Source organism: Onychostoma macrolepis, chromosome 03 (genome assembly GCF_012432095.1).
Source record: "Onychostoma macrolepis isolate SWU-2019 chromosome 03, ASM1243209v1, whole genome shotgun sequence".
Lineage (NCBI taxonomy): Eukaryota > Metazoa > Chordata > Actinopteri > Cypriniformes > Cyprinidae > Onychostoma > Onychostoma macrolepis.
In genome coordinates, this window is record NC_081157.1 from 21,312,228 (window position 1) to 21,456,406 (window position 144,179).

Sequence of the window (144,179 nt, forward strand, 5' to 3'; positions counted from 1 at the left end):
TCAGTGACGCAGTCTACACTGTACAATGAATCTCTTATTTATATCGTTTTTGCACTGTTAGTTATGATGAAAGCATTCGTGAAAGTGAAGAACTCAAGTTGCAATGACGAAATCACTGCATTCATCCGCTCAACAGTCTGAGATCGGCTACAGTGTTCATTGCATAACGGGAGTACATCTAAATATAATGCTATAATTCAACACTTTTCATGGTTAGGTAATCTCAACAGCTATAACAGCAAAAACGTAGTAAAAAGTTTTGAGAGAGCTCCACATTTAATACTTATTTCATATGCAAAGATGTTAGCCCATCATCAATGGGTGTTTAACAGTAACAAGAAATACTACAGAAATTAAATAATCAAATGTAAAAAAATAAAACACTGCACAGTCTTCAAACGTTTTTAGCAAAGAACAGTGAGTAATATTATCCTTTTCTTTTGTTGTTTGATTCATTTTCATGATAGACAGGAGCAGGTATTAGGCTGCTGCTACTTTAAGACCTATTGCACAGATCTAATATATTAACATCTCTTTAAATCAATGAGTTCACTGAATCAATAACTGATCAAATCAGTTGGAAACTTGTGAATCAGTTCAGATGTTCAGAAGTTTTTAAGAAAAATTGAAATATTACGCTTTGGTGCAGTGAAGTGTAAGTAAAAGTTTCCTAAAAGGAAAATATGGGCACAGATTCTTAAAAAATGTGCTTATAATTACAGTAACAGAGTAAAAATGCTTTACTGTCAACACACTGATGTATTGTTTACATTCAGTTTGCCTCAGAATATAGCATTCAACATTGTCATAGTATAAATTAAACCACTTCTTGCTAATGATCTCTCTTTTTTTTGACACAAAAGATTTGTATGTAAAGGTACGTAATGGCATTTAAGGTAATCTTCAAAGTTTTGCACTTTTAACCTATAATTTTTTTTTTTAAACTTGCTTAATTATTATTTATTCAGTAACATCCCATATTACCCCAATTTGCCACAGCACACAGGCAGAAGAAGGCCACTAACCCTAATTAAACCCCAAACATGCATGCGGTCGTGTTCCTGTTTAAAAACCAAACCAAACAGCCGCAATGCTTTTCTGGTGTCTTGTCTCGTGAGCATCAGGGTTCAGCGTTTTCTTGTTGCCAGTTTGGAAACAAAGTGAATACACATTGAGCATGTGCACTTCCCAGTTCTCTTTCTCCCACCCCTCTAATTCTCCCTGTCTCTCGCTCTCTCTGCTCCCACATGGTTTTCACAGAATGGCACAAAGCCCTTGAGAATTGCTCCATGAGAAACAAATGCCCAGGCGCCTTAATGGAGTCCAAATCAGAGCAGGATTCAAAGAGGTGCTCAATATCAAGCGCTTCACCCAGTCACACACACACACACACACCTACACACAAAATGGGGGCCCAAGTGTTTGACACCTACGCCCTTGGCATTTCTCTCTGTCCTTTTCCCTTATTCCTTTCACTCATTCTCTCCATTTCCCCCTCTCTTTCAGCGCTAATTTCTGGCTTACGAGACACGGGCACAAAGCCGCCTCTTATGTGTATAAGAGTGGCTGGGATTCCTCACCGCGCACAGGAATGTGAGGTTGGGTTGCTTTTATCTCATTAACATTTCCATACAGGATTAAGGCACTTGGCCTTCAGGACCTGTATGTTATATATGTCAGCAGTTCTCTGGGATATATAGGTATACTCTCGCCGGTTGCAAGTAAACAACCAAAAAGACAATTTTGCTACTGTTCAATCACTCTTAATTTTCATTCACACGCTTTCAAGAAAGGGCAAAGGCAGGTGTGAACACGATGCTCTTGTTTCGCTGGTGGGACGATAACTAAGATGTGCTCTTCACATTCCAAGGCATAATACACAATTTTAAGTGTTTAAAAAAACATTAGAAACATTACACTGTAAAAAATAGCCGTGATTTTAACGGTAAAAAACTGTGAAAATGCTACAGTAAAAACCTGTTAAATGGTTAATGGTAAGTTCCCCTAATATATACGGTCAAAAACTGTAATAGACATTTCAGACAATTTTACGGTGAAATACCGTTTTTGGAAGTGGAAAAAGAATGTAAAATTTACAGAGGAAAACCGTAAATTGATGTTCCCAGAATTCCCAGAATTTTGTTTGAATTTGATGTTTTTTCTTTGAAATAACTAGGTTTCTTCTTAGTTTTTTTCTAATCAGTTATGTTTATTAGGGTTGTATGTTACATCTAATGTTGTTAAATTAATGTTTATTGCATATTTCAGTTTAATGAGTCTCACCATTATGGTGTTTAGTGTTTGTGTGAATGACACTGTGCACCTTCTATATATGTTATTATTTAAAAGCTGCTTGAGATGGGCTTTGGTTCATCATGTGACTTTCTCATCACCACCTGCATTTGGTGGTTATCAGTGTATTTCAAAGGTACAAAACAGATTTCAGTACTTCAATAGGTTGGTATATTAACATTATATCGGTTAATGAAATTATGGTATTTAACTGTAAATTTAAGTTAAAACAGAAAAACCTAAAATGTTGCTACCGTATTTTTTATGGTAGAATTCCGGCAACCACAGCTGCCGTTCTTTTACCGTAAATTTTACGGAATTCTTTTTACAGTGTACATATGCTTTAGGAATGAAAACTTTGGGAATATATATATATATATATATATATATATATATATATATTTTTTTTTTACCTCAGGGTAAAATAATAATAATAGTGACTTTACATTGAGTTTTTCTATGTCATTTCCATCTGATCGGAAGTATGATTATCCATGATTATCCAATTAGATTCCTTTGTAACAGTTTTTTTTTTATTTTATTTTTTTTTATTATCATGTGTAACTGAATTTTTTCACAGTTCCCTACTAAAAATAATCCTCTATAAATGCCAGTTTCACTCAGAATGTAAAACTGACCTGATGAGAATGTAATTTAAATTACTACGGTAAAAAGTCACAATTATGAGATGTCTCAGACATGAGAAATAATGTATAAATAGTGAGATACAAAGTCAAAAAATAATAGAAATAAAGCTGCATTTGCACACTGAAAACATAATTGGTGTAGAAACAATTTTATTAACTTATTAATTTTCACTTATTAATTATAAATTGCAAATAACACTGGATTGAATGTGAAAACTTGAAGTAGAAAGACTAAATAGCATTTTCTTGTAAAATGTACTCTAATAATCTTTGTAGAAAATATGCATCACCACCACTATGCTGCAAAATTTTTGAAATCAGTATTTTTGTCTTGGTTTTCAGTAAAATATCAAAACATTTTCAAAGCATCATTATTCCAGTCTTCAGTGTCACATGATCCTTCAGAAATCATTCTAATATGATGATTTATAATCAATGTTGGAAACAGTTGTGCTGCTTAATATTTTTTGGGACCTGTGATATTTTTTTCAGGATCTTTGATAGCCTAAATAAAAAGTTAAAAAGAACAGTGTTTATTCAAAATAGAAATATTGCGTTGCAATATACACTGCTATTCAAAAGTTTGGGGTCAGTAAATATTTTTCTTTGTACAGTAAAACTAACAATTCTTTGTTAGATTTTTTGTGTGTGTGTGTTGCTATATGCGATTGCTAGAGTGGGTTCTGGCTGGTTGCAAGGGGGTTGCATACCCCTCCTCCAAGACTCCACAATATTGTAGTCTCTAGTTGCAGTTTGTGTCCATCCTTCAATGTAAGTCTATGAGATTCTTCATCTGATTTATCATCCACTTTGCAAAAACAGTTCAATCTCTTTCCTTAAAAACCCTGAGCATTTAAGGTGTCATTCATGACTACAGCACAATAGAACTAGTGAGAGATCTTCTCTAAGAGAACATCAAAACATATAACAACTGACAAAAGCTAATCAATCAAACCACGCACTAACGAAGTGCAGCGCAGATCCCTAGAAGATAAAAACATTAACGCACTGATTCATCACACATTAAAGAACATCAGATCGGAATATTTCAAGAGTGATTTCTATGAAAAAGAAAGTCCACTGTCAAGCGCTGTTGGATTAACAGCCCAATGGGAATACAGGGAGAAAGAGAAGTCCAAAAAAGCGCGGACAGAAATACAACAGTACGGTGAGAGCATGGAATTTTCCATCCTTCACAAGCAATCCCTATTGACCCCCATTTCATCAGAATACATTAATATTCCCGAGTATTGGCACAGGCCCGCGGCACTCACCAGCCGAACAAAGTACTCGGTGACTTTGACGTCTGGGATCTTCAAATAAACCCCAGCTGGGAGCCATGGGGACAGGGAAGTGGAATTAACTGCTATATTAGCTGACCTTCATCCTGTTGTTTCTCCAAACTTGCCTGGTGGGGGCCCCTCGCTCCACCGTAACCAGGGTCTCCCAACTCAACAATGTGGGCATTTCCCTTCGCGGCGGTACACAAGACTGTGAGGTTTACTGTGCAAACAAGACCCAGTTCTGCCAAAGGATTTCGCTCCGACATTCCTACATCATTCTTTCGGCTTTTCTCGCTCGGCTTTCTTCACCTCTGCCAGCGCTTCTGGATGATGGAGGGAGTTTAACTCGAGATGAAGCCTGGCTTGTTGCTGGTGAACTCATTTCGGTCAACTCTGAGGGTGAGTCATACAGCATCATGCTTCTTTTCACCTGATGTTGGCCATCACTTCAAAACTCACACTGTTCTCTCAGCGGGACCGACATCTAAAACTATGAATACTAAATCAGCACCAGAGACCACCGGACAACTTGGAGTTGGTCGCACGCAGCCGTGAGAACCTCAGTTACAGATTGCAGAACCAATTCAGAATGAATGAATTTATCATGATCAACCTCCTTCAATCTAACAAGCATTTACAAGCACATACAAACCTGCTAGCATTTACACAAACCTGGTTTAAGAGAAAATTCTTTACAACAAAAGCAAATAAAAAACCATTATAACACTGTACAACCAGCCATCATAAGATTATGGGAATCCGGTAAACGAAGCAATGAATTCAATTTAAAAGTACAAAAATAAAATAAATCAATTAGAGATAAAAACAAAATGTCTTTAAACATAACTAATTCAAGGCTCAAAAAGCATGCAAATGCACCATAAAATATCATAAAAAGCTAATGTTGATTTCTCCAAATCTGTTCATATTCTCATCCTGGATGGCCTGAAAGGGAGTACATTTTTGGGCAAAACGATTCCTTTAATAAGTTCAGACAGTGCCTAAATGATTGAATATGTTTCTGAATGTACTGTAAACAACTCTTCTGACTTCGTATTGTAACCTCAATTTACTAATATTGTTTTCTTGCTATGTTTAGAGTTTATGTTTTCTATTGTCTTCAAGCTAACCCACAATTGCTTTAGCAATACACATGTAGCGTAACTTGTCATGCCAATAAAGCACACTGAAACACTGAGAGGGCTAGTAATAGTTCCCATCTGGCCCTGTCTCCGTTTTTCCTCTGTCAGCGTAACGGAGGATAGACTCTGATAAACACGTGCTGGAGGTGATGTCCTCGCTAGCTGACAGTGAGCAGATAGCACTCGCATGAAGGACTCGGCTGCACTCAAATCCCTTGTCATCTCCACTTGTTTCCTGACAAATATCATGAAGATACAGATACATCTAATCAGAGTTTTCCTGAATGCTTCCTAAGCAAATTATGGTATTGACTGGTAGATGATGCATGAACGTATCCTAAATATTGGGAAATAACTGATTGGAATATTTATGAATCCCTAATCCCAAATCTAACTCCTTCCTTATCCCTAAAATCTGATTGGTTGATAGGGATTTTGTTCCAGGTTCAGGACATTGATCCAGGAACATGTCCTACTTGCTAAAATTGCTGTAAGAGCCAGGATGCATGAAAACATAATCATATGACACCTGTTTGAAATGTGTCAGAGTTTCTCGCTCTGTCTTTGCCAGAGTTTGTCCAGCCCTTATGATGATCATCAGGGATTAATTTAAAAGTATTTTTTTCCAACATGAAAACACTAAAAGATGTTTATAATTTGCTTTGGATAAGATCACCAGCAAAATGCCTTAAATGTCAATGTAAAACTATGTTACTAGCTACTACACAGTGCTTTAAAAAAAGATTTGCCTCCAAAATTTCGGCATGTTTTGCCAAAGCCTGCACTTGTAAATTGTTACAAGTCAGGCATTGATCACTGCAAGCCAGAAAGTAGAAACCTTTTGATTGATCCCAATTCCGCTTAAAAGCTCCCAGACTTTCAGGATTTGATGTCAAGCCTGAACTATGATCTAAAACAAAGTGTTAAGACAAGCTTGATGGGGAAATGATGACTGCATTGAAGAACATAAAAATCAGATGGATTATGTTCAAGTACCTTACAAAAAACGTACATGTGGCACAAGGTACATTAATTCCTGCAAATGGAATTACAATACATATACATATAAATGATATATTATGATCTTCATTGGGAAAGTTCATCCATGGTTTTTAGCCCACTGTTATATAATCAAAGATGGAAATTAAGAGCACTAATACTTAATATCTTTTCCTCAGGAAGACACTGCCCTCTAGTCATTCAAGCTGCACATTTAAGACGCTCCAATAGCTGTTAGATGTCAAATCTGTTGGCCTGCACTTAGAAAATACAATTTTTTTTTATTCTAGTCCATTAAGTCAGAAATCATTATCAGGAGCTTCTTTTCAGAGGGAGGAAAAAGGTGAGAGAGATTAATCCAAGTGTAAGAAGAAGCCTTCGGCCAAGAAACAGCACCTCCCAATCCCCATCCCAGCCAAGACCTGACTCATCCACAGGATCACATATACAGAACCAAATACAAAACATCATCTGTTATAAATCAATATTGTAGTATATGTATTTCATGTAATATATATACATTTTAGTAATTTAAATGTCAATTATTCAGTAATTACAAGCCAGTAAGAAAGGAACAGGAAGGTCAACTGTGATTGTTAAAGAGACAGTTCAGCCAAACTTTTCATTGCTATGGAAGTCAATGGCTACAGGCAACTGTTTAGTTACCAACTTTCTTCAGAATATCTTCTTTTGCTTTCAACAGAAGAAAGAAACTCATATAGGTTTAGACCAACTTGAGGGTGAGTAAATGAAAACTTTCACTTCAAATTTCATTTTGGGGTGAACTATCCCTTTAACATTTTCTCCTACTGTGGTTTTACTTGCATTCATCTATATAATGTGCAGGTCTGTTTTGATAACAATTTAAATGCAAAAGTTTGATATAAAAAATTAATTTAATACACATCCATGCAAACATAAAAAAAAAAGAAAAAAGAAAACTAAAATAAAATAAAAAATATAAACACTATCATTCACAAAGAAATTAATACTTATATTCAGGAAGGATACATTAAACTGATCAAAAGTGACAGTAAAGACATTAACAGTGTTACAAAATCCATAAATCATTCTGATGTTTTCCTGTTTATCTCTGTAAGCTGCTTTGACGTAATCTGTATTGCATAAAAGGATATAGAAATAAAGGTGACTTGAAATAAATTACTTGAAATTCTGTTTAACTCTTTATTCATCAAGGAATCCTGAAGAAAATGTATCACAGTTTTAACACAAATATTAAGCAACACAAACTGTTTTCATTAATAAGAACCATTAATATTAATATTTGAGCAGCAAATCAGTATATTAGAATGATTTCTGAAGGATCATGTGACACTGAAGACTGGAGCAATGATGATAAATAAGCTTTACCATCACAGGAATAAATTACATTTTAAAATATATTAAACAAAAAGCATTTATTTGAAATTGCAATAATATTTCATAATATTCCTGTTTTTACCGTATTTTTTCAAATTAAATTCATGCAGCCTTGTTGAATGATTCCAAACTTTTGACCGTTAATGTACAGTATATACTGTGTATACAGTATGTGACTCTGCACTATATCAAACACTACAGTGTTATTACACTTCAAACGTGCATATGTGCAACATTAAACCTATTTTTACTCTCCCTCTCGCTTCCTGTCTCTATTGAAGGACAGTGGTGTGAGAAAAGGAGACCCCCTCTCCCCTCAGCATCTGGTCTTCAGAAGTGTCTGTGCACACATGGACCCATTAGTTCCACTTCTGGCTGGACCTGAACCTAATCCTGTCCCGCTTGCTCCCTCTCTCCAAAATCTTCAAGGGCCCGTGGGGGCCACCCAAGAGACCCGTAACCACAGCAGCACCAGAACAAATACTTCAGTCCTTACGTACAACTTCACAACTCCAGGTGATTCTATCCCTGGAACACCACTTCAAAGCTCTGCGTGTCACCCTCTGCGTTATTGCCTTGCCGTCTCAACTGACCTTGAGGGGAGCTAGAGAGATAGTCAGAGGGGGGAAAAAGAGGAATGACAAGTGAAGGAATGAGGGGGAGAAATAGGGAAAGACTGAGTCGGTGAGGTGTTAGAACAGGAAACTGGATGTTAGCGAGAGGAAAGTTGGATGTGAGGGTGTGACCGGGAATGAATCCAGAATCTGCTGACCTTACCATAAGCACTTCATCCATCAGTCACTTCATGGACAAATACCTCACTTTACACCAGCAGATCACACTATTCCTTGAACTAAAGAGAGTTCAGAATAGGGGAACTACTCTTTATAATGTCAATCTTGAATGTTGTCTTGTCAAAAATCTCTATTGTCTCTAATGTATTTTTGTATTTACAGACTTTAGTTGGTCCCACTTTATATTAGGTGGCCTTAACTACTGTGTACTTACATTTAAATTAATCATTTGGTATAATGCACTTATTGTGTACATACATGTTTTTACATTGTACTTATATTTTTAAAAATACCTATATGTACTTACATCTGTAATTAATTCCTGTAATTACATTTATAATTACATTGTCAACCCATCCCTTACACCTTAACCCACCCTTAAACCTACCCATACCTGTCCCTAACCTTACCCATATCCCACCTCAAGAGCAGCAGAAGTGTTTTGCAATACAATATGACCACAATAAGTACATTGTACTTATTTTTTGATGCAAGTACATAGTAGTTAAGGCCACCTAATATAAAGTGTGACCCTTTAGTTTAATGACATGAGCTACATAAAGCAGTGGTTTTCAAATGGTGAATTGCAACCCAAAAATGGGTTGCAGATCCATTCTGAAAATAATATTCTGAAAATCACGCTAGAGGTCAATAAAAAAAATCATCTAATTGTGCATGATCAGAATGACAAAATAATTTAGGACTTTCAGCTGGTAAAATAGAGTAGGATAAGCTTTCCATATATTTAAATTAGGGCTGTCAGTCGATTCAAAATTTTAATCTAATTAATTACATGATGTGTCGATTAATTGATCTAATTAATCACAAATTTGGCTGTGAAATTACCCACAACATATATTTTAAAGCCATTTAAAGCTATATTGTGTTAAATGAGAAAGTATCAAGTAGACATTACAAATAGTAGCTTTAGAAAGAAATCTTTCATTTTATTCAACATAAAATTTAGGCTATTACACAAACGTTTAGGCTACAATTAACGGCCTAACATAAACTATGGAACATAAAAGAAGGCATGAGGGTAATTGATGGCAGAATAAAAATTTTGGGGTGAACTATACCTTTAATGTTTTTTTTTTTTTTTTAATGAAATGACACTCTAAATAAGAAACTAAAACTACCAGCAGGTGGCGATAAATGTCTTTATGAGTCTTTCATTTATTCTAATGAATAAACATGATTCCTTCAAAACACAGATTCATTCAGAAATTAATCATCTTTGTGTTGCTCGGAGACGCACTACAATTCTGCTATGGTTATAAAAGTAATATTTTCTCTGCAGAGTTGAGCAAAAACAGACACTATTGTATTTAAAATGAAATAGAAAACAACATTAACTTCTTATTTACTGAACTGTTATATAAAATCTAGTGCTGTCAAACGATTAATCGCAATTAATCGCATCCAAAAATAAAAGTTTTTGTTTACATAATATATGTGTGTTTACTGTGTATATTTATTATGTATATATAAATACAAAAACATGCATGTACAGTGGGGGGGGAAAAATATTTGATCCCCTGCTGATTTTGTACGTTTGCCCACTGACAAAGAAATGATCAGTCTATAGTTTTAATGGTAGGTTTATTTGAACAGTGAGAGACAGAATAACAACAACAAAAATGCATTTCAAAAAGGTTATAAATTGATTTGCATTTTAATGAGTGAAATAAGTATTTGATCCCTTATCAATCAGCAAGATTTCTGGCTCTCAGGTGTCTTTTATACAGATTAGGAGCACTCTCTTAAAGGGAGTAATCTCAGCTTGTTGCCTGTATAAAAGACAAACTGTCCACAGAAGCAATCAATCAATCGGTTTCCAAACTCTCCACCACGGTCAAGACCAAAGAGCTGTCCAAGGATGTCAGGGACAAGATTGTAGACCTACACAAGGCTGGAATGGGCTACAAGACCATCGTCAAGCAGCTTGGTGAGAAGGTGACAACAGTTAGTGCGATTATTCGCAAATGGAAGAAACACAAAATAGCTGTCCATCTCCCTCGGACTGGGGCTCCATGCAAGATCTCATCTCGTGGAGTTTCAATGATCACGAGAACGGTGAGGAATCAGCCCAGAACTACACGGGAGAGGTCTTCACGGGTCCACTTGGATCCGAAAACCCGAGACCCGAGCGGCTTCGGGTCCAAAACTTCTACGAGTGCGTCGGACACGGGTCGGGTTCGGTATTAGCAGCCTCGGGTCTTGGGTAATTAAAATAAATTTGCTTTTCCCAAATGGACCCGATTAGACCTGAATTCTTTTAAACTTTCCCGGATGCGTAGCCTACTTGTGCGTTCATGTTAAGTTAATTTTTCAGAAACGCACGTAAAAAAGGAACATACGTTTGTAACCTCAGAAATCCATCTTATAGATATGAGATCCATCAGGAAATCCACTCACTTCATTACGCTGCGTGTCAATGCAAGGCTTTTCTTTTTTGTGTGCAGAAGCCCTTCACTGGAGATGAGGTAAATAACATTGCAGACAAAACTAGCAAATCTATGATTTATTAATCTATCGATTAAATTTTTATAAAACTATCACGTTTATATTTCAAATCCACTGGTTACAATTGAAAGCCAAACTCAGAAATTGAAAGCCAAAGGCAAAAATATAATGTAATAGGCTAATAATTAAATAAACTGAATGAAAGTAATGGAGCAGTGGCCAAATCAGTCAGCAGGACCCCGGGATTTTTCCGGACCGATGCGGGGCTGCAGGCTGTACACACATCAATGACATTTACGTTCGTGTCCAGTCGGGTTCGAAAATAAATGCGGTCGGGTCGGACTCAGGTCTAATTTCATCGGGTCTGTCTCGGGTCGGGTTTATCTCTTTAAAAAAAATTATTTTGGCACGTCGGGTTCGGGTAAGAAGTGATTCGGGTCGTTTCGGGTCGGTTATGGATTTTAGGACTACACGAGAGGATCTTGTCAATGATCTCAAGGCAGCTGGGACCATAGTCACCAAGAAAACAATTGGTAACACACTACGCCGTGAAGGACTGAAATCCTGCAGCACCTGCAAGGTCCTCCTGTTCAAGAAAGCACATGTACAGCCCGTCTGAAGTTTGCCAATGATTCAGAGGAGAACTGGGTGAAAGTGTTGTGGTCAGATGAAACCAAAATCCAGCTCTTTGGCATCAACTCAACTCGCCGTGTTTGGAGGAGGAGGAATGCTGCCTATGACCCCAAGAACACCATCCCCACCGTCAAACATGGAGGTGGAAACATTATGCTTTGGGGGTGTTTTTCTGCTTGAAAATGGGTCGTGGATGGGTATTCCAGCATGACAATGACCCAAAACACACGGCCAAGGCAACAAAGGAGTGGCTCAAGAAGAAGCACATTAAGGTCCTGGAGTGGCCTAGCCAGTCTACAGACCTTAATCCCATAGAAAATCTGTGGAGGGAGCTGAAGGTTCGAGTTGCCAAACGTCAGCCTTGAAACCTTAATGACTTGGAGAGGATCTGCAAAGAGGAGTGGGACAAAATCCCTCCTGAGATGTGTGCAAACCTGGTGGCCAACTACAAGAAACGTCTGACCTCTGTGATTGCTAACAAGGGTTTTGCCACCAAGTACCTTACAAGTCATGTTTTGCGAAGGGGTCAAATAATCACTCATTAAAATGCAAATCAATTCATAACTTTTTTTAAATGTGTTTTTCTGGATTTTTGTTGTTGTTATTCTGTCTCTCACTGTTCAAATAAACCTACCATTAAAATTATAGACTGATCATTTCTTTGTCAGTGGGCAAACGTACAAAATCAGCAGGGGATCAAATAATTTTTTCCCCACTTTAAGAATAATATTTTATGTTTATATATTAAATATATTTATATATAATATAAAATATAAGAATATTTATATTATATATATGTGTGTGTTATACATAATAAATATACACAGTACACATACATATATTATGCAAACACAAACTTTTATTTTGGATGCTATTAATCACGATTAATCATTTGACAGCACTAATAAAATCACATTTAAACTCATGATAGATCAGGACAAACAGCACTCATGTGATATCGCTTATCTTATGATATAAATACGAGACAAAAACTTATATGGGGCTTCTTTTTTTTTGCCCCCAATATCTTGAATTTTAGCATATAACTGCATTTATGGAGTTGTTGCCGTGTATCATATTTGTCATCAGTCAACTGTATGAAATGTAAGATGACGTACAGGTCTGGGAGCGGGGCCAGTGTGTTAACTGCGTTAAAATATTTTAATCGCGTTATTTTTTCATAACTAATTAATTAAGTTAACGCGTTAAACTGACAGCCCTAATTTAAATATATATATATATATATATATATATATATATATATATATATAATTAATTGTTAACGTCAAAGGTCAAATCCAACTATTGAACTCCAAATTTTAATTAACTTCATCTGACACTATAGGCAAAAGACTACGTAAGGCAGATGTCAACATGGACAGATGCCTGAAATGTCGTCATCCTGATGAAAACTGCATAATAAAAAAAGAAAATATGACCTAGACTGCATGTTTACTTGCTTATGAAGATAAACTGCGATTTTATCGATCACAGCGTGTTTTGTGCTGTGAATTATTGGCTGCCTAGAGCATGAAACAATCAAAATGAATATAACAATAATCATAAAGTAACATAAATTAATTAACTAATTTAATTATTAATAAATAATATTTTAGAATTTGCCACTTGATGCTCACTGTAATATTTTAGCCTCAATTCTCAGTTGCAAACGACAGGAACTATTGCAAAAAATTACATTTTAAATTATATTACAATAGAAAAACAGTTCTTTTAAAATTGTAATAATATTTCACAGTAATAATGTTCTTACTGTATTTTGATCAAACAAATGCATCCTTTGTGTGACTTCTTTTAAAACATTAATAATCCTCTTAGTTATTTTCTAGCCAATTAAAATCCATCATTATTAATATCCGAAATAGCTTGGTTTAGACAAGCTTGAGTTCATGTTTTGTTCAAAATGTCATGCTTTTCACAGAAAGCCTTGTTTCATTCATCTTCTCACCCTCATATTTCTCCACACGACTCACAATGAGAGCTTTTAAAAATCTTTGCCACTTCTACAACTTAAACGTTTCCCCCCAGGCAACAACATCTCATTCTGATTCCACACTCCCATGCCCCGCTTCATATCCCTATAGCCAAATGTAAATTTATCCTCCTCCTACAGTTCAAAAGTTAGACACATTGAACCTTGCTCAGAGTTAAAGCTCATGCTCAAGAATATATGAGAGCATTTAAGCTAAAACCACCAAGTAGTTTGCTTCAATTTAACAATTCATTTGCTTTGTAAATCTGAGTTTTATACAAATTCCCCAAAAAGCAGAGTGGAATTGTAAGGAATTTTGTTCTCATAACTTCTGTTAAAACAATATTAAGAGGACATACTGTCAAGCGTCATAAAGTGCTTTCATGGTGATACTCTTTGAAAAAGTCATGGGAAATTCAAAACTCCCTTTCAACAATATCATAACAACATAAAGCAGCTGACCTAACACCTGTAAATTTCCAAACGTGGAGAAAGGCAAGAAGGAAAGGTTGGGAGACGTGTGCAGCTGGAAAGCTGCAGTACAGATGTGCACTTCTCCACTATGAGAGAGGTTAAGTGCTTGTGACCTTGACCTTTTCTATAAACTTTGATATAAAGCCAGACTTTCCCCAGTTTTCAGACTCTGAATTGTTCATGTGATTTATACAGATCAACTCTTACTCAAAAGTAAAGCCTCATAAGTCTGTATTTATTACAACAATAAATAAGCAGCAGAAATCATCAGTGTCCAAGTAGAAGGGCCAAGAGGAGAAAACAACCACAACTGACAACTTTAAATATATAGATACTTTTAAACAATGTTGATAATAATGATTTTTTTTTTTTTTTTAATTTTTACATTGGCACATTACAACATCTTTAATCATCTGATTGGTTTAGTTGTAGTGTCATGATACAAGTCAATTACTCTTTGACTTTAGTCATCAATTAGTCACAACCCAAAATGTAATTGGTTTAAGTCTGTGAAATGATTTTTTTTTTTTTCAAAAGAAAATCAATCTTTAGATGAAACAAATTCCATTCAAATCGAATAAACCCCTTTAGTTAGGTTTGTAAAAGTAATTTTTTCCAGTAAATTCAAAAGGGTAGAACCACAGCATTGTGTTAAGCCCTGATCACACCAAGGACGATAACTATAAAGATAACGATAAAGATATAGTTCTAAAAAGCATTCTCAATATTAAAGAATAGCAGAGTCCACACCACAACTATAACGATAAAGGCACAGAGAAACAATATCGTTGGAATCACTTTCAGAACGATTTTTTTCCAGCTGATGAACGATACAAACATTGACAGCCAATCAGAATCCATCCTGCTGTAACGAGCTCGAGATTTTAAAGCGTCAGACGCGCGTGCACTTAGAATAAACAGACCATAACTTCCGCTGCTGTGGACGCTAATATCGTTATCTTTATAGTTATAGTTATCGTCCTTGATGTGAACGGGCTTTGCTTTAGTATTATTCATATAATATTATAGCTTTCATTATTATATTTTAAGTTACCAAAAATGAAATTTTAAAACCACTAATACAAAACTAAAATTAAAATGAAAACTGAAATTAAATATAGGCTATTTTAGCAATTATTAGTCATTTTTATTTCTACTGTTTTTGTTTTAAAAAATATTTATATTTAGCTTTATTTTTATTTCAATTTTAGTTTTAGTAATGGCAGTACTTACCGTACTTATTTTCAGTTAAATGCCAAGGCAACATTTAATTTTTTTGTAGTTTTCATCTAAGATTTCAGTTTTATTTCATTAATGAAAATTATTTTTAGTTTCAGTTTTCCCAACCCACGTAATGTAGATTCAGGGTACGTTATGACAACAATGTACTTAAAACAGAAATGTTTTTCACGTACAGACGACGTTAAAACAATCCCCGATCACACGGATCACACGGATGTAGCCTACATGTTCACATGCACATGACATTACTGCTTTCACAAATTTACATTTTCGTAGTTTACTCAGAGACGGTAACAGTATTATTTTCAAAAACTGGCACTGTGAAATCAGTTTCAAAAGTTTGAGTTTTCGGGCCCCCAATACGCAGTTGTTGTGTAAATGAATGACATTTTCCAGTTTTAGTTGAAAAGGTGCCATGTAAACACCCCTTTAGTCAGACTCCTGTAGATTCAGTCAAACACAACTATGGTTACCGTAATCTAAAATCCATCATTACAATGCCAACTAGTGGCCAATTCTCAAATAATTTAGTACAAATACTCATATACACACACTGGCACTTTTGCTGTTTTTCAGTTAAGAACTTGTTTTACGTACAGCAACGCAGTTTGACCTGTAACGTCCAATTCACAAACTAATTACTGTTTTGAGACAAATCAGTCAAATTGATTTACAAAGTAATCTTGAATTTGACACTTTTAAATCCCTAATCACTCGTTCACTCACTGTTCAAGCAGTTACGGAGCCGGCAACTGAGTCACTAAATCGTAAGTAACTCTGCAGCATGTCCAAATTAAGAATATAACCATCTTCACTGAGTGATCCTGTAATTTGGCACCTCAAAAAGTAATTTGGCTCCTAAATGCCTTCATTTTAGGAGCCAGTGGCCCACTGGTCATTTTTATTTTTAGTCTGGATCCCTGAACCACATTACTCAGGCATTATAAGCATAAAGTTTCCTGTAAGAATCAAGCCTTCGACCAAATCGGTCTCAGACACGCAAGAGTAGCACACATAGACATTATATTTTTACAGCGTAGAGAAAGCCATTTTGTGAGAATTATGAAGACAGAAATGTGCATTTTACTGAACGATCAAGGGAAAAGAACAGAGAGGGAGAGCGAGAGATTCTTTATAATAGACGAGAGTTAATAGAGGTTATCCCCCAGCTGAAGAAACACAAAGGCTGGCAATGAGAGCCTGTTTGTGGTGGATCTGAAATCAGGGGCCAAAGAAAATGTTTGGGTACAATAGCTCTGCAATAAAGCCCTCAGTCAACACAGGAAACCGAGGTCTTACCGCAAGACACACCAACCTACACGCAAGCGCACTAACGCTGACCCTCTATCACACACGGCCACCCACAAATACATCTGTGTGTTTACAGGAAGCCAGTTCTTACAAATGTCCATGGTCAAAATCATCACTGTCGTTTAATAGTTCATTAAATTCACAGGGCAGATCTCCAAGCCGTATTTCCAATATTGTGTGTGATGTTCAGTTATGCACTGGGCATAAAAATGGCATAAAGAAGGAAATCTGATCTCGGTCATTGATCACGGGTGCTTGTGGCTGTTGTGGTCAACTGATTGATCATTTCTGATCTTACGAGTACAATGTCTGTCAGAACATTGTGAACTCTAGTCATTCATTACAACTCTCATAAGATTCACACACACATTGTGTTTCCATGTTTTATTCCATAGATATAAATGGTTTTTATACTGTTCAAACTGTATATTCTATATCCCCTTACCCTAAACCTACCATCACACAAAACCTTAGCTTTTTTAGTTATTCAAAAACCTCCATTCTCCGTGATTTAAAAGCTTGTTTCCTCACAGGGACCAAAAAATGTCCCCACAAGGTCAAAAATTACTGGTATTACTAGATTTGTGGGGGCATTTGGTCTGTATAACGGGAATACCAGGTACACACACACACACACACACACACACACACACACACACACACACATTTACTTATTTCAATTATTTTATAAAAGGTATTTACACTGGATGAATGAATGAATACATAAGCAAATCATCTTTCCCATTGATGATAAAGGTGCTTAATACACTAGTTAACATTTTTTCTAGATCTAAGATCATTATATAAAATTAATTAGTTAAATTACTAAAAGATTACACTAAAATTTCAGTCTTCCACCATGCTTCAAGTCCTGGTATCTGTCTTATATTCACTCTTGTCTATATATATATATAGAGAGAGAGAGTATTAAATAAAAATAGTATAAACTAGTATAAATATATTTACTTAAATGCTAAAATGTATTTATTTATTTATTTTATTCTGTCGTAAGCTTGGCTGCATCAGATGCTTCGGCTGCTAGAGGCCGATGCTGTTTTTCCTTATTTGAAACATTGCATACTACAGACGTGAAGCAAACAGAGACAGAGAACTGTACACCACAAAATGACATGGCAAACCACAATATGTTTTGGCAGTGTCTGGTTTGTGGGTACACTGAGTGACCAAACAGCAAACATCATCTCCCTGGGAGAACATTATACATCCAATGATGAAAGCATAGGAACAACTAAGGTAATCCTCAACTTAATGTGTCTTCAGTCCTGGGAATGCCAGTTTGTAGTGTTGTTCACTGTTGCCAGTGTGCAATTCACTTCTGCTTCTGGATTGCAATAAATTTATGTCAGTTTGTGAATCACTTATTACGAAGTTTAATATCTTTATGTTAACATCATGTTCTTGAGTGTTGTGATGTAAACCAACTAGCACTGCACAACATTGTTTAACAATTCTTAAAGGGACAGTTCACCTCAACAAAGAAATATCTGTCATTGTTTACACATCTTATCGTTCCAAACATACGTGCTGTTGTTTTCTTAACGGAACAAAAAAGGGGATATTGCGAAAAAAAAAAAAAAGTTTATGCACATTGTTTACATAAAATTATTTCAAAGTGGTTTTTGTGTGTGTGTGTGGTGGGGGCAATGGTAGCACGTCTATGGGTCACAGCGGAGATTCAAGACCTCAGTTGGAGTTAAAATGACATACATTTCAGTATGTGCCTCACACAAAAAGTCATACGGATTTTCTTGCCATTTTGGAGCTTAATAGCTTTGGATATTGTGAATCATCATATGGAAAAGAGGACCGTAGACATTTAAAAAATGTTTTAGAAAAATCTAATTAAAAATGATTTGGAATGATACGTTATAATCAGAATTTGGCTTGTTTGATCTCCACCAGGAGCGAGCCATGAACTCCCATTGTTACTTTTAATAAGTGTAGTGCAAGTCACTTTGGATAAAAACCATCTGCTAAACTACTACTTACTAAAATGACTACTGACTCATTCAGCGTTAACTGTCTTGCTGAACATTAATGCATCAAGCGATGGACAGATGGAGTGTGAATGTCCTGTGGACTCAGGTTGGACCGGTGTCCCTGCAGATGGATGGCCATTGATTTACCAACCTCACGGTGTAAAAATAACAGCAGTGGATCACCCAGGTGGAATGCGCTGTTTCCATGTTGCCGCTCTGCCTCGACACCCAAAAGGAGACGTGTGGAGGTGACGGAACATGACTTATGAAGAAACAGAATGGAATATGCATGAGCGTGGTGTACAGAGACTCGCTCCTCCTGGAGCCAATCGCCGCTTGAGTTTGTACTCCCGCCAGGAGCTGACGTACTGAATCATTTTCACACATAGCCATTTCTTTCCTCGTCACCTCTTTTCTGCCCTTTCTTTCACTCAACTCTTTGTTCTTACTTCTCATCCATTCTCGGAATAACTTAAATATAGGGTAAGCAAGAGGCCTTACACAACCATAAGCGCAGTCATCCATTATAGTGAACACAACATCAACGTTATGTAAGTATGAGAATAGTGTGTTTTTTGTATGTTGGCATGTCATATTTATCTATCTATCTATCTATCTATCTATCTATCTATCTATCTATCTATCTATCTATCTATTCAGAGCATCGCTATTTTTCTGACTTTATAATTTGTAAAACCTTCCAAATTAAATCTTTTAAAATTATTTAAAGCATTCAGACAAGGCTTTGTTCTAAATTCTAAAGAATTGTAAAACTACCATACTAACAGTAACATTATGATATTGATTAAAAAGTATGAAACATTTAAAGGTAGCCTATGTAATTTTTTCTCTCTGTATAAAGCATAAAATGCCATAATATAGCTATTTGCAGATATTTAGGAAGTTCATATAGGCTACTTGTTTCTCCGATACAGATATTCAAATTATGTGCATTCCGTGTCTGAATGTCTATTTTTGTTTTGGTCGGTATGATTTTCCCACTGCCAATTTAACCAATAGTATTTCAAAACTCCGGGTCAGCAGATGGTGGAAAACACAGCATATCACAGCCATGGAAGCCAGCAAACGAGTTTGGTCAGAGATTACACATTTTCACACCAACTTAAAAGCTCTATTACCAGAGGAATATTAAAATGTAGATAAACCAACTCATTAATTTACAGTGTGAGGCTCGTTGCCTTACGTGTCATTTGCACTCGTCCCTTTGTTGCATCTTGGCAACCCGCATGAGCGACGAATCTGAGGAGGAGGGGGCGAGAAAAACAACTCTCTCCAATATTCAATATTAGATACGACAGCACCTAAAAATAAATGCACGTTCACAGTAAGTACAATAAGATGCATTTATAGGTGGATAAATTTCCATATCATGCCAACAGTCATAAGTGCACTTATAGAGGCGTTTGGCTCATGCTAAATGGAATTTTCCTCCATGACATGCACACATGCATTTCCCCTGCATAAGCGAATCTGATCGTGTGTATTTCTTTCAGCAACTAGTTATTTAATAATAGGTGTAGGCTATTCCTTGTGTGGTTAGTCTTTTTCAGACTTTTTCCACAGCTTTTGCACTGGAATTCTGCGGAATACACTAAAACATGGCAACATAAGTTAAATCGACTACATTACACTCCTATTAGGAGCTGACAACATGATAAAATTCGTAGAAATATTTAAAACGTGTAAGAGGCAAGCACTGTGTGAAACTTTGTGAAAAATAACATTGAAAGTTTTTCTGCTCACAAACCAAACCATTTAGGGAAAAAGGCAAAGGGGAACCAGATTCCAACCGCAACTTTTTGGCGCTTTCAACTACCACCAATGCCTCATTCTTAAAGCATATGTGACCCTGGACCACAAAACCAGTCTTAAGTGTCAATTTTTCAAAATTGAGATTTATACATCATCTGAAAGCTGAATAAATAAGCTTTCTATTAATGTATGGTTTGTTAGGATTGGACAATATTCGTCTGAGATACAACTATTTGAAAATCTGGAATCTGAGGGTGCAAAAAAATCTAAATATTGAGAAAAATCACCTTTAAAGTTGTCCAAATGAAGTCCTTAGCAATGCATATTACTAATCAAAAATTAAGTTTTGATATATTTACGGTAAGAAATTTACAAAATATCTTCATGGAACATGATCTTTACTTAATATCCTAATGATTTTTGGCATAAAAGAAAAATGGATAATTTTGACCCATACAATGTATTTTTGGCTATTGCTACAAAAAATACCCCAGCGACTTAAGACTGGTTTTGTGGTCCAGGGTCACATATGACTTTTTTGATCTCCATAATGATCTCCTTCTTATGAAACCTGGGATTTAAAGTTAATGGCACTCAGAATCAAAATAATCTACAAGAAGTGTGAACTATGATTAGGCCACCATTACCTTGCAAACTATTTATCCTCTCATCACCAAGATGACTACTACTTGAAGACCTTGAAGCACTTGAAGACCAGCTTCAGGTCTGGAGTGAGTGTGACTGATTATAACCAGGCTTGTAATAGACATCCTCAGTTACATCACTCCATAATTGGACTCCATGTGCAGCGAAGAGATCTCAGTGTATTCTGGGATACCTCAGGACTTTGAGACCTGCCTCAGAAGAACATAAGAGCACATTGACATTGCTGAAGTGGCTTTTTTTTAAGGTCAGGAGTAAGGCAAAGGTGCCCGGTCCCTGCTTTATGAAACGCTTTAGAGAGAGGATGCCACAGCATGAATACAAGAAAGTCTTAAGAAGTTTCTCCTCAACAGGAATGCATTGCTTCAGGCTCAGTGGTGTGAAAATAGCATTACAAAGCACACTGAGGTGGAATATCATCTTCAAATGCTAGGTATATTCATACTGACCACATTTTCCCTCAAAGTTACAGACTTGCGCAATAAATTCAAATGCAGAGCGCACAAGCTTCAGAAGGCATTTCTGTCCAGAGGCATGCAAATCTGATTTCATTTCAACGCATTTGATGCCACACACACTGCGTGCTGACCAGGGCAGATCAATACCCTCAAACACCCATGGTGTGTTGCAGAAACTCTACAAGATGAAGAGGAGACTGTCCTGAATCTACAATAATGCGGCTCACATGGCATAGATATTAGTGGCCCTAGCAATGCCTTAGATAAATATATTTATTAATATATGCCTTATAAATATCTCATAGTCATGGTTTGTCACATAAGCTTTATAAGCTGAAGAGGAGACTATCATCAGTCTTCAATAACGCAAATCACATGGCACAGATGGTGGCAGAGCAAGTTTGGAGGCACTTTATTACCTTTTGAAGCAACGGATGTTGCTTTAGGAGGACATAGACATCTTCAGATCTTCAGAATGATCTGATGTGACTGATTCTTTAGCCACTGTTCAGTTTCTCATAAAAAATGTAATTTAAATTGTCTCAGTGACAATGCTACTGACTGCTGGGTATAGATTACTTGCAAATTGTAGTACTTACTGATTATAGATTATAGATTACAAAATGAAATTTTGGAAAGAATTTATTTGTTTACCTGCATGTCAGCATGACCCTTAACCGACATCAGAAGACTGTAAACATGTGAATGTGTTGTTAAATTACTGAAATATCACCTTTATTTCAAGTAAATATATTTTTTAAGGGGTTTGGCTTACAAAAACATATGTGAATCCCTGAATTATATGAACAAACATTAATAAACATGAAAACAGCAATGACATTACATGCCCAATGCCGTCCAGGTCTGATTTTTTTTTTTTTTTTCCAGACTTCAAGAATCATCAATTACTAAAGGTCACTGGATACAATAACAACATGGCGTTTGACAGCTATACATCACCAGTGTTTAGTAACTTGCATAATCAATGAATTACAAATAATTTAATGCCATTGTGTAAATAATATGTAATCATGCAATCCATAAAAGTCAATTGTAATCTTAGCGTTTTAAAATGTAATATACTCTGACTACAAAAATAAATAGTTTCCACAAAACTTATTAAGCTGAAAAACTGTTTTAAACATTTAAACATAACAAGAAATGTTTCTTGAGCAGCAAAATCATCATATTACAATTATTTCTGAAGGATCATGTGACACTGAAGACTAAAAATTTAGCTTTTCAATCACAGTAATAAATTATATATTCAAATAGAAAACATTTACTTAATGTTTTTACTGTATTGTTACTGTATAAATGCAGCCTTGGTGAGACACTTAATATATATAAAAAAAAGTATTTAATCATCTATTTTTGGTCCTATTTTATATTAGGTGGCCTTACATTTAAATTAATCAGTTGATACAATGCACTTATTGTGTACATACAGTACATGTTTTTATATTTTAAATTATGTTAATGTTATTACATCTGTAATTTATTTCTGTACTTACATTTACACTTTAACCCACCTTTAAACCTATACCACTAAACCTGCTCCTAACCAGTATCCCACCTCAATAGCAGCAAAAGTGTTTTGCAATACAATATGAACACAATAAGTACATTGTACTTATTTTTATTTTTATGTAAGTATATAATAATTAAGGCCACCTAATATAAAGTGGGACCCTATTTTTAATCTGTTTTCAGTGTATTTATGTCATTAGGTATGAGCCTGACTCAGCAATTTTTATTTTTTCCATCAGAGACAAACATACTGAGAGTGCATTTTAAAATTTTGCATGTATACAGATTAACAAAATGTGAACATTTACAGTGTTAGAATGAACTTTTAAGGTCACAGACATGTAGCAATTGTAACCGGTTTAAAAAAACCACAACTTAGAAACAGAAAAATGTAGGAAATGTAATCAGTCATAGAGCGTAATTAGACCAGTGCAGTGAGGTCAGGGTAATTTGGCTAAAATAAGCTGACAGTGATACGACCCAGACTTCTGCGAGTATCATTTTCAACACATTTCTTCCCCCTTCACCCTGCAGAACACTTTACGAAAGAGGGTTTGTAAAGCGCAAGAGTCTTTACAAATGATGGGCGTTTTGAACTTAGACAGCAGGCTTTGAAAGGAAGTGAAAATGATGATTCACACAGGGCAGACAGACACATTATATTATGGAAATATGTTTTATTGCTCTTTAGTCAACTCAAATTTCATTAATGTATTGGGAACACACATTATACGCTATAATTTGAAGCTCATTTAGGCAAATAAAGGAGGGCACCACTTAGGCCCATCTGAGCAAAACATAGTGTTCTCAAGAGGACTAATGCAAACACAGTCCAAAATATACAGACTGATTTAGTTAGCTTAAATAAATGTGTGTTATTGTGAGTAAAGCTAAATGACAACTAACCATTAAGGCTGTTTTCCAATTTGTTCTAGTCTAAAATACTCATAAAAAAAACATTGTTCATGGCATTTCAACTGATTGGAAATGAGAAATGTTATGCAACCACATATTTTTGGTGATTTTGCCCAAAACCTTATTTATTTTGTGGTAGAAACACTTTTACAAATGTGATATGACAGAGATGAATTTCTTCAGGGCATGTGTAGGATCAGTGCTTAATGTAATCTGGATTAAACTATACTTTTTTTCAAAACGTTTTTGATGAATAAAAAGTTCAAAACAATTACTTTCCCTTTTAATCAATTGAATGCATCCTTGCTGAATAAAGTATTCATTTCTGAGATATGAATGGCAAATATTTGTGTAAAGTTCATTTGCTGATCTCTAAATTATAGAACATAAATCTGTACAGTACAGTCAAATTTCCATTAGAGAGCACCGCTACGGGCCAAACAGCAAACATGCATGCTATATCTCTTCATGGGACTCTGAAGGCCAACTCTGAACATCTGGGCAACGTTTAAGAATGATATTACAATGACCTAATGCTAAAATGATGGAATGATTGGAACTGTTAATTTGCTACATTAACATTTGTCACTGCAGCGTGGCTCATTTTCACATATGCTGCACTCATGTGTCTTTGAAGACTGGTGGAACTCACATATACACTTAACAAAAAAAAAACAGAGTAATGACGTATTTAGCAGCTAGAGCTCATGTGGGCGTCAAAATGACCAATGATTATGGTTCCACGTATGTCTAAACCCAAAGACCTGTCTTATACAATAGGAGAATTACACCCATACACCAACAACTATACCTATTCGGCAGTTAATATAGATGCTTTTGACTTCACATTGACCCTCTGTTCCCATGTTATATAAACCGAATGCTAATTTACACTGAACCAATCGAGTGCATCTAAGCCTCCACTAACACCAGAGTCTAGCTAATTAGGGCCGGCTTACTTTGGTCTTTTACAATAGATTTGCAGGAAAGAAGCTGGTGGGGAAGTTCAGTTCAATATGCTTTTATCTTCTGGCTTGTCTTAAATAAATGCATGCGCAAACAGTTCTGAAACGGGTCAGATTAAACACTTTGATTATTTGTGTGTGAATAGTGATGGTGGCCACACACAGATCTTTCTTTTACAGCTCATGGAATAAACCCAACATGAATCACTGGATCAAATCAATAATTCATGATGTGTCTATGCATAATAAGGAGATGATATGGATTAGCTACGGGTTTAATGTGTCTATGTTTAATGTGGAATATAAAAAAAAACTTTTGGTTTCTAATAATAGATGCTTGTTGAGATTCTCTTGCAAAATGTTGAAATGTGAGGGATAAAGACTGCAATGAATTATACAAGAAAAGGACAAATTGGACTGATTGGCACTGGAATAAACACACTTGTTTATTTTCTTTTATGTGGGTGAATAATTTCACTTCTATTGATTTGTATAGCGTTATATACAAAGCAAATTGTTCCAGTGCGACAACAAACAAGGTTTTCAAAACAACTGTAAGTTTGGATGTGATGCAGACTGACTAAGACGATAAAACTTAGTTGCATTTACGTAAAATGCCACCAGTGTTGTTATTGTTAAACTAAAACGATAAACATTTTTCAGTAACTGAAATAAATTTTAAACTTAAACCAAAATCAGAAATGTTGCAACAAACTGAAAAATAAGTTTACTTTGAATTACTAAAGTAACTAAAACATAAATAAAATATTAATCAAAGCTATACAGAAACATAACCCCCAAAACTACTAAAAATGACAAAAGCACATAATCAATTTATGATACCATAACTAAAATTACAGTAAAAGTAAAACAGAAAATACAAGAATATTTAAACATGAAAGTTATAAACTTAAGTTGAATTGTTAAAATAACTAAAACTGAAATAACAATTAATTGAAGCAATATATAAATAGGCTATAGAAACGCCTATAAAAATGACAAAGAACTCAATTATCTTAAACTAAATGTTAATAAACTTACGGGAAAATGAAAACTGAAAACAAAAAATCAAAGCTATTAACAAATTCCATAACATTATAAATAATCCTAAAAAACAAAAACAAAACACTGAATGCCACTGCCATTTCTTTCAGAACAGTGCCCTCTTTTGGTGAAAATACAATTTGCAAATCATTTAGATCACTGTAAAATCATATCTTTGGTTGGCTTTCTAATTTGATCCAAAGCATATGCATCAATTCTGATCTACGCCGCTGAATCAATCTATTTTGAAACATCTGTACGAGAAGAACAAATATTTCCACATGATTTACTGGGGTCAAAGCAGTCCAGTTATGACTGAGACACAGTTGAATAGAGATTTGTTTGATGAAGTCTAATAGTCTGGCCCGTCCTTTGCTCTCCCACACATAGGGGAATCTCGAAACGTAAGGTTCTCTCTCAGCTGAAAGTGATTCTTTGTGTACGAGAGCCACTTACTGTTAAACTGATTCCTACGCTGCAAAAGGTCAGCAACAAAAAAATCCTTCTTTCAACAGGACAGCAAAGCAAAGCTTTGTTTGAGTCTGTTTTATGACTCTTTTTATGGTCATTTATCGCACATGCTTATTGGGGTCTTCTTTCAAACATATGTTGACTTGAATGGATTTTGTGCATACGGATGGGTGGTCCATGCCGGATACGACCCCAGTTTGACCCCTAAATTGCACATTTCTAAGCAATATGAACTGTACAGAGGTGTCAGGGGGCAAATGGTCAATACGCATTATGCATAACTTGCATTACATATTATCGCATATACAGTACATTTCTCTATAACACCTCTATGCTTCTTAGACTGCATATTCTGCACTTCTGTTTAAGTGTTTTAATTCATTAAGCATTAGGTATGAGTTCAGTCAATAGCACAATCCACTAGTATGTCTATTTTAATTAGACATCAAGTTATTCTTTTAAATTCTGAAGATTTTCTATTGCAAAAGATTATTTCTACAATGTCCTGCTGTAGGAAATAGTATTTTGCAAGCACAGAAATGTGTGTCCCAATTTACCTGAAAAAGCCAGAGGGAAAAAAATGGGTGCTTAACATTTTTAAATCTCTGTATGTTTAAAACAACAACCAATATTCTTTCAAAAAACGTAGTGGGAGATACAGTACAAGAGACTTGGATCATTTGTTTAAAGCATAAATAGTGTTGGTAGAATAGATTTATTTGTATTAAATAATCAGTTTAGCAAAAAAGTGTCCCAATTTTGCTGACTTCACCCTACTTTAATTCAGCTAGTTCACGAGGCAACATTTTAATTTGATGTACTAAAATAACTCAAAATTAAAATAATAATAATATTAAAATCTAATTGAAATAAAAAAGTGAACTGAAATAAAATATAAAATACAACTTTTTACTATAAAAGTATCTCAGTGATACTAAAGTACACTGGTGTCAATTGATTTGAGTTTAGACTGAATTAACCAACGCATTGTGCTAAACAACAATAGTCGCCAACCATGTGAAGTTCAGTCTGCAATTTTCTTCTTTCAGTGAGTCATTTTCTCTTAAATGAGTCATTTCAAGTTATTTTCACTGCATGGGAGGAACAAACACTGAGGACTTGAGAGGGCATGATGCATTCCCGTTTCATTTTACAAAGGGTTTTAAGGCCACCAAGGGAAGAGAGACTGACATTTTTACTTACACTTCAGGTGCACTCCATCAGCGTTAGCCACAAAAGAGCAGTCCTTCAACAAACACAGATATAAAAGCCATGGCAACGACTCTTTCTTGCTTACGCTGTGTTTATTTACCACTAGAGGGCGCCCTGAGCTAAACCATATTGATGAGCACCTCACTCATCACTGAATTTTGATTAAATGACAACTTCTGTAAGCGAACAAACTTCAAAAATAATGACTGTATTCAAACAGGTTTCTGAAGCACTTCTCTCGTCTGCCATTGCTCAGCCAAACAAGAAGACCCGGAGCTAACCTGGACTTTCAGTCAGAGTCTGATGTGATTGCGCTGGCAAAGGATTCTGCAGCATATATACAGACAGCCATAATCAGCTAATAATGTGCAGAAGGTTCAGTGACAGTGATATCCGTGATCTAAAATTAGTGATTTGGATGTCATGACAGAAAAATCTGTGCAATTTTAGAAGTGTTCAGATCTATCAGCCTGAAAAAAGATTAGATTGCAGTCTAGCATATTGCAGCACCAGTGAAATATGCTGATACTGACAGTAAACATTCACAGTATGGGGCGACAGGCATCTTTCCCAGAACCAATGAATGCATAACCATAATAGAGTTCAAAGCTTCAGTCTGCAACATCAAGTGAAAGTCAAACAACTAACGTCAAACCTTAGAGTCCATATAATCAGAAATGTTAGATACGTACATACAGTAGGCTACTATATAAAAATAATAATAATAATAATACATTTAAAAAATATATTTTTTCTTGCTACACTGTAAGAAAAAAAAGGTACAAAAGCTGTCACTGGGGCAGTACCTTCTCAAAAGGTACATCTTTGTCCCTAAAGGCACTGTACATATTGGTACCTTTTTTAAAAAAATTAGTTTTAGTTTTATTTTCAGTAGTTTTTCAATATAATATTTGAAAGAAAAAACTATTCTAAAACAATTTTTTTTTTTATCACCTCTTTTCCCCTGCTACTCATGCCATGGATTTTCTTCTTCTTATTGTTGTTTCTTTGTAGAATTCACGTTGAATTTCTCTCTGTAAATGACAAATAAATTTTTTTCATTTTCTTTCTTTCTTTTTTTTATCCCAGAAAGGGATTATTCCTTTCAGTAGAAAATAAAGCTCCTTCATTATCAGTATTTGGTATAAATCTATTTGGTCTGCACAGCTTGCTAATAGAGTTGCATGTTATCATGGTTGTTTAGAGATAATGATTGTTTTTAGATTCAGCAGACCCTATCATCATGTTGATTATTTATCCCCAAGGTCTCTCTTGATCCTTTCAAAACAGTTGAGGTTAATGTTAGGCATTTAATAAAAATTTTGAGAACCATGATGCTGTGGCTTGGCAAACACGACTAGAGAGAATTATTCTGGTAAATTAAAACCAGACTTATAACTTCTCTTCTCATTTTCCAGTCCAGTCCACACGCAAACAGTCCGGTTAGCGGTTAAGTCATGCTTTTATGCATCATTCTGTGTCGTTGATCACATAGTAGCAACTAAAAGAAAGAAAAGAAGGAAGTAAATGCACCTCAGAAGATATAAATATCTCCAAGAATGCTCTTTTGCAAAGGGATGGCACACTGAAAGAGATAGCTGCCAGCCTAGAGACATGTATCCACACAAAAAGTCTTTAAGCTCTGCATGTTCAGTACTTTGAACTCATTTTGCATATAAGATCTCAGTAGAATAAAGCGCAAAAAACTGGAAATCTAAAAATAAGATCATTTTGGCCATTATCCTAGACATTCATCTCCTCTGATTGTTCAAATGTAAAAGGACAGAATGAGTTTAAAACCGCATCAGTGATTTGGCAGTTTGAATGCTGGAGAAATAGGAAAACTGTAGGTGGTCTGGTTTTGTGACAAAATTCTGTCACTGTGGCAGTGAAGAGATAACTGGGAAACAGCATTAATGTGACTTCTGCTCTGACTGAGCGTCTGTTCTCTGTCCACAAGAGGTGATGATAAACCAGTGAAGGTGTGGGGTTACTCAGAGGCCAGCTAAAGACATAAGGCAACCCGGTGCCAGCATCGTGGAGGTGATGGAACTATATTAAATAATCACTGGTGATAACAACATCCACATCAATTCAACGTGAGGAAAGCAGATAGTATTTTAACAAAACACCCTGTTTTTTCTTCTTCAAATTTTTAACACTTTGCAGTCTTTTCATTATATCAGGTCAGTGGCTGGCCACTGTAGCTACAGTTCAACATAACCATGACCTACTTGACACCACTGGCATTTAAACAGCAGGGGGCTCTACATTGATAATCTCCATGCGAAAACCCTAACCAGACAGACGGACGGACGGACGGACGGATAGATAGATAGATAGATAGATAGATAGATAGATAGATAGATAGATAGATAGAATGGCAGACAGTCAGATAGATAGATAGATAGAACGATAGATAGAACGATAGATAGATAGATAGATAGATAGATAGACAGATAGACAGACAGATAGATAGATAGATAGATAGATAGATAGATAGATAGACAGACAGACAGACAGACAGACAGACAGACAGACAGACAGATAGATAGATAGATAGATAGATAGATAGATAGATTACTAACATGACAAATAGGCCTAATATGCATCACTTTATCATAAAAATAAAACTTTCATTGGTTAAACTTTGTTAAACTGAGTTAGTGGTGCAGTACTACCCTTACGAATACCCTTAACCGTGGTTTTATTATTACAAGTGTAGTAGGCTACCATGTAACCATGTTTTTTTTTTTGTTTTTTGTTTTTTGGCATAGCCTATTAATTACCATTTGTACAACCACAGTTTTTTTTTTTTTCATTTATTACAAATGCTATGGTTAAACTATGGTTAGTGTAGCAAAACCTTGGTTAATTTGTGGTTACTTTTATAGTAACATTTTAGTAAAACCACGGTGATTTAAGGGTACAATTTGCTTTAAAGTAAGACAAAACTCGTCAGACCGCATCCCGGAAATGACATGTAAACATTAAAATTCCTCTAAAAACTGAAATTCCTTTAAAATAGTCGAGCCCCTGAAAGTCACTGTATGATTCGTACACTGATCACTAGGCTTGCCGTACAGACAGCTCTGCCTGTCAATCACTCCGTCGCTCGCATGAAGTTCCAGGAGCGCTCGTGCTGGCCGCCGTTACCGGAGAACCGTCGATCATTCGTTCCAAACCGCCTGCCGCTGTGACGTCACGGGAGTTGCCGTTCTGACCGCGCCAGCTGTCAATCACTCCTTCACGGCGAGCGTGAGGAAGATCTGCGCGTGAAACCACGGCTGTCCACAATGCTGGATACCGACGCAGCATCACGTGAGGATAACAGCCCTCCGCGCGCTTGAACGGTTTAGCAATCCGGAGGGAAATAAGCAAGTAGTATGGATAAACGCGACAAGAAAGCGAAAAAGGATTCAGGGAAGTCTACGAAACGCACAGGGAAGCTGTTCCGGAGGAAATCGTTCAAATCAGTGGAAAGTTTGGTGAGTAAGATCTTGAAAAGTTTCGGGAGCTTGGCTAACGGCGGAGAAACAACCGAACGCTCGGATGCTGAGGAGGATGATGGTGGGTTTGGAGAAAGCGCACCTTGCGCGGGAAACTCGGGACATGTGAGAAAAGAGGACGGCAGCCAGGTGAGGAAAAGTTGCTCGCTTCCCTGCCGTTCCTCCGCGAAAGAGCGACTGTTCTCGCTGTACGGGGATAAAACGCCAGGCGTGCTGGGTCTGAAGAACCACGGGAACACCTGCTTCATGAACGCCGTCGTGCAGTGCTTGAGCAACACGGACCTGCTCGCTGAGTATCTGTGTCTGGAGCGATATAAACTGGATCTGTGTCACAGGGGAATGAACGGGTTTATAAAGAATGAGAACGGTCAGCAGGAGAAAGGAGAGGTTACGGAACAGCTCGCGACTTTGGTCCGAGCGCTTTGGACTTTTCAATACACTCCTCAACTCTCGGCTGAGTTTAAGGTAGACTCAAGTAAACTGTAACTTTATTATTTTGTCACTGACGCTTTTATCCACTAATTACAGGTACAGGATCGTCTAGGCATCCTGTGAAAGTTCCTCAAATATTCCGTAGTAGGCTATTTAAGGAACTTACACATTTCAAGCTGCTCAAATGCTCTTCACGTTATTAATGGAGGAAACTATGAGTGTCTATAAAGGTTCCATTTAAAAATAGGTTTCACAGCCTGATACATTAAAATAACTTTTTAAGGCCTTCAAAGAGCATGCAAAATCCTTTATAATTTTTTATGCATGAATGCCTTTTTTTTTTTTTTTTTCTGCGACAAAATGCTGTATTTATTGAGAATGTCTAAAAAGTAATGTCATGACAGATAGTCAATTGAAATGGTGAGAAACTTGGAAATGGATCATCTAGGCATCCTGTGAAGGTTCTTCAAATATCTTATTTTAAGGAACTCATATTTCAAGCTGCTCTTAACATTATTATGGGGTTAATGGAGGAATGAGTGTCTATAATGTTCTAGCAGGAACTTGTGGGTTCCAATTAAAGATAGGTTTTACAGCCTGATACATTACAAGAACTTTTTAAGGCCTTCAAAGAGCACGCAAAATCCTTTATAATTATTATACGTGCATTTTTATGACAAAATACTGTATTTATTGAGAAAATGTACTTTCAAGAAGTAACGCCATGCCAGATTAAAATGAACTAATGTGATTAAAACGGTGCAAAACTTGGAAATGGTACAGCACCTAAAATGCACATTCCCTTATGTATATTGATTTATTTTAACTTGAAATCTTAATGTTGACAAAGAAACTCATGGACACGTGTGGTAGCTTAAAATCAGCTCTTGGAGCTTTCTCTGGCCAGTTTGTTCAGTATGTGAGCAAATACGTTCCCACAGGATGATCTCTTCTCAGCAAAAAATAGATCAGGATGAGAAACTTTCCACAGATAACATTATCAACAGAGTGTAAACTTAAAAACTAGAGTGCACGCTCAGATAAGACACCACCACACTGGATACCGACCACAAAGACGAGTGTGATCTGGAACGCAGGTCTTATGAAACACTTTGCTTTCTCGGAAATCTACTACTAGCGTAATACATTTACTAGAAGAATTATGACAAAAGAGCTTGCCGCTACATTCTTTAAGACAGAGGGGGCAGATGGCAAAAAGCTGAAGGTTTACTATGGTAGTATGTTTCAGAATGACAGTTATACGGATTATTAGTCCAGGCTTTGTCGTCTGCATAAAAGATATAGTCAACATTGCCAACAAATTCATTCAGCAACCCTCTTAAAGGCATGTATGGATCCATTAAGAACCTTTGGAATCCTTCCATTCCACAAAGGATTCTTTATAGTCGAAAAGGTTCTTTAGATTATTAAGACATTCTTCACTCTAAGAAAAAAAGTTCTGCTATCTGCTTCTTTAAGCTCCTCACAGGGTTAAGCCATTTATCTTGAGGTAGGAGTAGCTAAAGAAACTAGCAGGTGGGAGAAATCCAGAAAAGATTTCAGTGTGGAAAAGTGTCATGGAGAAGAGGTGGGAGTGTAGCCATAAGGTAGACCTGATGCTCTGATGGGAAACAGAGGCCCAGTTCTATTCACACCCTACTATCAAAAGTCTGAAATGATTGCCTGGAAGGCCCCCAGTCTGGGCTGACTGTTAGACGAATGGAGAATTACAAGAATACTCGAGGCAAAATATAAGGCTGTGCCCACTCAAAAACACATTTATGCATAAATCTGAATCAAAGATCATCTACTGTGTATACTGTATTTTGGGTGTCTACACAAGACAACATTAACAGCTTCATCTGATTCTGAGTCTATAATGACTTGCATGTCATAAATTTACATTAGGCCGTCTGAGGCATGATTTGCTTTTTCCTGTTGACAGAGCCCAGAGTATCTTGTCTAGAGACGACATAAATAAACTCTCTCTGCTTCTCAGAAGTCTGCGAGAGTTAATGAGTGCCTAACCGCAGATACGGGGAGCCATCTATAAACAATCAAGAGCTCTACGCTATAATTTATGCCTCCCACTGCGCTTAACTTCATTTGCTTAATATCGGCTTCAGTGAAGTGCAATCTATTTCTAATTAGACTAAAATGGACCTGAATTACACCGTGAAAGCATTACAAGTGGTGACTGGTTCAATTATGCCATTTCTAATGCAACCGAAGACCAAAATCTTGTGTAACTTGTGAGCTGGAATTCAAATCTTTGAGTTGTTAAAGGGGAAAGGAGCTTGTTGGTAGAGCTGGTATGCGGTTGATGGATGTCAGGCTGGTATTTCACAGATCACAAGGTCGTGTTGTGTATAGTTCCTGACTGATGTCTAGTCAAACTCAGAGGGGAATGTAGCAGAGTTAATGGTTTATCTGAGTATATATTAAGTCATCAAGTCTGCTGTGTCAGTTTTGGGAATGAAAACAACTGGAATTCGAAATTTTGTACTCCACAATGTACTTCTAAATGTTGATGAAACTAGATATATGCATTTAATATATATATATATATATATATATATATACATTCTTTATTTACAGGAAACCAAAAACTGATGGCTTATCTTGTCAGGAAGGGTGTATAGAAGTCTGTAATGCTGTCTGAGATAAGAACTTCTAAATAATATGTACAACCTGCAAAAAAAAAAAAAAAAAAATGGAAAACTTGGAAGTATTTTAAAAATTAATAGATAAATAAAAAGTAATATAATATAATAGTAAAATTTGTTTTCCTAGTTATAATTAGAAATTACTCATTGTGCAATGTCTTTAAAATGACTTTTAAAAATCCTTATCCAGTCATCACTAACAACTCCCATGGAAATCCATGTTTTAATATGAAATAGACAGAAAAATGCATTGCCAAATAGTTTCATGAGGTCTAACACAATTAATTATTTGATCCTTACATGTGGGTTCACTGACAAGATGCTGAGCAAAAAAAAAGGCCTTTGAAGATCAAAGCTTTGATATTTTAACTGTCCAGCTTCTTTAATAATATTTTTTAATTTTTAATTATTTAAAGGATGATGGTGATTTTCCTTCTTATAACTCCTGTCCTTATATAAACAAACACTGGGATATTTCTCTATATATGCAATACAAAACATTTTTGTTGGCTTGGGGAAAATCAAAAGTGTCTGTCAATGTCTATAAACTAGTGTTTATTAATCAAAAAGCAAAAAAGAAATAAAATTCATGGTTAGTCTCTCCTTAAAGGACCTGCTTCCATACTAATACTAGTTCATCCACTTCTGCACAAAACTACCATTCAAGTCAAACCTCTTCAGGCTGAGCACTCATTGATGGAAAGGAAGCCTTTCTTTTAATATAAAACTGACAGGAATCCTCTCTTTAATACCACAGATAAGTGGAGGCCTACATTTCTCAAAGCTTTCACATGCGCCAAAGACATTTCACAGGACTGTTGACTATATGTTATAAATTAAACATTGGGCTTCATTTTCATTCCCACAACACAAGTCTTGTGACCTTTGACCTCTTAGAGGAGTATATAGCAGTTTCTCTGTCACATGCGTTTAATTAGAAGGTGCTATGAATAAATTGTTGTTCCTCTGAATAACTCCTGTGAGGGTGAGGCTTTTAGCGGAGGAAACCATTCCGAAAACTATAGGCTTTTATTCTTCTGAAGATGGGTTTAAACTCTGTGACCACATGACCCACTTTCTCACTATATGACTAATGTTAAGATTATTAAGTTATCTCAGTCTGTAGGCCTACGGCTTCATATTATTATCTGCACATTGCTCCCAGCTGCTAGATTGGGTTCATATGGTTAATTCTGCTGTAATTAATCTTTATGTCACTCAGCATTAAAGTTATGATTTTAAATTCACCTGACATTCAAGACGTCTTTAAATGATGTGGCCTTCAAGTCATGTTGTAATCAAATAAGTCTGTTATGCTCAGCAAGGCTGCATTTATTTGATAAAAAATACAACAAAAACAGTAATATTGTGAAATATTATTGCAATTTCAAAAAACAACAAAAAAAACAATTTTTCATAAGAATATATTTTCAAATGTAGTTTATTCCTGTGATGCAAAGCTGAATTTTCAGTATCATTACTCCAGTCTTCAGTGTCACATGATGCTTCAGAAATCATTCAGACTTGCTGCTTTGCTGCTCAAGAAACATTTCTTCCTATTATCATTGTTGGAAACAGTTGCACTGCTTAATATTTTTGTGAAAACCATGTTACATTTTAAGGATTACTTGATAAATATAAGTTCAAAAGAACAGCATTTATTTGAAATAGACTTTTATTATACATCTTTGTCTTTTGAATTAAAGGATTAATTTCTTTAAAAAAATAAAATAAATCTTACTGACCCCAGACTTTTGCGCAGAAACATATTGAATGAAAATAAATGTGCAAATAATATTACTGCTGTAAAACAAACCAAAACACTGCAGCTGGTATCTGCCAATGCATTTCATAAGAACCTTTTTTTTTTTTTTTTTTGTGATCACAGATGTGAAGAGGATTCTTCATTTATTCATTTACACAGTTGTCATGATCAGCAGTGAGGAGCATCATTCACAGTATAGCAGAATGCAATTTACATCCTCCATCTGCTCCCATATCGCATCTCAGTATCTAACGAACTGTCTGTTGTGAGTCAGATCCACTGTGGCTATTATTCAACCACTCCAGGATTGGTTTTTCTAGAGAGTCACAAGATCCGTACCTATTAAGCACTCTTCCATTTTTGAGATCAGATTATTAAAATAAAAATAATTTATTATTCTACTTGATGTCTTAACCAACTGATGTGTTTGTTACTACATACCTCCTGTAATTTCAAGTCAATCAGATCAATGCACACTGAGATATGAGTCTCCATGTGATCACACTGTCTGGTGGCCATTTTGAAAGCTGTCTAAAAACTTTCCCCAAAAGAGGAGCCCTTTAGATGTGCGTTTTTTAAATGTTTAAGCCTTTATTTTGGGTAAATTTCACTACTTATTGTAAAATTAAGAGGTTAATGTTCAGACTTTTGCATATTATAACCTGGAACTTGGATGTGGGAAATAATTACAGTTAGATCCAAAAGATAGTTTTAGCAACACAGCGCAGATGCTACAGAACACAGTTAGCTGACTAGCTGTATAAGATTGTGTGCTACGCTAACATATTACTTCACAGGCATTACTGACTTGTACTTTTACATCCATAATATTATAAATTTTGAGTTTATTGCTGGTCTGTCGTTTTACAGTGCTGTAATTTTTAAAGATTTCATATTATTTTAAGGTGAGCTTAAAGGATGCACGACTATGAAAATCACACAGCTTCAGTGTGACATCAGTAAGAAAAATAATAATTTCATAGATATTGTTAATAATAGTTGTTCATATTAAAATATGTATGAACTTAATACATGATCTAGATTATTTATTTACCAAAATCTTGTCATTTTAATAAATATTACATGAAATTTATTTAAAATCGTTGCTGATCCAATTAAGTGTGCTCTCTTTAAGCTCTTCTACATTGAACGTCTATGTAAATACTTCATAAACAGACTTTAAATATGAACTGATGGCTGTCACTTATAAAATGGTTAATAACTTATTTTCACATCTTTAAGATGACAAATTCTAGACATAACTATAGTTTATGCCCAAAGATGAAAGAGGCATGTTGTCCATTCAAAGAAGGAGCCAACAGAAACCTATCGTATCTGTCCAGGAAAAAAGCGACTAAGGGCTGGAATACACTACACGATTTTTTAAATGTGAACAGATTTTTAAAACACTAGGCATCAAACACTTACTGACTTTGTAAATAGTCACAAAGGAAAACTGGGCATCATACACTAAACGACTGAGGATCTCACACTAGCAGACTTTAAATTCCTTCCGATCACAACAGACTCACACAGAAACGTGCTTATTGTTGCTAGGAGTCTGTGATCATCATGCGCTAAGTGATTTTCTATTAAATATGTCGACTCAAATCTGCAGACTGGCTCTGATCTTTGGTAACTAGCATCAGCTTCTCCAGACTGTAAATCTGTGGAAAATGGGGGCAAAAACCGTGTAGTGTATTCCAGCCTTAAGAGACTATAGATAAGTTGACATCCATTTAAAAAGAGGCTAGTTTCTGTGTTGATCCCCATGAGGAAAATGTTTTATTGGTTTTATTTGATTTTTGAATACGTGTTATTTAGCTGAACGTGGACTAGTATAGATGTTCCAATGTGCTTAAATGACACTGAATATAACTGATCAAATTGAATGCCTTGTTGCTTGATTTTTAGTGTTCTGTTTTTTTTGTTGTTGTTGGTGTTTTTTTGTGATCGACTTTGTACCTTCAAATAAAATATTTTTCAATAATTCTTTAAAAAGGTTGTTTAAAATAATCAAGAATTTTTCATAAAACATGATGTGAGCTTAATGGGAACAAAAATGTACCCATTAAGCACAGCCAGACTTTTTAAATATTTTTGTGTGAGAGATTAATATTTTATTTTAACATAGCTTTTTGTACTAAAACCAGTATCTTGTATACTAAAAATGTCTCAGTGTAGATTTTGGTGAGCTTAATAAGTACGTTTACCCTAACTCGGCATCATATACATGGAGTGAATAAATAGGATCATGTTTAGTTGGATCATGTTTAACTTTTTGTGTTCTCCATATTTATAGACAATCTGATACTACTACTATATGTGTGTCCTTTATCTTTTTTCTTGTCCAGATGACGGTATCCAAATATGGTGCACAGTTCCGTGGGAATTCCCAGCATGACGCTCTTGAATTCCTGCTCTGGCTTCTAGACCGCCTCCACGAGGACGTCAACTCATCTTCAACCCTCCCCAATGGGAATAACAGAAGCAAATCAAGTGGCAAGGTAAGAACAAGCGTGTCTCAGAACCCGCCCTCAGCTTGAAACAGAAATGATGCAACATTCAATCTCAAAAATTGGCTCAAAATTGGATTTTTTCCTCACGTTAAATCAACACCTGAAATATCTGCAATATGAGGACTCACAATTATTTAGCAGAATAATAAGTTAGTATGAGTTACCAGCGGCTCTTCTAAACCCCCATATGGCCAAACAGCTGTTACCTTCAGCATTACAGTGACTTGGCAAGGTCAGAGAGTCTCGTCTACACACCCCTGCCACCCGTAAACAACACATCTGTTTATGAAATATGGAGATTCATGCCAAGCGCCATAGCGTGCATTGAGCTACAGTGGTCTTCTTGTACGTAACCTTGGAATTGCCCAGATGAATAGCTTTTCACAGTGGCTGTGATCTTCACAAGGCGAGATTCATGGGGATTGGGGCTGAAATTGATTTGAAACCCATAGCGTTTCGCAGGTCCGTGTGTGCGCAAAGGTTTCCACTCATCTTGGACCTCAAATGGAGCCACATCACCATGGCAGCAAGTTGCAGAAGCCTCCGCAATTATTGCCACTCCAGGAGAAACTGCATATAAAAGAGAAATCTAATTTTGTAATATCAAATTGTTTGGAAAAAACATCTATTTACTCTTTGAAATTAGGGCAAGAAGAGTTTCATACATTATCCGTTATTACTGCACCTTATCTCCACTGTTAGTGTTTAAACACAGCAGAGCCCCAATAATGGAGAAGACTGTTTTCTTTAATAAAGCCACTGCCATATTTAGAAACCTTCAAACAATTGGGGGACAAAGGTATATTTTTCTCCATGCACTGTGCTAAAGCTGAACATTTAAAAAAATCTGCTTTCATGCCAACCATCAGAGCTCTTCTTGTCTGAAGAAAGCCTATGCTATTTTTAAAATCACAAATGTAAGCAGCTGAAGTTTACTGAACATTACAGGAGCTTTGATTGGTGATGGCTTCTGAGGTCAGATGAGGTCTTTTGGCAACAAACAACAGAGATTGAAAAGAAGCTAATCACCACTATAAAGTATGGAGTTGTTGTCTACCAAAATCAAAATGAATAAATCAAAAATAAACCTCTGCCACCTCTTTGTATCACCTCTGTGTCTTCACAACAACAAATCAGACATTATACATTACTATTACTCATTTCATAGGTCCCTATTATTGTAAATCTTTTAAAATAAATTCTTAAATTGTTGAAGTTCCATGAAATCTAATTATTCTTAGATCTAATTATGCATTCGATCTTATTATTAAAATTTAATTAAACCACTAAAGGAAAGTCCAGAAAAAATAAAACTGAATTCACAAGGCCCTACATTTTTGTCACACTTTATTAAGGTCCAATTCTCGCTATTAACAAACCATTAACTACAACTTTTTCCTCAATAAACTACTAATTTGCTGCTTATTAATAGTTAGTAAGGTAATTGTTAAGTGTAAGTATTGGGCTGGATTATGAATGTAGAATATGGTCATGGAGAATATGTGCTTTATAAGCACTAATAAACAGCCAGTATGTTAATAATAGCCATGCTAAACTAGTTAAAATTGAGAATTGCCAAAAATACCAAAAATGAAATAAATTGTTCACATGGTATTGTTAATTATTAAATTATACACATGCTTTTTTCACATAATGTAACCATTAAAACTAAAAAAAAAAAAAATAATAAAAAAAGACTGACATGGATGATTAATGACATGATGATAAAATGACATTACAGAATTCATATTGAAATGCTGGTGATATGTATTGTGTGCACCCTAACTTAGCACTTAGAAGTGTGACATCCCATTGGCTTTTACTAGATAAATGGCTTTTAGCACACAAACGTTTCTGCCGTTGGCACCATACTGATTGTCTCTTTTTGAACTCACCAGCGCTTGAATGGTTATCAGATGTGGTTTGATGATGTTGGTTTTGTTCACTAATTAATAATTTGGTTAGTGACACAAATTTGAACCACTGCTTAGTGAAGAGACTTTGATTTTCTGTAAGACAGCTTGTGTAATCAACAGTCTGGTTGTGCAGTGCCGTACTGTCTCTAATTGATGATCTTTGTGTGTATGTGTGTGTTTGTGTCACGAAGCGGTTCAGCTCCTCTGGCTATGCCTGTGGCTACAGCCCAGCTTATTATCTCTGAGCAGTACTTTCATCTACTCTCTGTTGGTGCCCTTTTTGACTGAACTTGATCCATTATTAAAAGCCAGTTCTTTTTTTCTTTTAAGATATGTTCCTATGCAGGCACACAGATAAAGTCTTGTGGTATAATGCTGTAAGAACATGAGATATACAAGTCTCAGAAGCCTTTGCAAGGTCAGTAAAAGAACAGACTGTATTCAAATTGACCATCGGTGTTGATACACACGTGTCAAGCTGCTACAATTTTTATTTATTATTAAAAACAATTAATTTTATTATTATTAAAAATATTTATATTCACATTAAGAAATTTGCTGGAAGAAGCAGTTGAAAGTGAGTTTTTTTTTTTTTTTTTTTTAGAATTTATATGAAAATGCACACACATACAGACAAGATGCCCAAATTAGACAAAAAGAAAAAAAAATTGCAGTTTAATTCTGATCTCCACTTTGGCCACCCACCCAAAGCTCTCTGTTTCCGTCTCAGATTCAATGTATTTGGAGTCAGGCTCAGGTCACAGGGATGGTGGGTGCCTCAAAATGTCTCATTTATGAGTCAGTACACATCCTAGAATGAGCGTGACCATGCCAAAAGCTCCTCCATATTCCAGCAAGTGTGAAGACACAGCCAGAGCCCAGCGGACATTTTCAGACTCACTTTTAAAGACATACATTATACATGTTCTAATGGAGGTTGACAAGTGCATGCCTGTAAACAAACAGTTTGATCTATTTATTTCACTTTCTCTCTTTCCCTCTCTCTCTCTCTCTCTCTCTGACCCCTAAGCCACTGATTTTTGGCATTCCCTTCACTGTGTTTACTGGATATCACTCTGGAAACAGACCTGGTGTGAAGCCATCTCTCAACGGAATGAAAGGAAGCTTTTGTGAACAAGTGGATGAAAGAAGCGCTTGTTCCGGACATACGGACTGAAGGAGAGCGATAGAGAGAGGTGCAAACCCTCCCCCCACCCCCCACAGCCCTCATACAGGGTTTAAATTAATTTACAGTGATGTAATCATGATTGGGTCCAAAATTCTTACAATGTTACACTTTCTCTTTAATTTGTCCGGCTGTTTGATTTATCACAGTGATAGTACCATCTGTTGATAAATGATGGCTGTGCATTGCAATGCAGCACACAAATTAATCAATGATGGACCTCACATGGTTTCACTAGCCTTAAACGCAGGTTGAAAGTGAACACCTGCTAATGGACAGTGAAATAGCAAAACAGTCTTGCATATCTGCAAACTTGTATATAAATGTCTGAAGAAGTTTCTGAGTTTGAAGTTGTTTCTAATGAAGCTTTTGAAGGCAAGACTGTTATCGTCTCTGCAGGAGTTTTTGAGGCCATGGCTCTGAGAGTCTCTTTTTTCGGTCCCAGTCTAGCAGTGTAACACTAGGTCGTGCCACTTGCAGATGTTTTCTGTGGACTGTGTTCATAGGAGTATACACATCAGTAATGGAGATGAGTCAGAGTAGAGGAAGCTGCTGGAGGACTTCTGGTGTGCGGAAAACCACCTGCTGCTGAACATCTGCAAAACAAAGGAGTTGGTGTTGGATGTCCGGCATATCAGGGAATTTCTGAAACCACCCAGGGAGATAGTATAGAAGTAGTGCAATCCAAATTACCTGAGCAGAGAAACGCCAGAGCGAGTTGTACAGTCTGCACTCCGGCACTTCTTTATTGGCATTGATGGTTCCATGAGGAACCTTTAACATCCATTGAATCTTTCCATTTCACTTTTTTTTTAGATTAAAAATGCTCTTTAGAATATTTAAATGTTCTTCACAAATGTTCTTCTTTTACTGAAAGGTTCTTTGGGAAACTAAAAATGGTTCTTCTATGACGTGGCTGAGAAAACTCTCTTTTGGAATCTTTATTTTTAAGATTGTGAGGTGAGCCTTTCGACTTGGCAGCGCACTGCTAGAAATGTTGTACTAGTGGCTCAAGTGTCTTTCCATCAGTTTGGAGAACAACACCAGCTCAGAGGATTACATTAGCGCTTTACAATAAAAAAGGATACAAAGTTTTAAAAAAGTACAGTGGTAACAACAAAAACAACATAAGAGAGACCCCCAAAAAAAAAAAAAAACAAACAAAAAACAAGTCAAACCTAAGCAAGTCTTACAGAAGTGAGTTTTAAGATAGCATTTAAAGACATTAAAGGATTTAGCATTTCTAATATCACAGGGAAGAGGGATCCAGAGTTTTGGAGCAAGGGAAGAAAAGCCCGGTCAACCATAGTGCGTAGACGAGTTGAGGGAACAGTCAAGAGGCCTGAATCAGAGGAACAGCGATCACGCCTAGGAGTGTAGACAGTTAAAAGCTCTGATAGATAATGAGGTAAGCATAAGAATGCTTATACGTAAGCATAAGAATTTTAAAGTCTGTATGAAACTTAAAAGTGAGCCAGTGTAGAGATTCCAAAATTGGAGTGATGTACGCTCTATAGTTATGGTCCCTGTATAGATTCTAGCAGCTGAGATTCTAGCATCTTTAACTGTTTTGCTGTGTGACAGGGCCATTGTCCTGCATGAAAATTGTTGGCTGATTGGGAGATGCTTGCAGGGAAGGAACTGCATGTTGCTAAAGGAGGTTCTGATAAACATTTGCATGCACTTGTAGCTGTATAAGAGGCCCAACTCCTGCAGCAAACCATGACACTTCCTCCTCCATCTTTCACTGATTTCTTTACAAACTTTGGGTTCAGTCTTTCCCCAGTTTGATGATGAACATAATGTTTCCCATCAGACCCCCAAAAAATTTAACTTGCTCTCATCACTAAAGTGAACTTTGCACCAGTTCTCTACAACATGCTCTTCAGCAAAGGTGAGTCTAGCCTTTTAAATCTTTCTGCTGATGAGAGGCTTCTTTGAGATACTGTATGCAGAGACAGATCCATACCCTGTTCAGCACTGAACTGGCAAGCAATTCCAGCTGCAGTGTTGAACCGATTCCCTATTGAGAGTCTGCATTATCCTGTCTTCTCATACATTTGTCTTGCATGGACGACCAGCCTTTTTGGGGGACTTGAATGAATTAGTGTGAAAGATGCAATATTGTAGAAATCACAACTTCTCTTGCTATGGCTACTATTAACCTTCATCTGGACAACCTGCTGTTGGGATGTTTCAGTCACTTTAGAACGGCTCACCATCTTGCAGAGTCAGTGAAAACCGCAATGTTAGGCTGCCAGTTTAATAGGGTTTGTCATATAATTAGAGAAATTAGCATGAGGTGCCAGATTAACACCAATAACTGGGAGGTATCTGAAAGTGTTCTCTAATTTTGATCAGACTTCTTTTTCAAATATCTCATTTAGTGAAGCTCGAGTGAAGCACGTCAGTGAGATAAATGTCACAGTTTTGTGTATTTGCTTTGAAACTGGCAGCACACAGCCTAGATTTATGCTTTCAATTTCAATGGAAATGTTATACAGTATTACAGTTAGTTAGGTATGTATACAAGAATATTGAATAAAAGTTCTAGGATTTTTCCTGATTTAATAATGCTCTGAGGTCCCAATGAAATCTCAGAATTGTGACAAGTGAGATTGAGAAGCGAAATCAGCGCCCTTCCTTGCATTAGAGCTCATTTCCCTTTCATTCCGTCACAGGTGCCTCACAGAGGTAAATATGCTTCATGAAGTGCTCCTCATTATTATTCATTTCGCATACTCTCAGTTCTCCTTGTCAATGTCTGAAAGGAAATAAACGCTGCTCTGCATCCAGTTCTGAAAGCTTGCCAAGAGCTCTTCTCCACGGAGGACTAGCTTTTCTTTCCCCTGCTCTCTTTATCTCCGTCTCTCTGTGTCTCTTTGTGTATTTGCCCACTGGCATCTCCATAGAAACCAGCACAAGGTAGGAAGCCAGAGTCTCACAGCATTGCTGGATGAATTGTTGCCCACCTCTAGGGAAAGACACAGAGGGAGAGAGAACTCTGAAAGAGACACTTTTTTTTTTTTTTGTGCACTTCCTTATTGGACTCTTTCTATTCTTAGCTCTCGCTTAGCAGAGCTTCACTTCCTCTTCCTAAACAGATGGGGAGATTGTCTGTTTGCACAATGTTATTGATCAGTCACACTAATGAGATTCCCCTGCATCTAAACACCTAAAATATTCATTTGAAGCATTTCATCTCGACACAAACCAAACATACAGGCACAGGATCGCTCCAGCAAATGGGGCTCATTTCTCGACAGAAATTATGATCTTAAAGTCCACTAGTTTCTCTCAGTGTTTTCGGTGTAGTCATATACAGAGGCGGACAGTAACTAAGTACATTTACTTGAGTATTATACTTAAGTACACTTTTTGAGTATCTGTACTTTACTTGAGTATTATTTTTTCTGGAAACGTATGTATTTAACTTCACTATTTGAAAGACAAATATTGTACTTTTCAGTCCACTACATTTCTATCACGGTCCTTAAAGTAGAAAGTCCATTAGTCAGCATTTTTTAAATTTTTGTTTTGATGTCAAATAAATCTTGCTGTTTTGCTTTTTTTGTTAAAGCAGTGTTGCTGTTGTAAAGTTATACAGCTACAGTTGTGTTGCTGGGTTTTAAAGCAGGTTTGATTTTTTTTTTCTTTCTTTTTTTTTTCTTCTGTATCAGTCTATATTTACAGCAATTTCACTGTTCACTCTGTTCAAATGTGGATGAATGGTTACACATAGATGTGTGCACACACTGTCGGAGCTGTGTGAGATCACTACCATCCTGCATTTGTGGTGGTGGGTAGGGGTGTTAAATAATTATTATTATTTTTCCCATAGGTTTTTAACATTCTAAAAGCTCTTTATTCCAAAGATACTACAAGCTAGTCAGTGTATTCAGTAGGTGTAATGTATTGTAAGTTGCTTCAAAGGTATTGCAAGTATTACGTACAACAATAATAAAACGGTACAATAACATAAAGGAATTTACTTTTGGTACTTAAGTACTTCTGTACTTTAACTTAAGTAAAAATCTATCTTTACAACTTTTACTTGTAATGGAGTAATATTTGACCAGCAGTATCTGTACTTTCACTCAAGTAATGGAGTTGTGTACTTTGTCCGCCTCTGGTCATATAAGACTAATACTGCTACATAATTAGTTGAATGATTTTTCCACTCCTTTTATTGCAGTATCAACATTTCCCAAACATTTTAAATATACTTATATATATATATATATATATATATATATATATATATATATATATATATATACAGTGGGGCAAAAAGTATTTAGTCAGCCACCAATTGTGCAAGTTCTCCCACTTAAAAAGATGAGAGAGGCCTGTAATTTTCATCATAGGTATACCTCAACTATGAGAGACAAAATGAGAAAAAAAAATTTAAGAATTTATTTGCAAATTATGGTGGAAAATAAGTATTTGGTCAATAACAAAATTTCGTCTCAATACTTTGTTATATACCCTTTGTTGGCAATGACAGAGGTCAAACGTTTTCTGTAAGTCTTCACACACTGTTGCTGGTATTTTGGCCCATTCCTCCATGCAGATCTCCTCTAGAGCAGTAATGTTTTGGGGCTGTCGCTGGGCAACACAGAGTTTCAACTCCCTCCAAAGATTTTCGATGGGGTTGAGATCTGGAGACTGGCTAGGCCACTCCAGGACCTTGAAATGCTTCACGAAGCCACTCCTTCGTTGCCAGGCGGTGTGTTTGGGATCTTTGTCATGCTGAAAGACCCAGCCACGTTTCATCTTCAATGCCCTTGCTGATGGAAGGAGGTTTTCACTCAAAATCTCACGATACATGGCCCCATTCATTCTTTCGTTTACACGGATCAGTCGTCCTGGTCCCTTTGCAGAAAAACAGCCCCAAAGCATGATGTTTCCACCCCCATGCTTCACAGTAGGTATGGTGTTCTTTGGATGCAACTCAGCATTCTTTCTCCTCCAAACACGACAAGTTTCATCTGACCATATGACATTCTCCCAATCCTCTTCTGGATCATCCAAATGCTCTCTAGCAAACTTCAGACGGGCCGGACATGTACTGGCTTAAGCAGGGGGACACGTCTGGCACTGCAGGATTTGAGTCCCTGGCGGCACAGTGTGTTATTGATGGTAGCCTTTGTTACTTTGGTCCCAGCTCTCTGCAGGTCATTCACTAGGTCCCCTCGTGTGGTTCTGGGATTTTTGCTCACAGTTCTTGTGATCATTTTGACCCCACGGGGTGAGATCTTGCGTGGAGCCCCAGATCGAGGGAGATTATCAGTGGTCTTGTATGTCTTCCATTTTCTAATAATTGGTCCCACAGTTGATTTCTTCACACCAAGCTGCTTACCTATTGCAGATTCAGTCTTCCCAGCCTGGTGCAGGTCTACAATTTTGTTTCTGGTGTCCTTTGACAGCTCTTTGGTCTTGGCCATGGTGGAGTTTGGAGTTGGACTGTTTGAGGTTGTGGACAGGTGTCTTTTATACTGATAACGAGTTCAAACAGATGCCATTAATACAGGTAACGAGTGGAGGACAGAGGAGCCTCTTAAAGAAGTTGTTACAGGTCTGTGATAGCCAGAAATCTTGCTTGTTTGTAGGTGACCAAATACTTATTTTACAGAGGAATTTACCAATTAATTCTTTAAAAATCCTACAATGTGATTTTCTGGATTTTTTTTCCTCATTTTGTCTCTCATAGTTGAGGTATACCTATGATGATAATTACAGGCCTCTCTCATCTTTTTAAGTGGGAGAACTTGCACAATTGGTGGCTGACTAAATACTTTTTTGCCCCACTGTATGTATATATGTATATATATTAAACACTATTGTGCAGAAAATTATTTAACAAATTAATAAATAATGCAATGCAATGTAAAGTACAATGTAATTGTTACATTTGAGTACATTTAAAAAAAAATAACTAGAATATTATTAAACCTCAAAAACTTAAGTAGTCTGCATGTGTCATGGAGAAAATGAGTATCAAATATGAACTGAAACTCTAAAATTTGATCAATGTCAACAAAAGCCTATTCTTTAGTTAGGCTTTAGTTAGTTCTTAACTATTCTAGGAGATATCCAAGATTCATATTGTTCTAAAATGTATCTGGTTGCCCAAGTAAGAAACTTGTAAAGAACAGTATATTGTACATACAGTATTTAAGAGTGGACCACATAACACCTTTCAATCATTAATATAAATGGCCCTTTTTGAACATTGTCTCACAAGTCTTGAACTATACGTGTAGAGTGAGACTGCATCATCCTTCAAACAAAAAGACCAGATTTTTACCAGAGGAGAAAGGTGAAAATCTTCTATGGTTTAAATATGTTTAGATCTTGTAATTACACTGGACTGATGCACATGAAAACACAGTTGAATTAGTATAAACACTGACTCTGCTCAGTCAGCACATCTTCTCTAACGCTAGTCTTTCCATCGCTCTCTTGCTTACATTCTGACTGAGCAATGCTAACATTAGCAAGGCAAACATCCACCGCTCCAGACATATCATTTAACAACTGTCTCTGACAGACTGACTGGACATAATTATTTTTAATTAAATGCCTGCCCTGTTTTACCACAGTATATTTACATGGTTAATGCTTAATTTCCTAAAGGGAAGGAATGCAAACACAACTATGCAGACTACATGCACCTAGATTAACTCATTCGTTATTCTATTTCCTCATGAAATTACTCAAACAAATTTTGTAAGAAATGTGGAAGTAATGTAGACAACAGTGAGAGGGCACATATGGCGCCTCCCATTGATGTGGAGACTTAAAGGGTTAGTTCACCCACATGAAAATTACCCTGTGATTTTCTCACCCTCAAGCCATCCTAGGTGTATATGACTTTCTTCTATAGATGTCTATGGAGTTTTTTTTTAAATGTTCTGGCTCTTCCACTGCTTATAATGGCAGTGAATGGGGGTTGAGATTTTGAAGCCCAAAAAAGTACATCTGTCCATCATAAACAGTACTCCACACGGCTCCGGGGGGTTAATAAAGGCCTTCTGAGGCGAATCAATGCATTTGCGAAAAAGAAAAATATCCATATTTAAAATTTGTAAACCGTGTGTTCACGAGTGGTGTTCCAGTGGGTGATGTAGGATGTAGGTGTAGCTTAAGCTCCGGTGAGAATATGCTAGTCTCACGAGAACCAAGTTTTGTTTTCAGCAAAGATAAACCAGTCTACTCTTGGCTTATATGGAAATCTTTCTTTACAAATCCTCGTTTTGTACTTCTAATTCGTGACCGGTGTTTTGTTTTGCTCTCTCTCCTCTGTGCTTCCGCGTTTGTCTCTTCTCACCGGAGCTTATGCTATGCCTGTACGTCCTGCGTCATCCGCTGAAACGCCACTCTCTCATGACAGTTAGCAGAAGCTAGAGATTACAGTTTCTAAAGTTTTATATATGGATATTCTTCTCATACAAACACATTGCTTCAGAGCCATGTGGAGTACTTTTTATGATGGATTTATTAATTTGGGTTTATTAATATATTTACTTTGGGCTTCAAAATCCCCATTTACTCCCCATTACAAAGCTTGGACAGGAGCTAGGACATTTTTAATATAACTCCTCCAACTGTATTCATCTATAGAAGAAAGTCATATACACCTAGGATGGCTTCAGGGTGAGTAAATCATGGGCTAATTTTCATTTTTGGGTGAACTATCCCTTAACTGTCTGAATGTAATAGCATTAAATAAGAAAATATAAAATCAAAGAGAATGCTACAAGTGAATTTAAGCATCACATCTTTATAAGTGTGATAAATATTTTTATGATTTTCTAATGATAACAATTCAGTGTTCTTAAATGTGTTTTTTTTACAGATAACTTTAATAAAAATAAAATAGTCATCAAAAGTTAAAATAGGGGGAAAAGATCCTTTACAATTAAATATCCAATAACAATACTAGTATATTCATGCATTAGTAAAAACACTTTTCTATTAAAAATAAGCTTTATTGGTACAGTTCTGACTGATACCAACAAGACAATAATTATAATTATTTTCTTATTTTTTATTAATTATGGCCAAAAACCAATAAATTGCAGATATTAAAATTCTAAACTTTATCTAAAAAAAATTGTTAAATTAAAAATGCTACAAGTGAATCTAAGCATTACATCATTATGATGTAAAGTGTGAAAAATTAAAACTCATTTTGAGATTTGCTAAATATTACATTTCACATTGTTTTTTTTTTGTTTTTTTTTTAAAGATATAACTTTAACAAAAACAATGTTATCAAATCTAAAAAAAAGGAGAAATTAGCATTTACAATTAATATTAAATCAAAAATTAAAAAAAAAATTCCTATCACGGATCAGTATAACCAATGTGTTGTTTTTAAAATGTATTTATTTATTTGTGTTAAATGTTTAGCTTGTAAAGTGTATTTGTATATTTCTTTATTGTTGAAACAGTTTTAGGGGCACTGCAGTACATTTACTCCATTACTCAGTAGTTACTCCTTGTACACTGTAAAAAATGACCATGAGAAAAAACTGTGAAAATGTTACAGTAAAAACCTGTTAAATGGATAACGTTAAGTTCCTGTAAAATTTACAGGGAAAAAACGTAAACTGACGTTCCCAGAATTCCCTGCATTGCATTTCAAATTTTGGTTGAATTTGATGTTTTTTTCTTTTAAATAACTGTTTCTTCTTAGTTTTTTCTTATCAGTTATATTTATTAGGGTTGTATGTTACATCTAATGTTGTTAAATTGTTTATTGAATATTTCAGTTTAATGAGTCTCACCATGATGGTGTTTAGTGTTTGTGTGAATGACACTGTGCACCTTCTATATATGTTATTATTTAAAAGCTGCTTGTGATGGGCTTTGGTTCATCATATGTGATATGGCTGTCCTAGCCACAGCCATATCACCCTGCAGCCCAAGACCGGTTGCCCATGGAAGCTAAGCAGGGTTGAGCCTGGTCAGTACCTGGATGGGAGACCTCCTGGGAAAACTAGGTTGCTGATGGAAGAGGTGTTAGTGAGGCCAGCAGGGGGTGCTCACCCTGTGGTCTGTGTGGGTCCTAACGCCCCAGTATAGTGACGGGGAAACTATACTGTAAAAAGCACCGTCTTTCGGATGAGATGTTAAACCGAGGTCCTGACTCTCTGTGGTCATTAAAAATCCCATGACACTCATCGTAAAGAGTAGGGGTGTAACCCCGGTGTCCTGGCCAGATTCCCTCCACTGGCCCTTATCAATCATGGCCTCCTAATAATCCCCATGCACTTGATTGGCTCTATCTCTCTCTCCCCTCCACCTGTAGCTGGTGTGTGGTGAGCGCACTGGCGCCGTTGTCCTGTGGCTGCCGTCGCATCATCCAAGTGGATGCTGCACACTGGTGGTGGTTGAGGAGAGACCCCCCCACATGATTGTAAAGCGCTTTGGGTGTATTGCAATACACAATAAAAGCGCTATATAAATGTCTCATTCATTCATTCATTCATCATGTGACTTTCTCATCACCACCTGCATTTGGTGGTTATCAGTGTATTTCAAAGGTACAAAACAGATTTCAGTACTTCAATAGGTTGGTATATTAACATTATATCGGTTAATGAAATTATGGTATTTAACTAAATTTAAGTTAAAACCGTAAAACCTAAAATGTTGTTACCGTATTTTTTATGGTAGAATTTCGGCAACCACAGCTGCCATTTTTTTACCGTAAATTTTACAGATTTTTTTTTTTTACAGTGTAGAGTTGCTTAGATTACTATCGTACAAGCTTTCTATTGTAAGATTAGTGCGACGACAGAGTGTGTGAGCAAGATCTCATCTAGGCCGCAAGTAGATGTGCAATTGTTCATCCCTATTTTTCTCCATCCTTTAAAAGGGGGGATATTTATAGTTTAGAGCCCAGCAGGTAGTCATTCTCTGAGGAGTGGGATGTCCATTATTCATTAATGCTTCCGGTGTACGTTTGGACATGTGTGTGTGTTTCTATGTTTAAGTGTTGTAAAAGGCTCTTTTTGCTTATCTGGGCCACGCTGTGTTGCGACCGCTACAACAGATGCAATGAATCTATCACAAGGTATGCATCCATCTGTCTGATCAGGGTTGTGAATTATTCATTGTAACGCCATTGTTGTGACAGCATGTATTGCCTGACTAGACTTTTCAGATAGTTTTCAAACATATATCTTCCCAGCAAAGTGCAGTTTCTTCTACATATATTTGACGGTTATGCCTGCTGACACTCAAGACTGCAGAAGGATGAAAGACTGGACATAAATACCACTGAAAATGTCTCACACGGGCTGATTTAGGAAGCTCAGCCAGAATTACACTGGCAGAGGATAGAATGTAACGACTGAGAACAAATGATCAGAGGAAAAACTGCCTGCTTCACCTATTTGCTAATTTAACATATCGTTTCTCCTATTCATTTTTAATGTCACAGTGCTTTAATTAAAAGGAGATCTGTGCAAGCTTGCAGAAATGCATGTACTGTATATGCTAATAATTGCAGAACAAATCTACATACTGGCCTTACTTCAGTTTCTTAGACCAGTTCTTGTTTGCCCCGTGAACTGAATCTCCCTTGCAACAGAGCTTTATAGGAATAGTTGACCCAAAAAATTTTCATGAGGCAAAACACCATAAAAGCAGTCCATTTGACTTATGCCAATTCTTCTGAAGAAAATCTAATATAAAAAAACAGAAGAAATTTCAGTGAAAATTTGTAGACAAAAAAGATCCATTGTCTATTGCCAATAACATATGATTTTTTTTTCAATGCAAAAAACTTTTGACTGAAACAGATAAAAAAACAGGAATTTACCAAATTATATATGACATTCCGCTTCATACATTAATATATGACTGGATTTATGAGTTTTCCACCTGGTGGTTTGTACATTTAATCAAATGTAATTCTTAAAGTAATAATAAAAATATTATTAATAAGAATATTATTAAAATTATTGTAAAAAATATACAAATTTTTCTTTCATGTTTTAATTTTAACAGTAAACATCTGTTGGGCAGTATTTTGCCAAAAATAAATGGAATTGTCAAATTTTCCTTGGTCTGTGACTCCAGCAGTTCATTATTCAGCCTATTTTCAGGGTATCATGCTAGATACCTAGCTATAATACTGAGCCATTTAAACGTGATATTTTTTCACATTTATTCCAAAATTGCCGCGGTATTTTTGACCATGGCACTACTTTTTAGCTGTCTACTTGCTTACCGTCTGAAAAAAAAAAGGCGAATGTTCGTCCTGCTTCTTTCTTTTATCTCCTACCTTCATTTCATTTAAGCACCAGTGACAGTCGGACTGAGCGGCTTTTTCAAACAATGCCGCAAGCTGGCGTTTACGGGCTCAACCAAGTGTACAATCGAGGGGGGGTGGTCACACAGTTTTGTTTCCCTTGTTTTTCCTAAATTGAAAGTAAATCGGAAATAACAACAGATCCACTAGGCTACAACCAGGGTTCATAAAAGGAGGGCATATCACATGTCACATATTACAATATAATAGGCCTATTATTGGGGGGGACAGATTGGTATTTTTCCAATATTATTTCCAGTATATGGTGGTTACGCCCATGGTATGAAGTAACCAAGCAACTTTCAGTTGGGCAATGCAGAGAATATGCATGAATGCATTGTGAAATTTGCATGCAGAAATCTTTCACCCTCATGTGAAATTCCAAATCCCATAGATTCCCTGTTTAATTTTGTTTTTAATTTGTATAAAACAAAATGGTAAGTGAACAATGATACCATTTTATAGGTGACCATTGCCGAGATGGACTGCATGTTGTTTTTATACTTTCAGCTAGTTGGATATTAATAGTTGCAAAGCAAAATCATTGATCTATATCAATTGTGACAGCATTAAGGTGTCAGGAGAAGTGAGAACCCTCTTCCTGGTCATGACACGGTTAAAGATGAAGCTGTCATTAAACACACTCACTTAAAGGTGCCTGATGCAGGACATCAAAGTGCTGCCCAACCTGCCATTTTCAAACGACACCTTTGGCACCGGGGATATTTGGCTGTGTTTCAAGCAGCCTGGGCTCTCCTACTCTCCCACCAGTTCACTCATCCACAACCACCTCTATTCAAAACAAGGTTCACATTGTAGGTCCACCAAAGACTTTGATGTCAGTCTCAGTCTTTCTGAAGCATGAACAATATACAGTACTGACAAGATTAAGATCAACCAGGCTTTTAATTTGTTCGTAATGTCCTTTAATTTAATCACAGTGTGTTTGTGTGTGCCGTCGAGACTATGATTATAGCAAGGTATGTTGATTAAACTCACAGAGCAAGCTCAGTGGGTACAGAAGGTTTGTTAAAATGCACTGTGACTGTAAATTGCACTGTAAATGCACAGATTAAAGGAATATCTAAACCAAAAACGAAAATTTGCTGAAAATGTACTCGCCCTCAGATTGTCCAAGATGTAGATGAGTTTCTTCATCGGAAAAAAATTGGAGAAATGTAGCATTACATCACTTGCTCATCAATGGATCCTCTGCAGTAATGGGTGCCGTCAGACTGATAGCCTAAACAGCTGATAAAAACATCACAATAATACACAAGTAATCCACACGACTCTTGTGAATTGAACAGCTGCATGTTTGTAATAAACAAGTTCATAATTTCTAGCTAAAATATGAGTCCTAAATCCATAATTTTAGCTTTCTTCAGGGAAAAACGTAATCTTGTCTGAATCAGGAGAGAAAAATGCAAGCACTATTTACAAGCGAAAACAAACAGTTCTAAACAAATATGTTGGTGGATTTCGATGATATTGAACAGGGCATGCTTTTCACTGGAGGAAGCGTTATAAGTCTTATATATTTTGCCAATAAGCGATGGGCTAAAGTTAAAATATCTTAACAATGGATTCGTTTCTTACAAACATGCAGCTTTTCACTTCACAAGATATTGATTGATGGACTGGAACTATGTGGATTACTTGTAGATTATTGTGATGTTTTTATCAGCTGTTTAGACTCTCATTCTGACGGCACCCATTCACTACAGAGGAACCACTGGTAAGCAAATGTGTAATGATACATTTCTCCAAATCTGTTCAAATGAAAAACAAACGTATCTACATCTTGCAGGACCTGAGAGTGAATTTACAGCAAATTTTCAAATTTTTCAACACTTTAAAAGTGTCATGTCATGTTTATAAATCTGTAAGATCAGTAAATATTTTATGATTTTATTTGTGATTTAATTTAATCACCTAATTGTTATAATTCAGTTAAATCAATTCACACATGCATCCTCGAACCGTAGGTTCTGTCTTTCCAGCAGTAGTTGAGTTACTATCAAAAGACACATTCCCTACTAAGGGTATGGGAGCATTTATCTTCTGAGACCTTGACACTCATTAACCAGGCTAGGGCAGGCAGACGAATTTAGTGAAGTGATAAGCCCACTTGTTGAATAATGGCCTGAAGTCTTTTCCTCCTTTTTGCCCTACACAGATAACAATGGAATGTGTATCCATATACAGCACTACAGTTCATGATGTTGCCTGTGGGACTTGTTTACTTAGTACTGGGCTCTCAGTGGAGATCACAGGGCTAATAAGGGGGAAAACTTCACTTCTTAGATTGCAGCCATAAATTTGATGCTGCAAAATTCCCAATGCACTGCTAATTTATTATTTGCAAAATCAGGATAATTAAAATTCCATTAGAGACACTCTGCTGTACATCCTGCAATAAAATGATAATTATTTTGCTTATGAGTAGCTTGTAGTTTGACAAGCTGCAGCTTCAAAATAGTTGAACTACAGTCAAACTACTTGTTTGAAAAAGTGTTTTGCTACAATACAAGAAATAAACAATCAAATAGCTACCAAAAGATACAATGCAGAATTCAATAGGAATCTTATGTTTTTGTCACAGAAATATTGAGGGTTTTTAAACTGATTCACTGGAACACATCTGATTTTTCAATGCTACATATGAAAGATTCACTAGACTGGAATGAATTAGATCATTTAGGATAATACGATTCACTACAATTAATCAGAACAGAATGAATCAGATACGATTCACGTTACTTAAACTCAAATATTTTCTTGTTAATTAAAAAGTAATGTTACTTGTTACTTGAAAAAAAGTAATCTGATTACATAACTCACATTACCTGTATTGCGTTATCCCCAACACTGAATATTACTTTACTTAGCTCATATCTAAAGTTACTGGTGTAAAAATGTGTAGCTTTTGAAAAGGTACCACCCCAGTGACAGCTTTTGTACTTTTTTTCTGAGTGTAGCAGCACTACACTGCTCTTTTTTTAACTCTAAAAACTACTGGACTCAAAGTTCTGCAATTACTCCAATGACGCCACTGAATCTCAAGCCTTTAGAAAGAGGAAGAGAAAGAGGATTTGTTCCTCTTTGTGCTCTGGAGTACCATTCTGCATAAAACTCAAGACCCTAATTATTAGCTAAGGAGTATTAAGTAGACTAGAACATAAAGAGGGAAAGAGAGAAACAGGTAGTGGTATTAAAAACAAGAGTGGCTATTTAAGAAACGTAGAAAAGGGAGAAAATAAAGAGAGCACGATCTTGGGTCAAAGAAAGGAGGTGAATCAACTCTGGAAAAGTTTCCATTATACACTGGAAAAAATGGACTTTATAGTCAGGAGTTTGCTGTGTCTCTAGTTTTTGCATGTAAAACAACTTTCCAACCATAAATTTCCAAAGCTTTCAGATTGTCAGTGAGGGGGCAGACGTGACTCAGCTGACAGCGAGGAATCGTGGGGAGTGTCTTTCTCAAACCCTTTGCTTTGCCAGACTCCTTTGAAAAGAGCCAACCGACTGAATCGAACTGCAAAGCTTTGATAAGGACAATACGCTTCAAAGTATTTTGCTTAAGCTGCTAGTAAAAGTCTGAGTTGTGTGATCTACGTTTAAGGGAGTATTTACAGATTTATGTTTGACAGAGCCTTGACCTACTTGTTTATATTAAATCATTAAAAAGCTAATCCTATGGCCATAAAAAAACAAGTCAGAAATGTAAATAAAAATGTAAGAAATCTAAGCTATTAGATCTACAGTACATAGGTCATCTTACATTTCATACAGTTGATTGGTGAGGAAGGTGAGGCAGGGCAACAACTCACTGTGATTTAGCCTATATAATTCAGTTATATGCCACTAATATCCAAGAGATTCAGGCAAAAATGCCTCTTTATCAGTTTTTGTCTCATATTTATAGCATATGAAATACTCTAGTTAAACAATATGACACAAGCAACGAGTGCAGTTTTTGGCCTGAATAGCATTGTTATTGATTTTAGGCTAATGTGATATTGATTTTATGCAATAATTCAATAAATAAAAAGTTAATATTTTGTTATATTTTAGACACAACATAGTTATTATATTTATGCAATTGTAATTTCAGTGTAAATGCATTCATACTAACTCTGAGCTGCAATAAACAGTCTGTAAATATATCTAAATAAGTCATACAGTAATAAGTTCTGTTTAATCAAATAAAATATTTCTCATAAAACTGCTTTTTGTAATATCTTTTTGATGTGTAAATTTGCAATTAATTCGATGAGTTAATCATCACATTGTGTAATTAATTAGATTATATTATTTATTACTTAAATATATTAATTTATTAGATTGTCCATCATAGAAGAATTAAAGTTCAAATGAACAATGCATTGTTTTTGTAGTCAGCATTGCAATGGGTCTATCAATAATGCAATAATGCATGTTGTTGTCTGACTGTGGTTAAAAGTCCTCAGATAATGGTTATATTATACAAGGTGTGTAGAATTGTTAATTCGTTTAGGTCTCGGTGGCCACCACTCTGCTTTCATCTGGTGATGAAACCGGTTGAAACTTTTCAATCAGTTGTAGTTTATACACCTTCCTCTTTCTCTCTCTCTCTGTCTGACATAAAATCCTAAGTCAGTATACGATCTGTACTATCTTGTTTTTTGACCTTGAGAAGTGTGTATCGCCTTTCCCTGTGGGTGTTATCCTCCTGTTTTTCTTTTAGCTGTTTTGTCAAGTTCACTACTACCAGTGTAAAACTTCAAACAAACTGTAAGAATGAGAGTGCGATATTGGCTCGTGAGTGAGGCAGAAATCAGGTCGATATATCCATTAACACCTGGAAAGTGTGTCCAGTAAGGCCCGTCTATCTAAATGTCTACATGACCTTTTTGTTTTTGTTTCAGGGTCAAGAAGGAGGTGATGAAAAGCCCGTCTCTGATACCCTGACCCCGCCACAGACACAGCCTGGTGTGCGTCACAGCTTTGTACAAGAGCACTTCCAGGCACGATATAAGTAAGTGTGTTTTGAACACGCTACACACAACATTTGGGGTCTGAAAGATTTGCAACTTTCCAAATCTGTCACTCCACTTGCTATGACATGAGATGAATCAGTTTATGTTAACTCCTGGGATACGGTCCCCTCTTTTCACCAAGTCCAGCTAATCATCTGTGTTAACGAATATTGATAAAGCCAACTGATTTGGGAGGCAGCATATGTCCAACTGTAGCAAGCTGTTCTCAGTCAGAAGATCCAAACAAACCATCACCATCAAGCAACTCCAATCAGGCCAGATGGTTTGGTTGTCCACTAGGGATCTCCATTTGAAGTCTCCATCAAAGAAGCAAAGTCTTTGATTTAGTGGTGCATTTAAAGTTCTAAGACAAATACCTCCAGTCAATTTCTACTAAACCAAACCTCACCTTCAGACTGACTGTAAAGACAACTCAGGGCATATTTCTTTATGTAATAACAAACTTTATCTAAAAACCAACACGTTTTAGGACACCATGTACTGTAGTCTCATATATTGAAGCAGAATTTTTGACTCAACATGTAACAAAACATATATAATACAGATTTAATTTATGCATCTTTAAAAACAAAAGGCCAAGCAACTAAAATGGTTGTTTTACAATTATGCATTTGGCAGATCCTTTTATCCAAATTGCATTGCATTCAAGGTATACGGTTTATCAGTTCATGCATTCTTTGGGCATCAAACCCATTACATTGGTGTTGCTAGCGCTAGGGATGGGTGATATACCGGTAGAAATTTGTCAACCGGTAGAGATTTTTAACTATCGTCTCTATTGTGGTTACACGCTCACACGACTTGTGCTACGTGGTCATGAAAACTTATCGTTTGCATGCGTTTTTAAGCAATGTGGTTTAAAAACAGGTTAATTTAAAGCATTGAAACACAGTCAGCAGCGAAAGAGTTCTCATTTTGCTATATGTGCACATGAAGATGGTGCTCATATTGCGGGAGTATAGAAGTTATTTTTGCCGCTTTATAGGCCTTGAATGGTTAAATACACACACTTATATGTATTAAAATGCCCGTCTTTGTTAGTATCCTCATAAACACAGTAATTGAGGTCTTACTGTAACTGAAAGCAAACAACTAAGAAAGAAAACACAGGTGTAAACACAGTATATTGGATCCGGGCAGTTCTTAAAGTGACAGCAGTCATTCATGTTAATCAAATAACAAAAGAGAGAAAATCTCTCACTGCTCCTGATTAAAACACTTTTGTAACTTTAATAAGAAGAAATATATATTTAATTTACACAGTCAAGAATACACTGTAAAAAAAAAAAAAAAAAGTTGAGCCAACTTAAAATTAAGGCAACCAGCGTCAGCAGATTTTTGAGTTTGCTCAACTTATTTTTGTGGAAGATTCTCACATTTTTGTTGTATAAACTTAAAACGACAAGTTGAGAACTCAAAAATCTGCTGAAGCTGGTTGCCTTAAAATTTTAAGTCGGCTCAACTTTTTTCTTTTTTTTACAGTGTATGCAGTGTTTTTATACATTTGATTACTTTATACAATGTATGTAGCATTTCTTATTTACAGTATTTGCTGTAGTTTTTTTTTTTTTTTTTTTTTGATTGTAATTATTTTCTTATTCTTATTTAATCAGTGACTGTTTATTTTAGAGAGCTTGAGTTTTTTTTTTATTTATGCTAATATTGCGAATATGTGTCTTTGCATCGACTTTACATATAATCTACTCGCTTTAATAATTAAATTTGCTTTTGGTGTGCACACACCGCCTAAACAAAGGGACAAATATGCATTTTCTATGCCATCATTGTAACCAAATGGAATTTTCGTCTTTCATCAGTCAACAAAGCAGAATGTCCCACCCACACCATTGGTTGTATCATTGTTACTTCGATGAAATGCTGTGATAAACAGTACAGTTTAAAATTGCTTCTGCATATTAAAGTTCACTCAAAACTGAAAGTTCTGTCATCATTCACTTGCCCTCAAGTTGTTCTAAACCTGTATCAGTTTCTATGGAGCCCTTTAAAGGACATTGTGGTGTACGGAGCCCTTTAAAGGACATTGTGGTGTACGGAGCCCTTTAAAGGACATTGTGGTGGGAAAAATTCGGGGTGGGAGGAAAAAATATTTTTCAAATGTTTTGCGTTCCCTCGCAAAACTTTTGCGTTCCCTTGCAGTGGTTACAGCTCGTATGTTCACAATGGAGCAGTTCATAGTTTTTTTATTTTGAACTTGGACTCAATAAAGTAATACAGTCAGTGCTTATTTCGAGGCACGATTTTGGGACATTCTAAAATGCTTAATGTGGCTTAATGTTTTAAAACAGTGACAATCGAGGACTAAATTCGATAATAAATCCTGATAAAAAATTATTAGGCTAACATTAATAACCTTATTAATAATATTACTATTAATAAAGGAGAATAGCCCAGAATATGAATGCAACGGATTTGGTATTTTTAAATCACCGTTTTCATTATAGCCTACCTTTAAGCGTTTTATGGGGGAGAAAAAGCTTTGGCTACGTGCATGGCGTTGTGTTCATATTCTGGGCTATTCTGCTTAGTAATATTATTAATAAGGTTATTAATATTAGCCTAATAATTTTATCAGCTTTTATTATCGAATTTGGTCCTCCAAGTCACTGTTTTAAAACATTAAGCCACGTTAAGCGTTTTATTATGTCCCAAAACCATGCCTTGAACTAAGCACTGACTTATTAATTTATTTGAGTCCAAGTTCAAAATAAAACTCTATGAACCGCTCCATTGTGAACATACGAGCTGTAACCACTGCAAGCTGTAAAGTAAACAGGAAGAGTTTGTCTGAACTCAAATGGTTTTGCGAGAGAACGCAAATATCTTTGAGAGAGAATGCAAAAGTTTTGTGAGAGAACGCAAATATCTTTGCGAGGGAACGCAAAGTTTCTCGAGGGAATGCAAAAGTTTTGCAAGAGAACGCAAAACATTTGAAAATAATTTTTTCCTCCCACCCTGAATTTTTTCCACCACAATGTCCTTTAAAGGGCTCCGTAAGTTTCTTTCTTCTGCTGAACACACACGAAGATATTTTGAAGAATGTTGGTAACCAAACAGTTGACTGACTCCCATAGTATTTTTTTCCCCTTACTATGGAAATTGATAGCTACCATCAACTGTTTCTTCAAAATATCTTCTATTGTGCTCGAGAGAAGAAAGAAACAACTTGAGGGTAAGTTAATGATGACAGACTTTACATTTTTGGGTGAACTATCCCTTTAAACTGTGACGAGAAAATATTTTAATATTAAAACAGATCGACCACCTCATCAACACACATATTCCCTCTAAATCTTCTTCTCGCTCCAGTAAGTAAAACATTTGTGAGCAGTTTAAGCAGATGCAGTTTTGCCCACTGCTTTCACTGCAGTTCTGGACTGACATGCATCTGAACAGTTTGTCACTCATCTTGCCTCGTTTAAGCTGTTACCTGTGTTCTCACTGTCATTCTGAGACATCATTACATTACTTTATCCTTCCCTTTTAGCATCCACGTCTCTGTTTTTCCCACCCTCCATCTGCTGCTAGCTGGTTAATTTGTCCATTTTACATAAATTTTATGATGAATCACTGACAACAGTCGAAATTACTGTTTATCACCCAACTGCTGACAAAAAAGTTTTGCGCAAACACCTGGCCTGCAGTCCAGACATCAGCAAGCCTGAACATGCAATGTTGACATGAAACACTGATTAAATGTGTGACGCAGACTGAACCTCTCGTTCGTGAGAACTGTAATTAGTAGCTTTGAAAATTACAGCAAACTAGCCATCTGCTTCTAAAGGAAGTAACTCATGTTTTTGCTGTACTTTCAATAAATATCTGCCATTTCATCATAGTGTTGCTCAGTGGCCATTGAAAACAAAAAAAACACTGTAATCAGCCAATCAACTTACAGACTACTTGGAATCCACCAGTACAGTGCGACAGACAGATAGATAGATAGATAGATAGATAGATAGATAGATAGATAGATAGATAGATAGATAGATAGATAGATAGATAGATAGCTTCAGCTGCAGCATAGGAGAGAGAAGCTTTGAAAAGCCACAGATTCATCACACTGTATACAGCGACGGCTGTGTGGAATTTAAATGACTCCCACTCAAGTGGCCTTCATACTAATGCAGATCATGGCGCGAATGTAATTCACATCAGCGCCTTCCAAATATTTAGCTAGCTCCTTCTGTTGTCAGGATACCAGTAAATATTGAGCTACATGAGGGAGACTGATTATTTCAGAAGGGTGTATTTGCTTGTTTGTTTGCACTAACAACGTGATCCTAATTTGTCAGGACAATACTATAACAAAGTACTTCGTTACTGCACTTAAGTAGATTTTTCTGGTATCAGTACTTTACTTCACTATTTAATTTTCTGAATACTTTTTACTTTCACTCCTTACATTTTTACACAAATATCTGTACTTTTTACTTCTTGCATTTTCAAACCAGGCTCGTTACTTTAGATTTGATCTGCATTTGGTGGATCACCATTCGATAACAAATCTCTAATAAATCATGAATAGGTTAGTCTTTACTGGCAGCGCCAAAAGGTTTCTATCAGAGTAATCAATGTAAGTGACTCGAGGATGTAGTGGATCAGAGAGGCAAAACTACTGACCTGTTCAGGACTTCAAGTGTAGGTCAGTTTCATTTGTAAATAGGCTACTGTAGTTTTGTCTTTGTTTACTTACAGTAGTTAAGCATTAAACTGCTAGCAACTCTTAGCAGTAGCAGCCAGAGGATTAATAATACTGTAAACTAAACTAAATTACTATCATCACTCAAAAATGATATGAAAAATATGACTCATGATAATATAATGACACGTTCAGTATTAGGATTGTTCTGTAAAGATATTGTCATAATGTAATTATTATTGTACTAATTTTGACATTTAGACCATTTATAAAACATAGTTTTGTTAAATCTATAGTATTTAAGTCAATTTAAGATAAAACAGCAACACATGGTTATAATGTGATATTTTAAATAGAACTAAAATAAAGTTATGTTATTGCAAACAGAATACAATGAAGTGGTTGTTTTGCAACAAGGTGGAGACAGTTCTGTTCAAAACAGTAGATGGCTGATGGGAAAAGTGATAGGTACAAGAAAATTAGTGAAAAAAAGTAAACACAGAGATAGAGATATCATTGAAAATGAATAGAATGAAAAGGAAAATGGAAGTGAAGGTGCAGTTCAAGAGAGAACCTTTAATTATTTTGCACGGCCCCAGCCTAACGTTTTAAACCTTTTTTTTTTTAAATGTGATGGCTATGCAAAAAATAGGGTTGTCTGTGGTTTCAGAATTTGTTGTAGGTGTATGGGATGGCCTGGATGAGTGTCAGATTTCCTGGACTGAAATTTTGTCCCAGTCCTGCCCTGTTCTACATGGTGGTTGTTCAGCCTTGATACATCCATTAGCTAACAAAATTTTAAATGCAAGTTATTTTGTATTAATGTGTCAATATGACTTGAGGTCCAGTTACCAGCGTGACACTTAAACGGGTAGTACATGTCAGAGATCATACTACTTTAATTTGAGTAAAAATGTGTAGTCAGTACTTCTTTTTACCAGAGTATTTTCAAACATGAGTATCTGTACTTCTACTTAAGTGAATGATGTGCGTACTTTATATGTGCTGTCAAAATTAGCACGTTAACGCAGGCGATTTATTTTTTTCAGTTTCAATTCAAAACTGTCCTGGAGCAGCCCAGCACTGTCTCCTCATCTAACACACCCGATTCAACTCGTTAGCTCATTAATAGAGACTTTAAGACCTGAAGTGGGTCAGAAAAGGGATGGGGAAAGAGAGTTGAGAGAAAATACGATGCGTGAGATCCGCGTCATGTTCAGAAGCGGCAGCTCTTAAAGAAACATCACCCAAAATAACCCAGCTGCTGCGATGTCTGTTCATCAAAGAGCAAAAGATAACTTTTATAGCTTTAATTTAGCATATTTAATTTAGAATTTAGTGTTTGATAACTTTATTCAATTTCTGCATTTCCTACTTGCTGAAGGGCACAGGTAGCTAAATATTACATTTGTTATAATGGGTTTATGTGAAGATTGTTTAAAATTCACTTCAATTAGAAGTTATTTTATTAAAGTCTAATAAATATTAAAATTGATTGCTCTCAATTATACTGTAATGTTGAATGGCTATAGTCAATGGTTAAATATTAGGAAAAAAAGAACAATTTTATAGAGTCATCAGTAGTATTGGTATCAGTGATACTGGCCTTCAGTCATAAAAAAAGATGCCATTAAACAAATATTAAAAATATACTGTCTTTATGTTGTTTCTACATTAATTTGAAGATTAAATGTGAAATTATTGCAATATAAAAGTATATTTAAAAAGTTTAATGTTAGGTGGGATTAAAATTTAATAAAAAATTTTAATCGATTGACAGCACTAATATATATATATATATATATATATATATATATATATATATATATATATATATATATATATATATATATATATATATATACACATTATCGGGTTGATGTTAGTAAAGTTGATTCTCTATTAATGAGTCAAAATGATTCAAACATTACAAATTGTTCCCATTTGTTCAATGTGATAATGGTGCTCTTGGGGAATTCTCTTTGTTTGTTTATATGTGTTGACTGTGTCTCGAGATAAATAATCAATTTGATGACCTCTTTTGTCTGGGAAGTTTATCATCATAGGCCACTTTGTATTAATTAAACAGATTTGCATATTCTTCATATGTAATGAAGCACTCAGTTATTTTGAGACATCCCTGCGGTTCAAGGAAAAGTGTTGTGAATAGCGTTGGGGAATCGAGAATGGTTTCTTATTCAGCCCCATTAAAAAATACAGAAAAAAACAATGACGTTCGGTTCTGATGCGAACAGTACACTGTAACTGAATAAAAATACAAAACATACAACAATGACTGTTATGAGCTAAACCTTTTAATGAATCAAACGTACATCCTCAATTTGGAACCGCATACAAATGTACTACTCTCACTATTTCTGACATAGAAATTAAAAAGTGGTAGTCGCATGCTAGCCTTGTATGCGGCAACAGAGTGGCCAGTATAGTCCAACTCCCAATTAAATGGCTCTTGTGAGCTGGATCTTTTTAGTGAATTAAAAACATACAGAGCAACCAATAGTCCAATTCTCAAGCAAATTATCATCACAAATTGGTTCTCCTTAGTTAATTATACAGCTCAAACAATGTAGTCCAACCAATTCCAGAAAAAAAGACTCTTTTAGAGAACCAAAGTACAGTTTAGGATTGTGATTATCGGATAGCCTTTATACCACTTTTAACCAGTGAGAAGTCATTTAAAAAGTCTGTGTATGCTCACCCCTTGCAGGAATTGTTTTAATGTTTATTATAAAAAATGATCTCCTCATTGTTTCTTTTTGATGAAAACAACAACACAAGATTTTAAATTATAGTGACTGAGATGATTTGGGTTCTTATACCTGCAAATTTACTATCCACACAGACTTGGATCAGGTTCACTTATTCTGTGTAAGTGGAGTGCTGCTGCTGCATTGTTTGTCTTCTGCAGTAAGACATATGTGGGCGAACTGCAGCCGAAGAGCTCAGAGTTAAAATGCTGAAGTCTCCACATAACACTCTGACAGCTGCCGGAGATAAACAGGGCTTTCCTTAATACTCTAAAAATATCTCTAGCCACCTCGCTTTATTTGTTTCTCCACAACACTGACCTGGCAAGTGCTAGCAGGGAGAGGATATATTGTTTAAATTAAAAAGGCATTAGTATTTATGAGTGTTTGAGATACTCTAAGAAAGATGGATAGATGGATAGATAGATAGATGGATGGATGGATGGATGGATGGATGGATGGATGGATGGATGGATGGATAGATAGATAGATGCTTCATCAACAAAGCCATTCTGAACAAGTCTATGGTGTGAGTTTGAAATCATTCTGTAAATGAGTGGCAAGGATGATGCAAAAAACTGCAATTGTGATTTTGTGAGCATCAGTTTCCGTAACAATAATTCTTCCCAAGAGACGTTCTGTGCTTCCTCTTCTCTGTGACATCACTTCCTCTTCCACTGAACTTCCCTTGAGGCTCATTCATGCAATACAATGGCTAATAGCTTGATTGTTTGTGTTTGTTTCTTATATAATATTTGTATATATTTGTGTGTCTGCTACTCTTTTGTTGCTATTTAACCATCTTTTTTTTCCCCACGCTTTTTTTCCAGGTCATCTCTGACATGTCCACATTGTCTTAAGCAGAGCAACACGTTCGATCCTTTTCTGTGCATTTCCCTCCCTATTCCTCTAAGGCAGACGAGGTGAGTACAATTTTTTGAAATTATTGACTCATGCAAAAATGTAATTGTTTTTCTTGCTGTGGTTGTATTCTAACATTTTTGCCTCTCTGCACTCAAAAACAAGGAAGCGTTCAAAACAACAGCAGCAGATGGATTTTGCCAGGAAATGAACACCCTCACATTTACAAATGCACAACTATTGTCCCACACATGCTATAATGTATAATGTTTCTGTATATACATGTCTATATAAAACAGCTTTGTAATGATATATGGTAATACCGGTTATACTGGTTATGAGGGATGAAACCAGTATGAAATTTTATACTGGTTTAAAGCAAGCTTGAAACTTGTTTGACAAAAACAGTTCTTACAGTGGGTACGGAAAGTATTCAGACCCCCTTAAATTTTTCACTCTTTGTTATATTGCAGCCATTTGCTAAAATCATTTGTTCCTTTTTTTCCTCATTAATGTACACACAGCACCATATTGACAGAAAAACACAGAATTGTTGACATTTTTGCAGATTTATTAAAAAAGAAAAACTGAAATATCACATGGTCCTAAGTATTCAGACCCTTTGCTGTGACACTCATATATTTAACTCAGGTGCTGTCCATTTCTTCTGATCATCCTTGAGATGGTTCTACACCTTCATTTGAGTCCAGCTGTGTTTGATTTATACTGATTGGACTTGATTAGGAAAGCCACACACCTGTCTATATAAGACCTTACAGCTCACAGTGCATGTCAGAGCAAATGAGAATCATGAGGTCAAAGGAACTGCCTGAAGAGCTCAGAGACAGAATTGTGGCAAGGCACAGATCTGGCCAAGGTTACAAAAAAATTTCTGCTGCACTTAAGGCTCCTAAGAGCATAGTGGCCTCCATAATCCTTAAATGGAAGACGTTTGGGATGACCAGAACCCTTCCTAGAGCTGGCCGTCCGGCCAAACTGAGCTATCGGGAGAGAAGAGCCTTGGTGAGAGAGGTAAAGAAGAACCCAAAGATCACTGTGGCTGAGTTCCAGAGATGCAGTCGGGAGATGGGAGAAAGTTGTAGAAAGTCAACCATCACTGCAGCCCTCCACCAGTCGGGGCTTTATGGCAGAGTGGCCCGACGGAAGCCTCTCCTCAGTGCAAGACACATGAAAGCCCGCATGGAGTTTGCTAAAAAACACCTGAATAAGATTCTCTGGTCTGATGAGACCAAGATAGAAGTTTTTGTCCTTAATTCTAAGCGGTATGTGTGGAGAAAACCAGGCACTGCTCATTACCTGTCCAATACAGTCCCAACAGTGAAGCATGGTGGTGGCAGCATCATGCTGTGGGGGTGTTTTTCAGCTGCAGGGACAGGACGACTGGTTGCATTCGAGGGAAAGATGAATGCGGCCAAGTACAGGGATATCCTGGACGAAAACCTTCTCCAGAGTGCTCAGGACCTCAGACTGGGCCGAAGGTTTACCTTCCAACAAGACAATGACCCTAAGCACACAGCTAAAATAACGAAGGAGTGGCTTCACAACAACTCCGTGACTGTTCTTGAATGGCCCAGCCAGAGCCCTGACTTAAACCCAATTGAGCATCTCTGGAGAGACCTAAAAATGGCTGTCCACCAACGTTTACCATCCAACCTGACAGAACTGGAGAGGATCTGCAAGGAGGAATGGCAGAGGATCCCCAAATCCAGGTGTGAAAAACTTGTTGCATCTTTCCCAAAAAGACTCATGGCTGTATTAGATCAAAAGGGTGCTTCTACTAAATACTGAGCAAAGGGTCTGAATACTTAGGACCATGTGATATTTCAGTTTTTCTTTTTTAATAAATCTGCAAAAATGTCAACAATTATGTGTTTTTCTGTCAATATGGGGTGCTGTGTGTACATTGAGTAAAAAAAAAATGAACTTAAATGATTTTAGCAAATGGCTGCAATATAACAAAGAGTGAAAAATTTAAGGGAGTCTGAATACTTTCCGTACCCACTGTATATCAATATCCTAAATGAATACAATAGGCTTAAATAATAAAGGGCACCTAAAGCGCATCTTATATGGAAATATAAACCTAAACATTTACCCAAAATTACATTTCGTCATAATTTACTTGTTTTTCTAATGACTTAATTTATTCTACACCAAAGATTTTGCAGAATATGTGAGCTGCTCTCTTCCTTACAGTAGAAGTAGATGCAAACCAGGGTTTGTCAAGCTCCAAAGAACACTGTAAATCATCTTAAAGTAGTTAATAAGACTTAGTCATACAGGTTTCATAATGATACAATCTTCATTTTTGGTTGAATTATTCCTTTAGGGCAGAACACATGACCAGTTAAAAGGAAAGTGAACTGTTTGAGGTGTGGCACTTTTTACGTGACCCATTGCCTTATTACGTCCGGCAATTCATTCAGCGTTTACCCCAACGCCACCCTTATTGACAGTAGTTTATGTCTGAGAAGGGCGTTTTCAGGCTTTAGGTCATATATCAGCAAGGTTGTAATAGTGGAGGAAAACTAGATGACAGTATAAATAATGGTACAGTAGTAGATGATGTCACTTCGGAGGAGATGACATCATTTTAGCAAGACCTATAAAGAGTTCAAACGTTTTGGGTCAGCACTATTTTTTTTTTTTTTTTAAGAAATTAGTACTTTTATTCAGCAAAAAGGCTTTTATTAAAGGGTTACTCCACCCCAAAATGAAAATTGTGTCATTAATCACTTACCACCGTCGTTCCAAACCCATAAAAGCTTTGTTCATCTTCGGAACACAATTTAAGATATTTTGGATGAAAACCGGGAGGTTTACTGTCCCATTGACTGCCAAGTAAATTACACTGTCAAGGCCCAGAAAAGTATGAAAGACATCATCAGAATAGTCCATCTGCCATCAGTGGTTCAAGCTGACTGTTACGAAGCGTCGAGAATACTTTTTACACAAATTAGTGTACGCAAATAGTGTACGCTGTTCTGTGTCAGCCGCGCCACAAGGATACTCTGTTTTCGTTAAATCAAAGCGTAGAAAACGTATCCGTGCGGTTCGCTTTCACACTGCCCTTTTTGCAAGTGAACCAGAAACTGTAAACAAAACCACACGTGTGCTTAAGGTCATCCATTCATTGGCTCATCCATTCACCCGTACCACAGTTCTCTTGGAAGCGGACCAAGACCACCTCTTCAGCTGGGTCTCGGTGCGATTGTTTGGTGCGCACCCAAGTGCGATTGCTGTATTCACACCTGCCCAAAAGATCCGCACCAAGAGGGGAAACAAACTTGAGTTCGATTCAATCGAACCAAACAAGACAGGTGTGAATAAAAACACCTTAGTGACCAAACAGATTCATTCTTAAGCCACACCCACCTGCTTAAGCCACATCCAATTTTCAAGATGAGATTTCAAGATGCCCTTTATTGCTATCAGTAACATTTTAATAGATCATAAAGGATGCGTTTTCTTCTCTCTCTGCAGACCAGTGTGTGTGACTTTGGTGTTTAGCAGTAAAGGGCAGCGGTATCTGAGAGTGGGGCTCGCTGTGCCTCTCTTCGGCTCTTTGGCATGTATGCGCCGGATGGTGGCAGATGAGGGCAAGATCTCTCCTGATCAGGTGACAGGTGCACACAGCATCACACAGACAGACCTCATGCCTGCACACAATATATCACCTGACCAAATCTCCTGCATTGCTACAGTGATTGTGTCAGATGGTAATACTGTGGGACTTTGATATATGCCATGATCCCGAAAGATTATCATAATCATATGCTAGATGGTATTTGGAAGAATCAGACGATTATTTTATAGCTAGTTATTATTTTAATGCCTAAAATGTATGTAGATATTATTGGTATCACCGGTAATAAATGTGAATTGATTGATAAGCTTGATAAATAAAATGTGAGATGTTTCAAATATAAAAATGTAATTTTATCTCTATCTTTAATAATGAAAATAACTGCAATAATTGAGTGATTTTATTCCGTTTTTAATTCTCTGTTCTTCTAGGTAATATTGGCAGAGATCTACACAACTGGTTTCCAGCGCTCGTTCTTTGATGACGATGACTTGACCAGCATAGCAGAGAGTGACATCATCTATGCCTTCCAAGCTCCGCCCCTTTACATCAGGGGTGGATCTGCACGAATCTCAGGTAAATGTAGCCAACTGTAGAGGATGTTTTTCAGGATTATAGGCAACTTTTAGGTTTTAATATCATCCCTATCCAAATATAAGACTTGTGTTTCTGGCTGAAATTGGGGGTATAGATTTAGAATGGATTAAATGATTGTATAAAGTTCATCAGTGATTTTATTTTTGGTCCAGTATGCCCTGATGGTCAGCTTGGCCATGATTTCTGAAGTGTGGCCAAGTCTGTGTTCACTAGGCTTGGGCCAAATTCATAACAGGCATACTTTCAGTTCGTGACAATGTGAAATATCATTGTAATGTGCTGCTCAAGAAACATTATTATCAATGCTGAAAACAGTCGTGCTGTCTAATATTGCTGTAGAAACTTGGCATCACAAGATAAGAAGAGTAATCTTACAGAGTTACAAATATATGTAACACAATTCTACACAGTCATGCAAATGTTTTGCAACATGGTATAGCCATTTAAATAAATGGTGATGACTAATGATACATTTTTGATCTCCTAAATATTTTTCTATTATTTATTTTATTTTTTGCCTTTTTTTTTTTTAAATTATAAAAAAAACAATCAACACAGACATAAAAAATCAAAATTTTACTATATAGTGTCATAAAATGCCCAACATATATTTCAATATAACTACAAAAACATACAATTTTGACTAAATTAGAGCATCAAATTTGGAGTATGCATTTTGCTTCCTTTATTCTGAAGTTCCTTAAAGGGATAGTTCACCTAAAAATGAAAATTATGTCATCATTTACACACCCTTAAGTTGTTCCAAACCTATATGAGTTTCTTTCTTCACAAAGGAAGATATGTTGAAGAACGTTGGTAAACAAACTGTTGATGCAGTCAAAGTAGCTATTGACTTCCATATTGGTTGCCAACATTCTTGCCAAACAATGGTTACCAGCATAATGACAAAATTTTCATTTTTGGGTAAACTATCCCTTTAAAGGGGTCATATGATGCGATTTCTTGTTTTCCTTTTCTTTAGTGTGTTATATAGCTGTTTGTGCATGTACAGTATACGATCTGCAGACTTACGAAGCTCAAAGTCTCCCACAAAAGGATTTATTCTATCTAAAAGAAGGATGATCCAGACCGGGCTAAAACGCCTCATTAAAACACGCCCGCACATGTCTACGTCACGATGTGGAAATATTTGCGTAATGCCGCCCAAAGGTGCACGCAAAGAAAGAAGGCGTGGCTTCAGGAACCGCAGTAGTGTTGATGCAGCTGTGTCAGGGAGACGCTGTGTGCTTCTATGTGAAGCAAAAGCACTTTATTTGTCCTTCCGAAAGTAGAAGCAGTTAGGAATCATTGGTTAAGATTTGTTTACAACAGAACAGCACAAACCAAATGTTCAAATTTGTGCAACGCATTTGATGGACGACCGTTTTGTGAACCTAGGAGAGTATAGTTTAAGTATTTGCTATATTGACTGTTCAAATGTAGATTAACGCGTCGTGTGTGTGAGAGAGAGAGACAGGGTCACATCACAGTGGAGTCAGCTGTCTTAACCACAGCTTGTATACTGCAAATACATACGAGCTTCATCACTGTGTCTGTCACGTGACTCTGTTTCCCTTTCAGGCTTGAACTGATGGTAAAACTAACGACATTATTAACTGTCTTTATATTTACTTTGAAAGCTGAAGCTCGCGATTATGGTAAGGGGCATTACATTTCTGACGTGCGCTTGTGGTGTTCGGCCAATCACAATGCACTGTGTCAGCTGGCCAATCAGAGCAGACTGCACTTGTTGGACGGAGGGGCTTTGTAGAAAACGACACCTTTGAGAGAGGCGGGGCATAGAGGAACTACAATAATGTACATTATTTGAAAAATAATGTGTTTTTTGAACATTAAAGCATGTCAGCATATTCTGTTACACCAAACACACAAAATAATGATCTTTAAAATAGCATCATATGACCCCTTTAATTCTGAATGAAGCACAACAACTCTGAAGTTCACAATACAATCAGTAGCTCCGATAACACGCTCTTTTAATAAAGCAATACTTTAACAGGGTGCTTTATAAATGCATTTAGGGCTGCAACAAATTATTATTTTGATAATTGGTTTATCTAATGATTATTACAATGATTAATTAACTATTAATTGACTATTATGATTAATCATCAATTATTTTGTTTGCACTGACATGCTCTCATAAGCACCGTGTGTGTCGTCTTCCATTGGATTGCAAACGGGAGGGCTGAATTACAGTCTCCACTGTGGAGATCTGTGGAGAGGAGAGGTGTTTAATTAACAATCTCACAGTGTTACTTTTGAGTGATAACCTCAAATGGATTCAGTGGGGTTCATCGAGTGACAGGAAAGAAGACAGACTGCATGAGCATAGCCACTTAAAGTCAGCTCGGGTCACACCTTCCTATTCTTCATTTTGAAAACCGGATATGAAAAGACCTTGAGACGGAATGCTGGGAAGCACAGTTGTCCTGATGTTCAGCCATAAAAACGTCTCTTCTTGATTTAAAAGCCAGCTAGTCCTCCATCTGTCCCTAATGGCACATGTGACCTTCCAGTTGTAATGTGTTCATAACGTGTAACGGTCTTGCTGATCGTCATTGTCAAGCTGATTTGCCATTAAACTTGAAGTCATAAGCCAGTGTTTATGCAAATGAGAGTGAAAGAGGCTTTGTCAGATAGTAGCTAGATGGACTGACATTAAGATCCATAGAGAATTGATTATTTTTCTCATTATATACTAACAAACGGACCAGTTTTCAAAGTGCTTACCTGCATGATGTAATGTGTGCTTTACTAATGTGTTTGTTTGCTAATTTTTAATTCATTGACATATGAATATACACTACTGTTTTTAAAGTTTGCTGCTGGAGTATGATTATTAAACTTTATTTTTTTTTTAAATAAATAATTTTAAAAATTCTCTTGCGCTCACTAAGGATGCATTTATTTGATCAAAATGCATTAAAAACAGTAAAATTGTGAAATATTATTAATATATATTTGAATATTTTTTTTAAATGTAATGTATTTTTGTGATGGAAAAGCTACATTTTCAGCATTGTTAATCCAATCCCATGATCTTTAAGAAATCATCCTAATATGCTGATTTGCTGCTCAAGAAACATTATCAATATCGAAAACAGTTCAATATTGAAAACAGTTGTTCTGCATTGCTGTAGAAACTGTGATCCCTTTTTTCAGGATCTTTGATGAATGGAAAGCTCAAAAGAACAGCATTTATTTGAAATAAAAATGTTTTGTAACATTTGTAAAATGTTTTGTATTATAAATTTGTATTTGTCTTTACAGTCACTTTTGATCAATTTAATGCACCCTCGCTAACTGAAAGTATTAATTCAATTCAATTAAAAAAAAAATTAAAAAATGGCTCAAACTTTTTAACTGCAGTGTATAGTGAATCATGGTACTGACATGGTACATGTCCAACAATATGGTACACAAATATATGGTAGTTTTGGGTACTTTTTTGTTTGTAGATGTTTTGGTTTAGTAGTGCTTATAATTTAAATGATTAAAGCTGTAAAGTGTTAAAGTGCTAAATTAATGAAGTTAATAAACTGTCTCAATTTAATGTGCTGAGAAAATTTAAGTAAGTAAATTCTCCTGAAAAGTAGCATTATTATGCCTCTTTTTGCACATCCAGACCAGCCCAACACAACACTGTCTAAATCTAAGGCGGGAGTATTTGTTTGTCCAATAAGGAGCATCTTTTAAACCATTTCAAAGTCATTTCAGAGTTCCAATTGTGTGTTAATGTTCAAGGTGCAGAAATAACACACTTTTAATGCGGTCACCTTGAAGATACGAGCCTCTTCTGTCCCTGATCAATTCAACTGGGTGACTTTTGGAAAATAAATTATATACCAGTCTTTGGCCTTTTTTGGGTAGTTTGTTCTGGGTACTTAATTAATGGCTGCTGCCCAGTCATACTTTATTTGGAAGTAAACATCTGAAAGCTTGACGTCCATTTAGTATGTATGTGTATGTGTGTGAAGGCTGGCGTCAGATCATACGCCCCACTGTGTTCAGTCTGCTGTCTGCTGTGCTCTATTTGCATGTCTCCATCTGCCTCTCTCTCTCTGTCATTCTCTTCCTCTCTTTATCCATGCGTATGTCACCTTGTTTTGTCATACAATAAAATTTGACATTATTCAAATATACGGAGGCACAGACAATAAATCTGCCTGCATAGGCGTGTTAGGAGGTGACCTCTACCTCTCCTTGGTTCTCCCTCTCATCCCAGGGTTGCACCACAGTCTTCCGTCCTCTCCGTACACCTCGTCTGGGCCGGAGGGTCACAGACTGGCTGCGTCCGGAGCGCTGTCCTCCGAGTTCCTGAACCAGGCCGATGGGATGGTGAAGATCTTGCTGCTGGTGTGTAATGCAGCTGGAGCAGGACAGCAGGCAGTGAGGTACCCTTAAAAATTATGACTTTTTGACTGGTAACCAAACAGCTGTATAGGTTTATAACCTCATTTAGGGGTCTTCAGAGTTAAGAGTTCAGTATTCAGCAGTTTGACGCACCCTGTGTGAACTCGTTAACTTTTACACAGTTTTTGAATTTTAGTCTTAGTTGTTTTTTTTTTGTCTTTTGGTGAAAAAAAAAAAAAAAATCATTTAAACTTGGACAATGTTTTGCCATGTCAGATTTATTCATATTTGCCAAGTTTATTCTGACTAAAATGGCAATTAATTTTAGTCAAAAGATATAACATTTTAGTTGACAAGAACATGCAAATTTAAACCAAATACTTAAATTTTGATTTAAACATGCATCAACTCCTGAAATAAAATTATAGTGACACTATTGCAATACAATGTTGTGAATCTTTGTTTTAGTTATTTAGTTATTTGTGCGTGTTTCAGTATGTTGTTACAGAAAAAAACATATTCTGCCTAGATTGTAATTTAGTTGAAGTTCACTTGTGCTTTTTTGTAATTTTGTACAGAACAAAGACGTATTATTAAGTTTGTGTTGTGTATAAAGTTCAGTTTACCGGCATTTAAGCAGGTTTGTTGACGGCTTTATTAACTCTGACTGGGTTATTTGAAAATTTTCTACAATTTTCTACTTCATAAACATATTCACACATGATTCAGTATCTTACATTCTTCTTTTTTCTCATCATAATGTAAAAATATTGGAAAATATATTGATATTTTATATAAATAAAATATATTTATAATATATTATAAAATAAAATTATATATTATAAAATATATTTATACTTATACAATACTGTTCAAACGTTTGGGGAAAGTAAGATTTTTGTATGGTTTTTTTTTTTTTTGTGCGGTCAAGCGATTAATCACATACAAAATGAAAGTTTTTGCATAATATAATATAATATATGTGTGTGTTCTGTGTATATTTAAGTATATATAAATACACACACATACAGTATATATTTTGAAAATATTTACATGTATTTACATGTCTATTTATATTCATATAATTTATATTATAAAATAAATATGTTTAATATATAAATATAACATATTTTTCTGAAATATATACATGCATGTGTGTGTATTTATATATACATAATAAATATACACAGCACACACACATTATGTAAACACAAACTTTTATTTTGGATGCGATTATCGTGATTATTTGATAGCACTAGTTTTTTTTTTTTACAAGTGTCTTATGCTCACCAAGGCTGCATTCATTTGATCAAACATATAGTAAAAACAGTAATATTTTGAAATGTTAATACAATGTAAAATCACTGTTTTCTATTTGAATATATATTTAAATGTAATTTATTCCTGTGATTCAAAGCTGAATTTTCAGCATCATTTCTCCAGTCTTCAGTGTCACATGATCCTTCAGAAATCATTCTAATATGATGATTTGAAGTTCAAGAATTCATTATTATTATTATTATTATTGTCAATGTCGAAAACAGTTGTGTTGCTGTAATGCATTTAATCAAGATATTTTGAAAAACAGAGTTAAAAAAAAAAGTAATTGAAATATACAGTTTTGATCATTTTAATGCATCCTTGCTGAATAAACAGGAAAAAAAACAGGAGAAAAAAACTGAGTAGATTAACACTAGTATATGGTGATTAACCAATCATAAGTTTATTTACAAAAAAATCATAAAGGTTTAATTCCAAGGGTCACAGAGGGTGAAAATGGTCTGATCTAGCATTATAAGTGGACTTCAGAGGACAAAAACGTGCCACGTAAAGCTGGCAGATATCAATCATGACAACTTTACCTCACCTTTTCACTTTTGCTCTAAAAGCTTCTCACAGATTCTTTGACGTTTGTCACGTCAGAGCGATCCTGCAGACACACAGTGACAGTCGCTCAGAGATCGATACTCTCTTAAGTGTGAATGCCTCCAGAAATCTAATTTTGTTCCATGGCCTTTGGTAATGTGAGTTTCTCCCTCACTTTAATGGAAGTGAAAGAGAGAAGGAGAGAGAGTGAAGCTCAACACATACGTTCATCTCTTACAGATGAGCTAGAGTACATGTCATTTTGAAAGCAGTGATATTTTGATTGATTTTCCCCAGATAATGATAAAAGTGATATTCCCATCACAGAGTTAGCGTGTAGAAAGGACTAGATTTGACGTACAGCTGTAGTCATGAGTTCATTAACTGGGAATGTTTGAATATAGAAACTTGCACTGAAACTAGGCAGATGTCATAATAAGAGCGTAACCATATCTGAAACATTGGGGGAGGGGGCAAAAGAGATTTCAGGCAATAACTGCTAACATGCCAGAAATATTTCTGTTAATGTTTCTTGTCTCGCCACATACACAAAATACAGTTACAAAAAACATTACAATGATGTGAGAATTTTTTTGCCCCCTTCCTGTTTTTTTTTTTTTTTTGCATATTTGTCACACCTGAATGATTCAGATCATCAAACTAATTTTAATATTACACAAAGATAACCCGAGTAAATGCAAAATGCAGTTTTGAAATAATGATTTCATTCATTAAGGGAAAAACGCTGTCCAAACCTGCCTGGCCCTACGTGAAAAAGTAATTGCCCCCTAAATCTAATGACTGGTTGTGCCACCCTTTGCAGCAACAACTGCAATCAAGCGTTTGCAATGGCAATGAGTCTTTCACATCGCTTTGGACTTGCTGGTGTGTTTGGGATCATTGTCCTGCTGCATAACCCAAGTGCCCTTGACACTTGAGGTTACAAACTGTCGGATGGACATTCTCCTTCAGGATTTTCTGATAGAGTGCAGAATTCATGGTTCCATCAATTATGGCAAGTCATCCAGATTCTGAAGCTGCAAAGCAGCCTCAGAGCATCACACTACCACCACCATGTTTGACTGTTGGTATTTTTATGAAATGCTGTGTTGGTTTTACGCCAGATGTAACGGGACACACACCTTCCAAAAAGTACAACTTTTGTCGCATCAGTCCACAGAATATTTGCCCAAAAGTCTTGGGGATAATCAAGATATTTTTTGGCAAATGTGAGACGAGCCTTTGTGTTCTTTTTGGTCAGCGATGGCTTTTGCCTTGAAACTCTCCCATGGATGCTGTTTTTGCCCATTCTCTTTCTTATTGTTGAATCATGAACACTGACCTTAATTGAGGCAAGTGAGGCCTGCAGTTCTTTAGATGTTGTTCTGGGTTCTTTTATGACCTCCTGGATGAGTCGTCTTTGTGCTCTTGGAGTAATTTTGGTAGGCCGGTCACTCCTGGGAAGGTTCACACTGTTCCAAATTTTCTTCATTTGTGGATAATGGCTCTGATCATGGTTTGCTGGAGTCCCAAAGCCTTAGAAATGGCTTTATAACCCTTTCCAGACTGATACATGTAAACTATTTTGTTTCTCATCTGTTTATGAATTTCTTAAGATCACGGAATGATGTGTTGCTCTTTAAACATGCTTCACTTTGTCAGACAGGTTCTATTTAAGTGATTTCTTGATTCAACAGGTCTGGCAGTAATCAGGCCTGGGTTTGGCAAGTGAAATTTAACTCAGCTTTCTAAAATAATGTGGTTAATCACAGTTCTTTCATGATTTAATAGGAGGGGGCGATTCATTTTTCATGTAGGGCCAGGTAGGTTTGGACAGCTTTTTTCACTTAATAAATTAAATCATCTAAAAACTGCATTTTGTATTTACTTGCGTTATCTTTGTGTAATATTAAAATTTGTTTGATGATCTGAATCTTTTAAGTGTGACAAATATGCAAAAAATGTAAACAAAAAAGCGGGAAGGGGGCAAAAACCTTTTCACGGCACTGCATATAAATCACGTAAATGATGAAGGGTATTTTCAATTAGAAATGGTGTCATGGCAATTATCTGCAACAAAATAAATTAAACTGAAAAACAAAACAAAACACAAAAACTAACTAAATACAAATAAAAATTACAAAAGCGCATAATTACTACACCTAAAATTAAAATCAAAACTGAAAATATAAAAATAATAAATTAGTGCTGGGCAACGATTAATCTAGATTAATCTCATCCAAAATAAAAGTTTTTGTTTATATAATATATCTGTGTGTACTGTGAATATTTATTATGTGTATATAAAGACACACACATACAGTATATATTTTGAAAATATTTACATGTATTTACATGTATATATTATATTAATATAATTTATGATATATAAATATATTGGTAACACTTTACAATAAGGTTCATTAGTTAACTACATTAGTTAACATTAACTAATAATGAACTGCACTTATACAGCGTTTATTAATCTTTGTTAATGTTAATTTCAACATTTACTAATACATTATTAAAATCTTGTTAACATTAGTTAATGCACTGTGAACTAACATGAACTAACAATGAACATCTGTATTTTTATTAACTAACGTTAGCGAAGATTAGTAAATACAGTAACAAATGTATTGCTCATGGTTAGTTCATGTTAGTTAATACATTAACTAATGTTTAACTAATGCACCTTATTGTAAAGTGTTACCAATATATTTAATATATAAACATAACACATTTTTCTTAAATATATACATACATGGGTGTGTATTCATATATACATAATAAATACACACAATACACACACATATATTATGTACACAAAAACTTTTATTTTGGATGAGATTAATCTAGATTAATCGTTGCCCAGCACTATAATAAATACAAATATAAAATGAATTCAAAAAATGAATAAATATAATAGTATATAAATAATATTAAAAATATCAAAACTTTTTGAAAGTATTAAGATCATTAAGATGAATAAACTATTTTCTTATCAATGTAATTTACAGTTGGGCACTTGTATATACAGGAAGCACTGTAGAGTTCACATTAAAAAAAAAATAGGATTATAGAACGAATGGCAGGTTCCCTATGGAGATTTCTGCCCCAAAGGACTTTGCTGTCATTTTAAGATCATCACAGGAGCAGGTATATTGCAGGAGAACATCTTTTGATGTTCAGAGCTTGCAACATCAAACATAGTGGAAAAGTTCAGAAAGTCAGCAAAGTGTTTCTCAATTGTGTCCACACTGATTTTAGTTTGCTGCAGGTTCCTGGTTGTAGGCTTATAGTAGCAATTTCAGCATGTCCATCTTTAAAGTCAACATAAAATCTAAATTTATCCTATTAAATTGATTGAATACATTTTCCTGGTTTATTGTGCATGATTTTTCAGTGTATATTATTCAAAAGAATATATAAAACATTTGTCTTTGTAATGTTTATGTGATAAATGTTTCCCCTACTTCCATTTCTGACTTAACTTAGGCCAAAAGGGGTTAAATAATGTTCACCAAGAGCAAAATAGCTATTTAGACATTGTTTTGGGCTATTAAAATCTTACCTATATGTAATGCAGTAATTTAATAACAATTACCATATATTGCAATAATAGCAAATAGTTATAGTTTTGAAAAAGAACCATTCATTTGAGACCAGATGTTCTCAAGGGTGTATTTGACCTCTCAAAACTGTCCTCCCCACCTTATTGAAGTGAAATGGTTTTCAAATGCTGTTTTATTATAACTTCTATATATTTTTGATGTTTAAACTGTGTGGCGTCAAGCATAGTGGACGGATAGTTAGATAGATGGACAGACAGACACTTTATTGTTGTATAATTTGGTGAAAGCCTCCCGTGTTTTTGCCCGGGCGAGCTGTGACGTTAACAGCATCAAAGCATGTTTGTTCAGATCTCAGTTCTGTCTCTGCCTCCTGTCAGGGAAAACTCCACCGTTGTTTTTGGCTGAGTCGAAACCCCAACACAATTACGTGTTTATCACTTTCTGAAAGGTTTGCTGTCCCTCAGCTCACTTTTGTTTGTTTTGTCTCCTGTGTTCATGCTGTACATTCATCCTGTAGCAGAAATCTGGCTAGAAACTTAATCACTAGCCTCCTGCTGCAAAAAAATAACAACAACAACAAAAAAACACACCACACTAAAAAGGGTGGGGTGGATTTCAAGGGCACTGCTGAGGACACTGGAACATAGTGTCCAAACACAGGCAGTAATTTATCTGACAAACATGCACATCAAAATGTGACCTAATGTTTACATAGAAATCTCGTGTGATTTCAGGTAGTGGCTAACATCTCTGCAGTAGTGTAGCTTTAACCTTTTTAGGCCAAGGAAAATAGAGATTGTGCAAGAGCCCCTGCTACGTATTATATAAAACTGATTGTTGTTTTTTAAATCTTGTCAATAATAACATGAGTTCCATAACATGTATCTGCATACTTTGATGCTAGCATTGCAAAGCTGTTTTATGTATTTTAAATCTTTTAATGTGGGTCGGACAATGAAACATTTAGCTGACCTTTAGCTTTTTTTAACGTTGGTTGAGGTTAACTCAGTATAGCGTTATTATAGTTAACTAAAACGGAAATACTAAAATACAATAAAATGAATGAATAAATAAATGTTAAGTGGAAAAAAAAAAAAAAACTTTATTTCAGGCAACATATCTGATTTGTATTTAGTTTAACTTGATGTACTAAAAAAATTAAATTAAAATTAATTAAAAAAAAACATTTTGAGAAACAAAACTAATGAAAATGACAAACTTTTTTAAATAACTAACTTTAATTCAAAATGAAAATATAAAAATAATAAAAAATATAAAAATAAAAACTTCTTCAAAATATTAATTAAAACTATGAAAGCTAAAATAGAATCTCAGTGATACTAAAATAATATTTATTAAATTATATTTAAATTTTTAGGTTAACGTGTTCAATAAATGGTATTTTAGAGGGTTTTTTTCTTAGGCAATAATGGAAATGGCTTTTTAAGGTATGTGTCTATATGTGACCCTGGACCACAAAACCAGTCATAAGGTTTTTTTTTGTTTGTTTTTTTTAATTGAATTGAACTGAAAAAATAAGCTTTCCATTGATGTATGGTTTGTTAGGATCGGACAATATTTGGCCGAGATGCGACTTTTTGAAAATCTGGAATCTGAGGGTGCAAAAAAATCTAAATATTGAGAAAATCGCCTTTAAGTTGTCCAAATGAAGTTCTTAGCAATGCATATTACTAATCAAAAAATAATTTTTGATATTTATGGTAGGAAATTCACAAAGTACCTTCATGGAACACGATATTTACTTAATATCCTAATGTTTTGGGGTTTTTTTGTCATAAAAGAAAAATCAATAATTTTGACCCATACAATGTATTTTTGGCTATTGCTACAAATATACCTCAGCGACTTAAGACTGGTTTTGTGGTCCAGGGTCAGATATAGAAATTTGGAATAAAAACACATGCGGGTATTTAAATAATAATAAAGTTTATTTTATATAGTACGGTTAAAAGGACCTCTCAAGGTGCTTAATATAAATGTTGAAACACAATGCCTAAAACAATATACAAACATGCAAAAAAAAAAAAGATAATAAAAAAATCATCATAAAAAGCTATCCCAAAGAAATATGTTTCAACTTAAAGACTGTTTCTACCAGTGTATCTTTTAGACAAATGTATTTTAAAATGAGCATGTTAACGAAAATATTGTCATTCATATTTTGTGAAGTAATTGCATCTGTTTGACTATAAACACACACTAATCTGATGTCTGTTCACCTGCAGATTCGGTCCTCCATTTCTGATGAGAGAGGACAGGTCAGTGTCGTGGGACCAGCTACAGCAGAGCATCCTCAGTAAACTCTACTATCTAATGATCAATGGATCACAGGCACATGTAAGATCAACTGCCTTTACTCATTTAGCTGATTTGAGCTGTAGATGCAAGCTAAAGCTAAAACCATCACAATTCAAGATCTTAAATCTCTCACAAGATTCCATCATTTCTAAAAAATTTTCCTCCTTCCTTTTGCATTCTTGTGGTCATTCCTGTTGCTTTTCCGCAGTTGATTGGTTCCCCCTGCTGGGTGTTTTCAGACACACCAGCCAGAATAAAACCGTGTCAGTGCACATGCAGGGCCTTTCAGTAGGCGTCTATGGACTCCTGTCCAAGAAAATACTACAGGGGGTCAGCGAACAGATATTCATTCATTCATTCATTCATTCACTCACAGTGAGTGCGTTTACATGCACCCTCTTAATGCGATTATAATGAGATTTTGATAATATTGCGATTAATCTTTACCTTATGTAAACGCAATACTTCTAAATAATGCGATTAAGCTCATAATCGCAGCAAGCATAATCGTATTAACATAGGTGGCGTACGCCGATTTTAATCGAAATATACAGGCATGTAAACACCTTAATCGCATTATTGCCTCTCTGACCAAAGTGCGCATGCGCTTGTGACATATATGAGGAAAACACAACAAGCTGCCAGCAGTCTCTGTTCTTTACCCTCATCCAGAAACGGCGAGTAGAACGCGACGGCAGCGTATAGGCAAACAAATTCCATCACATTTCTATGGCGCCGAAAAAGCGTGGAATACAGCCATACAAAATCATTATGCATTAGACGTAAATAAATGAAAACAGCGGCCAGTAACACACCTGCTCTTTCTGAGTCCATCATTTGTGCTGTCCAGTGGGGTATGTGAATAATTGCAGTAAAAAAAATTAACCACAATTCTTAGCAAATAATAAGAATAATGGAAATTGCATGTTAACGGGAGTAAGAGCTTTGCTCTTGACATGTAAACATCATAATGCGATTAAGTCCTTACTCTGATTATTGGAAATAATCGCAATATTCGTGCGCATGTAAACGCAGTCATTGAGTGCGTTTACATGGACCATCTTAATGCGATTATAATGAGATTTTGGCGATATTGCGATTATGCTTTACCTCATGTAAACGCAATACTTCTAAATAATGCGATTAAGCTCATAATCGCAGCAAGCATAATCGTATTAACATAGGTGGCGTACGCCGATTTTAATCGGAATATACAGGCATGTAAACACCTTAATCGCGGTATTGCCGCTCTGACCAAAGTGCGCATGCGCTTGTGACATATATGAGGAAAACACAACAAGCTGCCAGCAGTTTCTGTTCTTTACCCTCATCCAGAAACGGCGAGTAGAACGCGACGGCAGCGTATAGGCAAACAAATTCCATCACATTTCTATGGCGCCGAAAAAGCGTGGAATACAGCCATACAAAATCATTATGCATTAGACGTAAATAAATGAAAACAGCGGCCAGTAACACACCTGCTCTTTCTGAGTCCATCATTTGTGCTGTCCAGTGGGGTATGTGAATAATTGCAGTAAAAAATTAACCACAATTCTAGCAAATAATAAGAATAATGGAAATTGCATGTTAACGGGAGTAAGAGCTTTGCTCTTGACATGTAAACATCATAATGCGATTAAGTCCTTACTCTGATTATTGGAAATAATCGCAATATTCGTGCGCATGTAAACGCAGTCATTGAGTGCGTTTACATGGACCATCTTAATGCGATTATAATGAGATTTTGGCGATATTGCGATTATGCTTTACCTCATGTAAACGCAATACTTCGATCTAAATAATACGATTAAGCTCATAATCGCAGCAAGCATAATCGTATTAACATAGGTGGCGTACGCCGATTTTAATCGGAATATACAGGCATGTAAACACCTTAATCGCGGTATTGCCGCTCTGACCAAAGTGCGCATGCGCTTGTGACATATATGAGGAAAACACAACAAGCTGCCAGCAGTCTCTGTGCAACCTGATCTCACAGAATTCCGTGTAATGTTCACGGACTTAATTAACCCCGAATCTGTGGTGGCATCACAGAATCGCCGAAAATTCCGTGATGGACTCACAGAAGTGATACCAATGTAAGTCAGTGACCGGCATCAGCCGTGCTCACGCACGGAAACCAGAGAATCCGTGCATGGACCACGGCTGATGCCTTCTGTGAGCCCATCACGGAATTTTCGGCGATTCTGTGATGCCACCACAGATTCGGTTAATTAAGTCCGTGAACATTACACGGAATTCTGTGAGATCATGTTGCGCAGAGACTGCTGGCAGCTTGTTGTGTTTTCCTCAGAATGCGATGCTTTCTTCCTCCATCGTTTCTAATCTCCGATATTACAGGTGCGTGTCACGTTATATGTCACAAGCGCATGCGCACTTTGGTCAGAGCGGCAATACCGCGATTAAGGTGTTTACATGCCTGTATATTCCGATTAAAATCGGCGTACACCACCTATGTTAATACGATTATGCTTGCTGCGATTATGAGCTTAATCGTATTATTTAGATCGAAGTATTGCGTTTACATGAGGTAAAGCATAATCGCAATATCGCCAAAATCTCATTATAATCGCATTAAGAGGGTCCATGTAAACGCACTCAATGATTGACAAAAGATTTCAAATAAATCAACTTTTGAACTGCTTATTCATCAAAGTTTGAATGCTGACTGTTTTCAACATTGATAATTATAAGAAATGTTTATTTAGCACCAAAATCTGTGATTTCTGAAGGATCAATTGACACTGATTGATGCTGAAAATTCAGCATTAATATCACAGGAATAAATTATATTTCAACATATTCAAATGGAAGACAGAATTTTAAATTGTTAAAACATTTCACAATATTACTGTTTTATTAGCAGTAAAATTCTTGGTGAGCATAAAGACTTGCTTCAAAATATATATATAAGTATGCACACAAACACACATTTATATATAGCCATTATTTAGCTTTATTAGTAGTGTTTGCTAAGGTAAGCATCACTATTATTATTTTATTGTTGCTTAGTTTTAAATATGTCAGTTTTCATATAATCTGACTTCACTTCTGTCTTGATGTTTATAACTAGTTCACAATATCATAATGCCAGTTTTGAAGCATTAGTGTAATTGCACCTTCGTGGCATGAATCATTTAGATTTAGCAGATGAAAGCGACTTACAGTGCATTCAGGCTATACATTTATTATTATTTTTTATCAGTATGCGTGTTTCCTGGGAATTGAACCCACGACCTTTTGTGCTGCTAACGCAATGCTCCACCACTGAGCCACAGGAAAGCAGCTGCTCAATGTCTTATGCCTCTTTGGCCTTTTTCTACGAATGTCTCTATATCTTTTTCATTAGAATTTCAGGGTGTTGTTCAAGATTCGTGTTGTTGGGGGATCTGCAGCTTATAGCTACTTAAATCCTCAAGACGGACGGCCGCTTTATCACCCTGCTGTGGACAGGTAATAGTGTGTGTGTGTGTGTGTTCATACAGACATGGATCAGAACAGAATATTAATTGCATCTTTCTCAGAGGTGCCAGTAACAGCAATCCAGTTCAGATGATGTTTTGTAACAAAAGAGGCTCTAAAATAAACAGTTCATATTTTATTTCACATTAAACAAACATTCAATTTAACTTCATTCATTATTCATAGCACCACTTAATAATGCATACTGTATTTACAGGTAGAGGCATCAGGGAAGCTACTGAATTTATGATACATTTTTTATCCTAAACATCAAAAGAAACCTCTGAGCTGCCGCCAACATTTATCACCCTCATAAATTTCTACAGCCCTCGAGGAGCGTTTTAAATCACACATGGTTAAGTGATGTCCTCAGCCCTCCAAACCGTCAAATATTGTCAGCTGTGTCTTCAAAGATGACATTAATCTCATAATCATCTTAACGTCTTCTTGCACATCTTCCTGCTGACATTCTCTTCATGGTTCTCTTGTTCATATTCTAGATGTGCTGCAGTTATATGTTGTTCAGGATTGGAGAGAATTATCCTTAAGTTTTAATATGCCATATGTGACCCTGGACCACAAAACCAGTCTTAAGTGTCAATTTTTTTGAAATTGAGATTTATACAGCATCTGAAAGCTGAATAAATAAGCTTTGCATTGATGTGTGGTTTGTTAGGATCAGACAACTATTTAAAAATCTGGAATCTGAGGGTGCAAAAAAATCTAAATATTGTGAAAATCGCCTTTAAAGTTGTCCAAATGAAGTTCTTAGCAATGCATATTACTAATCAAAAATGAAGTTTTTATACATTTACGGTAAGAAATTTACAAAATATCTTCATGGAACATGATCTTTACTTAATATCTTAATGATTTTTGGCATAAAAGAAAAATTTATAATTTTGACCCATACAATGTATTTTTGGCTATTGCTACAAATATAGCCCAGCGACTTAAGACTGGTTTTGTGGTCCAGGGTCACATATTGTAAATTGCAATAGTAGTAGGTTTGTACTTAATAATCTCTCAACAGTGGTGTTTGCTAAGGCAGCTCATTACACGGCTCTCTAGAATACTCAATTCTGATTGGTCAGTCGCAACATTCCAAGATGTGCTATTGTGTTATTAAATGTGTTAATAACTCACCATTTATTGGGGTATTTAAGGCCGACGCTTCTTTAACATCTCTCATTTCACATCACAACTGCTATCTTGTGCCTCAGTTATCGACTGTATTTACTGTAAAATGAAACTGGAGGACTTCAGTATTAAAGGAGTAGTTCACCCAAAAATAAAAATTCTGTCATTAATTACTAAGGGTGGGAATCTTTCGGTACCTCAAAATTTGACTCATATCGATTCTTGGGGTCACAATTCAATTAAAAATCAATTCACGATTTTTAATCACGTTTCACGAGTTTTCATAAAACATGTTGTGCACACTGGACGTCAAGCGCACCAGTATTCTGAAACAAAAACACACTAGTACATAGTATGGACTCAAGGTAGTTCTGACTCTTGAAATAGTTCACGCTTCCCATTAGGGATGTGCCCGAATCCAAATACCGTGTTCGGAAAGGAAATGCCATTTACTACAGAACCCCTAAAGGGATAAATATATTAACTCGAATCAATATTTAGTGTCTAATTATTTACTTATGTGGCAAGTAGCCAGCCATACATCCAGCCAGTTATTGTAACAGAATACAAACTCAAATCAAATACAAAATCAAATATTATTCAATCAGGGTCATGCATTGATTTGTAACTTTTACTGAGAATATAGGTAGGTGTGTGTGTGTGTGCGCGTGTCTGTGTGCGTGTCTGTGTATTTGTGTATGTATAAGAAGCTCTTTTAACACAATCCCTTTGGCTTGCTCTTTATCTCCTCAGAGCTCTAAAGCTGTGCGGCTCTGGTGGACCGCCGCATGTGAAGCTCATTGTTGAGTGGGAGCACAGAATCAAAGACTGGTAATGCAATCTTTCGCTTCCTTTTGAGTACATGTGAAAATACAGAACATTCTATTTGCACTTGGTTTTAAAGCACGTCAAAGCATCAAAACAAGCGTGACGGTCCAGTGACCTGGTATTACTGCGTGTCTGTGTGCAGCCTGTTTGGTAACATCCAAGAGGAGGTCGTGAAGGACTCAGAAAGCGTTCGTGCTCAACAACAACACCACGTTCAACAGCACAGCTGCACCCTGGATGAGTGCTTTGAGCTCTACACCAAAGAAGAACAAGTAACTCGCACAAAAACACATATCTTGCTGAATATTAGCAGCTTAATGCCACAGGAAATCACAACCCAGCTTAAAGGCGTTGTGAGTGCGAGGGAAATATTGCTTTTAAATACTGGCATAAAAAAAAATGCCAACGAATATTGCAGTGAAATTGTGCGGTTATAAGAAATGTCAAAATGATTTTTTATATGCTGTAATTTGTACATTCTGAAATGTTCATTAATTAAGATTTTGATTATAATAAATTGTACAATATTATTATCATAAATAAAAGATACTATTATTTTTAAGATTTGTATTATTATTAATTATAAGATATTATATTTATAATATATCATTATTATAATTTGCATTTTGTAATCACTGAAGTTATTTTAATAATACTAAATTTTCTATTTAATTAAAAAAAAAAAAGTAGTATAATAAATAATAGAATTTAATGAAAGTGATTAGCAATTAGCAGCTAGTCCATTAGCATATTTGTTGCTTATTTTAAATTTGATTTTACCAATTTAGTTTAGTTATTTTACTAATTGCTTTAGAGATTGCTTTAGCCTAATGGCCTTTTTTGCATTTTATAAAAATGATGTGACATTTCTTGGAAATCTGGAAATACAAGCATTGTTCTCATCTTTGTTCATAAACGTTAAGCATGTAAAACTTTAGTGTAAAGTTGACCAACTTTCATTATTTCAGATAAACATGCGTAACAGCTGGGACCTGGGAATTTTCTGAAACACAATATTGTGATGATTGTGATGTACCCCTTTCATTCTGCGACAGTCGCTCTAGTGCAGCAGGTGTTTATTTGAAAGAGGACAAATACAGGAAAACATCAACAATGGCAGAAAAAAATATGCTGTTTATATAGTACAATGGAATGGAATCAACACGTAAGAATATACGAGCAAGTGATTCTTGAGGATTTTAAACCAGCATAATTTTCCTTCTTCTGTGGAACACAAGAGGAAGTCTCCTTCATTAAAACATATTGTGACCACTGGCTGTCTAGCTCCAAAACTACAAAAGATCTCCCTTAAAGCACCATAAAAGTTGTCCATTGTGTACTACTTTTAAGCCTTCTGTAGTCAGGGGCGGACTTAACCAATAGGCGAGGTAAGCGGCCGCTTAGGGCCCCGGGGAATCAGGGGGCCCCGTCTGATATTCGCGAAACATATTTGGCAAATGCACCAGTATGTAAGGTTGTATTTGTGTTATGGAGAGCGTCAAATGTTCACTCACCACTCAAAACGGCGAGTTTTTGTCAGGTGCGGAGTTCTGCAAGTTTGTGAATCCTCTCATTATAACAACGTGTAGATAAGATGTAAATAAGAGATTAATTGTGCAGAGAGCTTATTAACGGAACGTCGTGAGATCGCGATGAACTGAAGTGAGTGACAGCTTTTAGTGATTATAGACGGAGCGCTCTTTGCACGCATTCTACGCTGTTATGACTGTCTCAGAACTGTTATATTCACCTCAGTAAAGAAATGATTGTGTTTCAAGTCATAATTTTATTTGTCTTGATGTTTCAAAATGACACTCTCGTGTGCTTTTATAGGTGCGCCAGCGCGAACAATAAATGCATATGAACTATAAACTAAAAACTTGTATAAATGCACGAATGCAATGACTGGAGATATTACATTTTCGATCATATGCCCTAAGAACGCTTGGAATATGGAACGAGTTGCATGGGATCATTTTTATTTGGAAAAAGATTGAAGAAGTTTACAATTCAAAGTGCAAGCTTTTTTTTCTTTCTTTTTTTTTTTCCTTTTTCTTTTGTTATCCGAAAAAAATAAGGTAGCTTAATATGGCTTTAGAACAGCATCAGGTTGACTAAATATTTAGGCTACTTAAGTTGTGAAGGGGTAATAGTTACAATAAATAATAGCTATAGATATAATGAGAGAGAGCTAGCGAGCAAAATAAGGGTTACGGGTAAAAGAGCATTATAGTTATTTTGTTGGGGCCCCGTACCTGAAATTTTGCTTAGGGCCCCCAAATCACTAAGTCCGCCCCTGTCTGTAGTCTTACAATAGCTTTGTGTGAAAAACAGACCAAAATTTAAGTCATTATTCAATGAAAATATTGCTTTCCAATTTGATTTGCACTCATTTGTTTGGCAAGTCGGTGACACTGAAGACTGGAGTAACGATGCTGAAAATTCAGCTTTGCATCACAGGAATAAATTACACTTTAAAATATATTCAAACAGAAAACAGTTCTTTTAAATTGTAATAATATATCACATTATTACTCTTTTTAATAAAAGACAATTTTTAATTAAATACAAATAAGATTTGGATAATATCATAATTTATATATTTTTTAAAAAAGATCTTTTTGAAAGTCATGAAGCTCTTTTCTGTTTATTTCTTTTCATTCAACTAATGCAAGTTGTTAAAAAAAAATGCTATGTGATCAATTCAAATCTGTCAGGACCATTTATTCAGACCAAAAAGCACTCACATTAAATTGTTGATGTTTGATATATCCTAATTTTTCACCCGTGTTTACTTAGCTGGCCCCTGACGATGCATGGAAGTGTCCTCACTGTAAGCAGCTGCAGCAGGGCACGGTGCAGATGAGCCTGTGGACTCTCCCAGACATCCTCATCCTTCACCTCAAGCGCTTTCGACAGGTGGGAGAGCGGCGTAACAAGCTCTCCACGCTGGTCCACTTCCCCCTCACTGGCCTCGATATGGGCCGGCACATGGTCAAGAGGAGCAACTGTGCCAGACCACCGCCCGGCTGGAAACAACAGGCCCATCACCAGCTCGAAGCCAGCCGACACACGCCGACCTTCCTGTACGACCTGTACGCCGTGTGTAACCATCATGGAGGCATGCATGGAGGCCATTACACAGGTGTGTGATCGAAAAGAGAAATGAGAAATTACGTACAGCCTTCCTGTAGCTTAAAGGGATAGTTCACTCAAAAATGAAAATTTGCTGTTAATTTACTCACTCTCAGGCCACCCAAGAGGTAGGTGACATTTGTTCTTCAGAAGAACAGATTTTTGCTGAAACTGTGGTCCTTGGTGATTCATAAGATGCAAGACAATGGTGCTACCATCAATTTGAGAATCAAAAAACATATCCAGGCAACATAAAATTAATAACCGTGGCTCCTGGCAATATAATGAGGTCTTATGAAGCGAAACGATTAGTCTGTGCAAGAATTATTTATAACATTATTACTTGAAATCCATAACAATAAAGCTAATTCACTGTCCTATTAAAGGTGGAGTATGCATTTTTTATGCACTAATATCACTGATATCTAAAAAGGGTACTGCTATATAATACATCTTTTAAAAAATCCCTTTGAGCCCCTCCACAGATCTCATGCATCCTATGTGATTGAGGGTGTTGCACATGGTGGGATCTTGGCTGGATTTATGGGATTATAATGAGGAAAGAACACTTGAAAATCCTTCAGAAATACACCATCCCTTCTGGATCCAGTGTGGATTCACATTTCAGTGAAATAATGACCCCAAATATTTCTCTGAGTTCTGCATCAGATTGTGTAAGGCGATGCTCTGGTCACTTCTGTCTAATGGCAACCGAAGTACAAAGTTAAAAGGCGATGGGGAAAAAGCGACACGAGGCAGATCATGATGTTCACCCAGGAGGAAAGAGGAAAATATTCCAGCCTCGTTTCTGCACAAGCTGATGCATAGAACGGCCAGAATTTACCAAATATAGCAGCTATCAGGAAAGGAAACATTGATGAAGCTGAATTAACTTCATACTTCAAAGTACAAGCCGAAATACGAACTATTTTATGTGAGAATTATGTGCTAAATAATTACACTGCAAACCCTCTTTCTTAATTATTAATATTACTATGAAAAAAAACATCATAAGACAGAGTAGTTTATTTTTCTTACCTCAGTGACACACTGTCTATTCTAGTTTTTAAGCATTATAATCATGCTTATGCAATTACATTTTATGCAGATTTGCTATGTAAAATTAATCTTGCTTAGATATTTTCATGGAAAGCCAGCCAAAAATAATGTTAATGATTAAATAAGATGTTTTGAATGTTTTGAGTTAATTCAATTTTCTAATAGTTAATTTAATTGTTTAACAGTTAATTTAATTTTTAACAGTTTCATTTAATTTAGTTGGATTTTTATTATCCATTGACCCCAATGCAGCTTTTTCACAAAATATAAAAACATACACATAAAATAATACATATACCCATTTAAAAGAAAAATTTATTAAATTAACTGTCAACAATGTATGTGTGTGTATATAGGAGAACATTTAGAGCTGTTAAACTGGCAAATGGAGGTTTCAAAAAGTATTGAATAAAAGGGTGCCGTTAATTGTGGCCAATGTGTATTAGAGAAAAACATTTATTTCATAATGATATTTCCCCCCCATTTTAAATTCTTATTATCCAATGAAAGGTTAGATTCCTGTGAATTTTTTAAATAAAAGATCAAAAGGATTAACAATGCAGATTAAGTTTTACAGCCTTCTTTGATCATATTTACCAAGGGTGCTGATATTTTTGGCCATGACTATATGTATATATGTATATAATAGTGTTGTCCAAATATGTAAGTACATACTTGAGCATGAAGTGTAGAGCATAGTGAAGATAATGAGTCTGTGTTTTGAGCAGCATACTGCAGGAACTCAGTGGACGGTCAGTGGTATTCCTACGATGACAGCAGTGTTGAGCCGGTGCCTCAGGGGGAAGTGTGCACACGTGGTGCTTATATCCTCTTCTATCAGAGACGAGATGCCATCCCATCCTGGTCAGCTAGCTGCTCGCTGCAAGGTGAAAGCTCTTCTCTGCATCTCTGCCTTAATTCTATCCCCACACTACCAAGGGCAGACAAGCAGAAAGCATACTAAAGTTTGCATTATCAAGAGAATACATGAATATGCTATTGTAATTTTACTAAAAAATACTAAATATACAAAAAAATCTGATTAAAGTTTGTCTTGCATTATAAGAATGTTTGCCATTCAAAATGCAATATTGACATTTTTTACATTTTTTTTAAATTTGGAATTTTTTTACTTTATTTTCCAAAATCTCCACTCCACAGAACACAAAAATGCTGTCATGTGTGCTATATCGTTATGGTTTTTATATTACCTTTATATTTAGAAATTTATGACTACATTTTGAAAATCTGTTATTGACTTTGTTTGAATGTTTGCCCTTCAAAATGCAGCATTAACTGCTTTTGTTTATTTATTTATATTTTTATTTATTTTAGTGCTGTCAAAATAAGCACGTTAACGCATGCAATTAAAAAAAAATTTCAGTTTAATGGCGTTAAATATATTTTACTTCAGTTATTTTATTGTATTTTATTAATTTTATTTTATTTTAAAAAATCCACTCATCAGAACACAGAAATAGCTAGTAGAGTAACTTTTTTGTTATCCATTTCATGCAAACAAAGTAGGGCATTCTAGGCTGTGAGTAGTTACCCCACCCTTTAAATTGTCTTTTTTTTTTAATAAATTTTTTTACTTTTTTTTTCTCTTTGTGGCAGCAATGTTTAGAGCTAATATTTCACAACATAAATGTTTTACTGTATGCAGCAGTGTTAAATAGAAAAGTCACATTCAACCTCTGGGTGGCTCCAAGATCTTTTCTACACAGCTCTCTTCACCTTCTTTATGAGAACCACATCTTCAGACACAAATGAATGAATGAATGAATAATGTATGTATTCAGCACTATTCCAAAGTCTGCCTGATCACTGCATAGCCACAACATAACCTTGCTGCCAGAACGAGAACAAAACATTTCCAGAAAGGACAAGGTGCTTATTAGGCACAGACATGGCCTAATTGAGCTGCTTGTCACAAGGGGCTGGAGACACAAAATTTCACACACAACACACACACACACAATCTGACAAAGTTTTCTCACTTTCTCTTTCTGCTCCTGCATCTCTGCTGATGTTCGCCTTCCTGCTCAACCCCTTTCCCTCTCCACACCACTGAAGTCGCATTATACAATACTTCAACAAATCAAATCAAATCCTTACCCCAAGTAAAAAGTTACATAGTCTAAAGAAATTATTATGATACTGTATGTGTCCACTAAAGCAAGCTGAGCGGGCGTTTTCAATTCATTCTCTACATGAGGTGAGCAGCAGGCTCACACATCAAAAAGTCGAGCAATTTTCAACTATATGCAAATGAGAGGTAAAAGCGCTGCATGCCAGTGAATAGATGTGAGATAAATGCATTGATGTCCGTCTAAGCTTTTTAAAATCTGCCTGTAGTGCTGGTGCATTCGGTGCTTACATGTCATTCTTCCATATTACTAGATTAAATCAGATTTCAATGCACTTTGCACACTTTCTCTGTAACTAAGATATGGCTGGGTTAAAAAAAGTTTTAAACCACTCTTATACACATGTACACAGCTGCTTTATTTTACACACGTCTTACAGCATTGCTTCTACACCAGTGGACACAAACACTACAATTAAAAAATGTTGGGGTTAATAAAATTTTTTGATGTTTTTGAAAGAAGTCTCTTCTGACCAAGAGTGCATTTATTTGATCAAAAATAGAGGACAAAATTAATGCATCCTTGCTGAATGAAAGTAGTCTTTACTGTTTGAACAGTAGAACATGTAAATCATTATATTTTAATGTCAAAAGTAACAAAGTATAATATATCAAAACGACCTCTGTTATGGTTTGATTCGTATTTAAAAAGTCGTGAACAAAGTGTTGTCATTAATAATGTTAAGTCAGTTCCTCATAATATTGATATAGGAATTCCTCAGGGAACAATTTTGGGTCCGATTCTTTTTAGTATCTATATTAATGATCTTCCAGAAGTGTGTCCTGATGCAAGTCTTCAAATGTGATGATGACACGGTCATCCATGTATCTGGTAGGAATTGTGTGGAAATTGAAGAAAAGTTATCAAGAAAGTGTCAGCTTGGCTTGATGCCTCTTTTTTTAAATTCCATATGCTTTTCAATAAGAAAATTACCGGTAACAGAATCACTAAACATTAGAATTAAAGATGAGATTATAGAACAAGTATCAGAAGAAAAATATCTTGGTATGATTTTAGATTCTCAATTAAATTTTAAAAGTCATGTTAAAAAGTTGCGTAACACAATCAAGGCAAATCTTACCAGCTTCAGAATAATAAGAAATTGTTTAACATATGATCATGCTTTTTTGTTTTTAAATTCGATGATATTATCTCACATGGTATATGGATTAGCTATTTGGTCTCAGACAAATCAATGCATAATTAATCAGGTTGAATGTCTTTACAATAGAGCTTTGACAGTTTTAGACAGAAAGCAAATAAGATACCATCATTGTCAAATCTTAAGTAAATACAAGATTTTGAGCTTTGCTCACTTTGTCTTTTTTCATTATGTAAAGCTTGTGTTTAAATGTCTAAATGGACTTGCCCCTATGCCCTTATGTAAATTTTTTGTGACATTGCAGGGAAGCAGTAGATCCACTAGAGCGGCTTCTAGTGGAAACTGTAGAGTTATACATTGAAAAACATCATTTGCTCAGACTGTTCTCTCAGTGAAAGGTGTACAATTTTTGAATTCATTGCCTGACTATTTGAAATATTGTAAATTATAATAATTTTTAAAAAAGCCACGAAATCTTGGCATCATCAACACATCAACAAACTTGTAGTCATGTTTAGTGTACTCATATTATAAATTTGTGTATTATTTGTTGTTTTGTTTTATTTATTTATTTTTGTAATTGTAATTTATAAAGGCCCTCCTAGGGACAAGTGTTGCAAATTAGCTTTGGCTATAAGCACTATGGTACATGCATGGGATGACTGTTATTTCAGCTTTCATCTATGTTTATTGTATCTGTCCCTAACAAATAAAACATGAAATAAATAAATAGAACATGGTAGGAGTGTCAGCTTTGGTGGCAGAAACTAAGTGCACTTCACTAAAGGGTACATGCAATTAAAATGAGTTTGAAATGTTGAAAGATACACACATTAAATTCCATAGTAAAGCAAGGCACAATAAATCATTTGCATATTTTGCTATATTTCTGTACATGGTAATTTTTTTAAAGGGGTCATATGACGTTGCTAAAAAGAACATTATTTTGTGTATTTGGTTTAATGCAATGTGTTTATGCGGTTTAAGGTTCCAAAAACACATTATTTTCCACATACTGTTCATTATTGTTGCTCCTCTGTGCCCCGCCTTTCTGAAACGAATCGATTTTTACAAAGCTCATCGTTCTGAGAAGCGAGGCGTGCTCTGATTGGCCGAATACCTCAAGTGAATCTCCCCAGACCGTGACGTAGACATGTGGGGGCGTGTTTGAATGAGCCGTTTTAGGAAGGCGTGGTCGAGTCTTAACTTTTATAAAGAATATCTCTTTGGTTTTGAGACTTTAGTCTCTGCAACTTCAGGGATCTTATCTATGCACAATCAGCTTGTAACACTCCAAAGAGAAAGGAAAACTTGAAATTGCATCATATGACCCCTTTAATGTTTCAAGTTGTGCATTTTACTGGTAAAATGCAGTGAGCTGTTTTTTAATTATATGACCATACATGAATCTTTTATGATTATTATTTTGATATTATCAGAGGTGCTGTAATTATCCATGAAATGTCACGCAGCAGAGGCCTTAGGTTTCTCCATTGTGGTAGTAATTAAAAAAGGATCTGTTATCAGTAGCTCCCATTGACACACGATAGAAGCAAGTTCCGTGAAGCCTGAGTTGAACTCTTTGAAATGTTGTGAGCAGCTTTTAGAAGCAGTTTATAATAAATCGTGAATCCAGTTCAGTTAAGCGATCTCCTCCAATGTTTGCTGTTGTGATTAGAGCAAAGTCACATAATTCACCTCCACAATTATGCATTGAACTAGAGGTCGACCAATTCATCGGTTTTGTCGATTAATCGGCACCGATATTTGATTGCCGCAACTATCGGTTATCGGCAAAAATCCATGCCGATAGTTTTCCGGTTTGCAACCGTTGCTGGAGTGGCTGAGAAGGGTCCGTTGGCATTATACAATACGAGAGCGGCCTCTAGAGGCGGAAATCACTGACAGCACGTGTTGTTTATTTTGACACGTGACACTGCGAGCTGCACAGAGCGGGAAACTCCAGACGCGCATTTAAATACAGCCGACAGAAAAGCCTGCCGCAGAACAGAGCGCCATTCACATAGTTTTCTATTAAATTACATTATATTTGTCCCAAATCATTGTGAATGTACATAATGACTTCACCCTAGGCTATAACTTATGTATTGTGCATTTATCAGCAAAACGTTTGTCTTTCTGTGGCTCTAATAAAGTCTGTATGCTTCATATAGAGAGCTGTAATAGATCGCGATTTCTCTTTCCGCGTGCTCTGATTTTTTTAAACACCGAACTTCAAACTCATTTATGCCACATTGTTCATTCTTGAAGCAAACTTATGTCCATTTGGGGATTAAATCAATTGTTTTAGACCGCCACTTGAATTGAACGCAATGGTGTGTGTGTGTGTGTGTGTGTGTGTGATACCTCTGAGTTCTCCTAGACGCAGCGCTGTGCTTTTGCCCGTTGTGTGACTAACATTTTTTTTAAGCATGATTGTTGAAATTAAATGGTAACACTTAACAATAAGAGTCCATTCGTAGCATTAATGAAAACTGTAGAAGTATTGTTCCTTGTTAGTGTGTTCATTTCAACATTTACTATTAGCAACTAATAGGCTACATTTTTAAAATTTTAAAGTTTCTTCTTTTAACATTAGCAAACTATGAAATAACTTGGTCCCACTTTATATTAGGTGGCCTTAACTAGTATGTACTTACATTTAAATTAATAAGTCGGTTCAATGCACTTATTGTGTACATACATGTTCTTACATTGTACTTATATTGTTAATAATACCTTTATGTAATTACATCTGTAATTAATTTCTGTAATTACATTTATAATTACACTGTTGACCCATCCCTTACACCTAACCCCACCCTTAAACCTACCCATACCACTTAACCTGTCCCTAACCTTACCCATATCCCACCTTAATAGCAACAAAAGTGTTTTGAAATACAATATGAACACAATAAGTGCATTTCTTTCCGTATCCATTTTGAAAACTATCGGTTGATTAATCGGTATCGGCCAGTGTGGTCCAACCTAGCTATCGGTATCGGTAAAATCCACTATCGGTCGACCTCTAGATTGAACCTTCAAAAACTTCTAAATATATCTGTTTGAAGCTGGTTATGTGCTTCAACACATTTTTCATTCCATTGGGATTTCTCAATCCTAATGATATCAATCCTTTCAGCTTAACTCACACATATATATGAGAGCTGTTGTTTTTGTATGTCTGAGCCTGATCCAGAGAACAAGCTGTTCCCTTTTTCATGGCTGACTTTAGGGGGGTTAGTTTGCCCAAGAAAATGAAAACTCTGTCATGTCCTTTCAAAACTGTATGACTTTCTGCAGGACACAAAACAAGATATTTTGAAGAAGGTTGCAGGGGTCTAAACAACACTGGACCCCACTGACTTCCTTTGAATGCACTGAGACACTGAAACATTTCAAAATATCTTCTTTTGAAGAACGGAAATCGTACAGGTTTGATTGACATGGTGAAAACCTTTCATTCAAGAACGCATTAAATTGATCCTGAACACAATGTATCACAGTTTACACAAAATATTAAGCAGCAATAATAAGTGATTCTTGAGCAACAAACTAGCACATTTGAAAGATTTCTGAAGGAAGGATCGTTTAAAATTTTAAATATATTACACAACAGAAAACATTTCAATTCTCATTTCAGTATTACTGTTTTACTAACTACAGTATTATGGTGAGTATAAGAGACTAGTTTAAAAATAAATAAATGAATACAAATAAATAAATATATAAAACACATTCTCTTTCTACCTCAAAACATGTGCCAGTCACATTAATATGAAGGTTAGGTTAAAAATGCATTTCTGAAAGGTCATGTCTCAATGCATCGCATCTTCTTTCAACCCTTTTGAGACATTTCATGTGCTGCCATTTTCCCAAGGTCTGTAACTCAAGTCTGTTTTGTAAGGTTGTTGCAGCAGCTGTCTGCCAACATCTTGGGGTCATTTGTATGCGCACCGTAATACTTGTTTGGATCCATTCCATCTCATCTTTATGAGTGTTTAATGGAGATGAGTCTCCCAGATTCAAAGGCCAGAGCAAAGTGAGAACAGGTCCCTGTTATTTTCATGCATTTTAGCACAAAATGCTTCACCGTAAAGCATGAAATAAGTCTGTTTACTTATTTCCAAATAGCTTTCAGCTACCTGTGCATTTCAGTTTGTTATCAGAAAAACCCAACAGAGTTTTGACTTGCATGAGTGAAGCAAAGTTGACTAAGTAAGCTACTTTTGGCCCACAGGTTCCTCCAGCTCCTCTGCATCAGACCACTGGCTCATCCGACTGAACGCAGATAACCAAATTTCAAATTCAACCAGCAAGCTGTCCAATTCATCTTCAGCACCTGAGCCCCAAACACCACACCTTCCTATCGTCCATAAGCCTCAAAATGAAGACAACGGTCAGTGTATATCTATTACTACTTCTATGACTTCCATCAATTGTAGTATAGAAACTAATTATTGTTTTAATTGAGTGCTGCAATCATGTCGTCAAAACCCAATTCATCATGGGTTCCCTCAAGATTCCCTTAAGACAAATATCCAAGTATCATCAATTTATAATTACCGCAGGCCTTGCTTTACTCATTAATTGAAAAACTCCTATTAAAAATCCTATAGGAAAATCTTGAGGGAACCAGCTGCAGAACCCAATAATTAGTTGTTTTACAATTGATGGAAGTCATGTGTGACCTGCTCCATGATTTTAAATCATTTTGACTCTCAAGTCTCTGCCTTTCTAATGACATAATTATGTTTTAAGATAAAATGACAATAAAATAAATAAAAAGTGACTGTCGTAACTTGTTTTTGAGTGCAATTGTTTTTAGGAGTTTTGTTCAAATATACATTACATAACCACTAACAGGTTGAGGGAAACACTTTAAAATAAGGTTTCATTTATTAACACTGGTTAACTACATTAGTTAACGTACTGATGGTGAAAAATACTTCTAAAGCATTTATTAATCGCGGTTAATGGTATAATTTCAACATTTACTAATACATTATTAAAAAAAAAATTATCAGTTGATATTAAATAATTGACCTCATCTAACATGAACTAACAATGAGCAATTGTATTTTTATTAACTCTGATTAACTTAAATTCGTTCATTTGTATTAACAAAGAAATACTGTAACAAATGAATTGTTCATTGTTTCATTTAATGTTAATGCTTTAACAAGTGTGCCAGTGTACCAAGTTAATGCATTGTACAAGTGTTACCAGAAAAATGTAACTTATGTATAAAATAGTACATAAATTTACTATTTAACAATATTAAAAAAAAAAAAAAAAAAATTGTTTGAGTTTAGCAATACATTTTTACATAAATAATAATCTAGCAATCACAGTGAAAATTAGAGGAATGCTGCCAGTTAAGTATAGGTTTGTCGGATAATTAAGGAAATTAGCACCAGGTTCTAGATTAACACCAATAACTTGTAGGTATCTTTAAGTGTTCTCTAATTTTGATCAGAGGTCTTTTTCAAATGTCTCATTTAAGTCCTTTATATACTGTGCATTAAATACAATTAATTTATGAAATATGCTTAAAAACTGCCCTTCTACTCCTGTTAGGATAACTGCAAATAGGACATAGCAGTGACCTTGAAATTTAGGACATTAAAGCTTGTTCTCTAATTTTGATCTCCACTGTATATTGTCAAATATATGTATTATATTTTCTGGTAACATTTGTACGATAAGATCCCGTTAGTTAACTTAAGCGAATGCCTTGACTAACAATAAATAACAATGAACAGTACATTTGTTACAGTATTTCTTAATTTTTAAGTCCTCTATTTTCTACTTTTAGATGTAGTTGAGACCACGCCATTTGTACGAAGCGTCCGGGGCCACAGTATGAGTATGCGCTACCACTCCAAATCCAAGACGGGCCCAAGCAGAGTTCTTCCACTGCGCTGGTCATTTGCTTCCAAGGACCACAGAAAGCCCTCCAGCGTCGCTCCACAAACCGGAAACGACGAGCTGGTGGAGTACCTTGAGTCCGGCCGGCGGCCTCGATGCACCAAGGAGCCCATAGTTAGTATCGTGGCTAGTCCTTCACAGGTCAAAGCCCAGCCTCGTGAGGACGATTCTCTGAGTTCCCCGAGCTGTAGCAGTAGTGTGGAGCGATGTAGCTATCAGGGTCCGGATTCCCCCAGACTGCCCGAAGGCCAGAGCAGACCAGCGGCGGACCTCAGCAGCATCACATCCGACGGCTCATTGGTCAAAAACAGTTCAAAAACAAGGCAGGAAAGGACTCAAGCCAGCAGGTCGCTTCAAGGTTCCCCTAGTGTGCTTTCCAATGGTACTAGAAACAGTGCATCTCATTCCAGAGACTCCACGTTAAAACGGCTACGAAACCAGCCGGCTGCGACTAGCAGGACTCATCCCAGCCAGATGCAGACGGTCACGGGGGAAAGCAGAAGTAAAGACGGCACCGTCATCAGTACCACCCAATTGCAGGACAAGGAGGTGGGTCACAGGAAAACGCTTTCCAGCAAGAGCTTGGCCAAACTGTCACTGTCCAACGGGACTCTAAATGGAAAGGGCATTGAGGCGAGGAAAACCAGCACCACTCACAAGAGCACCAGTAATGTGGTTAACAGCAGAGAAAACCAGGTTTGTTCAAGCACAACTGATATAAAACGTGCCCACAGCTCATCCAATATTCAGACCAGGCTAGATATGACTTTGAAAAGGACGTTGTCTCTCCAAAGAAACGGTCCATTGGTGCCGGCCCCCCATAAAGGACCTGTGGTAGATAAATCCTCCTATGCAACACTACAGAAAATCAGATACAGCAGCACTTCGCTTGGCAGACAGAGACCTGTGCCCGAGTCCTGCTTCTGACGGCTTTCATCTTCACTGTGGGAAATAGTGTTTGTATATGTTTGATGCATATGACGCCATTTAAATATGACACATTGGTTCTCTTTTCCAAAACCTAGTGAGCATTGAAAAGCATTTTATGCACGTTTTCAACACCAAGCCTGGTTGAAAAGGCTTAAAACATTTGAAAAGGCAGCAGGTAGACTTGAAAGAGATTGCAGATTGACAGAGAATGCTTTTATTTTTAAATAAAAATTATTTAATACTGAAAAGTGTTAAAAATAATAAAAAATGATATAGACTGCCGTTCAAAAGTTTGGGGTTGGTAAGAAATCTCTTATTTATTTCATCAAATCAGTAATCCTTCAGAAATAATTCCAGTATCAGCGCTAAAAACAATTGTGCTGCTTAATACTATTGTGGAAACCTTGACCTAGCCATGTATTTTAATGCATCCTTGCTGAATAAAAGCATTCATTTCTTTCAATAACAAAAAAATTGGACTTGCCCCAAACAATCGAACAGTATTGTATGTGCACTTTTGACCCTGTGGGCTTTTAGAAAATAACTCGTAATTAGTCCATTTAAAATGTCTTTTTTTTTTTTTTTTTTTTTGTCTGAAAAATGAAATTAATTTCCACCACAGTGTCATTTCCAGCACATCACAAATAATGTATTAATGACATTCTGGGATGGAAAGGACATTTTAACATTTGGAATAAAATGACAGACTCTTCTGTTTTGCTAATCCTAAATTTGTAGCTAACATTTTATGTATCAGAGATAAACAATGAAATGCAGTATTTCACACTTTGTTGCATAATTTGACAAAATAACAGCTCGATCGGAAATTGGGCACAAAAACAAAAGCATTCTGCTCACAAGTGATGTTTATCTTGCTTTGTTACCCTTTATTTTGTAACCCGTCTCATCTCACCTCAAGCTATTCACTCACACTGTTGTCCCTTACCAACCAAATACATTCATTTTTAATTAAAAGAAAAAAATAAATAAATAAAAATTAGGGGCAAAATTGTTTGATGTGGTGGAAATGACACCACGACTGTTTTGAAAAACTGATACATTTTCACATAATAACTATAGACGTACTGTATAAGACATTTGAACAGTTGCAAAAATTAAGTAAAATGCTTCCAAGTCAGTTTAGCAAGTCATATAACGAAAAAGAAGCTGACAGCTATTAGCTAGTTGAAAATCAACCCCTGGGGCATAAAAATGCTGAAGCTGAAGAAAAACTTAAATATAAGCTTGTAGTTCCTCTTGTTGTCATCTGTATTGAAAATGATTGCGAATTTCCTATTTGTTGATGATTTAAGAGTTTCCCATTTGTATGCTAACTTCTGCATATATAGAGCATCTTCTGAGATTCTAATTCAGGTAGGATGCTGCTGCCTATGTAGGGTGTAAGCAGTGAAGCGGCTCACTAGGTTTCGGATCAGAGCTTGCGTTTCCCCTCTCAAATCTGACTTTCTGTATCATAACTTTCTACTGTTGGTATAAACCATATTTAATTTGCATATCTCAAAGCCTGTTCTTAAATCTCCAGTTATAGCCTACCTGCAGATATGTAGCATCACACACTAGTGGCTGGAATTAGCAGTAATGATACAGTAGGATCTGTCACAATTGAGGTCTGCTTTACGCGTTTAGTGCACTGTCTTGTATATTTATGCAAGTGCCTTTTTGTAATGATCTCAGGAGAGCGGCGGTCGTTGGAACAGAGTGTTTTTTACTTGTGAATATACATGCACACACTTCACCACAGATGAAATAAATCCACAGACGGCGCAAACATTTATTCATCTCACTCCCACAGTTTCCCAAACGACTCTCAATGTTTCACATCAACGTGCACCTTGTTCACTGCTGGATTAACTGGTTTGTTTTCTGACAGGAACGGACTATGCGAGTACAATCAGACATGCCGAGTTTTATGAGCACGTTTAAGCATCAGCTGGAAATCAAGCATTTCATTTCACAAAAGATCACGATGCTGATGTTGAAAAGTAGCAATATCTTCAACATTTTTCAAAGACATTTTCTCATTATAAAGTGAAGGTAAAGGCATAAAAATGGACAGTAACTTTTAGCAAAATCTAACAAAGCATAAAAATAGTAAATAAAATAAAGCAGTCTGAGAGGTTTTGATAATATTATGCGTGACTTATTCTTATGTGAGGAAATTTGAATCCGGACATCCGTTCTCTCATTAGGATACTACGTTTTAGTTTTTTTTATTAAATGAATGATACCTCAAATTGTGCGGCTTGTTGAGCTGGGCTGCCTTTCCCATACAATAACGTAATTCACCGATTAATCATAGAAACTAACCTAGTCACGACTGTTTCCCCAAACCGTAGTAACATGGTTCAAAATATCGGACTGTCTGTACTGATGTCTCGCACAGGTTCACGCCATTACCGTAATGACAAGATTCCAACTTGTAAAATGCATTCACGTCCTCGTAAAACTCGTAATTACAACTTGTAAACTGGGGAATTTCCTGATAGCTACAACTTGTACCACGTGACCACTGTACTGCCGCAGATTGATTTCAGCGCAGGGATCCTCAAATCTGGCCCACGAGATCCACTTTCCTACAGAGTTTAGCTCTAACCCTAATCAAACACACCTGAGCAGGGTTGGAGCTAAACTCTGCAGCAGATTGGCCCTCCAGAGAAAGATTTGAGGAACCCTGATGTAGGGTCTATGGCTGCTTCTCAATCAGCTCTCTTGTTCAGTAGTCAGGGCACTTTTTAAGGGCTGTCTCAATCGCAAAATCCTTCCAGTGCACTGGAACATTCGCTTCCTGAAAAATCCCACAGTGCACCGCAAAAACTAGGGAGCATCAGCACTCACTATGCTCCCTTACTGGAAATAATGTCATATTTCTCGATATGCCAACTCGATAGATATAATGACACGTGATAGAAGATTTGAAAAGACTTTTTAGTGTATTTCAACATAAACACACATCACTAGACAGGTAGTGAACACATCTAATTAACATTTATAATTCAAATTTGGCTGAAAGCTGCTGATTGAGACGCACCCTTGTTTTAAGCGCTGCCAGAGTTGCTATGGAAACAAAAAATTCTAGGTCAGAGGACGGGAACAGCAATCTATAGCATGGCAGCTTACTTATTATTATAACTATGATATAGGGAGAGTGGGGACTGTTGCAACGACGGTTACCTTTATAAAGCCTGGAGGAGCCAGGACGTTTTTAATAACTCAGATTGTATTCGTCTGAAAGAAGAAAGTCACTTAAACCTAGGATGGCTTGAGGGTGAGTAGAGTCATTTAAATTTTTGGGTCAACTATCATTTTAATATTGCCTTTAAGATGGTGTGAAAAAACTTGATCATTCAGTTAAAAAAAAAAAAAACATTCAGAAATAATATTTTCATAACTTAACGGGAACATTATTAGTGAACCATTCTTAGAAGATATTTTTATTATCTAACCACAGGTCAAAGCTGTTGTTCCAACCATGTAAGTCTGTGATGCTGTTTGCGAATGTTCCTTCGAAATATGGTTTTAGCAAACACCAAAACATTGAACTATGCTGGTATCAACTCGACTTGTGGCCATGGCTAATGATGCTTTTGGGAAACACACGCCTGGTTGACATTTTAAGCTGCTGGATTTAAGAAATTTGATCAAACTGACAAATAAATCCTACAGACTTGCATCGAAGGCCATATCTAGAGCCCAAAATATTAGATTCTTCAAGGTGAGGCTTTTGATTTGGGCCAGTATCCAGCCGGTGCATTTTAGCCACACCAATATGATACAGAAGGTCACGGATGCAACTTCTTTAGCCTTTTTCTTAGATATTAACCATCATTCATGTTTATGATGAAGAATATGATGCTTGTATTTTCTTTTTTGTAAGTTTAAATATGAATATCACTCAATCACTGTAACAGAAGCCTGCCATGTGACAGAATATCTAATTGGCAAGCAAGACGTATAATATTACTTAACTCTTTTATGCCACTCACACGTTAAACAATTCATTAAATTATAATCCCAGTTCACTTTCCTGATCTCTGGAGTGGTGGGCTCTCATATCACTGCTCAATATGAATATGATAATGCTTTATGTGAACCGTTCACCTGAAATTAGACTCCCCGTGTTATCTCTAATGCGCACTAAACCTGAAGCGCCGTGCTTGTGTAATACTTAAAAAGCAATGTATTAAGATTAATGTTGTTGGATGTAATGATTACTGAGGACATTTATTCTCATCTGCTTCTGAGAGATTTAAGATTGTTATGCCAAGTTTTTTTAATTGGATCTATTATGCGTAATTAAATTTATGTTGAGATGCTTGTTAGGTAACGAGATCAAGCAAGTCATTTAAAACTTTGTGCTAACACATTGCAACTGTGTTTATTCTTAGGCTTTTAAGCACAACTTTTCTAAACACGTTTTTAATGAGTTGTTTGTTCTGCTTTAAAACAGACACATTTGCACCTCAATCAATAATTCACTGCCTCTGAGATTGTTGTTTCTAACATGTCATGGCTTTGATATGACGCAATATAGTGTAAATGTCAATACCACTGTATGCTGTGAATATGACATTGATTGATTCTTGTTGTTACAGAGATGGCAGCTATATTGCCGATGCAAATAAAGCATTGTGGCCTACGTAGATGCTATTGTGAGCAGCATTATTGTGCTTTGGATGATTGCTGTTTTCGCCCAGTTTGTCTTGACAACATTTTCTTGTTATGCCTCTTTGTGTCACATCTGTGCTACTGCAGTGACACACAGATGAGTCATACTTTTTGTTTGTTTTTACGTTTTACTAAGTTTCCTTGTATTAACATTAGTTAAAGGCATAGTTTAGCCTAAAATGAAAACTTGTTGAGAATTAACTCACCCTCTGGCCATTTATGGAGATGTGGATGTTGTCTCGTATCAAATTCCACCAATATATTTGTGTAGAATTTCATATTTCTCATGTTTTAGCTGGAAACAACGATTTGAAGTTAAAAAAAGTTGTGTGATTTATTGTGATGTTTTTATCAGTTGTTTGGACTCTCATTCTGACGGCACCCATTCACTGCAGAGGATCCATTGATGAGCAAGTGATGTAATGCTAAATTTCTCCAAATCTGTCTGAGGGTACATTTTTAGCAAATTTTCATTTTTGGGTGAACTATTTCTTTGTGTTAAGAAAACTAACAACAATGTTTTTACAACATTTAATAATCTATGTCATTATTAGTTAATATTGTTTGTTCGTCTTAGTTCATAGGTAACATTAATGTTAACAAATACAACTTTTAATTTAAAAATTAAATTAATAATAATAAGTGCTGCATAAATATTGTTTGTAGTTGATGCTAACTAACGTAGTTAGCTAATGTGCACAAATGGTGTTACCAGAACCTTTTCATTTGAAAGTGAAGATCATATGCAAACAGTGAATATATAACACACACATGATATATAAATCATTTTAATTATCCACCATGAGAAAAAAGTTCACCTATTGAATTTCATTTTATACATAATATACATAACAATGTGCTATTCATAAATGTTTCACCTTTTTTAACCATCACTAGAGACTGCAAACGCTTACATGATGAGACAAGACAAGAGCTGTTTCAGAATTTAAAGAGCAGAGAAATGTAAGGACAGCATGCTTTGGATTTGATTATTCACTATTGTCCTGCAGTCTCTGCGATATTGAATTGCATGACTGAGTGGAATAAATGAGTTTAATCTTCTTCCAATCATGGAAATTAATGCAGACCTACTTCTTTCTTTTCTTTATTTTTCTTTTCTTTTCAATGATTCCATTCATCTTGATGGTTCTGAAAACTTGAGCAGTTTCTCACAGTCATTAAAGGTGAGCTCTCAGAAGCACATGTTCGCATAATCCCTCGTTTTTGGGCTTTTATAATAAGATATTGATTCAGCTGTTTCCTCCTCCCTCAGCATGAGTCATTTAGTCCTGACACAGGATTAATGCCAAGCTTTTGGACCATTTTATTTCAATGTGTCCCATTTAATTCTTCCTCCCGTCATTTGATAGCTGATTATGAGCTTGTTTGAGATGTTTCATAGATGTTTCCTTGGTATTGCATATTGCATTTGATTATACAACACACAGCCAACGCATTGTACCCTATTCCCTCCACTGAAGCACTCCAACCAAATATGGCGCTGTTAGACGTCAGGTCTAAGGTGAGTGACATTTACTCACACATGAACAAATGATGTTTGAGTCACCAGTGCATCATTTGCGAGAATAACATAATGGTAGATTAAGCATTTTAGAATAGACCAGAGTGCTGCAGGGATGATGTATTTTTGTAGACCAAAACCCAGAAATGTGATTTTTTTTTTTTTTTTTTTTTTTAGCAGACCTTATTTCAGTCATTTAAACAAAAACCCATTAACTTCAGGATGATAAAACCAAGGGTTCTTTAATGGGTTTTTTTAAAAGGGGTTTTTGTTTAAATGCCTGTGGTGAAAACAAGCTCAAGATTTTCACATCCTCCTTAATGCCGCCTCAGTTTATTTAAATTTTTTTTTTTTTTTGGTCTTGAAAAAGGCAGTTGCTAACAAGTGGCTAAATGAGACCACAGAGGTTGTCAGGGACGTTAAAAATCATTACACCATCATAAACTTTTGGTTGGTCACAGAGCTTATTTTTTGCAATAATCCAAAAGCTAATTGAAAAATCCTATTGGGTTTTTGTCGAGGGAAGCAAGGTGATGCAAACTTCTGGGCTGGCCTACGAAAAACATTACTGAAGCACTCGATTCCTTGATCTGATTACTGTTTTGAATTTGTGGTCTCATTCCCAAACCATTGATTTCGTGCTGTTGTTTATGACTGGAACTAGGTCTGGTGCATTAATAATGCATGCCATTTATCATGAAGGGATAGTAAACAGAGCATCATAAGGATGCAGCCTCCCTACAGTGCCGGGTATGATTTCACTCTGGAGTCAGGAGAGTCAGAATCATATCCGACATATCCCAGCAGCTCATCAGCTTCTCCAGCCTCTCCACACTGGAAGCAGCCGAATGTTGTTCTGTTCAACAGACCTCCTGCGTAATGAACAGATTATGTCCCGCTGATGAATAAGCACTTAAATGGCACTACTAATGGCCTATGGTTACCCAACATAACCGCTATTCAGAAATGATTGTTCTTTATAAACATGACTGCATGTTTCTCTTTTAAATTATAATATTTATTGTTCTGGCCTGTTCCGTTTTAAAATTGTATTTTCTTTTACTGAACAACGCAATAGGCTATAGAACAAAACACTGTGAAGAGAGATGGAGGTAGCCTGTGGCACCACTGCTCAGCATGTACATTAGCCTCAAGTTAATGAGTGGTGTTTGATAAAGCTGGAAATGTGCTTAAAAGTTCCATTTGAAATAAACAAATAGTAATGTTATGTACGACACTGAAGCTCCGAAGCGTGTGCCAAAAAACAACATATTTCATATTAAAGTACTGTATCGGAGCTTGATTCATCGGAAACGCCTTCCCAGCCAACATTTCCACATGGGCCCCATGTGGGTTTATGATGGGCTGCCACTTGGGCCCCGCACGGGCAACCCAAATGGGACCCGTACAATTTTGTCCATCGGCTCCGCTTGGGCCCCATGTGTGTTAGCCCATATGGGCACATGATGGATCCATAGTGGGCTCTAAGTGGGGCCCATGTAGATTTTCATTATATGGGCCCACATGGGTCCCAAATGGGTTCTTAATAACTGGGGCCAAGGTGGGCCACATAGAGAACCCTTATGGGGCCCAAATGGGTGGCCACTCTGAACCCACAAATGGCCCATATATGGGGATTTTGTGGGACCACAGTGGGTCGGAACTGGGCCCCATTTATATTTCTTTATTAAATCCTCTAGATAAAGTTAATGTGCTAATATGCAAAATCATCTTTCAAACCACTCCAACTCTTAAGTTACAATGTTTTTTGTTTTTTTTGGAAACCTGAACCTGACCTGATTTGTTGATTTTATGTGGTGCTCAATACATTTTAAATTACATGATAAAATATTTCAACAGTGAAGAAAATGACTTCAACTCAATCTCTAAATCAAATTTTTTTATTGGGTAAAACAAAATATTAAACAAAAATAGACAAAAACACTTGAATAGATCAGGATAAAATGATATTCCTAGGCCTGTGCAGACTCCTCAGCTTCATACCTAAAAACAGTAAAGAAAAAAACAGAGACAAGGCGTTTATTTTAAAATACTACTAAACATTTACAAGAGCATTAAAGGGATAGTTCACCCAAAAATGAAAATTCTTTCATCATTTACTCACCCTCAAGTAGTTCCAAACCTGTATGAATTTCTTTGTTCTGCCGAACACAAAGGAAGATATTTTGATGAAAGTTTGTAGCCAGGCTATTTTGGGGCACCACCGACTTCCATAGTAGGAAAAAAAAAATATTATGGAAGTCAATGGTGCCCCAGAACTGCTCTGTTTCCCACATTCTTCAGAATATCTTCCTTTGTGTTCAGCAGAACAAAGACATTCATACAGGTTTGGAACTACTTGAGGGTGAGTAAATGACAGAATTTTCATTTTTGGGTGAACTATCCCTTTAAAAAGGCATGCGTGGTTATAATTAAGCCGTGCCAGTACTTTTCCCTATGTGACAAAACTGTCACTTAAAGGGATAGTTATTACTAAAGGTAATATGAACAAGTTAAAGGTGACACTATTCAGTTAAGAAATGCAATTATCCACATGATAATGCAACAGTTTGATTTCAAAAGAGTGTATAACCGTAAAATGTTAGTCAAATTAAAAGTAACTTACTGGCAACAATTATCCAGTAGTTGCTGTATTTCATACCACTGTAAAACTAAGTATAGTAGTGTTAAGCACACTATAAAATGAAGTACAGAGTTATACTGTCATTTATTTATTTTTATTTTGTTATATATTCAATAACACAAGTTATTGCTTCACACCAACAGCTTTATTCATGATTCATCTTTTATATTTCATAGCTGAACTTCAATCACACAGAATTACCAGCATATTAACCATATTTCATCAGTGAACATACCAGTCAAAAGTTTTTTAACAGCAAGATTTCTCATTTTAAAAAAAGAATGATCTTCTGCTCACCAAGCCTGCATTTATTTGATCCAAAATACAGCAAAAGCAGTAATATTGTGAAATATTTTTACTATTTAAAACAACTACTTTCTATTTGAACATATGTTAAAATGTAATTTATTTCTGCGATCAAAACTAAATTTTCAGCATCACTACTCCAGTCTTCTGTGTCACATGATCCTTCAGAAATCATTCTAATATGCCGATTTGCGGTTCAAGAAACATTTTTTATTAATATTATCAATATTTAATACAGTTGAGTACACTTTTTTCAGGATTCTTTGATGAATAGAAAGATCCAAAGATAAGCATTTATCTAAAATAAAAAGCTAAAATAAAAAGCTTTTGTAACAATATGCATTATTGGGGGGGGGAATCCCCCCAAATCATTATTACAAATGATTTCCATGTCCGATAAATGCTGCTTTTTATCAAAGAAACCTGAACAAAAATTATACTCTGCTGTTTTCACAGGAATAAATTACATTTTAACATATATTCAAATTAAAAGCAGTTATTTTAAATAGTTAAAAAAAAAAAAATACTGCTTTTGCTGTATTTTGGATCAAATAAATGTAGGCTTGGTGAGCAGAAGATAATTCTTTAAAAATATTAAAATCTTACTGTTCAAAAACTTTTGACTGGTGGTGTATAACCTAAAAGTAAAATCACAGTTAACAACACATTGTGCCAGTGGAAAATAAATGTATTAAATATAAGAATAAAAGTTCGAAGAGTTAAAGTACTTAATTAGTAAGAGTATACAACAATCAGAGAACGCATACCATCTGAAAATGTTTATGGCCGCGAGGGTCCGGCCGCTCTGCCAGCGCCGCTGCGGGAGAGATGCTGCTTAGCGCGGCTTAACTGAGAAACGAGCACCCGATGTCCCGATCCGATGTTCTTACAGACATTTATTAACTCAAACGTATTTATACATTGCAAATAGCATTGGCATAAGACAAATGATGCGACTGCAAGTGTTTTAAAGTTCACCTACTTCCTATTTAAAGTATTCGTACGGCTCTTCGTCTTCACGAGTCTCCTGCCGGTGTTCTGAAATATTCGGTGTCTGAGATTTTCGGTGACGCTGGGCGGAGCATACATGAATATTCATGAGTTTCCCGTTTCGCGTTAAAGCGCCACTGAAAATATCAGTGCACTCTAGGATCATCACCGCACAGAAAGTTTTACGTAATGTAATTATGTTTCAGCGACAGTGGCGATCTAGCTCATTTAGCTATTTTTTTTTTTTAGCTTTTGAAGTTTTGTTTATCTGAGCACAATAGTTTGTAGATTGTATATGTTATGTTTGATTTCATGATTACAGCAACTGATTTGCCTGCCTGTCATTAGGATATACCATTAACATGTGTTATAAACCCTTTCCAGGGTCTTTTAAAGTTTTGTTTGATAACTTGTACACAAATATCTAAGGTGGCATAAAGATCTGATACAATATTTAGTTTTGCTTGTTCAGCTGATAAATAACAGATTGTAGTACTTAGTTAGCGAAAATCATTTCACATTATTTAAGTATCTAAAGTAACATACCACATATTAATTTGCACAGTTACTTCTATAAAGAAATGAAGTTATAATGCTGAATAAATTAAAGACATCAAATGATTTGGTGTTAAGTTTTATGTACAAATGTGTATGTGGAGGGAGGGGGGGCAAAAAACACAGATGTACTGGTAGCCTTCTTTCGTTGGTTCGAGCTTTCCCACTAAATCCATCCCCACAATATCCCAAGGCTGTGCCACCTAATAAACATTCATGTTTAATATATAAAATTGCTGTAACAAAAATATTCCTTGTGTTTATCATAAAAACATGAATTACCATGATAGGGGTATATTCTGTTGAGTTCTTCAGAGAACATTGCTTTTTTTGACAAGCAGCACAGTGTTTGACCTAAAATATATGATCAAAATCAGTTTTGATGGAATAATAGATGTATGAAAACATGACGAAGGATTCACATATTAAACTCACCCATTTTTTTATGTCCACAGACATACCAGGCCAATAAAAGCGCTTGCTTATGGCATTCAGGGTTTTTTGAATGCCACAGTGAGCACCTATTGGGCTGCTGTGGAGCTCTTCAAAAATTTCTTGGGCACTTTTTTCCTTGCTGACCACTTTTGCCAAAGTACCTTCTTTTTTTAATATAATACAAAGCTTCATCTAAGAAGTACACAAATATAAACAACCAGTGAAGCCACTAAATCCAGATGTACATTTTACATTACTGACTTTCAAAAATGAAGCTTTTAGCTCTTCTTAGAAATATGAATTTGTCATGTCTGGAAAGACCCTGAGGTATCTTTCCAAATCTTTTAAAGTCTGTCAGTGCTTTGAATTTAGCCTCATCCATCTTCAACACAACAGTGCAAAATCTAATAAATGAGTCTTATATATACAGTGAGGAAAATAAGTATTTGAACACCCTGCTATTTTGCAAGTTCTCCCACTTAGAAATCATGGAGGGGTTTGAAATTGTCACCGTAGGTGCATGTCCACTGTGAGAGACATAATCTAAAAAAAAAAATCCAGAAATCACAATGTATGATTTTTTAACTATTTATTTGTATGATACAGCTGCAAATAAGTATTTGAACACCTGAGAAAATCAATGTTAATATTTGGTACAGTAGCCTTTGTTTGCAATTACAGAGGTCAAACGTTTCCTGTAGTTTTTCACCAGGTTTGCACACACTGCAGGAGGGATTTTGGCCTCCTCCACACAGATCTTCTCTAGATCAGTCAGGTTTCTGGCCTGTCGCTGAGAAACACGGAGTTTGAGCTCCCTCCAAAGATTCTCTATTGGGTTTAGGTCTGGAGACTGGCTAGGCCACGCCAGAACCTTGATATGCTTCTTACAGAGCCACTCCTTGGTTATCCTGGCTGTGTGCTTGGTCATTGTCATATTGGAAGACCCAGCCTCGACCCATCTTCAATGCTCTAACTGAGGGAAGGAGGTTGTTCCCCAAAATCTCGCAATACATGGCCCCGGTCATCCTCTACTTAATACAGTGCAGTCGCCCTGTCCCATGTGCAGAAAAACACCCCCAAAGCATGATGCTACCACCCCCATGCTTCACAGTAGGGATGGTGTTCTTGGGATGGTACTCATCATTCTTCTTCCTCCAAACACGTTTAGTGGAATTATGACCAAAAAGTTCTATTTTGGTCTCATCTGACCACATGACTTTCTCCCATGACTCCTCTGGATCATCCAAATGGTCATTGGCAAACTTAAGTCGGGCCTGGACATGTGCTGGTTTAAGCAGGGGAACCTTCCGTGCCATGCATGATTTCAAACCATGACGTCTTAGTGTATTACCAACAGTAACCTTGGAAGCGGTGGTCCCAGCTCTTTTCAGGTCATTGACCAGCTCCTCTCGTGTAGTTCTGGGCTGATTTCTCACCTTTCTTAGGATCATTGAGACCCCACGAGGTGAGATCTTGCATGGAGCCCCAGTCCGAGGGAGATTGACAGTCATGTTTAGCTTCTTCCATTTTCTAATGATTGCTCCAACAGTGGACCTTTTTCACCAAGCTGCTTGGCAATTTCCCGTAGCCCTTTCCAGCCTTGTGGAGGTGTACAATTTTGTCTCTAGTGTCTTTGGACAGCTTTTTGGTCTTGGCCATGTTTGTAGTTGGATTCTTACTGATTGTATGCGGTGGACAGGTGTCTTTATGCAGCTAACGACCTCAAACAGGTGCATCTAATTTAGGATAATAAATGGAGTGGAGGTGGACATTTTAAAGGCAGACTAACAGGTCTTTGAGGGTCAGAATTCTAGCTGATATACAGGTGTTCAAATACTTATTTGCAGCTGTATCATACAAATAAATAGTTAAAAAATCATACATTGTGATTTCTGGATTTTTTTTTTTAGATTATGTCTCTCACAGTGGACATGCACCTACAATGACAATTTCAGACCCCTCCATGATTTCTAAGTGGGAGAACTTGCAAAATAGCAGGGTGTTCAAATACTTATTTTCCTCACTGTAATTGGTCATTACATGTAATTGTGCACCACTGGTCTCTGTCATCTAGCCATTCAGTCAATAGAATAGAATAGAATAGAAATAGAGAGGGGGTAGAAAATGTGGTCCATCGGCGATTAAAGGGTTAGGTTATGTTGTCTTCTCTAAACACACATTTGCGATTAAAACTAGCACCAAAATAACCTGCTGTCTTTATTGTATTCATAAATGCTAAATATCTACATAATGACTTTATCTTTTATCATCACACCATGTTTCTAACCATTTGGAGCACTGTGTTAAGAATGATTATATTACAATTTATATATATTACAAAAACATTAATTTATTACTAAAGTTGGGTTGATGTTATATAAGCTACCAACTGAGCAAACAATAAGAAACACCACAGAATGATCACAACTGAAACTTTATTATGTCAACAACAGCAAAGATACATTTATATCAGTTATTAACTGTTTTAAAGATTGTCTAAATAAATTAGGTACATAAACAAAAATGTTTGTTGGCTCAGTAAGTTGGAGTGTATCCTCAGGCACATCAACAATTTAATAGCTGTAATAATTAAACATAACATACCACACAATCTACAAACTATTGTGCTTAAATTAACAGTATCCTAAATACCTGCTGAACTTCATCACACTTTGAAGCATTTCTTTTTCTGAAAACATAGTCAATATTTTCAGTGGCGCTTTAACGCGAAACAGGAAACTCATGAATATTCATGTATGCTCCGCCCAGCGTCACCGAAAATCTCAGACACCGAATATTTCAGAACACCGGTCTGCCCGCGCGCTGCGGGAGGAAAATACCATTTAATTTAATTTAATTTGTGTCCGTGTATTGGTACAAAAATGTATCACTTTGATGTATATTATTTATTTTAAAAATAAGATAATAATAATAATAGGAAATAAAATTACATATAAAATAAAATTAAATCAGTTGCAGAACCAAAAGCAGCAGGTGGAAATGCTATACATTTATGACCACTAGACGGCCACACCGTACACTATAGTGTGTCATAGTGCACCACACCTCTGCGACACTTCACGACGGTCAACGCAGAAAGACTAGCATGTTTAATTTTTTTTCAGTCGTACACGACAAGTTCCATCACATCTGTGACACTGGCCAATAGGAGCACAGAAGCGCCTTTGTACAAGCTTTCAAACAAGCTGAAACGAGAGACAGACAATGGTATCGGTCTTGCTAGGTGTAATTCTACAATGGAGGAAATGTTCGTGGATCTACATCAACAATACTCCTGCATTTATCATGAGGGACTACCGCGACACAGTGGAAAAAAGGTCAAATAAAAACTATTTTACCTCAGTTCTCTTTGACAGCCCTCTCAATGTAATCCAGATTTGTGTCCATCGTCAGGTTTTCTTTCTTTTTTGGGCTTTTCTGATGACAGGGCAAACACGCTGTTTGTTTACGCTCATAGCCCCTTCTGTCTTGTCCCGCACTGTATTTAATGACGGCATGCGATGAATGCTCAGGTAGCATCCTATATAGACCTTTTTCATGGAACACGAAATTACCCATTATGCTTTGCGCGTACATGTAGGGAGGATGCTCCGAACTTCCGGTTCTTGGCGTGATGAGTTTAGTTAGGCGTAACAGAGATATATCTATGGTTACAGAATTGTTTGGACAGCTCTGAAACGACGGTTGTGATCTGTTTTACTTGTACTTTTAACGTCAACAATGGCAACAAGCAATGACAACATCGCGGTGGCAGCACGATCAAGACTATTTAACAAAGACCGTAACAAAGTAACTTTGTGTGTTCCTCGTCCTATGAAGTTGACCAGCGCCACCTCCTGGATTGATGATAGGAAACAATGGCCAGCAGTCACATATGTTGACATAATCAATTATCTTGTTTTGTGAGGGTGTAGATGCAGTGGGTGGCCACCACTGACCTAAGCTTGGCCACCCCACTCAAAACTGCAGTTTTTGTCATTTTTTTTCTTGACAAGAAATGCATTTATTAATACGCGGAACCGCCGTATCTCTTCGTGACCACATCAAACGGGAGTCATGGAATTACCAAAAAGGCGATTAGTGCATTCATGTATGTATAGCATCACATTAAAGAACGTCTCCCAAATGCATGTACTAAAATATTGTGCAATTATAAACGAAAATGAAACAATTTAAATGCATAAAATGACTCATTTTACATTCTGGTGTTTATGTGCTATTTTTTTATTTTATTTATTTATTAACCAATTCTTATCACTATCTGCATGTCTCATCAGTGAGTATGCAATGATGGAGAACAAGCTTTTGGGGGTTTCGAGAACCAGAACCAAGCTGACTGAGCAATAAAGCTATAGTGATCCCCTTTATTAAAATACCTGGAGGTGGGGAATAGACTCAAGTTGTCATATTCACTCAGCATTACTTGATCTAATTCACAAATATCTAAATTACAATTTAGTAGAAATTAATTGTATTCAGTTGTGTTTTAGGCACTAAAACAGTCCAATACTTTACAGTCAATCACACTTTTCTGTGCCACCCCAGACTTGTTGCTGGCCCTTCCCTGGCCACCCCTATGAAAACATCCTGGCTCTGCCACTGTGTAGATGGCGAGGAGCTTAGAAATGATAAAAGCACGAAAGCATACAGTTATCTACACAGTAATAAAATTGGACGAATCCTTTGTCATAAACATCAGCAGTTTACATTACTGAAAGCGGAGGTAGAGCCGAGTCAGTCTACAAATAAACCCAATCACATCGCGTGGGTGATGTTACAAAGTAGGGCTGGATGATATGGCCAAAATTGATATCACGATATATTTCTTAATTTCGGTCGATACGATATAATTCCGATATCGATATGAACACTATTAAAAAAAGCCTCACAAAAACTGCCAAGAATGCCCACAACAGATGTCTGTACCTACAAACTTATGAAAAATGAATTTGCCAAGTCTATGAACTCCTCCTATAAAACTATATAATATTTTAGGCGGGGAAAAAACAGCACGAATAAATTAATGTTCACCTTTTATTTGTATTTAGCCTTCATACAAACAAGAAATGTGAAATCACTGTCAAATAAACATCTCAGACTCACCTTATTAATATATCTTTAACTTCAAACTATAGGCTAACATACACTACCAGTCAAAGGTTTTAAGATTTTAGTTTTTTAAAGAATTTTCTTCTGCTCACCAAGCCTGCATTTATTTGATCAAAAATACAGCAAAAACAGTAACAGTTTGAAATATTTACCATTTAAAATAACTGTTTTCTATTTGAAAATACTTTAAAATGCAAGTTATTCCTGTGATTTCAAAGCTGAATTTTTAGCATCATTACTCCAGTCACATGATCCTTCAGAAATCATTCTAATATTCTGATTTGCTGCTCAATAAAACATTTATTATGATGTTGAAAACAGCGGAGTAGAATCTGAATCTCTGCCAGTAGGAGGCGCTTTGAGAGTGGCAGAACTAGCGGTTTCCCCGGTAACGGCTGTAATCTAAGCAGCTCCGCTCGTGAACGCTACTTTATCAGATAAAATGAAAATACCATCAAAACTATTCTGAAGACAGTATGTTCCCTTCAGAGACACATTCATATAAATCCCCCTACTTTTTGAAACTTGCAGTGCTCATGTTTATTCAACGAAGTCGCAAACGCCACAAATAAATCAATGTATGGGAAACACTGGTAATGTATATAGTAACGGAAATGTGTTTAAAAATCATATCACCGTTATTGAAAAAAATTATATCGCGATACATACTGATATTGAATTATTGTCCAGCCCTATTACAAATTAACGGAGTAGTGGAAAAAGCTGGATGCTCTTGTAGCCATGCTGCTGCTGTGTTGTGGAAGTTGGGTATTTATCGAGTACGATAAGCCATTTTGACTTTTATTCATTCACAGGACATGAATTCTTGATATCAACAATTAAAATATTCACTAATTAAAATACTAATTCTTGATATCAGGAATTACATTTCAACTAGTAAAGACTAGAATTCTTGATATCTGTCATTGGATTTCCACTAGCTAAATGTCACCATAGGCTGCCATTCAAATCCAATTTTTGATATCAAGAATTCAGTTGTTACCAGTGTTGGGTGTAATTAGTTACTAAGTAATTAGTTAATGTAATTTAATAACTTTCCCCTAAATTATTTAGCTCTTAAAAAGTGCTAATAGTGATGTACTGTTAAATAATATGTTCAGATTTTTTTGAAAGGTGCAAAATGCTGTAGCCAGTGGTATGACAGGGCTATCTTGCACTGATGAGCAGTGTAGATGGAATGCAGGAACCAGAAAAAACCTTCAACAGAAAAGAATGTCAGATGACATTTAGACATCACAAAGCTGAGGATGTATATAGTGGGAGGGAGAAAGGCTACCATCTACACCAAGCTATGACACACATCGTGACTTAAAGGGATAGTTCACCCAAAAATGAAAATTAGCCAAAGATTCACTCACCCTCAGGTCATCCTAGGCGTGTCTGACATTCCTCTTTCAGATGAACACATTTGGAGTTATATTCAACATTGTCCTGTCTGTTCCAATCTGCATAATTGCAGTGAATGGTGCCCCTGTAAAACTACTCCACACGGCTCCGGGGTGTTAACAAAGGACTGCGCAATGTAAGCTCCGGGGAGAAGCGCGCAAAAATCTCAGTCTCCTCTTGCCTTATATCGAAATCCTCCGACATTTTTCACTTGAATCTTCGTTTTAATAGTTAGCGACAGGTGTTTTGTATGGCAAGCCGTTTTGACTTTTATTCATTCTCAGGATATGACTTCTTGATATCAACAATTAAATTTTCACTAGTTAAAATGATCAGTTCACCACGCAAACTCACTAAAGCTGCATATACGCAGAATTTTATCTATCTTTGGCATAAGGGTGATAGGCAAAGTTTGTGATAACACCTTGTATACTTTCAGTCTCCTAATTGCACGTTCAACATGTATCCTTACATTTGCAATCCTGCGACTACATGTGACTTTTTCTTCTGTCAGCTGTGTTTTGTTGGCGAAGTGAGGAATTATCAAATTAACTTGTCTTTCAAACAACAAGTTTCTAATCAAAAAAACCCTGTCCACCATCACTTCATCTCCTGGATGGAGATATTCAAGAATGCCAGAATCACACGTGATAAATTTGTCACTACATATGCTGCAGATATAAACATTACTAGACCACATGGTGCAATAGCCACTAAATACTCGATAGTGTTGCAAGCATAGTAGTGGCTGTACTATTCAGACCTTGAGTCTATAGGTTCCTTGGTCTTTGCACTTCACTTTCACTGCAGTCTAAGATACAGGTAACAGTGGGATAATGTTTCTTAAATGACTCTGGTGTTGCGGCCCTGATTGTTTCTTTGGGGAGCCATGGTATCAGATCTTTACAAGAACAAACTCAGTGAATCAAAGAATGTTGGATTTAATGTTGGCAATCTGGCAAGATGGCTACTACTGCCTGAGCGCAAACGAGTTTACCTCGGGTTTTCATCTTCATTCTGTTTAAATGGGCCTTTAAATGTAATACTTTATTTGATTTATTATTATATTATCAGAGTTTAAAGTTCGGATTCTTCATCGTTGCTGCTTTCATACCTGATCAGAGCACATTTCTGTTTAACGTTATATGCTGTCTACATCTCATAATGGACAAGGCCGAAGTTTCTCTTCAATCAATCTGGGATGCTATACAACAGATAAAATCTGATATGATTGTCCATTTGGACGCAAAAATTGATAACTTACAAACTGGCCTGTGCACGATTAAAGGTTCCCTCTCTTCGCTCTCCGAGCAAGTTTCTGAAGCTCAAACGAAGACAACGTGGAGGATTTGACAAAGCGTGTTCAAAATCTTGAAAAAGAAAATGCTTACCTCAGTGGAAAGGCGGAAGAGGCTGAAAACAGAAGTCGTTTATCAAATCTTCGCTTTGTTAACATCCCAGAGAAGAGCGAAGGTAGAGACATTATTTCCTTTCTGAATCAACTGATCGCACAATTGCTTGGTAATGAACACTTTCCTACGGCTCTAGTCATCGAAAGAGCGCACCGCTCTCCAACTTTCCTATCCGGACCAAAACTTAAACCGAGACCAATTGTGGCTAAGTTTCTGAATTTTCAGGATAAAGTCAGGATTCTTCGTTTGGCTCAGGAGAAAAATGAGCTTATTTACAAGGGCACACGAGTCTACATCTTTCCGGATTACAATGCAGCTCTTACAACAGTAACAGTTGTTATCTATTCTCTATTTGCATATATTATTGACCTGAATAATCATGGTCCTTTCTATGTTGTATATTATATTTTGTATCAGACTGAACCTGTAGTAGCCTTTTTTTTTGGTCATCTATTTTTCTTTTTCCTTTCTTTTGTTTTTCAGAGTATTGATCATTCTATGTTTTTGTTTTCTTTTTATGTTTTTATTTGTGTATTTGATTGTGTTGTCTTGCAGCTCTTACCCTTATGTTACCCTAATCAATTCTACAACTTACTTTTAATTATTAATTAACTTAGTGTTTGAATTATTGATTTATTAAAAGGCTTAAAAATTTCCCATCTGAATATTAGAAGTCTTCTCCCTAAAATTGATATTTTAAGAGCCTGGGTTTTTCTTTACAAACCTCATATTGTTACTATTTCTGAAACATGGTTACATGATCAAATTAGGGATGAGGATATTGAAATGGAAAATGTTGCTTTATTCTGAGCTGACAGGCCTTCTAGAGGTGGTGGTGTTGCTATATATGTTGCTGCTCATTTGAATTCTGTGTGTGTAACTCCGTTAATACCACCAGTCAATTTTGAGTGTTTATTTGTTAATATTTTTTTCCATGATAACAAACAGTTAACTATAGGTTGCTTTTACAGACCACCACCTGCTCCTGTTGATTCTACTAAATGTATTTTGTCAACTGTTAATTCTTTAGGAAGGCACACTGAACTTATTATTTTGGGCGACTTTAATTGTAACTGGTTGGATTGTGCTTCCTCTAATGATAAACACTTATTTAGTAGTATTAATCTTACTCAGTTAATCAATGAGCCAGATTTAGTCAAAATTCATCGTCTCTGTTGGACTGGATATTGGTCAAGTCAGGTGTAATGTCTGATTGTTTAAGTGACCATTCTGCTATATTCTGTGTCTGGAAAATAAAAATTCCTCGCCTTCCTCCAAAATATATTACAATTAGGCAATATAAGAATATTAATTATGATTATTTCATTCATGACTTAGTGTCCATTAATTGGAATAGGCTTGAGTTGATTCCTTCAGTTGATGATGCATGGAACTTTTTTTTACTCTGCAGTCACTAATGTAATCAATAAGCATGCTCCTCTGAAAACAATAAGAGTTAAAGGCAGCTAATAATAAATAACGAATATATTTCTGATCCCTTACAGATATCATATGCATTTAATAAGTATTTCACATCCATAGGTACTCACTCTACTATTAAATATTCCGACACTCACTTTCCCAGCAGCTGTTCAAATCAGTCGTTTTTTTTTAGTAAAATTTCTCCTTCAGATACTTTTAATGTAATATATGGGTTGAAAGAATATAGTTCGCCGGGTCCGGATGGCTTGGAAGCTAAATTTGTTAAACTTGCCTCTCACATTTTAATGTATCCATTGACTGATTTGTTTAATTTGTCTTTGTTTTCTTGTTCAATACCTTCCATATGGAAATGTGCAAAGACTATTCTTCTTTTCAAAAGTGGTGACCAATCTGATCTCAATAACTATCGTCCAATTTCTATTATTTGTACTGTAGCAAAGGTTTTTGAGAAATTAATTTTTAATCAAATATCTAACTATATTAATCAGTTTAATATTTTGTCTCCATTTCAGTCAGGTTTTAGACCTAACTTTTCCACCACCACAGCTTTAATGAAATTCACCAATGACTTGTTGATTTCTTTTGATAGATGTCATTTTTATCGATCTTTCTAAAGCATTTGATATGGTGGACCATTATCTTCTGCTTGATAAGTTACACTCTTTAGGCTTTGATAAAAACTCTCTTCTTTGGTTTAATTCTTATCTTCATAACAGACGACAATATGTTTCTTTTCAATGCTCGAACTCGTATTATCTAGTTATTGATAAGGGTGTACCCCAAGGAGCAACACTTGGTCCTTTGCTTTTTTGTTTATTTATTAATGACCTTCCCAAAACTTGTTTACACACTTCTATCCAGCTTTATGCAGATGATAATGTTATTTATTCTTCCCATTCTGATATTTCATTTATTCAGTCCTCTCTGCAGTCAGACTTTAACTCCTTAAAGGATTGGTTTTATAAAAATAAACTCATCCTTAACAAAAGTCCTGTAGTATGGTGTTCTTTAAAAGACGCCTTCGTTCTCATTCTTTTCATTTAGATATTAGTTACAAGTAAGGAAAATTCTTCCTATTATTGATTACGCTGATATTATTTATCAAAATACTTTTGATACCAATTTAAAACCTTTAAATATTCTTCATAATTCTTTATGTAGGTTTGTTTTAAGATGTCCTTATAGAACTCATCATTGTATGTGGTATGAAGCTCTCGGTTGGCTTCAACCTAAATCTAGAAGGCAATATCACTGGTTTCAGTTTCTCTTCAAATGTATTTATTTTAATTGTCCTTCTTATTTAAAACAGTTTTGGTTCGATCTTCATCTATTTACTCTCTTCGACATATACAGAATCCGCATTTTCTTGTTCCTAGAATTTTACTGAAGTTGGTCAAAGATCTTTTCGATATAAAGCTCCATATGACTGGAATAATCTTCCTTCTTCCCGTAGATCAATTACATCTTTCCGTTCTCATTTGAAAATAACCTATTTATGTTTTTAATTTTGGGTTGAGTATTGCCTTGGTTATATTAATTTGGTTTTTCATGCTTGTATTAAAATGTATGCTTTCTTGTATGTATATGTTTTTGTTTATAGTTGTAGACTGTGGGTGGGTGAATAGGGGAGTGAGTTGTTTTTTTTTTTTTTTTTTGTACATTACTTGTGTTGTATCTTGTATTGTTTTATGTATGCGCTATTGGGTCCCCCTTGAAAATGAGATGAAGCATCTCAAGGGGCTTTCCCTTAATAAATTCAAATTCATATTCAATCTCAAGGTGGAGTGTTCAAAGTTGAATTCAAGTCAGACTTTAAACGATTCATCACGGAGAATCAAACCAATATGTGACCCTGGAGCACAAAAGCAGTCATAAGTAGCACAGGTATATTTGTAGTAAAAGCCAAGAATACATTGTATTGTAACATGTCGCTCACCTGCATGTCTTTTAGCATCACTGTCTTAGTACATTAAACCAGCATTTTAAAATGCTACAAAATTGTTCACAAGCTCCTAGGGATTTTGTTTTTGCTTGTCATTTGTTGAAAGAAATATAAAAAGTACAGTGAGTTCGTGACCGTCCGCTGAATGTGTCTCACAGTCTCTGATTCTCCTCCGTGGCTCAGAGTTGGTGCCCTACGCAAACTGCATACTCTGCGTATAGGGAGCGGCGGTACTGGCCATATTGCCCATCTAATTGTCATTCATCCCACACTATCGACAGGCGCCACATGTAGGCTACACTTCTTGTACTTCGTTTGGGCACCACAAGGTGTCACTGTGGCCTCAGGGTAAAACACGCCCTCCTCATCGGTCTTTGAATGTAGAAATAAGTAAATGTGAAAATAAATAAATGTATAAATAAAAAAATAAAAAATGTGGGGGGACACATAAATAAGGAAATAAAATTATAAATAATTATTTATTTTTGCTTTTTTACTTTGTATATTTATTTAATTATTTTTGCTTTTTTACATTTCTTTGTACTACATTTCTTTATTTCTTTTTAATTATGGCAGGATTGGCCATAATTGGCATAGTTGTGTACACACACTGCCAACACACATTTCAGTTCAAACAACATGTAAAAGTGCATGTCGCATCCGATAATGTCGACAGCCGCACTTATAGCCAATCATGGGATCAGCAGAGCAGACAGACGTGATGATTCATGAGTGACAAGTTTTAGTGTGATAACGGATCTGATTTTGAATGTTGTATGACTGTATATTCAAGTAACCACAATGCCTACATATAAGTTATAGAGTGGGAGAGTGACTCAACTCTCAAAACATGTATTACTGTGGAGGGAGATGACACGATCGCTCTATCAATGCAACTCCGAAATCACAGCACATTTGAATTAATCAAAATCGAAACTAAATATCTCGGTTTGATCCATTTACCTGAGAAATTTATCCCACGTTATAGATCACTTTGTCCCCATTATTTTGTTTTAAGGAGTAAAAAAATTGCCCTTATTAACTTTCATTTGCATATTCTATCACATTATTTTGACAGTTAAACTTTTGGGCGGTTTTTTGGTTGAAGTGGGCTGGGTTTTTTGTATTAAGATAATATTTTTTTGTGGTTATAAAAACAAACCTAAGCCAACAACAACAGCCTTTAAAATGACTTAAAATGCATTATATAAAAACAATGAGGCAACCCTGCTGAAAATAAATAAATAAAAAATTCTAATACCATCACAAATGAATAACAAATAAATCACAAATACCATTACATAAATTACATCCATCAACTTTTAACCATTAAAACCATTAAAAAATGGTTTTCTGTAGTGTGTTTTGGGACATGTTCCATTAGGATTTAGAAGGTGACCAATTACCAGTAGAGACCAACAGGGTCCATTACAGTTTCCTTTAAAACCAATACTCCAATAAGTCCCATCATAACCAATAAGTCCCATCATAACCAGTAAAACCATTACAAATGTTGTGATGGTGTCTATTGTATTTATTTATTTATTTTCAACATTACATGTTATTACAAATGCCTGCAAAGGAAGCCAAAATTGCTGCTGTTACACTTTATATGATTTTTCATGCGTTAAATACGCGTATTTAATGCATGAAATACGTGTTTTTAATGCATTAAATACGCATGAAATACGCGTTAAAATTCATGTATTTTTGGCCCTTTTGGCCTTCCATATCAGTTACTAGAAGATTTGTCGCCTCGCGCCACTTCCCGTGTGGACAGTCACCGCATCAACTGATTATAATGGGTTCTCTTGGTGTAATGATATATTTTTGCACAAATTTCTAATTTCAAATAACAAAAAATATTAAGCAGCACATCTGCTTTCAACATTGATAATAATCAGAAATGTTTCTTGAGCAGCAAGTCTGCATATCAGAATGATTTCTGAAGCATCATGTGACACTGAAGACTGGAGTAATGATGCTGAAAATTTATCTTTGCATCACAGGAATAAACTACATTTTACAATATATTAAAATAGAAAACAGTTATTGTAAATTAAAATATTTTACAATATTAATGGGGGTTTTTTCAGAATTTTTATTCAAATGCAAAAAAAAATTGTCTAAATAAAAAAACTATAATTTTTACTCCACAAATCTAAAAACATTGTTGTTTCCACACTCTGAAAAAGATGGTTCTTTAAAAGGTTCTTTGCATGTAGTAACAGTTCAATGTAAAACCACACTGTTAAAAAAAAAAAAGTTGAGCCAACTTAAAATTTAATGTTTGTCACTTGTCGTTTTTACAACAGTTTATACAACAAAAATTTGAGAATCTCCCACAAAAATAAGTTGAGCAAACTCAAAAATCTGCTGAAGCTGGTTACCTTAAAATTTTAAGTTGGCTCAACTTTTTTTTTTTTTACAGTGATATTAGCCTCAAGAACCTTTTTTTCTCCCCTGAAATGCTTCTTTGTGTTAGAGTTTAGAGTCCTTTATTCCCGCCTTTTTGTTTTTAAATCTGCAACTGTCAAAGCAACCTCATTACTGAATATCTGGAGCTCAACCATCCATCTATACAGACTGTCAGCACACTCTCAACAGGTAAATTATTTCATTTTTAAAATGTTGTTTTGCAGTGTGTACTTAGATCTTATCACCTTAAACATTATTATATATTATTCTCAGATTAGGTCAAGTAAGTCAAGTCTGGCCTTAATTATAAGCATTTCAAATTAGTTACATCTTGCTCAGAGGACTTCTTTGTGGTTATGTTCTTGATCAAAGTCTTAAAACACTATAAATCAAAGCCTTGGTAGGCATTTTTTGTAATCAATCAAATTTCCTTTAAGTGGCTACATTTCGTTTTTGAATAAATAAAAATGTGAAGACAAATAATATTCAACCACTGAAGTATAAAATACAACAATGAGCTTCTAGGCATCAGGGGCACTTATGTTATAAGAATCTGAAGCAGTAATTTGTCTTATATACTCCAGTTGTTTACAACAGAAGTAAGGTTATCTTCTTTTTATAAGTTGGAATTTTCCCAACATTTCCAAGATCCTCTTAGTTGCAAGCATAGCCTTCTCCTGTCCTTAAACTCCAGTAAACACACGTATATAAACGCACATACTCCTTCTTATGGGTAGCACACACATACACAACTATCAGTTATTGTACACTTCTGCCCATACAAAAATAATAACACATTGTAAGCAATGCATTATATTTAATATACTATCCAAAAATGTTTAAAAGCATCTTAAATAAATAACCAAAATAGGCAGGGTAAATTGCATTTCTTTGATATTATACAATGTTTATACATTTTTAATGTTTTTAACTTCCTACTAATCATGTCTTTTTCTTTTGTTAGTTTAAGAGAACATGGAAGTGTGAGCAGCTCTCTCCTCTTCTCCACAAAGTAAGTAACAGTTATATTACATTTATTATCGAAAAGTGTTTTGTATATATTTTTAGAATAAACTGTTTAATTATGTATGTAAATCTTTTTTTTTTTTTTTTGAGGTATTGATCGACAAACATTTTTAAGTGTGACTAAAGTCATTTTAGTGCTGCTATATGTATAAGCCCATAGGAAAAATGTATTGCTCAGTGGTTGCTTTTCCTAAGCTCAGGAGACTTAGGTTAGGTTCTCATATAGCTCTCATTTTAGTCTCAACAGTGTCTCATATGTTTCTCCTAAAAATCCTTAGGAGAAATAAAAGTAGACACAACTGAGACATGAGAAATTTCTGAAAGAAAGAAATCCAAAATGACAATGGGAGAGAAACGTTTGAGAAACGAGGGAGATCTCTTTATTGTCTTGCTGTAATCTCTTGCAAGACTCCATTATAAAAATGTTTTACTGCTCAGAGGTTGCTTTTTTTGTTTGTTTGATTGCAATGGGGTTTGTCACCTTTAATGGTCAGGACAGTAGGAGGAGAGACAGGAATCAATTGGACAGGTGAGAATTGAACAGAAGCAGGAAAGTACCTTCGAACCCATGCTGACTGAGGTGCAGATGTGCCTTCACGTCGATGTGCTGTCCACAAGGCTATGGCTCTAACAGAGGTTACTCTATGTTCAGGATACTAAGGGCTGATTCTCTCATATGTCTCATTGTGATATCAGCTTTGTCTTAAGATGTCTTCAGTTTTATTTTAGGAGAAACATTAAACTTTTACTAATATTGTAAATACTACAACTATCATTTAAATAGCATTAAACATTTCAGAATATCAAGGGTTACTAGTTTAAATGTTTAAATTTATCTTCAATGTCCAGCACTGTAAAAGGACTTACATGTGCAAGATGTTTAGTATAAGAGCAACACCTTTGTTTTTTTTTCTTTTTCTTCTTTTTAACAAATGTAACACTAGTGTACCAGTGGGTTTTTTATTGTTGTTGTTGTTGTTGTTTTGTTTGTTTTTTTTGCAGCGTTTAGCATTAAAATTTTGTTTTGTACAGCCCATTCTTGCATGTATGTAAAAATAGGTTATGGTTTCCTCATTGTGCAGCACAACACTGTCTAAAATATGACAATGCATGTATTGTCTTTGATTGAAATGGTGTGAATAAATGATATTGAAGCTAACCAGAGAGAAGAAAAATAAAATAAAAAAGAGATCTCTTTAACATTTCAAATATTTCCCCTAGACAGAAATGAGGTTATCTTAAGATTAAATGGAAAGTTTTGCTGGAGTCTCCTGCTTCTCAAACTGTAACACTATCACATTTGTCTCCTTTAAAGCTTTAGAAGAGATCTCAACAACTGCACACACTGTGCTCAGATATTTCTCCTACCATGTAATATGTATTAATAATCAAATTAGTCAATTAATAATCAAGTCATAAGTCATTTACATGCATTTCGGCAAAGAAAGCTCCAGGGTTACATTTTCTGTAAATCCGTTTTGATTGAGGCATCCAGTGCATTACTATTTCCAACTACAAATTATGTGCCTAAGTACATAAACATTGTCCTATAAAAAGTAACATTATCCTTATTTCTGCATAATTTCTCTATGTAGCCTTTAACTCTGAATTTATGATTCCCCCCCCCCCCCTTTATTTAGTGCCTTTCAAGTACTTGACTTGATGCACACTTTGTAAAGTTGTTGAGATCTCTTCTAAAGCTTTACAGGAGATAAATATGAGACCCTCAGAGTATTTAGCTAAAGAGAAAAATCTAAGCACAGTGTGTGATTTTGTTGAGATCTCTAATCTAAACTTTTGAGGAGACAAAAGAGAGAGCCAGAGTCGGGGAGTAACCACACTTTGGAGATGAATAAATTATATAGAGTATACAAACAGCATTTAAAGATGATTCAGCATGCTACATGACCTGTACAGTTCTTCTGCTATAAATGAGCTGCAATATTCTTGAAAAAATGTGTGGGTGATTGACAAGAGTTGTACAGCATACAAACTCTGTCATACAGGACACAGAAAACAGCACAAGACAGTGAGCACAGCGGGACCCAAAGAGAAGCTGCGCAGTGAGTCATTATATAAAAAATATTATATATCTCTTATTAATTCTCAGTTGACCTTCTCCTTCTAGGTTTTGTTTAATGAGCTGATTTTTCAAATTCTCCAATGGATAAAATCTACACGTAATTCCAGCAGGAGTCTGCTGGAGCTCAGCGCATCACTCAAGGGCAGAATGGGAACAGAATACAGAATCCGAAATATGACCTTGCTGACTGTTTAGTATCATCTGGAGACTGATTAGGTGTCTGACTGCGTGATTGTGCAAACCCCTTTAAATCCAGTAGTATAAATAAATTGCTTCAGAATCTTAGCGAATGCAGTAATTCATCCAGGTGTTCTTTATCACCGCTGACGGTAATCACTACTAACGCAGATTCGGACCTCCTTTTCATTTATCATACTGGTGTGTAGTAGGGAAGGTAGGATGAGTTGCAGGGAGTGTACGTGGAGGAAACGCACTATTTTTGTATGGACTGAAATCAAAAAGACTTAAAATTGAAATTTGTGAATTTGGAGCACAAAACCAGTCTTAAGTTGCTGTGGTACTGCTTGTAGCAGTAGCAAACAATACACCGTATGCGTCAAAATTATCAATTTTTCTTTTATGCCAAAAATCATTAAGATATTAAGTAAAGATCATGTTCCATGCTGATATTTTGTAAATTTCCTACCGTAAATATATCAAAACTTAATTTTTGATTAGTAATATACATTGCTATGGACTTAATTTGGATAGTTTAAATGCGTTTTTCTCAATATTTAGATTTTTTTTTTTTGCACCCTCAGATTTCAGATTTTCAAATAGTTGTATCTCAGACAAATATTGTCTCATCTAACAAACAAAAGCATATTTATTCAGCTTTCAGATGACATATAAATCTCAATTTCAGAAAATTGACCCTTGTGACTGGTTTTTTGGTCCTGGGTCACAACTGGAGCCAGAATTGCTAAGAAAAAAAAAAAAAGAAAAGAAAAGATTGCTTTTTCAGCAATGGTGCATTAAATTGATCAAACGTGGAAAAGAAACTTTTAAATTTTTACAATAGATTTCTTATTCTGAGAATTCAGAAAATGCCTTAAAGGGATAGTTCACCTAAAAATGAAAATTGTGTTATCATTTACTCACCCTCAAGTAGTTCCAAACCTGTATGCATTTCTTTGTTCTGCTGAACACAAAGGAAGATATTCTGAAGAATGTGGGAAACAGAGCAGTTCTGGGGCACCATTGACGTCCATAGTATTTTTTTTTTCCTACTATGGAAAAAAAATGGCGCCCCAAAACAGCCTGGTTACAAACTTTCTTCAAAATATCTTCCTTTGTGTTCGGCAGAACAAAGAAATTCATACAGGTTTGGAACTACTTGAGGGTGAGTAAATGATGACAGAATTTTCATTTTTGGGTGAACTATCCCTTTAAGAACATTGTGCATTTACATTTAAACATATTAACATATTTAGATATAAGTGCATGATGATGGTGCAACATCCAGTGTAAAATTATTCAGAAGCTATCTCCCCCTGGCTAAACTTCAAAAGAATGTATAAATTATTTTGATATGATTCTTATTGATATTTATACATTTTTTAAAAAACTGAATCAACTGCTATTTAAAACTGTTTTGACAGTTTAGCTGAACAATTGAAGAGCCAAAGACAGACAAAGCAGAATCGCAGTAAGAGAGATTGATCTGACAGGGAAATTTATTATATGACTTATATACAGGCGTATGAGTATTCAAATATTTAATTGTCCATATTTTAACTGAAGATATGTCACAATAGCAACACTGTGAATTCAAATGATTTTAGTTAGCCTGTGGGTTTAATAAAAAGCAAAGATATCTGATTCATGGAGAAACTGAATAATAACCCAATTAATTACAATTAAAAAAATATATATTAACACTATATCAACATGCAGCTTGGGGCTTTCTGTGCCAATTCTGATGGGCACATTTTACCCCAAGGATCTAACTGTATTTTTTTGGTTCAAATGTATAAAATACAATATTTACACAAATCTAAAGACGTCAGTGTATCCACAAATAACTCATTTACAAATACACACAGACAGAAATAAAAAACTAAAAAACTTTGATATTCAACATGCAATGTCATACATCACTACTTTCCAGAGACATAACATATATAAGTTTTGATATTTCATGTCAAATAAAATAGCATAGGTGTTTATCAAAAGTGTTGAGATTTTGTGTGGTCTATGGGCAACTTGCAAACAAACCACTTGTAAATAGATTGAAATTAAAAAAACAAACAAACTCAGAACTGAATCTAAATTGGAGAACGATTTGCTAAATTGCTAAAGAAATTGATACTTTTATTCAGCAAGGACAGCTTAAATTGATCAAAAGATGTGTTTCCATTCCTTCCATTAAAGAAGACAGCTGCTTTACTGGTAAAGATCTGTTGTTTTCCAATCCTGAATGCATTAGCTGAACCTGTCTGAAAATCAAAAACCTTTCAAGAAGAACATTTTTCATCCCATCGATGTCAGACAGGTGAATTGACACTGAATGGCAAACAATTTTGCAGAATACTGCCTCTCCTCATTCAAGCACATCTGCTCCAGTAAAGACTTTGATAAAACACCCCTAAGAAAACAGGAATGCTGCCTTGAGCATGGTGACTAAATCATTGTATTTGACTCTTTTCGAGATCAAGACCTACAGCTGGTGTAACAGGATGACCCAAAACACGATCGAACCTGAATGTTCACATGGACTCATGATCGGGTGCGACTCCACATGAAAAACACTTATTGATTCCTCAGAGCAAAAGAAGCGGTCAAGCTGAACACAGTCTACAGGCGTTTGCAGACATATTTAATGAGGTTTTGCCGGATAACAATGCCAGTGCAAATGTGAGATTTTAATCATTTTATGCTTTCAAAAGCTTTGTGCTTATTGTACATAATGAAATGTTATGATTATGAATGCAGACTGTATGCCACTTTATGGAAGTTCTATCACATCTGTCCCTAGGACGATCATCGTTTTTCAAAGTTCCCTTCAGTACTTCAAACTGTTCCTCCGCTCCTGCTTTATTCCACAGGGAACTCAAAATAGTTTAAAATCAGATTATTTTAAGCTCCCTGTGGTAGAAAGTACAACGAAAGAAATTAATTATGCAACTCAAAGCCATTGGAGGGCAAATCTTGCGGAACATTTTGAAGATTGAACTATCGGTTCTGTGCACCCAGCTGCTTTGTTTAGTCCACTGAGGATTGTAAAAACTCATTACTAATCTGTGACCAAAATACAAACACTGTGTTTATGGGTAAAAATAACTGTGACAGAAGTGAGCTGTGTAATGCACATTTTTTCCTATAGCTGCAATGGGAAACCCTATTTGACCTCTGTATTCTGTATACATTTATTGGATGCAGAAAAAAAAAAAAACCTTTTTGGAACTTAGATTATTTTGAATACAGTATATGCACTACTAGTCTCTTAGGCTAGGCTGCATTTATTTGGTTAAAAATAAAAAAATACAAAAGAAATTTCAGGGATGCTGAATTTTCAGCATCATTACTCCGGTCTTCGGTGTCACACGATCCTTCAGAAATCATTCTAATATGCTGATTTGATGCTCAAGAAACATTTCTGATTATTAGCACTGTTGAAAACAGTTGTGCTGCTTAATATTTTTTGTTATTTGAAATGAGAAATTTATGCAAAAATATATTTAAAAACATAAAATAACAATGAGTGTTCCCAACCGTATAGTATCATATTAACATGTCAAAATTTCATAGAATATCTCATATTTCATAGTAATATTTTTACACTGTTCGGTTGTAGTGTCTCTACAACAGGTACACTGCAAAAAGAGATGTGTTGAAAATGACACATTATGCAGAAGTTTAATAAATTAGATACATTGTACATTTTTCAATTATTCACACTTGAACCCATAATTTTGTGAGAAGGTCATGAAGAGTTAATCAGGTTTGCACTTTGAATTCAGTTCAAATGTAGCAACTGACAACATCTTGTATATTAATAACTTTTATTTACATAGGCTTATTTGTTCGAGTACATGGCAGACATTGCATGCAATGCACCATGATGGTGAGTGTCAGCGCACTCATAAAAATTATATTGTTGTTTATTAACACATATCTCTGATTATATGAGGACTACACATTTTGTGTTACCTTAAACTCAACTAATGTGTTATTCTTCTTAACAGATGTGTTTCGAAACCTTTACACGCTAACGTGTTATAGTTACAACATGTCAGATATTTGTTATATGCTATTTTTGATTAATCTGAACAGAACTTGGATCGGTCAGACATTACATTTTAGTTGGAATAAACGGCACACTGTAAAAAAAAAAATTAACTAAAGAAAAAAGACATTTAATCTCTGAAGATCTCAGCAAAGGAGGATTAAACAGAATAAAATTATTTTTATTTCTTATAGAAAATGACCCTCTAACACTGGCATTCTCTGTTCTTTTGAATCAACTTTTTTATTTATATTCACACATAACATCATAACATAACATTCATTCAAAACAACAGACATATAATCAATACTTTAAAAGTCCAGTCAAAAAGGAGAGAGCGAAGGAGGGGGAAAAAAAGTCATTCCTTTATATAATCGAGTATGTTAAAGAAAAAATAAACAAAATTTGGTTCTTAATGTCTGAAATGAACAGAGAACAGAATAATATTACCAGTCAAGACTGATGCTGCAGGTGAGTGGTATAGTGTCTTAATCATAGAAATGAAATATTCACCGAAGCCGAAACATTGCAGAACTGCCCACATATAGTTCCACTCCAGCCTGTCAAAGGCCTTTTCTGCATCAAGCGAAAAAACGCACAAGGGCTCGGATGACTGCAAAGTCAAGAATATGAAAGAGTCGACACATAGTGTCAGACGCACTGCGCCCCTTGATAAAACCGGTTTGGTCCTCCTTGATCAAACTATGAATTACCTTTTGAAGGCTTTTTAGAGAGACGTGGAGCTCCTCCAAAATTAATGGGGCCTCCAAAGATTCTTTATCCACCTGAGAGATTCGAGGCAATTCCAATTGATCTAAATACTGCTTATTGGTAAATCTGTTTCGGCTTTATACAGATTTGTGTAAAAACCTTTAAATATGTCGTTAATCGCCGCAGGGATCGTAGTGACCTGACCATTCAATGATTTTATTGAATGAAGACTCACATTCTTTCAGTCTAAGGGCCAATAGGTGACTAGGTCTCTCTGATTCAAAATAATATTTCTGTCTCGTCCTGTATAAGATAAATTCCACCTTTGAGTGTGAAAGTAAATCATATTCTTCTTTTAAAGAGGACAGCTGTGTAGCCTGTTGCTCAGTAAAATGTTGTTTTTGTAGGTTTTGTAATGATTGGATTTTATTTTCTAATTTTGTAAACTGGTGAGTTTTCGCTTTGGCAAGAGTAGAAGAGAAAGATATACAGAATCCTCGTATAGTACACTTAGTCGTTTCCCACAGTATTTGAGGATCCACATCAGAGGGCATATTAATTTCAAGAAATTCCTTTATATAGTCTTTTAGAGAAGTAATGAAAGTCTGATTACTTAATAATGACATGATAAAGCGCCATCTAGGGGATTTGGCTTTAATATCGGAGAGAGGAATATTGCACAACACAGCAGAACGATCAGATAATAATATTGGTAATATAGAGATGGAGGAATTAGACGAAATTAAAGATGGGCTGAGAAATATGTAGTCTATTAGAAAAAAAAGTGAAGTCCTTAGATTTAGTATTCTGAATTCTCCAAAGATCGAGCTAAGTTGAGCTCAGTGATAAATTTATTCAGTCATTTAGAAGATGGATTGACTGTTGTGTCAGATTGAGATTTATCCAAAGCAGGATTTACTACAGCATTAAAATCACCACCCACCACTAATGAGCAATCAGTCTGCTCAAGTAGAGTTTTGGAAATATTTGTAAAGAATGCACTGTCTGTCTCATTCGGACCGTAAATAGAGACCAATGCTAACCTATTATTATGTATCTTGCAATGGATAAAAACAAATCTTCCCTCCTCATCACTTCCAAGGTGTTCAATTGTTAAATGTAACTTCCTGTTAACAAGGATAAGCACCCCCTTAGTTTTATTAAGAGCGCAGGAGAAGACTGCCAATTTATAATATTTATTCTGGAAACATGCCACGTCAGATTGTTTTGAATGTGTCTCTTGTATCAGCACACAGGAAATCGATCTACGGTGTAAGTATCCTAACACATGAGTGCGTTTCATAGCAGAATTTAGGCCATTCACATTCAATGATAAAATATTTAGAGTATGCATTGAATATTCATAATCCCAAAACTGTATTCAGTAAATGAAGAAAAACAAAAGCACTCCCATTCTGTAAGTAACATATAAACGCTGGTGTGCATTCTAGATACCAAACCACCTAGATGAAAAATCCTTTTAGAAATAAATAAAAGTACGAATGTCTGTTGTAAAAAATAAAAGCAACACAGAAACAGGAAAAACAAACAAGGAACTGCAGCATAAGTCTTCTTCTGTGACAGTGAGCTGATAAAATCCTCCGCTTTCTGAGGAGAGTGGAACATCATCTGCTCACCTTTGTGCCATAGTTTAATTACTGCCGGGTAGGTGAGAAAGGGCTGGAGACCAAGTGCTATCATTTTCTTAAAGACTGGATTAAAGCTCTTTTTCTTGGTAGTTGTGGCTGGACTAAAGTCGGGAAAAAATAGTAGCGTGACATTGTCCTGGGTATATTTCACCAGATATGCCTGCCGAGCACCTTTCAGGATCGCCAATCTGCCATGCCATCTTAGTACACGGAAGATGAGAGTACGAGTTTTTCCTTCCGTCATACACGCGATGGGCCCGGTCAATCTCGATGTCACAGCCTTTCAGGGAAGGGATCCACTTGGAAAGATTAGCTCTGAGGAAGCCAGCTGCATCGGAGCACCTCCGCCCCCTCCGGGGCGTTATTTCGTTATTTCTCCTGGTCCTATCTTCAATGTCCGTCATCTTCTCAGTGAGTTGCTCCAGCTGATTTCTTAAGTTTGTGACTGTCCTCCTATCCTCACATGCAGCTGCTTGAACGGAATCGACCCGGTCACGTGTCTGCTTCGCCGCACTAGCTAGTCCCTCAAGCGCCGCTCTTAGCTCTTTAACAGAATTGTTGGTCGCTTGTATGTCCGCAGGTCACGCAATGCTGGGGTCAGTACAGAGTCTATCGCATCTCTTACTGTCGAGGCCACAACCGAATCCAAAGTACTTTGCTGCTCTTTAAGCGCTAGCTTGATACCGTTAGCGATAACACCGTCAAGATCCTCTCTGGAGATGGTGGAATCTTTGAATTTTTTCTTTATTGGCGATTGCTCAATCTCTCTCTTTTCCGATTGTCTTTGACTGTTGAAGTACTCATAATGGGTCAAATACAGAGTGGTTTGAAATTTACTGACAGGATTATACAATATTTGACAGAGTGAGCAGAGAGAAGGACTACACGTGCATCGCTGTCGAAGGGTCACGTGATCCCCACTTTTCTTTTTATTTATTATAAAAAATAAAAAATAAACCCGCAGGAGGACTGGCTGTACCAAATTTTGAACTGTATTATTGGTCGTTCCAGTTTAAGGCTCTTCATAATTGGGTTGATCCTCAATCTACAGTTTCTTGGAGAGTGATTGAAGCTGACAAGGTTAAACCAAATAGACTCCAAGATATTTTATTTACTGGCACAGGAAAAAAAGGGGATAATTATAAATTTGGTCCGGTTATGGCCAACTCTATTAAAATCTGGAAAACGGTGGAACGTCAGATAGGAGGAACCTTCAAATTTTGTAACAGTACACCTTTATGGCACAATTTTAATTTTGTATGCGGAAATCGTCCATTTGTCCAAACCTCTTGGTCCTCTTTAGGTGTAAACACATGCGGTGATATATATGATAACCAGGGCCTATGTTCATTTCAAACATTAAGAACCAAATTTTGTCTACCAGCATCCACATATTTTGTCTTTCTTCAATTACGTTCTGCTCTCAAAGCGTATGGAGTTCCTTGGGCATCTCCCATCTCCTCTCATCCTATGCAGGATTGGATTGCACCATCTGCTGGTTGGCCGTCTGTTTCTTTAATATATAATAAGATTATTGATTGCATTACAAAACCTCTTTCTATTAAAACTATTTGGAATAGGGAATTATCTGACCTTAATTTATCTGTCGACTGGGAGAGAGTGTGGTCTAATCTCAGTTTAACATCTAAAAATCTGGCTCATCGTCTTATTCACTTCAAAGTCATTCATAGAGCATACATAACTCCTTACAAAAGATTTAAAATGAAACTACAACCAAATCTCAACTGCCATATATGTAATACTGCATCATCAGGTACTTTTCTGCATATGTTTTGGGAGTGTCCTATCGTCATTAATCTATGGACACATGTAAACCTGGTTTTATCATCCTTACTGCATATTGAATGGTCTGTTAATCCAAGTTTGTGTCTTCTTAATGATGATTCTGGCCTCTGTATAAGTTTAATGCAAAAGAGAATGTTGTTTGCTGGTTTTACGGCTGCGAAGAAGACAATAATACAAAACTGGTTTACACCGCACATGTGTGGATAAACATATTGGATCCGTAGCCTCCTGCAAATAGTGACTTGTGAATGTACAACAGCACGAATCAATGGGGCCAAGCCTTCTACCATCGATGCTTGGCAGTGCTTTCTCTTTGATATACGTGACTGTATAAAGGAGTGACTTTTAGTGTTTTTCTTGTCCTTCTCTCTCTCCCTCCCTTTGACTGGACTTTGAGATATTGAGTATGTGTCTGTTGTGTTTTTGTTTTGTTTTTTTGGATGTTATGTATGAAAAATAAAAATAAAAATGTTGATAACAAAAAAAAAAAGTTAAGAAAACTGCAGAAGTATGTGAAAAAAAAATAATAATAATAAACCTTGCTACTGTGTTGGCTAACCGAGACTTTTTGGTTGGATCTTTTGTTGGATTTGATTGCTTCTATTGTCCTCATTTGTAAGTCCTTTGGATAAAAAAAACTTCTGCTAAATGACTAAATTTAAATGTAAACAACAAAAACAGCTTTACCAGCGAAAAATAAAAGCAAATAGGAATATTCAGCTGCATAATTTATTCATGGAGTCATGGATTAGATTTGTACAATGGTAGCACCCAGCATGCATTGCAGAATGCTGATTCTTGATGTTTTTGTGGGTCTGTTTCATACTGTTTTTGTTTGGGGTTTTTTACATAAATTTACAGATTATTACAGCATTGCTAATCTTGTGCTGTAGAATCACAGTAATAAAAACCTTTCTAAAAAGTCACTATAGAATAAGATATTAAACACTTGCTGAGTTGATCAAAACTATCATTATTGTCTTGATCATATTTTTCTCATGGTTATTCCTGCTGCTTTAAATGTACAAAATAAGCACAAAGTTGTAGCAATCAGAGAAAAAGCTGGTAATGCTACTTGTGGAGTGCCACAAGCTGCAGTGTGATTGGATGATATTTAACACATATTGTACACTGTTGCATTTTTCCTTTTTTGCTTAAAACAAATCTACACAACGTGTCAAAATGTTATCCACACACCCATGCATGTTGTTTTTTGACTTTCACAGTGTAGAAACATTTTTTTTAAATGGAAATGAGCTAAGATATGAAAATCGATCAAGTGCAATTCTTAATTCAAAAATAATTTTCCTGTTGCTTCTCTTTCCATGTTTTCTATATTTTAATTTTCCAGTCACCTGTATTTCTAAAGTGCTTTATACAACACGGATTGTATAACGCAGCTTCAAAGAGATTAATAATTCACTTTTTTTTCTTTCCTTTTTTTTTTTTTTTTTTTTTAGAGAAATGGTAGTTGTCATGAAAACCCTTATCATTTGGTATTTCAGGTAAGCTCAGGTTGTTTCTTTAAGATGCACCAGTATAATGAACCGTGTCTTCATGATTTTTCATTTCTCAAGCTTCCTCCCTTGCTTCCTTTCCTTTTGTCGACTGCCATCACAACTGATGAAACCATAAAAGAGTGTGTGAATGAAATGTGATGAGTGTGTAAATGAGCTGTTTGTCTTTCCTTTTCCAAAAAACATCCTTGGCTGAGTTCCTCCTGGACACATTCCTGGCAGTGGATTAATTAAACTTTTAGCCAGAGTCCACAAGGATGACGTAGGTTTCCAATTACTCAGTCCTTTAACATTCTCACATCGGATTTAATCGTTTCTGAAAGCATTCCTCGCATGCGTGTTCTTTCAGTCTGTGTGATTTATAGATCTCTTCCATCTCCATGGCCCCATTTTCTAATGGAATGCTATTGTTATGCACCCGTCTGTTTCAAGATGGTGAGACTGTCATCTGTCATCTCCAGACCTGAAATGGAAACTCCGTCACACATAAAAACAGGTTACTTCCCCAACTATAACCTCCAGTTTGTAGCAGTGAGTACAGCAAAGCACTTCAGTGTGTTTTTTGTTGTTCTGGTGGGAATGTGTGTCTGTAAATCTCAAAGACAACTGACAGGAAACTGCTTACAGTGCAGCAATCGTGATCCAATAATAAACTCAGTGCTTCTGCTGGGTATTGTGCTCATGATTTGAAGAAGGGAAGAATTCACTGGTGCACTGGTACTCTCAAAAAATTCAGCAAGAGCATCCCGTGAGATTTGCCACTGGCACCCTTTGCCTCCTAGTGTTGGTGTCCTTCCGAACCGCAGAAGAATTATTCATGAAAATGTTCATCCACATTCGTCAGAAAGAGCAGTGTTACCTGAGGCACAGGTAAAAAGTCATTCTCATTCTTTTTACAGACTCAGTTTGTGACATACTGTATAATCGATAAAGATGCATTGAGAGTCATACTGACATGATTCCCATCCTCATTTTACACAATCGCATTCAGAGGGCATGAGACTGAAGTGACCAGAGAGGCATTTAAATTGTTTTCAGGATCTATAGTAGGCGTTGAGCTCGTTCTCTTGCTTATAGCTTAAAGTACTTTTCCAGAATAATAAAATCAATACCATCCTCTGATGGTCATCACCTGTTGTGGCATGAGTGTAGATGACTATTCATGTGGAAACTGATAAATTATTGATGTGGGTGATAATTAATGGACTGCAAGTAGTCATCCCATTTCAAAAGATTATTCATTCGTGATGTAAATATATGTGCAGCAGACACATGCAACCATAGACCTGTGCAGGTCATACTGTTACAGAACTAATTTTATACTATAAAAAAAGTGAAGCAGTGCAATTGTTAACTTCAGCAGCAGAAGTACCACCTTGACTGTGTCTTCATTTCGGCTCTTCATATATATATATATATATATATATATATATATATATATATACAAAGCTGGGTAGATTACTTACAAATTAAGAATATAATCAGTAAATAGTAAAGTAATATAATCAAACTATCTTGTTTTTCATGTTGATTTAAATAGGATAATTGTGTACCATATTTATGAGATTAATGAAAAGCTAATAATTTATTAAATCATGAAAATATTAAATTAAAACAGTTTTAAAATTAATCAAACCTTCATTTGTTTACCAGCATGTCATGTGACCATAACCAACGTCAGAAAACCGTGAACATGCAAATGTGGTACTTCATTATTAAAATATTTATTTTAAAATAAGGGGTGCTTCAAATAAAAATATATTAGGTGAAAGAGGATCAGATGACAAAAAAGTTGGTGAATTTGTGCATTTTAATGTGTTTGAAACAGACAAACGCCTTCCAAAGTACTACGTAAAAAGTGATAAATCAAATAAAAATGTGTTCATCAGTAGTTAAAGAAATGCTGAAACACTTGAAACACCTGAAATGATTTTTGTAAATCAGTGGTCAAATGCTGTGTAGCCACCTGACTAATGACTGATCTCTGTGTAAATGTCCACAAAAACTCAAAGACTTTCTGAGTGTATATACGCAGTAGGCTATTTTAAAAAGGAAAATTTTAAAAAATGAGAAAGAGGAATTAAGGAGAATCAATAAATTATGAATAAATTATTGCTATTGTGTGAATAACATGCAATCATGTAATCCATAACTGTAGTATGATGATGAGTATTTTAAATTGTAATATTAAAAGTACTTAATATGCAAATATCAAAAGTGATAAGTTGATTTAACTTAAAAAAAATTGAGGAAACCCGTTGCCTTAAAATTATTAAGTAAATAATAATAAAAAAAAAAAAGTTAAGTGAACTTGACAATTCACTTAACTTTTTTTTTTTGATTATCATTTACTTAAAAATTTTAAGGCAACAGGTTTCCTAAATTTTTTTAAGTTAAGTTAATTTATCACTTTTTACAGTGTATGGAATCTGATTACATAATCCAGATTACACGTAATTAGTTACTACCCAGCTCTCTCTCTCTCTCTCTCTCTCTCTATGTAAAGTAACTGGTAATCTGAGTCATGTAATCAGATTATATGTAAGGAATAATTAATTGACAGGACCCGTTGTATAAGCACATATGACAGTTAGCATTCAACAGCCCCGTAGTATAATACATTTTAAAATGTTCATAATCAGATTACAGTTACTTCTTTATAGATTACATATTTTTCACACAATGTCAGTAAACTACTCATAATTTGATTCATCCAAAGTCTTCTCTTTTTTTTTTTCCTTTCTAAAATTCTACAGCTTTCGTAAATTTGAAAGTCCTTCAGCTTTTCATCAACTCACAATGTAATGTTTCATCATGTCAATAACAAAGAGTGGGATATATTTTAGGTCATACATAAATACACACACACTTACTAAATCCATGATTTTGCATGAATAACACAGCCTTTATTTACATTGCGAGCACATAATTCATATTTGTTAGTAAGCAGATTTCATTTAAGCATAGAAGAGTTATATAAATTATTTGTATAGTATGAAAATTGGTTAAATGTGGCAAGAATCAACATTGATAATGAATAGGCTATATGCAGCCAGTATATACAGTATATTTTGGTAGGCTATTTACTTATGTCTGTTATATAAATATATATTTTCAGTGTTTTATTGTCAATTGTTTAAACAAATGTAGCATTGTGTTTAGTAACATTTAAATAAAACATTCACCTTGTTGTAGCTTGGAATTAATTATTAAATTAATATAATAAATTAATTTCTTTCCATTGCTGCGGTTTAGCCTCAAGGAAACATACCAAAGGGAAATTTTTATTTGGTAAGTTTTTATTGTACTAATTAGGTCTGTTTTATGCAGGAACATTGAATTAAACATTGAAAATTAAAAATGCTTTGAAAAGGTGTACAATAGATGGTCTATTTAATATCTGTATGAAGCACATTTTTAAGGTTACCAAATAAAACATTTTTTTTATAGTGAACCAATTTATATTGCGTTCTTTGTATCCATTTGTAAAATGTTTTTATTGTGCATTTATGCTCATTATAGCACTGAACATGAGTTCCCTTCATCAACTGAAAGTAAAAGTGTCCATTAGCAAAGACCAGGAGGACATGATGTTTGCCTGTTTCTTTAGAAATCACAGTAAGTATTTTTCCCCTTTACATGGTTAAACAAAAGAAAGTGAATGAGCTCAATCAATAACAGTCTGTTTAAAAAAAAAAAAGCTTCTATTATGTTGAATGATGGTGGCTGTTGTTCCCATCACCTAAAGAACTGCTCTATACAGCCCTAGGCTACATCCAATGAGTGCTCCCAGAAATCACACTCAATGTGCTTCTTAGAAAACCTGACCA

At 35.7% G+C, this 144,179-nt stretch overlaps 1 protein-coding gene across 1 annotated transcript; it reads left to right on the top strand.

Annotated features, from left to right (window-relative positions):
- Positions 1-30,239: 30,239 nt before the first annotated feature.
- Positions 30,240-103,030, top strand: usp43b (ubiquitin specific peptidase 43b). Its single transcript, XM_058768763.1, has 15 exons — positions 30,240-31,658; positions 38,411-38,563; positions 57,917-58,026; positions 66,307-66,399; positions 69,842-69,977; positions 70,376-70,520; positions 74,791-74,959; positions 82,606-82,717; positions 86,049-86,152; positions 88,055-88,132; positions 88,272-88,401; positions 90,929-91,274; positions 93,052-93,210; positions 99,819-99,977; positions 101,397-103,030. Exons 1-15 carry the CDS (start codon positions 31,071-31,073, stop codon positions 102,434-102,436), a joined length of 3,522 nt encoding a protein of 1,173 aa, XP_058624746.1. The 5' UTR covers positions 30,240-31,070; the 3' UTR covers positions 102,437-103,030.
- Positions 103,031-144,179: the final 41,149 nt, after the last annotated feature.

Bases quoted from the DNA above. Each gene is read 5' to 3' on its own strand.
- usp43b (XM_058768763.1), top strand. From the start codon at position 31,071: ATGGATAAACGCGACAAGAAAGCGAAAAAGGATTCAGGGAAGTCTACG. The intron at 86,153-88,054 runs GTAATAGTGTGT...TTATCTCCTCAG, and splicing joins TATCACCCTGCTGTGGACAG to AGCTCTAAAGCTGTGCGGCT. The intron at 88,402-90,928 runs GTAACTCGCACA...GTGTTTACTTAG, and splicing joins TCTACACCAAAGAAGAACAA to CTGGCCCCTGACGATGCATG.